At 38.6% G+C, this 144,179-nt stretch overlaps 5 protein-coding genes and 1 pseudogene across 5 annotated transcripts; 1 reads left to right on the forward strand and 5 right to left on the reverse strand.

Moving 5' to 3' along the window:
* Positions 1-3,775: 3,775 nt before the first annotated feature.
* On the reverse strand, positions 3,776-35,481 carry LOC139743185 (uncharacterized; annotated as a pseudogene).
* A 2,353-nt stretch (positions 35,482-37,834) lies between these two features.
* LOC139743192 (RNA-binding protein 34-like) lies at positions 37,835-49,006 on the forward strand. Its single transcript, XM_071653691.1, has 10 exons — positions 37,835-37,947; positions 38,363-38,540; positions 39,428-39,685; positions 40,165-40,224; positions 40,732-40,775; positions 44,053-44,136; positions 45,207-45,267; positions 46,591-46,752; positions 47,993-48,132; positions 48,868-49,006. The coding sequence occupies exons 1-10, from the start codon at positions 37,886-37,888 to the stop codon at positions 49,004-49,006; spliced, it is 1,188 nt and encodes a 395-aa protein (XP_071509792.1). The 5' UTR covers positions 37,835-37,885.
* Positions 49,007-54,456: 5,450 nt separating this feature from the next.
* On the reverse strand, positions 54,457-61,596 carry LOC139743186 (B9 domain-containing protein 2-like). The gene is given in 5 exon segments (XM_071653687.1): positions 54,457-55,045; positions 55,047-55,215; positions 56,110-56,235; positions 57,596-57,720; positions 61,525-61,596. Coding segments are annotated over 4 exon segments (522 nt in total). The 5' UTR covers positions 57,684-57,720; positions 61,525-61,596; the 3' UTR covers positions 54,457-54,906.
* Positions 61,597-67,558: 5,962 nt separating this feature from the next.
* LOC139743187 (tyrosine-protein phosphatase non-receptor type 21-like) lies at positions 67,559-97,431 on the reverse strand. Its single transcript, XM_071653688.1, has 16 exons — positions 97,083-97,431; positions 88,260-88,748; positions 85,299-85,468; positions 82,654-82,751; positions 79,755-79,828; positions 78,339-78,497; positions 77,403-77,491; positions 76,627-76,797; positions 75,883-76,043; positions 72,469-74,627; positions 71,414-71,563; positions 70,736-70,933; positions 70,037-70,114; positions 69,320-69,479; positions 68,504-68,661; positions 67,559-68,057 (listed from the first exon to the last, which is right to left on the reverse strand). The coding sequence occupies exons 2-16, from the start codon at positions 88,431-88,433 to the stop codon at positions 67,929-67,931; spliced, it is 4,128 nt and encodes a 1,375-aa protein (XP_071509789.1). The 5' UTR covers positions 88,434-88,748; positions 97,083-97,431; the 3' UTR covers positions 67,559-67,928.
* Positions 97,432-102,817: 5,386 nt separating this feature from the next.
* LOC139743193 (uncharacterized) lies at positions 102,818-119,386 on the reverse strand. The gene is made up of 22 exons (XM_071653692.1): positions 119,204-119,386; positions 118,383-118,512; positions 117,695-117,936; positions 116,642-116,813; positions 115,971-116,134; positions 115,300-115,583; positions 114,899-114,971; positions 114,097-114,245; positions 113,727-113,867; positions 113,138-113,312; positions 112,374-112,490; positions 111,989-112,081; positions 110,823-111,006; positions 110,440-110,559; positions 108,958-109,958; positions 108,362-108,589; positions 107,840-107,953; positions 106,960-107,043; positions 105,669-105,794; positions 104,371-104,439; positions 103,403-103,726; positions 102,818-103,003 (listed from the first exon to the last, which is right to left on the reverse strand). The coding sequence occupies exons 1-22, from the start codon at positions 119,384-119,386 to the stop codon at positions 102,818-102,820; spliced, it is 4,359 nt and encodes a 1,452-aa protein (XP_071509793.1).
* An 8,693-nt stretch (positions 119,387-128,079) lies between these two features.
* LOC139743188 (threonylcarbamoyladenosine tRNA methylthiotransferase-like) lies at positions 128,080-143,788 on the reverse strand. The gene is made up of 13 exons (XM_071653689.1): positions 143,576-143,788; positions 140,121-140,303; positions 138,735-138,847; positions 137,916-138,146; positions 136,760-136,880; positions 135,981-136,084; positions 135,206-135,372; positions 134,529-134,674; positions 134,036-134,096; positions 133,350-133,469; positions 132,587-132,733; positions 131,071-131,208; positions 128,080-129,732 (listed from the first exon to the last, which is right to left on the reverse strand). The coding sequence occupies exons 2-13, from the start codon at positions 140,282-140,284 to the stop codon at positions 129,601-129,603; spliced, it is 1,644 nt and encodes a 547-aa protein (XP_071509790.1). The 5' UTR covers positions 140,285-140,303; positions 143,576-143,788; the 3' UTR covers positions 128,080-129,600.
* Positions 143,789-144,179: the final 391 nt, after the last annotated feature.

A 144,179-nucleotide genomic window follows, 5' to 3' on the forward strand; every position in this document is an offset into this window, starting at 1 on the left:
TTTTGTGATCGAAACTGCTCATTTTGTGAATGAGGATCATGCAGCAAGAACCTAAATGGCACCAACTTTCAAGCAACAGGTTGAATTTTAAGTACTCTTTTGAGAGTGCAGTCTATATTTGTCATGAACACAATAGCCTGCACTGGACATGAAATATGACAGGAAATGAAAGAAAAGAAAGATCCAACCAAAAATGAAACTTCACAGAACAAAAACCAGAGGCAAAATATGACGTACAGCTCTCTTGTATGTCAGACAGAGCAAGACACATATACATCTAGACATGGGATACGTTAGTTTGCATGTGGTATGTACAAATATTCTCCTGTATGTCAATGCACTATATTCTCCACTAAAGATATATCTAACCATATTGATGTGGGACTGACACCAAATGGCCAATCCACATTCACATTTTTTTTTTTTCAAATTGTACTGAGACAATCTCAATTACTCCTCTATTGCGAAGGTGGCTACTCCACTATTGAGTAGGTGGCTACTCCACTATTGAGTTTCCCCATTTATGTCTAGCGTACTCTTGATCATCACACACTTTTGTTGGTAAGTTCCCTGAAGCACATCCTTCCATTCAAGCATCTCCTTATTTTAGAGTGAGCCAAATCCTGATTTAAGGTGGAACAGCTAGCTGTCCAAGTTTATAAAGTATAACTTTTTTTATACTTCCAGTCTACATGTCCAAATTTGTCCAGTTTACCCCCTTTGCCCAGGTATATACTTTCATGCATCTTCAAGCTATCGAAAACATTCTATCAACAAGTAAAAGCAATTCAATTACACTTGATTGGACCCTTGTGAACATACATGGGCTCTTATACGACAATGCGGAGAAAAAAAACCCAATAAGAGCACACTCTAGAAGGCTGAAGGCAGAAAAAACCCTTTTGTGCATAAAAGTGTTCTTCACGAGTCAGACAAAAATTGTTTCATGATTACTCTAAGATTACTAGGATTTCCACTGAGATACTTTACATGCTGAATAGAGAATACAAATTAGTGATCACTTGAAGAAAAATGATCATGTCACTTTGGGATAAAGAATTGCAGACTATTCTCCTTGTAGCACCAAAATATCTTTCTGGTAAAAATATTTGATGCTTGATTTAGTGATAGAAAAAAAAAAAAAAAAACCAACAACGTATATTGCCTTGATAGTACCACATTTAATCTGTTAACTAGATCTTTTTGTTTTTTTAAAAGGACAAAGCTTGTACATTTTAATCTTTATGAAGAGAATGCAAGACGATCCAAGGATTCATTGTTGCACACCAGGTGATAAAGCATATAAAGACCACACCTAAATAGTTAACAAATGTTATAAATCCAGACGACAACACAAACACAGGCCTGCAGCACACTGGGTGGCAGGGATTCATGTCTCCCCTAGACGCACTCGTAAGTCCATAACTCCTCATCACAACACATGACCATGGAATCACCAACAAAGGTGCATCCCTGATTCACGGTGCTGTAACATCAGTAGCAAAACACACATCAATAGTGCCTTCCACAATTTTAGGTGCTGAGAATACACCAAGTGTGCATATTTCATTTTATCTTTTTATTTTTTGGCACAAGTTTGAGGCACTTGGCTAATATCACATGTGGTTGTACTTGGTACATCATCATTTATTTTATTCTCTCCCTTTCCTTTTACATCTAGAGGAACACAAACACACAGCATGAAGAAGAAAAAAAAATAGCTGTCAACAAAACCCTCTGTTTTCTCTCAATGCCACTGAGTGGAAACTTTCAGCTGAAATAATGGAAGCACTCACATACTCTCTCCTCACAAATGCAAGGAATAGGGCTACAACCCCATGGGTGGCATAACAGCAAGCTGACGAGGGAAGATGTACATCAGACAAAATGTGGCATGAAAGATAGGCACTGTTGCCTCCCTCTCATTTTCACTTCACTGGCAAGCCAACTCCCATTACTCATCAAAATGAAGTACAAGGGACTAAGCGCATACTGTCTATACACACATTAATGCTTCAATTAGCATGATACTGAGCAAGGGACATAATGCCAATGGCATTTAACTGCATCTTGGGCTGCTGGATCACACAAGTCTGTTAAATACAATTATTTTGGCTTGTGAGCTTCACAAACTAATTAAAAAAAAAAAAATCACAAATTATCAGCATGTTATATTCTGTCAACCACCTTATGCGGTTTTGCATAATGTAAAACCAGAAATGTTTGCATGCATTTTAATTTTGCGAGAGCGAGGATTCACAACATATAAATACATGTGAAAGTTCGTGTCTACCTGCATGACTTGATGCCAGTGGCAATTCTCAAAATTTTATGCTGTGAAATAGGCTGTTGGCTTCAAATTGTGAAAATTTCATGCCGTGAATATTTCAGGTTTTAGAGTAAATATACACACATTCGTATGCACTCGATTCAACTCATCAAAGGTGAAATTTGGGATTACAAAGAAAATTCATTTCACTTGAATCATGTAATTTTCCTTTTTTTTTTCTCAGTGTTTTCATCATGCCAAATATTTGAGAAGTAAAAATCTTGAAATCTAAAGACTTCTATAATCCATCCGAATTCGGATTCCATTGATTATTCATTGGCATGAAAGTAGCAAGAAATGAGTACTTGCTAAAAATGATCCGGTACGTCAACATACTGCATGTCTGGTATTGTTCTCCATGTGACTAAAATCAGTTGACCAGTGGCTCTAAAGGACCGTGTATGAGATTTCATACTTGCATGTGGTTGCCATGTACTCAATCCAACGGGGAAAAAGCAGTGTGTTATCCCACTGCCGAATTAATAGCACCAATCTCCAGGGGAAGGGGGGGGGGGGGAATTCAAAAAGAGCCAATTGAAAAACAATTATCTGGTTAAACATTCAGCAGCATGATGGAATACATACATTTGTAGAAATCTACCCCAGTCTCCAGACACTATGAAAACATGGGATGCTACAGAATGAAAATACAGCTACTGTAAAACCAGAAATATAATCATAATTTTGCAAATTTCAGAAGAGCCAAGATTCACGAAATTAAAATGCACATGAAAGTTCCTGTCTACACCATATGCATTGAATGGCAGCGACAATTTGAGAAAATTTCATGCTACGAAAATATCTTGGATTTACAGTATTAGGAATTGCTACTGCCATGGTTGAACAGATAATTTTCAGCAAATCTCTTTTTCAAAATGATTTTGACACTGATTGATCATTCAAGAGGATTTAAGCTCATCACTAATTACAAGGATATCTAGACCAACAAGATGTGTTGAAGACATAACAAAAAAATAATGAATTCTCCTTTGTTCAAAATAACCTTTCAATTCTGAACGTTTATCTTCTTTCTTTTTTTAAAATATCATATTCACAGACGTTGCCTGCTATTTCTTGTCACACAATTATGACATAAATGCGCAACTTTCCTTCAGTGATTTTGTAATTGTCTTCCAAAGGTTTGCATGGCCTCCCATGTAAATACATGCATACTGCTAAACAGTAGATCAAATCTGTAGATTTTCATAATGTGACACTCAACAAACATATAATATGCACTTGTTTTCCCTATGCTGGAAGAGTAAAGGTCTTCACAGATTTTTTTTTTCTTTTGCTGTTGAGATTTTCAAGCCTGCAAAAGAGGCCAAACCTTCATTCCACACTGATATGGAGTGCTCTGCTTTACAAATACATAAAGGCAAGCATGTCCTAAGCTCCCAAGCAAATAATAGACTTTTTGGTCACCTAGTAGAAAATGTTCTGACCTACTGCACAATATCCACTCATCGATATTTGAGAACTAGTGAAATTTTGGGACACATTGGACACAACAATATAAGAACTGTCTTTTAGGTGAGTGCTGGCAAGGCATATACTGATATTTACTCAGCTTACCATGGGGTTAAAAAAAACAACCCAGATATCCTTATCCCCTCCACAGTTTTTCAGTACATTGGTCAGCTCACTGTCATCTTCCAGCAGTTAACATCACACCAACTCCTTCATAAGATTGATGTGACTTTGTTGGTGAAAATGACCTCACTTAATACTGACGGTAAATTATTTGACAACCCTGCATATATTAACCATTCGACACAAGTGACTGGCATGGCTGGATGATGACTGGCCAAGTGCTATGAGCCCCCGGTGTCCACTTTTTCTGAAGTGTGCGAGATGCAGTGACCCAGGGCGACACCAGCCATTGTTTGAGCAGCTTAATGTCAGAGAAGAAAAGAAAAAAACAACACAAAGATTATTACACATTTATAACTCATTTTCAATCAAGGTGCACAAAAGGTTTGTAACTGTGAAGGGCATGACAAACAAACATTCGTTTTCTCAACTTGAAGATGAATAATTGAAAATGCAGCTGTCGTTTAAAGTTTTTTCCTTACTTCAAATCTGTTTCCTCTCTCACTCTTACCCTAAGAGGCACCATCTGAATAATAAATGCAATCATCGGTATGGGAAAATCTCATACACAACAATTTCAAATATATCTAGTAAGACCTGCATCGTGAGTAGAGCCATAGCCCTTCAAACTCATGTGGCTAACTTGTGATCAGTAAGGCAGTGTGTGCGATGTGCATGATGCAGTTTCATCGCTTGAATTTCTGACATACTGCAACTTTTCCGTCCACATCATTAGAAGTACAAGGAAAATACAAGAGAAACAACTCATTTACATGAAATTATTGTTGCTCCTCATCTTCAGAGTCTGTCACATTTATAAGCTCTAGAATTTTTTTGTCAATTACAAACTTAAAGGACATTACAAGGTGAAATACCTTCTCTCTCCTTCTTGCGGAATTTTTTCCTCCTCCGGTCAATGCTGGCCACTTCCTGCTTGAGTTGCAGGTACACATTGCGAAGTTCAGTCAGCTGCCGTTGAATGATGGCGATACGTTCTTCTGGGTCTTTCACGTTGGACAGATCTAACAACAGATGGAACGTGTCACACATGTGGCCTAGTTAATCACTTGATAGAACTTCAATCATCACTTGTGTGCCCTAAAAGTAAAGCATTATTCAATCTAATTACAATGCATGATATTCATCCTACACATATCACCCTTCCCTGAACACGAAACAAGGAAACACATTCCTGACATTTTGGAGGATAAATGCTAAACATGCTAAATCATTACTGCTACAACATGTCATCATGCAACATAAAGTTTTAAAAGCGCAATTTTCAAGTAACTGAAGATGTGTGAATATATTCCAGGTTGAAGTATGAGTCATATTGATTTTATGCTGGGTCTTTTTTAACGACACAAAGCAGTCATAAACTGATATATAATGCGAGCACAGCTAAGAATTTACCCAGAATAGCACACTTTGTTTGTTGACTTTGTTGACATTGGTCAGATAATTCATGCCACACTATCACAATAGTAGACTAACAGCTGGCAGACATGTTGGTAAATTATCTAAGACTTGTATACGATGGAATGTCTTTTCTCACTGAATTGTTTCACAAGAGCAAACACTGACATGTGACCAAAATTATTTCACATGGTAGCACAAATTCTCATTTCATCTTTGGGAAATGGACTTTCAGACTATGGGCACTTACCGACAAGGAAGTTCCATCGAGGCTGCCTCTGTCCCTGAGGTGTAGTGCCATCAGCCACCCTGCCTGGAGGTAAGTTTCCCGCATGATTCCTCATGGACAGCTGATGTTTGGACATGCTAGCGGTCAGTCGGCTCTCTGAGCGGCTCTCGTCAGTGTCACTGCTGTTGTTGTTGCCATGCTCCTTGGTAGAATGGCGCCTTTCAGAGACGGAGGAACGCCGCCTCCTGCTGTGTTTCCTGCGCTTCTTTCCTTGGTCAGACTCGGATAAGCCCCTCCGCCTTTTCTTTGGAGATGTGTGGTGTGACTCTGACTTTGTGCACTCTTTCTTTTGGACATTGTTAGGAAAGCTAGAGTTCATTGCTGGTGTAGGGACACTTTCTGCCTTCGGTGGCTCTCTTTCGTCGACACTGGCTACCTCAATGAGGGCATCACTGTCACTCTTGGTACTGCTCTGCTCTTCCATCTTGATATGGATGTCTTCTTCTTGAGATGGTGATGACGGCATTTTGGGAGAACTCTCCGGGGTGGTGGGTGGCGTTGTCATAAACGATTTACTGGTTCCTGGGAGGGACTTGTCTTCCACAGAGCTGCTACCAAAATCACTGTCTGCATTTTCAGCTTTAGCATCTTGTTCAGTAATCTTTTTGCCCTCTTTTTCACTTTTCCTCCTCTCCACTTTTGCATATTTCTTCTTGGGTTCAGATAAGTCTGGGTCTTCTTGTTTCACCTGAGCCTCTGTATCAGTGTCAGCTTTGCTTCTCTTCCTGCTGTCAATGCTCCGCCTTCCTTTCTTTCGCCCCTTTTTCTTTTCGTTTGGCTTATCAACATCAGAAGCAGAGTCTTTGCTCTCCTGCTTGAGCTCCTCCAACTTTTCTTTCACCTCTGTTTCCACTGGGACCTGCCTCTCTAAAACAGGTGTGTCATCCATCTTCTCTTTCTCCTCCTGCTTGTCACTGTCATCCTCTGGCTCATCTTTGCCGACAACCCTGTCTTCCGTGAATACCTCCAATGTACTAGAATCACGCCGAGAATCTTTACTCCCATCCCTCGACCTTTCCAAAGACTTTCTCAGCCGGATCTTGGATTCCTTCTTACCTTTCGATTTACCAGCGTCCTTCTCTTCTGATACCTTGCCAACCTCTTCCACCTTGGGCGCTTCTGAATTTTCATCGCCGACCACATCCTCCGACGCCTCCGGTCCCACCTGGGCTGTGAGTGTTGGGGGGCCGTCGTCAACATCCTCGTCGAAGTTTGGCTTCTCATCCTTGATTTTGGTCAGGGCGGATGCATGTTCTTCGTTCTTGGATGTGTCACTGTCCTCATTGACTTCCTCCTCTTGCAGGGCCGAGTCCTTCACCGACAAATCTTCACTTTCCTGAGTAGACTGTTGGCTCTCTGATTGTGCATCACCTTCATCAACCTCGCTTTCGGATTCTAAAATGGTGGGTTAAGAAAAATCAAAAGTGTTGATTCACATGGAAAGAAAGAAGAAGACAATTGGAGTTAAAAAGGATACATTGTATGGACATCACATGAGATTAAAACAAATGAGCCAACATTCTTACAACACTTGAAAATTATTGTCGATGAATAAAAGCAAACAACAAACAATGAAAACCAAACTTAATTTGAGGACAGATGATAAAGAAAGTATTACACAATACTGGTGTCAGTAACATATTCAGCTTATTTGAATAGCTGCTTGAAATCACCAAAGCCATCTGACTAAACTCCAGGATTCAAAGAAAATGAATAACAAGCACTTTCAAATCACTGAGTTTGTAATAATATAATGTTACACACAATTTCTGATATTTGATCGCTCAATGAACAATCATTGAATAACTGTTGTTGACCATGAATGATAAAACATGCTCGGGGCAGAAAAACACTGAAGTTGCATGAATGCGCAACTATATGTTTGTATGTGTGTATGTATGATATTAAAATATACACACACATATTCACATACAAGATTATAATTGCATTGCACATATGTCACTTCAGAATGTCCAGTGAGATGAGTACACTGTTGCACTCTCAGCCCTGGGCCCTGTTTTATATGGAGTTATAATTGATTATATAGTCGGTTTCTACTATATGTGGATGGCAGCCTGTGTGGTAAGGCAATTTACAATCGATTACAACTTTGATAAAACAGGACCCTGTACTTGTAATTTTGTGTTTTGTTTTGCTCTCCTACTATAGTGTAGCCTTGACACATTTGACCAATTGGAGAGAGCAATAGAACATAGAACAACTCACCATCTTGTGCTTCTCGCCTGTACTCACTCCCTCTGGATAACCTTTTCGGCCGAGATTGAACTGAAAGGGGGGGGGGGAATAATGTCAATTAAAATCTCTAATATTGGACAGCAAGTAACAATCATAAGAACTACGCTGCAATTCAAAAATAAGTCTTCAAAGTAAAATGGCACAGAACAAAGGTGAAGCACAATGAACAATGGTGACCGCTGTGGAGAAGCAAAGCATTCAATGCATATTCAAATACACTGATTAGTAATCAAGTTTTCCCTGAGGATGTAGTATTAGAACAAAGAACAAAGATGGCCATAATTTGAGCTGTGTTATTTGATTTCTTGGATAAATGTTATTCACTATTGATTCATTCATCTATGTTGTGTGCTTGTGTTTGTTTGTTTTTTTCCAAAACCTTTAGTGAAAAGCACAGTATTTGCATTTATTGACACATGATTCAAAGCTCGCTAAACATCCTGCAGTCTGGAGCCAAGAAATTTATTTTGAAGTGTGATTCAAAGCTTACAAAATGTAAAAAACTATTTTTACGTATACAAAAACTCAACATCAAACTGATCAATCTAACGAGACAAGTAGCGACCAAATCGGTCACTTACCATTTAGACCACCAGCGAATGGAGACTCCGTCAAACTTTTCCGATCTGACCTCATAGACCTCTGAGAGAAGATGGGTGCAGGAGACGTCGTCTTGCCCCTCCCTGATGACGCCGATGACACCTTGGGAGAAGACTGCTGCTGGATGGGAGATCCCTTGCTGCCAACAGAAGGTCGTCCCCTCTTGGAGTTGGGCGTCCTCTTGGTTTCCTTTCCAGTTTTCTCCTTCTCCTTCTCTGCCTCTTTAGCCTTCTCAGCCAGCTCCTTCTCTCGTTTCTCCTGCTCTTGCCGCTCTTTCTCCTTCTTCTCCAACTCCAGTTTGTCTCGCTTGTCCTTCTCTTGTTTTTCCTTCTTTTCCTTCTCCAACTTCTCTTTCCTTTCCCTCTCTAATCGTTCCTTCTCAAGCTTTTCTTCCTTTTCCCTCTCCTGCTTGTCCTTGAGGTCTTTTTCAAGCTTTTCTCTCCTCTCCCTTTCCAGTTTTTCTTTCCTTTCCTTTTCTTGCTTCTCCTTCTTGTCTCTTTCTTGCTTTTCTTTGCGCTCCTTTTCTAATCGCTCTTTCTCCAGCCTTTCCTTTCTTTCTTTCTCTTTCATTTCCCTCTCAAGCCTTTCCTTTTCCTGTCTTTCCTTTTCAGCCTTTTCTTTCTGCAGACGTTCTTTCTCCTGCTTCTCCTTCAACTCTTTTTGTATCCGTGCTTGTTTTTCTTTTTCTTCCCTTTCTTTTCTCTCAGCTTCTTCCTTTTCTTTCCGCTCCTGCTCCTCCTTTTCTCTCCTTTCCAATTCCTTCTTTGATTTATCTTTATCGCTTTTGCCCTTTGGAGTAACTTTCTTCTTCTTCTTTTCAGCAGACCCTACAATTCGGTTCTTCTTGACAGCTTCATCATATCTATTGTTCCAGCCAGTATAGTGAACAGTGAACACATGATCTTTCCCCTTCAGTTCAATGTCCACAACCTAGTATGGATTCAAAACAAACAGAACAGAAGATTAGTAGTACCATGCAAGCTTCCCCTCTATACTGGGGGATAAAAAAAAAGAAGCAAAATTAAGTTAATGTGACATCACCACACATGGCAATCTCTTTTTTTCTCATATTTTCAAATAATTAATGTGAAGTGAGTATCAATATTTCTCTACTGATGTGTTGATCTCTGAGAGAAGGACGCTACACCAATGACTTAGCCATACATAACATGACACGTTTCAAACTTCTGTTAATACTAATGATGAAAGCAACCATAGACCATATTCCTATACTGTGCTCAGGCTCCCGCATCGACAAACTTACTCTACTTACAAAACGTGTACAGTCAACTCCGTGTAAGGCGACTGCACATGTGTTGAATATTTTGCAAAGTCGATAAAAATAAAAGGTCCCAATTAATGTGTACTACTCCTCTGTACATGTCAAATCATATATTGCCTAAGTCAGTCCTGTCAAGATTGCCTTACATGGAGCTGACTGTACTGTGCATTATCTTAAGTCAAGATTACACCAGTTAGTGTCTAAACTCTCATTTTGCGCATTAACAAATAATTTTGGAGACTTGATTTTGGCATTTACAAAGCAATTAAGTTACTTCTGAAAATAAGCTTGATTCATTTATCATTTTTCTGTAACAGTTTGCTTTAGTTATGATGTAAAAGTTGCTTGAGATCCACAATCTGCCTATTTGAAACAATAATTACGAAATTCAAATGAAAATGATGCTAACACATCATATTTCAATATCACAAAGTTTCATGCACCTTGTTTGTAAGTACTCTTTCAATCAGCCCCCAAATAACTTCATAAAAACAGCAAACATACAAATCTGGATAAATCTACCAACAATTCTTGCTTTATGTATATATGCATTATCATGTCTGCAAATATCAGCAACCACCTTTATTTTGTTAAATATTCGGATTCTTACCTTTGCTTCATAAATTTTCTCTGTTCGTCCTCTTCCATACTGCACAAGGACCCTTTCACCAACGTCAAATCCAGCATCACTGCACATTGGGAGAGAAAAGATATGAACACCGTCAGCAACACACAAAATCATCCTTCCTAATACTCTGAGACATCTTGAAGTTTGCAAGAAAAACTTTAATTTCAACGTTGAATAACTGTAATGCTGACATGACATCTTGCAAATGTTGTTCAATGTTAACAGCACAGCAATCACCAATTTAAATGACTAGTTGAAGTCTAATCCTGGGAATGCATGAAAATATCATACCAATCACCTGTATGCATATGAACTTGTATCATATGCTGAATAGAGCTGGTCCTAGTCATATCAGTTCACTCCCTTGGGTCACAATCAAGGACAGATCACTTCAGTTGGCATTTACTTTGGTGTTTCTGTATCTATGGCTGTCACTGATTTTGGAATAAAAGCCTTTGCAAATCTTGACCAGACATTTCCCTATTGCACAGTTTATCTCTCATAAATCCACCAGTAAATACTGGTGGGTATTTCAGTCTCAGATAGCAGTGTACAAAGGTCATCAGAAGAGAGCGTACAAACCCTTGATGACAACACATGCACATGCTGATCTCCATATTATCTCTGTATGCTGCTTGAATTGTATACACATAATGAATACGTAACTGAGGCCAAAGTTGAAGATTCAAAAGGTCACTTAGATCACTAAGTGGTAATTCATGGCACTGTCTTTGAATATTGTTTTGTTAATTTTGCATATAAACGAGTACATTACGTAATATTTAGCATAACTTTATAGTGTAACATCGTATGACATGATGACAAATACACTGAGCTATAATACATAGGATATATAGTATGTGACCTGTTGCGTCAATAGGCACTTAAAGGACAAGTTCACCTTCATAAACATAAGGATTGAGAGAATGCAACAATATTAGTAGAACACATCAGTGAAAGTTTGAGGAAAATTGGACAATCGATGCAAAAGTTATGAATTTTTAAAATTTTTGTGTTGGAACCGCTGGATGAGGAGACTACTACAGCTTGTGAGTCATATGCATACAACAGTATAAAGAAAATGTAAAAGAAAATTAAACATATTTTCACTTTTTTCGCGTAATAAACAAGCTCTTGACTTGCCTCTTTCTAATGGCAGGGGGAATAATATTGCCCATAACATTTGTCGGTAACGAGTCAGGGGAATGTGTACTTTTTTCAAAAGATGGAATTTTGTGAAATTCTCTTTATATTTTCCTTATATTGTTGTACGCAAGTTATTCATACACTGCAGTAGTCTTCTCATCCAGCGGTTGCTGCACAAAAATTTTAAAAATTCATAACTTTTGAACGTATTGTCTGATTTTCCTCAAACTTTCAATGATGTGTTCTACTAATATTGCTACATTCTCTCAATCCTTATGTTTATAAAGGTGAACTTGTCCTTTAAGTCAATGGCACCATAACTGAGAAAAATCAGGTTTTCATCAAGGTAACCAGAAAAATTCAAAATCTGAATTTTTAGCCAATTGAAATCTCTACAGTTTTGTCTATAATTAGCTCAAATATTGTTTACTACGAGGGTGTAAAATATTCTAACTTTTCAGAGATATTTATTTCTTTCTCTCTTTTTTTTTTTGGGGGGGGGGGGGCTTGTTCATTTTGGTTTCACAGCTTGAGTGAGGGCTTTGTGCTGTAAGTTAATAAGCTTTGCCACGAGCTAAAAAGGTACTGCTCTATGCAGACTGGCTGGTGATGGCATTTTTCATTGAAATTGTTCATTGTTTAAGTTCAAGGTAGAGATATGATTGATGGTAAACTTAAGCGATAAATGATTCCTATCAAAACAATCCATGGACTTCAGCACAGCTGAAGCAAACAATGGCTAGCATCGGCCCTGGGGGCTGACCAGACCGATCTCTGTATGATGGCCAGAAACATGCTAAACGATAAGTCCTTTCCGAAGTGGCTGAACGATCCTAGATGTGCTTAAGACACAGGCATTCTGTCATTTTCATAGATCACTCTTACTCAATACTTCTCAAGATCAATTAATAAGAAATGTTCTTTTTCCTCTATAAATTCATGGATGCAGTAGTTTAAAGAAAAACCCAGCACTTAACATTTTTGCTGAATATCCTAAAAGTTGCCAGTGCCATCTAAATGCTCACACCACTCTTTTGTGATGATTAGGTGCAGCCACTTTTCAGGCAATAAAAGCTAACAGTGACATAAAAACGAGCATTTTGAAATACTGAGAGATAAAAGAATCGTTACTGTTTCATTAGCACTTCACAAGCATGAAATGCTAAGTCTTTAGCCTTTGAAATAGTCATGCGACATTTTTCGCAACTGTTTTATTACACTTTTAGAATAACACTGATAAACAATTACAAATTGATTAGAGATGTGACTATCCAGAAATTCTGCGGAATGCTACTGCCCAAAGATGACATGACAATGTTTCATTCGCCAAAATTTGCAGAGGTACAATCTGTCTCACACAATCAATGCTCCTCATTCTGAAGTTATCTTTGCCATCTTTCTGGTTGTCTAGTGAGATATTAGCACTTGGACTTCATTTATAATTCTGCACAGCATATCTTTGATATTCTAGAAAATAAAAACAAACTAGATATATCGCTACGGCGACTGATATGCCTCCGCCATAATGCATGGTTCTCCTAATAGGTCTATAGTACAATGTCTTGACAATGTGTGATGACAGTTTCAAACAATTGGCAAAATATTAAAATGACAGGTTTGACACAAATGTGCTGAATGTTCACTTTCCTAGCACTAGGTTCAATTGGATGAATGATTAAAATGTCAGAGTGCAGGTATTTGGGGAACTGATGATTTTTACTTGACTTTTGATCCTTTTATAAGTTTATGCATTGAGTAATTTTTCAAGGTATTGAGAAAAAAGTACACTTTCAGTATCAAATGGGAAAATAGCATTATCTAAACCTGGCCTTTGACCTTGACCTCACAGTTCCAAAGAGAATCACTGTTAGGCTTGAACATGCATAAATATGTAAGTTTCATGATGATACCTTGAGTTACTTTTGAGATATGGAGGAAAAAGTGCAGAATTCAGCACTTTCACTTGACCTTTGACCTTTTGACCCTGTGACCTTTTGGCAAGAAACCTTCCCAAAAATATATATTGGGTAATACATGCCATACATCAAGTTAAAAAAAAAAAAAAAACCTTCAGGCATATTGCATTTTAAGGAAAGTAGTGATATTTTGAGGAGTCTGACCTTGACCTTTGACACCCTGACCTTTGACCCATGACCCACCAACTTCCCCAGATAATCACTGCCCATCGGTACCGTTCATAGCATATATACTAAGTTCCATGAAGATACCTTGAACCATTTGCGAGACTATGGAGAAAAACATGAAATTTCAATATTATTTTTTTCTTCACAAAATAACCTGTGACCTTTGACCTTTTGACCCTGTGACCCTAAAATCCACACAAAGTATTATCCCCCAAGGATATACCTTCATACCAAGTTTGATGTAAAACCACCACACTGTTCTTGAGATATCGACAAAAACAAAACGGGACGGACGGACGTGACGGACGGACGGACTGGACGGACGGACGGACGGACGACCCGAAAACATAATGCCTCCGAGCCAACTTCGTTGCGGAGGCATAAAAAAACCAAAAAAAAAAACATATATATATATATATATATATATATATATATAAAACTGATACATGACGACAGTGCAAGCGATTTTATTTGTTTCAATTTTTTCGCTGCCTCATCCAATAAATTAACAGTATTCTAACTGGGCTATTTGAGACCAAGTTATGGGGGGGGGCGGTGGGGCGGTCAATTTGACCCCCCTCTTCAGATCTTGGGCCGCCGATGGCGCCAAACTCTGCAAAATTTTGCCTGAACATAGAGCTGGATGTCAACTTCAAGATTATATGGTCATACAACTACAACAAAAATTGATTTGTCTATTTTGGTAAATTTATTGTGCAAAATCTATGCATGAAAATTTTCGCCTATAACTCTGTTAAAAAGATTAAAGAATTGGTAGATTTTTGTGTCAGAATTCCTCGAGACACGTCAAATAATTTTCTTGCAAAAAAAAAATAGCATAATCATATTTAATTTCTTCTGATTTTTTACTTGTTTTGTGAATTTTCTTATGTGTATTCTATTGTTTTTTGACCTTTTGTTTTCTATTGCTATTTAGCCAAAATTTGTTGCAGACACTTTTCAAGCTTATCTATACTAGAATTGATTAATTCCAATGATTAAAAGTTGAAATAATCTAATTTATATCAATTAAAAAAAAATCACACACACACAATTATCATTGGATTTGCACACAGTATCACAAATTGGAGCTGTTTTGGGGTTGACATGCATTTGCAAAACATTACGTAACTTCAAAATGGTGTACCCAGACGTCGCAAATTTGGTCTCAAAAAAGTTAGGAAATTGTGTGGCAAAATCCTCACGCGTTACACAATCGTGGTGCGAAATGTCGAGGGGGTGGGGGTCAATTTGACCCCCAACCCACCTGAAAGATAGGGTTAATAGCCCATTATAATGAATACAGGTAAAGCTGATGTGATCAAACAAACAAGTTAATGCTACTACAACAGAAAATGTTACCAGCTGTATATCAAGAAGACACACATTCAAGTGGTTTCTCCTAAGTATTCAAAAAACATGAAATTGCTTTTTATTAATTCTTGAAAAGACTGTTGCAGAATGAATAAAAAACTGCAGGAACTTACATTTCTGGAGCATCATCTTTGTCATCATCCTTGGAACTCGCTTTGGACTTTCCCTTTTTGTCCTTTCCTTTGGCACCACCTCCCTTTTCTTTGCCCGGCGTGTCAGTAGACTTGCCCTTGTCGTCCTTTGGTTTGTCTTTTCCTTTCTCCTCTTTTGGCTTCTCTTGCCTTCTCTTCCTTCACCTTCTCTTTGGTCTTATCCTCCTTGGGTTTCTCCTTCGACTTCTCCTCTTTTGCTTTCTCCCTTGTCTTCTCTTCCTTGACCTTTTCCTTGCCTTTCTCCTCCTTTGATCTGTCTTTACCTTTCGCGTCTGTCTTTGGTTTGTCTTTCCCCTCGCTCTCCTTTTCGTCGGTCACTTTCTCCTTGGCAGCACTATCTTCCTTTGGCTTATCCTTGCTTTTTAGGATCCTTGGCAGACTTCCTGGTGCCCTTCTTGTCCTCCCGGTCTGAGGTGTCTTTCTCTTCCTTCTCCTGTTCCTTGGCCCGTGCCTTGGCCTCCCTGGTCTCCCGCTTGCTCTCTTCCGGCTCTGCCTGCTTGCTCGAGTCTTCCCCCTTTTTCCTCGTCACCTGGAAAAATAAAAGTCAAAATGAATTTGTCACTACGACACCATCGTGGTGACTCATACTCAGGCGCTTAAGTTTATTTGCCTTCGTTTTGAATTGACTTTTGCAAATCACAAATCATTCATTTTAACTGATAGACATGAAGGCATGTTACCAAAAAAAAAAAAAAAAATTAAATACACGAAGAGAGGGTTGCATGCTCAGTTTACAAAATCCATTTACATCACTTCAACAATTTCTCAATTGAAGTTGTTAGTAATGAGCCTTGCTTGGATATTGTGCTTAGACGTTATCATGAGGAGGTTGTAGTAAAATATTCATAGCTCAAAATAATTATTTGAGGTTCTCAATGCATCTCAAATTTCATGCTGATATCAATGACATTCAAAATGGCATTCTTTTTTAATCAAAGCAATGAGTGCAATTTTGCACTTTCATTGGATTTTCACCTCCAACAATTATCTTTTTCTAATAATAACTGGTTTGTAATTTTGTTCTTTATTTCTATTCATATTTCATATTTATTCATTTTTCAGTTTATGTTTGTTTTTTGGGTTTTTTTATGGGGGGGGGGGGGTAGTTGGACTGGGAGAGGGGAGGAGGAGGGTGGATTGGTGGAACAGATGACATGCAATCCAGAAATTTTAGGATTAGTTTGATGTGAGGATTAGGATTACGGTTACGTTTGTGGGTAGAATGTATGCTCAGCTTAGCATGCAGAAATTTCATGGTAGCTATTTCCGCAGGAGCACATGTCATGGAACCCTTTAACACAGTGACAGGAATTGAGGAATTTAGGACTTCTTTTTTTTTTTTGTTCAACTCACCCTTTTCTTCGAAGGAGACACATCTTCTTCCTCCTCTTCCGCATCGCTTGCCTCATCTTTTGCGTCCTGTTTTGCAGGTGACCTTTGCTTGAAGGTTGGCGGTGTTATCCAACCCCTGTCAAATGACCTCCTCCGTGTGCGTGTAAAGATTCGCGGTGCGGGACCCATTTTCCTGTTGAATTCCTCGAAAGCAAACAGGTACCTGCAAATGCAAGGGGAGTATCATGTTTCATTGTTGCAAACTGATTTAGAGCCTTCGCCAAGTAGAACTTTGCTGTCAGCCAACTGGAATTACAAATTGTTCAACAGTCAGTTTTTCAATTACTGCTAATTACGAGTTGTGTATGACATGAATCACCGTGACATTACTGTAAGAGGGTACCATGGTCAAGAAAGGAGTATGACGTTTTCTTCATTATCATTAACAAATTCAGTCAGTATTTGTGGACTATCATCTAAATATTTTCACACAATGAAATGAAAAAAATGGCAAAACAGAACAAAACAAACAGTCACACAAGAAAAGAATCTCACTTGTTGTAAGCAGTGTGGATGTTGTACGGCTGTGGGCTGGGTGATACTGGGATGCCCATCTTGGTCATTATGTGGGCCCAGACCTGCCGGTCGGTGACCTTGCGACATCCACCTTGGTCCTGGACAAGCTTGAAGAGCTTGTAGAGGTTGAGATCTCGGAATCCGAGAACTGGCGGCTTGTTGATAGGAGTGCCTAGATTGGGAAAGGGTACACAGCTTTGACAGCAGATACTTTCAAGCCAAAGGGCAGAATTCTGTACTGATTTTGTGCGGTTTATCTGTGTATGATCTCACACTTGCACTCAGAGTGTATAAAGAAGACTTTTAAAACTAGTACTCTATGCTTCCTCAATATATGTACTGTAAAACAAGGAATGTTCGCGTGCATTTTAATTTCGCGAATTTTGCGCGAAACAAGATTCACAAAATTAAAATGCACATGAAAGTTTTTGTCTACACTATTCGCATTGAATGTTAGAAGCAACTTGCGAAAGTTTCATGCTGCGAAAAAGGCCATCGGCTCCAATTCGTGAAAATTTCAAGCCGCGAAGATATCGTGTTTTACAGTAACTCATGGGCTAGCTATGCATCAAGAAAGATTTCTACTCTAGACATAAATCTTTTGAAAACTGAAGGACAACTGGGCCCACCTCACTCATCAAATGTTAATTGCTGCAATGAAGAGCCACACAGATTGTTCACTGAAACATGGAAATACTGTAAAAGTGGATATCTTTGCATGAGCAATTTTTCGCATTCTGGTGAGTAAGATGAATTTCACGTGTTTTGAATACCGGGGAATCAAGACATTACATACTGGTACATATAACAAGCAGAAATAATTTGTCTGCTCTATTTCTCACGCTAGTTTCTGGTAGCGGGAAATGCACGAAAAATTTCTACACCGCAAAATTTTCCACTTTTACAGTAATTTGTGCTTTATATATGCTACAGCCGCTGGAAATGGCAATGTTAAATGCCACTTGAAATGGCTCTTCCCTTTTATTCCATTTGTCAAATTGTCAGCTATAATACAAATTCTATGACGTCTCGACTGCATTTTGAATCTTAACTGGCTTGTACGTTGCTTGAAGTTAAAGTTTTTGGTGTGGTCTTGTTTGAACCAACTTTTGTCTGGTTGACAATGATCAGCCTAATTCACGGCAGCATTCATTCCTGATGAAATACGGCCTTCAGGAAGCCATCCCACACTTTTGCTCACCTCTCTCCTCCATGAACTTGTGTAGGGATGCCAGCCAGGCATCCTTCTCCATGTCGTACTCGTCATCTGAGGAGTCCTCGCTGGTGTCCTCTGTTGCTTCCGTGCTCCCCTGCTTGCCCTTCTTCCGCAGCATGTCCATGTCCCAGTTGGACGGCAGCTGACCGGTGTCGATGAAGGTCACTGCTTTCTCTGTGGCTGAAATAAGAGCAACAGAGGTGGTACAGGGCTGTGCATTTTTCTATAATAATTTCAATATTAGAGAGCATTTCCCTAAACCCAGGTGAACGGGTGGGATATTGGCAATGCTGGAATGGCAATAGTGGCACTGCATTCTGAGAAAACAGTCCAAACATCTAGGTAACTATCCTGCCATTTCTTGAGTTGCTTGTCACTTTCATTTTCCTTGACATGCTTATAAGCACCTTCCAGTAGCCCAAAGGAAACCATTGAATGTCAATAAGCCATTATAGCCATTAACCTGATTGTTGCGATGTTAATCAAATAAGGCATCATGTAAGGCTACATTCAATGATTTTTGGTGAAATGTTTCTCAGTAGTTTCCAAATGAGGGTTTGTGCCTTGCCATTTTATAACAGCCCCCATCCATAAGGAGGCCTAGAGTGGCTACAAATAATGATGGGTGTATACTAGATGCATCACACAGTCTCTTTTAATGACCATTGAAAAATTGATAATGATAATAATGCCTCCAGATCTTGCTGTAAGGAGAGCCACAAAGACTCTTTCATACCACATACAAATATTTTAACGGAAGAAAGGAATTTTTAATTTCTCTCAACAAACTAGGTAGCATTACTGATTCAACACTCTGGTTGGCTCTCAATATATGGATGCACTACCCTGTTTATCACTTCACACTGTAGAAAAATACAAACAGGAAAACAAAAATGGAGAAAAAAAGGCCTACAAAGAAACAAGTCCCAATAAAAGGTTGGATTCCTGCACACTTAAAAGCATATGAGCTGATTATTCACACACATACACACAAACTATAATGAGGCCCATTATTTCTCACAAATTGCTAAACTTTAGAAGAATGACTAATCAAAGACTCTACAGCTACCCCCCCCCCCCCCCCCCCCCATACAAAACCACTTCCTAAATTTGAGCTAATGGCCAAGCCTTTCTCTATATTAGCACAGGAAGTGTGAATTTAACCCATAGCATAGATAAGAGGTCGCAACCACAATCTAAATATACACAACTTCTAAGAAGACATGCTACTGTTTCCTCTTAGCATCCACTTAAGGTGACATGCTTACCGGTTTTCAGAGAGGTGACATCTCCCTTGTACACATGGTCCTTGGATAGAAATGGTTTTCTGCTGGACTTTGAGACAGTGTAGCTGGAATTGTTGGAAGTCAGAAAAACAGAAATAGATCATAAAACACTTCATATACTATACAATACAACACACAATACATTTTATAGTAATAAAAGAAAGAAAGAATGAATACACAGTCACACTATATGACATATATACCAAATGTGAGAGATTATGAACTTTCATACTTTCAAGCTTTTTGTGTTTATCATCTGTAATCAAACTGACAGAAAAGTTGAAACAAAGGCAAATATTATGAAAGTTTGTTTTAACACATTTCACAATTTGAAGTCATACAGTTCCAACAACTCATATTTTCCACACCAGTTATTCTTCATGCAATTTCCATGTTTCAAATGCCCTAAATAATTTGTTCCCCACTATATCTTTCATTTCAAGATGCAACCCTTTTTAGTAAAAATATTCTACTTACAATTTATTGTCCTTGAATGACCGGACAACAATTTGGTCCTTCCCTCGAGTCTGGACATCCTTAGTGCAGCTTGGATCCACCACCTTGGAAAGACAGAAAGCAAACACATGCATAAGGCTTAGCCAGTGTCCCACATTTCAGTGAAAAATTTTTTATTCATTCAGCTTACAGTCATCCAATGTACAGGTCAATTCATGCTTGTTAGAATTGTGTACAAGGAATGGAAAGTGGACATGCAAAATGTCATACACAATAACATACCAATTCCCAAAACACCATAACTACAGTTTCACCTTTCTTGCTGGTAATGTTACATAATCGTAATATCATTAAGACTCAGAGAACGAGAGATCCTCCCTGTACAATTGCCATGGCCACAAGCCAAAATCATGAAAGCTGACTGGTTACTTAAAAAATATGAATGTTTTACAGCATATTACAATTGAAATATGAGTCTAGTTTGACAGAGCTGAGCAGAGGAAGTCTGTCTCCAACAACATACTGATTGGCTTATCTAGAAGAACTCAAGTAATCCTTGGAGAGACTATCAATGTGGATTTGATGCTTACCAGGGCAGGAAAGGAGGAATTCTTGCGTTTTTCATTCATTTCAACAATGACCACCTTGCCCACTGCGTCTTCTGGTTCATCCTTGGGCTGTTTCTTTGGTGAAGAGTCACTGTCACTGTCTTCCTCCTCCTCCTCCTCCTCTTCATCTTCTTCGCTTCTGCTGGAAAGCGAACATGTATACACATCATACATTAAAAAAAACCCACAACAACTCATTTGCATACAAAATATATGACTTCTTATTGATGCTGTTTTATTAGCAGTTTGTTTTGTCTTAAAGAATGGTTGAACTTTGCTGACTGAGGTGGGAGGTTACATTCAAATGCATGTAAAAAAAAAAAAAAAAACACCAAACAAACAAACAACTCCAGCATATCAAAATGTTTTTGGGAATTTTGCTGTCATTATCAAGAGATTAACGAACACATTGTACTATGCCAATAAATTGTTCACTGAATTATATATTCTGTCACTACTGTTTACTAAGGATGACACTTTTTATGGTGATTCTTTTCACTTTTTTTTTTTTTGTGTTTAAGCATTTAGTGCTTATTTTTCATAGCTCTAAATGTTGCTCAGATTTTTCAAGCTGAACATCATCAAACAATTACTCTAAATAAGTTCCCACTTGAGTACATTTTTCACTTCTTACCGACTTTCTGTTAGCACACATCTTTGTTGATACACCACTCTTCTTTACAGCATTCACTATCAGTAAATTTTGAAGCAGATTACTCATATATTCTAACATCAAGAAGACTATAAACATAAGAAAGACTTACTGGGAGCGATTACTTGTTCGCCGTTTCCTCCTCATCTTCTTGGTGTTCACAACGGGTGTGCCAAAATTCTCAGGGTCGGTCAACGGCAAGTGATCCAGTGTCTACATGGAAAGAACAGTTTGTGAGTGAAAATATAGAAGAGAGAGAGCATACAAAAGGAAATACACAAACATATCTTCAAATACATGTATGAACATAATACACTGGGTAATATACTAGTTTACTGGAGAAAGAGACAAATATCATAAAGTCCCCTATTTTGTGACCTAATTTTCCAACACCTACTATTAGCACTAGATAGTGTCTATTTTCCTGTACATATCCAGATCTACTCTGTGAATTTTGCAAATCTGTGAGCATAATCCACCATGTCAGTTTGCAAAAGAATGTTTGATGTTGAGAACTACATTTTCTGTAACAGGAAAATAAGTAATTTTCTGATATAAATTCTCTGAAATAGGTGATTGTGATTGGAATGAACAAGAAAATCTGATGCTATAAAATGACAAGGGAAGTATGCTATTTGGCATATCAAGAGCATTGTTGCAGTTATCATACGATTCAAAATGGTTGCTTTTGTTAACTCCTTTCTTATGCAATATGCAAAATAGAAAACAATGAAAAATGCTTAACACCTTCACAAAAAAGCAAATGGCATGTTCAAAAAAAAAAAAAAAGCTCTGAAGATAAGTGCTACACAAAATGATCTCTTTGTTCTTACTTCACTTTCATGGAAGTGCTTCTCTCCTTGCAAACACAGTAGGGTTCTTCTGAGTGTCTTTTCGTCTCCATCGTCAAAAACTGTGAAGTAAAGGCACAGAAATGAGAAAAAATATTGCATTCACTACATTCTGCATGATAACATGAACACTATCATACATTTACACAATCACACCTAATGTAAAACCAAAACCCTTTGTGAATTGCTGACTGATAAAATATTATGAGTAAAATACTACATGTACTACCACTAGTAATATAGGGATTTGTTGAACTTTGGCATGCATTTTACTTTCGTGAATCTTGTCTCCTGGCAAAAGTTTCATGAACATGAAAATTTCTGGTTTTACAGTATTCATATAGAAAAGAATACAATCATGTCCAAGGGTTGTAATGATTAAGAATAAAAGTGGGGGAAGAAAAACACACTCCCCTTTTAATAGAAAATGATGCAAATTCATATTTTAGTTTAAATTGAGAAAATTGCTCACATTTTGCATATCAAATATGCTATGTAAATTACATTCTAAAGGAGAGAAATAACTTTCACTTAAAAAACATATTTTCTACTTTGGCAAAAGAAAAACAAGAGACCAGGAGGGTCAAACACTAAAATGAATATTGCAAGTTTATCTTCCACGCCTTCTGACAGACTATTACTTAAAAAACAAAAAAACAAAAAAACAAAAAACTTGGGGGGGGGGCCCTTTGGAGAGCCACCAGGGGGACATGGTGTCTATTTGTGCGATCAAACTGGCCATGACACCGACCAAGTTTGCATAAAATGTCACAAAGTGTCTTTTGAAAAAAATCAAAACAAAAACTGAAATGTGAAAACTGGCCCCCAACCTCCCATAAACTTGAAAGTAACTAAAAAATCCATTTACTCAGAGGATTTTGCATTTACCAGAGTTTTTGAAAGATTTTTGAAAGATTCTCTAATTTGGGGATGATATCAAAAGTAAAAAAACAAAATTGTACACCCTAGTGATAATACCTGCTGAGCATGATGAAAATTTGACCATGCAGTTTCAAGGAGAAAATGAAAATGTGTAAAGCAGCCCCTAATTTGGATTCTCTCCCCCCCCCCCCCCCCCCCCCCCCCAAGATGGGCCCTAAGTGGGGCATGGTGTCTTTTGTTCTATCACCCTGGTGATAATAACTCCTAATTTTGGTAAACATTTGATATCACATTTTTTTTTTTTTTTTTTAAAGAAGGAAGGTGAAATGTTAAAATTGGCCCAGTTGGTCTACCATGTGGTCAGGGGAGGGGAGGGGAGGGTGTTATAAATGGATCCACTATTTAAGCAAACTTGAGGGTAGTCACCAAGGTACACTGTACTTATTCATAGCACAAACTAAGCTCTGTCACATCTGCTTCTACCTCAAATTTTATAGAATTTGTAAAAATTTCAGGTTTTGTTTTGTTTTGTTTTGTTTTGTTTTGTTTTGTTTTTTTTGGGGGGGAGGCATTGTGCCCATTTCAACAAAGTCAGATCCTATCACCCAAGGGAACCTACCTGCCTAGTGCAGTGAAAATGTCAAAAGTTTACACATGAAGCATGACACAAATCGCATACTAGACAATGACTGATCACAATATACGAAGCTCACTTGCGCCTTTGCTCATCAGGTGGGCTAAGAAAAGACATTGAGAAATGCAATAGCATATGTACACCCTATGCTTCATGTTTCTTTTGGTTTTTTTTTTTTTTTTTTTTACTTTGATTTCATAAGCTGACTGTATTTGTGGTATCTACAACCTGCCATACATGAAACTGACTGTTAAGTCCAGATCTATGAAATCTCATTTTCTTCGCTCATTTTTCCACTAATAAATAATATGTTCCCTAGATATATGGCACCTCCAGCAGGTGGTAGCTATGAATTGCATTTGCAACTTTTGATTTATGATATTTAACATATCATATTTTCTTCCAAGCACTGCATGTACAAGTACAAGACAAGGAAAATACAATGAGCAGTAAAGAACTACCGCTACTTGAGGTCCTTTTTAAGTGTACAATGTAGGCAACGCATAATTCATATTGGAGGCAGCATTTACTAATAAACAATGACATTAATCTTGTAGGTAATGATTCAAGCCCTGTTGCATAAAAAGATGCAATCAAACTAAGTCAGAAAACCAAACATAAGTCCGGTATCAGCCAATCAGAATTGAGTATCACAGAATTATGTTTGATTTGCAGACATGGATTTGATCTCAACTTTTATGCAACAGGACTCTGACTTTACAAAATGTTCCAAAATATTTCATCACGGTCTTCAAGCATTTCACAGAGTTGATACTCATGGTTGGGGGTCTGTTTTGATGTATTCTGTATTCAGTGTAAACTTGGAAAGTAGGCCTACTTTTTTGCACTGGCACTGAATTGAAATTTGTGAAAGAAACTTCAATACCATGGATCTACAGTACCATTACACTAAATTTCAATTTTTGCACAGATATCACAATAATTGAAGACCTTCAGTAAGGAAGAAACGCAATAGTTCTATACTTTACACTGGTATACATGTTCGCATACATAATAGAAATTCCTTACAATTTTGATAACAAGGATAACAAGGCAAACCAATGAAAAGTACGGCCTACCGTAGACAAGAAAACAGCCAAAAATTTACTTAGTGGGGGAAAAGGAGTCCAATCCATTGCCAGTCCCCTCAATATGCTTTGCCTTTAAACCCGTGGGTACTTGCACACGCAATACAGTACATACGCTTTCGCACCAAACATCACACCCTGCACTCTGCTTGGGAAGGAAATGTCATCTTGCATCATGACTTACCAACAGTGTACAAGCTAGCATCTGTGAGCTTCATGATAGTTCCTTCTTCATACAAGCCATTTTCTGTCTGTTTAGCCTCTACCACAGAGCCCACCTACAGGGGGAAAACAATGTCAAGAGATGTTACAGGAAAAAAAAAAATCTTCTCAAAACATGAAAAGGAATGACAAATGATGTGTCATTAACTACAGGTGATGTTCCTTCTTGAGTCACAGCACATGACAAGTGCATTTTGGCTGCATCCACAGAAGCGACTGTTTGTATATTTGTGGTACTTCACAATATTTCGCTAAATAAAGTGCAAGTTAAATCACACTTTTTACAAAACTTTCTCTACTTTCATAGTACAAATTCGCAGAAGTCTATACACTCCAAAAATTATCTGCCAAGCATTTGCAATGCACAAACACACAGACATTACACCACTCCATGTATCTTACTCCATGTTCGTATGTTTTCCAGTTGTTAATGAGAATCAAAGACGACCCAGCACAAAACAGGGCAGATTGATGGCAACAGCTGCAGTGAACAGATATCTACAGCAGTATCATTCACGTTTCACTACCACGTGTCCTTTGAGTAACCCATCTCCCTAGAAAATACATCATTTGTCTTGACTTTGTCTCCAATTGCTAGAACATTGCACTTTCACACAAACTGAGGCATGTGCCTGCAGTGTGCACTGAGAATGAAGGTGAAAGTCTACAAAGCTCTCATCTTATCTAAAAGACCTGTTAACGTGAAAGAGACATTATGCCAAAGAAATACAATTAGCAGAAAGTTCAAAGACAGGTTGATGCATGTTGGATGTGACAGTCAAGGTTAAATGTGAATAGGGCTTGAGATTTAGAGGATCTAACATCACAGTAGTCTTCAGGCTTTTGAAAGGTGCAATATTACAGTTTATGTAATGCATCCATTGTTATTTGAGGGGAGGACCCAAGTTGAGAGTTAGTCTTAATGGTTGATTACACCAAGGCCCATGATAGTCATGGTCACTCAGGCCTGTAAAAGTCAACATGAAATTCTAAAATGAATGTGTGACTTCAAGTTTAGACCCATTTTTTCCCATAAGAAATGAACTACTATTCAGGATGCTACAACTGTACAAACCTGTACTTGCATGACTGCTCAAGGCAACCCAAACTCCTGTTTGAGCAAGTAAAGTAAATGGGCACTTGCCTGTTAGATGCATGTGCCCTTGCCCAAATGCCCTTTCTCAAAGTTTCAGGTACGGTATATAGGACAAATTTCTTTGGTTATGCACTTTTAATGCACATTTTTTTCCCCCTCTTTGGCCAGACAGGGCTATTTGGCAACCATGTTACACTAAAATGTTGAATGTTCCCATTTTTTTCATACAGCTTAAAGGGAAACAAATCAAATTTACAATTTAGAACCAATTTACAGCACTTGGCGAGTAATAAATATCAAATCAGTTCCGCTCATTTCTTAATGACAAGTTTCTCGAAGTATACAAATGGTTTGGAATAAAACTAAAATAGTTGAGGTTTATTAGCCAGTTGCTGCAAACTCAGTTTATATTCAATTAAGTGAGCCAAGAGTGTTGTCTGAATGGCAATGCTTTCCATTTAGTAGCATTTGGGAAGGGGTGGGTGGCTTGAGAAGATTAGCTCATTATCTAGCAGAAATGAATCATGTTACGATTACCTCGTGACATTTAATTCCAGCATCAAGAAGTACAGAAATATGACATTTTTCATCAATTGGGGCCAACAGAGATCTTCACCACCCACCAGTACTAAAAATGTAAAATAACTTGAACTGTTGTCCACATCTCATTATCAAAAGAAAAAGAAAAAGGAGGAGAAACAGTTTCCATGCCCTCGGGGCATGGATTTTTTGTTTGTTTGTTTGTTTTTTGTTCTCACTAGCCTGAATGTTTATTTGAGGAAGTGCTCTGTGCATTAAACCTATTCATTTTACTTGGTAAACAGTAAGATTTACTTGCCCTGGGCAAGCAGGCATATAGGTTTGTAGCACCCTGGCACTACTGTCCCTAGCTATTAATTTCTAATGCGGTTTGGTTGAAATTGGATAGCTTTGGATATTTCCTTGAATGAATCCAAATTAGTTGCTACTCCTTGCCCTAAGAAGCAAACCTGAATATTAACTTTTATGCGGTATTTGGCTTGCCCACTTGGGACAACAAATATGCAACAGACTGCAATAACAATAGGACATATATCTATTCATATCCCATTTGTACCTGTCAAATAGAGGCTCGCCATTTGAACAGGTTAGAAATTTGCTGTGACTCCGATAAAACAGATTTATCTTTGCATCCCTAATCAAGAGCATGTCATAGTTACATTTGCGTAGGTGACTCCAATTTCTTAAAGAACAACTTCACCTTAAATATAATTATATGCATGTGGATTGAGAGAATGCAGCAATATTAGTAGAACACATCAGTGAAAGTTTAATGAAAATCAGGCAATCCATTCCAAAGTTATTAATTTTTGAAGTTTCAGTGCCGGCATTGCTGGATAAGAAGACAAATTCAGCTTGTGATGTCACATGCGCAGAATGATACTAAGAAAATATTATAAACAAAATTCAACATAATATTTTCACTTTTCGTGCATGAGAATAGAGCACTTGCACTTGACTTGCCTTTTTCAGAAGGCAAGAGGAATAATATTAACATACACGTACATCAGTAACAAGTCGAGGTAATGTGCAATTGCCTTTTTCAGAAGGCAAGAGGAATAATATTACATTGTATGTACATCAGTAACAAGTCGAGGTAATGTGTACTTTTTTTTTCAAACAATGACATTTTGTGGAATTCTCTTTAATTTTCATTATATTGTTCTACGCATATGACATCAGGCACTGTAGTAATCTTCTCATCCAGCAGTGACTGCGCAGAAACTTTAAATAGTCATGTCTTTTGAATAGATTGTCAAATTTTCTTCAAACTTTCACTGATGTATTCTACTGATATTGATGCATATTAAATGAACATGTCCTTTCAGTGATTTAAATGAACATGTCCTTTCAGTGATTCTGAGGGAGGAGAGTTGTTTAAGCATAGCATGGTATAGCAATTAAGTACAAATTTTGTTGGCACTAAAATTTGGGGGAGTGGTTTTAGTCAAATAACAGAGAAATGAAATCAGCTTGTCTATTGATTCTTTCAAAGGGAAATTCCTCTTCTCATTCTATAGTATTCAAACACATTTTCATATGTTCTGAAGACAGCAGTTAATTGCAATATTCTGATGTAAACACAGAACAGTGCTATTTATGAACCATGGTTTAAGAGCATCTGTTTTCTAGTGAAAAGAAAGTCTTAGTCCATTTCATAATGGTTCTTTAAATCAATAGTGCATTCTACCTTGCCATAATGGAGGTAAGATTTATAATCTATGCTCCGATGTTTTGATTCTATCAAATAATTATTATAACAATTGATCCACAGGCATACTTGATGTATGATGCAAAGTTGTAATTGTTTACTATTGTACATGTATGGGGTGTCATATTGTGTTGCAACACAGAAACTTCAGACAGCAGGCTTTTCAGATCCCAGTCCAACATTTTTTTTTCTCTTTTTCTTTCCACTCATATTGCTATTTGCATGTCTTTTTGTATGCCAAATGAATCATAACAGTTCTCCCACTACTTCTGTTTTTACCACTACTACTAGTACTACTACCACTACTACTGCTCCTCCTACTACTACGTACTATGACTATTAGTATTACTACAAAGTATTACAATTACTTCACTACAGCTACAAAGAACACTGATAATTTCTATCATCAAGAAATGAAGATTAAAAAAAAAACACTGAAGGAGACCAAAACCCATGTGCACATTTTAGTTGGACAAACTCCCATTACTATGGCTGGAAAACTGCCAGTTTCACTTTCCATATGCAAGTCATTTAATTGCTTCTTTCGCGACTTATGCGATGCCTCTTATCTACATCTTACACTCAGTGAAAAATGACACCTGTTGCATGGTATAATCAATGTTTGCTGTGCTCCCAAACAAATCTGCAAAACTAATCACATCACACGTGCAAAATGTCTGCCCTCTAAGATATGATAAAATATGTGAATTTGGGGTAATGCGATATCTCTGGCCTGTGAGGCACAAAAGGATGCACTAAACTCTATGAAAGTGTGCTTTGAGACCTACAATGGAAGACTTAAAAAACAACAACAAAATTTTCCTACTTTCTACGCAAAGAAGATACACGACAGAACTTAAATAACCTCTAAATGCAGCCATGGACATAGTGATACATAACAAAAGTTGTAACACAATGTAGGCGTGTATTCAGGAGAATACAAATATGTAGGCCTATTACACATTTGTATGTACTCTATCAGACAGAAAATCACATTTGATGATAAATTGGGATATCTAGTGTATTTGCACTTCCAAGGTAAATCAAAGTTTTCTCCCATTCTGCACTATGGGAAGAAAGAAGAAAAAAATATGTTGTGTTTCACAATTGCATGGCTTCATGGTTGGTCCACAGCATGTAAATGTACATCTATTTTCTCTGGTGGCCCTTTTGAGCCAGCAAAATCTTTGAAACTGAAATTTTGGTGGCCCGAAAAAAGAAATGCAAAGGCCTGCAATAAAAGGAACCATAACAAACCACTTTTAATTTTCAGTGCCTAATTGGGCCACCAAAGGATAACCTTTTGGAAATCTGGTGGCCCCACATCCATTCTAGTGGTCCACGCCACCACTAATGTCAAGCCCTGTCATCGTAGAATACATACAATGCTACACTGTGCCTGTAAAAAGTGCAAACGAATCACCTCTCCTTATACACGACCCTCTTTGACTTCAATGTATTCTGCTGTCAAGATTAATGATCGAACCCTTTTGACATACTCTTTTTAATATACTGAACATTAAGCATTATATATACTTGAATGGTGATCAAATACTAATCATAGCTTTCACCATATCCACAGCATTGGAACAAAAATGATTTCCATACAGATTATCTAAACTTGACAAACCACCCCCTCCCACACAAAAGAAAAGAAAAACACAAACACACACAAAAGCAAAAGCAAAAAACAAGCAAACAAACAAAACAAAACATAGCAGACAGCTGTGGGTAAATTCTTACCTTGAGTGTCCCTTTGATAAACTCATCATTCACAACACTATTTGTTCCACTCTTGAAGTTGATCTGCAAGAAAAGAGTGTAATGAGTACTGTATATTAATGACTCTGGATGTAAAATATCAGCTCTCATTGTTCCATGGTACATGTCACTTGAGTAAACTGCACGTACATGAAGCAAACTTCAAATCACCTACAAAATCAGAGATATGATTCAACTTTATTTGGAAGGAAGACACTTGTTACCTAATCCACACATACAACTACTAGATACCTAATTTTTACAGAAACTAACATTTCACCCTTTTTTCAAACAAAACCAAGAGCAAATATTACTGCATATTACGCTGTGAAAATTAACTTATTTGAAGGCTTTCTTGGATTCCCCCTTTATATCCACCTAATTAGGATTGATGCAAGACAAGCTATTTTAAATAAAAATCATCACAACTACGAACAAATTTATATGAGAGTTCCAACTCATTGTGCATGAAGCACAACATAACAATAACATGTCATCCTAAGGCCAGGACTGTCTCAAAAGATATTACATTGTACATAAAGGGCATAGAAAATCATTAACTTGTGGTATGATATAAATCAGAATTATTATTATTACTATTATTCAAAGTTATCACTGCCATGTGACTACACACAATGCGTAGTATTCCTCACTTGCTGTGTTTTCAAATTGGCTCAACTTTATTCATACTGTATTCACAGAGGAATTGACTTCCTCTGTAAGGTGGCATGTGCAAACATGTCCTAGCTACTAGTATCACTTGAACAGATAACTGTTTTTGTTTTCTTTCCCTTCTTCTTTTCACTTGGGATAATTCTAATATGTGACATTTCATGTACAAAGCAAAAGAGAGTAACCCTAGGAACATCACTGGTGGGTGAGTATGGCAGCTGCTTTAAGCTACGCATAAGACTCTGTGTTATTTGATGCTTTTGCCTCTTCAGACAACTCTTGCTTTTGTTTCGCTGACTGTCATTTATGATACAGACTCTTGGATAACATGATTTTTCTGTCAACAGTGCAGACATCTACCTTTGCCCAGAGCATTAAAGAATTAACCTCAACTCTTGTCTTAGAGAGTTAAAGGACAAGTCCACCTTCACATACATGTGGATTGAGTGAATGAAGCAATATTTCCGGAACACATCAGTGAAAGTTTGGGGAAAGTCGGACAATCAGTTCAAAAGTTAGGAATTTTATAAAGCATCTGCACAGTCACTGCTGGATGAGAAGACTAGTAGAGTGTATGATGTCACATGCATACAAGGATATAAGGAAAATATATAGAGAATTTCACAAAATTTTACTCTTTGAAAAAGGTGCATATTTTCTCGACTCATCACTGACGTATGTTAAGAGTAATGTAATTCCCCCTTGCTTTCTGAATGAGGGAAGTCACTTTTATCATACGAGAAAAGTGAAAATATTTTGAATTTTCCTTACACTTTCTTTATATCGTTGTACTCATGTGACATCACAAGCCGTAGTAGTCTTCTCATCCAGCAGTGACTAAGCAGAAACTTCAAAAATTCATAACTTTTAAACGGATTGTCCCATTTTCCTCAAACTCTTGCTGATGTGTTCTATTAATATTACTCCCTTCACTCAATCCACAGGTCTATGAAGGTGAACTTGTCCTTTAACCTTCAACCATTACCAAAATGCCCTTGAAAGAAATAATTTCTACACTAAAATAGGCTCATTGTTCTTATTGAAGACCACACAAAATGCCTGCCTTGTAGAAGAAGTCTTCAAACCTTCAAAGAATTCTCACACAAACATGAAAGAAATGCACAAAACATATCATTCTCTTGCCCAACAGGGAGGCTAAATCAACAAGCACCACCTTTACATGCTAATTTGATAACAAATGCTGGCAATGGGGAAAGCACAATGTATGTAGCAAGGGGAAAACATAGTGATGAGCTACATTGCTTCCATAAGTGGTCAAGAATGATGTCATCTCGTGTTGTACGCTGTTATCTATCAATAAAGACTGATGGACCACTTTCTCCTTGTGTGAAAGTGATGTATCTAACAAATCATCTATTTTCTCTTTTATTTTCATTCCCCTTGCCTCTGTACAGATTGTTGTTATTGATCAATGCTCTTGAAGCTTCATACTATTGTATGGGGTAATGTGTAAGATTACTCAATATTACTCTGATCACGTATCAATATCTTCATCGTAGGATGTGACAGTGTGTTTGCCAATTAAGGGCCACAAACCCAAATTTCTGATGATTGCTATACCTTGCTGCTTATTAAGAATGCCATTTAAGGGTCACTTCCTTTGGACTCATATCAAAGAGGGAATTGATAGTCAACTCCAGTGCTAAATGGAGTCTCCATAACTAAAAGGCTTTTAAAAATGAGATGAAAGAGCCACACAAAAGGTTCACATACCTTGCATTTGACCAACTTCTTAACGACTTTGACCTTAGCCTCACAGAATGCTCCTCGGTACTTAGCACTAACAGCAGTGCCAACAGTCAGAAATGGTGGACCTTCTCCAGCCTACAAAATGTGAAGAGAACAAAAACACTTATCCGTTGACATACGGTAATCAAAATGCCTGAATTTTTGTTTGGGCAAAATAATTACTTCATACATAATGTAGATTCTGCCACAGCAACAGAGAAGTAGGCGCTAATGTACATGTACCTTCATATCCATGTTGATATGTCATAATCACCACATCCACAGAGACTCCAACCCCAAGCATCTTCTGATCTGGAGATTCTCCCCCCTGAAACTCCTAGCAAACGGGAGACTCCAAGTTGATGTGCGGGAAGTTCCTTGCGGCCGGGGTCCAAGCCATAGGGTTCTAAATGCTCTCTCGTGCTATCTAAGGCTTATTTTTCAACATGCGATGGCAATAAGTATCAGTAAGAAATCCTTTCCTACAGCTGTACGGGAGACACAAAGCCAGGGCGGGAGAAATTAAATCTCAAGTGGGATAACGGGAGATTTTGCAAAAATGGGCTTTCAGCGGGAGATCTCCCATCGAAAGCGGGGGAGTTGGAGTCTCTGCATCCAAATTGCACCAAAATCACCACAAAATACTCAATACTAGTTTATTTCCAATCACTCACATAAATTTGAGCTAAATCAGTCATGGGGAAGCATCGATATCAATGTTGATTTCTACGCTCACTCTTCGCAAGCTTCCAATTCGCAATTGCGACGTATTGATGCTGCCTGCACAATCTGAAAGCAATGTTAGCCATCAAATATTGTCGAATAAACTACAGCAAATGGAAACCAGAAGCTAAAAATCAATGCACTTTATGATTATGCCAAGTTGAATAAAGCTGAATGAGAAATGCCCAAGAACACATTGACATGTACACAAACAGAAAGAGGCACATGCATGTACACACACATTTCAACTGACTTTCTTCAATTCGCCAAAATTCACACACCCATTGATTTTTAGCTTCCGGTTACTAGAGCGAATTTGAAAGACACATCACGTAACTATTAAGACAGCTTACTTCAGTTTCACTCAGATTATGCGAGCAGCGTATGCCACGATCGCGGAGAGTTTTCAGAGCAATGACATCAATTCAAAAGGACGACATCTGAAAACTGGGGGTTTCACTCTAGATCTACAATGGCATCTACCTTCTAATCTTTTCATACTAACATTAGCATACTACAATCATGACAATCTACGGGTAAATTACAGAATACCGGCAGCCAATCACGGAGAGCGCAAATCGCTCTAAAAAGAGCGTAATTACGCTTGCCGATAGCAACCATCTCAAATATTAATCCGATCTGCGATACGGTCCGTGATTCGGCTGTCGACGATTGCATTTGTTTACGTGTGTTTTCTTTGCTCTGTGCGATGAGAAGTGTGGTATCTTACGTTGTTCTCGGGGGTTTCGGGGGTGTCCCCCGAATAATGTAGTTCTAGATCCTGACGATGCTAGTCTAGACTAGCCGTTAAAATTTACCCGAATTTACGATGAATACTCACTTTTTTAGGAGTTGAGGATAGTCCGTATCCTAGAAATCGATAGCAATTTAGGTGAGACTAGAAAACAATCACTTATCTAATTGCTGGTGCTAGCTTACAGTAGAGCTTACGCACTGTGTGGGTGCTCTTGACAGCCCACCATGTTGACTCTATGCAGTCGTACAACAGTACCTACGTACACACAACAGCTTATGATGCGTACGTGTGCAGTGGTAGCGCGTATTGAGTCTGCAGAACGCGCGCATGTTTACTAGTACAGTGTACAATACGTATGGCAGTTGAGTGCGCACATGTCTCTTGACAATACGCGTATACGCGCTGCCTTGCCAAACTAGTGTGTAGAGTGATTGATCGTGAATGACTTGTGTCGAAAAGAGATGAAGGAAGGAGGATGTCAGCTGTGATGACGTCATCACGTTTAAAATAGTTCCGTCAAAATCGGCTCAATTTTCTTTATCGACGATTTACTCGAGATATCTTGATTTAGAGCAGTTTTCCTCCGAAACCACTCAATTTTCATAAAAATTGTGTGGTCATGCTACTTTTTGACGGCCGTTCCGTTCCCGGGCTTTTTGGGGGCCCCAGACGACGGGAAAGACGAATTTCAGCCCTTCGGGCTGAAATTCATCTCTAAGGGAGAGCCGCCGGAGGCTCTTATACGCACTAATATGCTAATTTATATGATGCAAAACCGGTATTCTGTAATTTCCCCCAATCTACTATCTTTGATAGTCACATCACACAGAATTTCATTGCCCTTGAGTCCTGACAGTCCTCTTCAACCCGCTTGCTTCCTTGAGCTGAGCGCGGTAGTCTTCTGATGACATCTTCACACTACACAACACACTGAGCTCACACGAAACTGTTCAGCATAAATTGTCGGATCAGATTCGATTCGCAGTCGGAGAGGATGTCTACCACCCACAAAAATCGAATTGTCCGACACGCCATGCAGCTAAATACATGCAAATCACTTTCTACAAAGACATTGTACATAGCTCAAGCATATATTTTACTATGAAACCAAAATCACACGAAATATTGAAGCAGAAAGATCGCCATCACAACAAGTTCTTTGGCTATTTGGAGTAAACAACATTCCTGTCAGACCGTACGTGGCTGCCTGCATTACGAGGCCGGAGCCGCAGGCTGTTACACAGACGAGAATCATAAACGTTGCAACTTATTTCATCAAAATGCAGCACTTTACCATTGTAAGTTTTCTTGCTAAGTAGATCAGCTGATTCCTTCAAGATGTATCCCTCTTAGGTGCGTCTGTAAATCAACAATCCTCCATGCCAAACGATGCAAATGTTACATTACAATCAACCATGGGTCGAGTCTCGTTGAAATCAACAGCGGAGAGTTGTCGTTAGAAATCGGTGGCTCATTCTTATGCTGTGTATACGCACAGTAGTTATTTGAGCACGGTTGTTGTAACCCGTCCCTTCATTCTTCGCATAGACAGTTTAGCGCATTATTCATCCCAAGGTGTATCTTGATCGAAACAACAGCTCTTCCCAAATCTCATTGGCTCAAAGTCACGTGGTACATAGCGAGTACATTTTCTACTTGGGGTACAACAACTTTTTACGGAATTTGATATGTAGAATTAAGGATATCTTTTTACACCAATCAACCTGGACTTCAGTGAAAAAATAATCAATAATCAAAATTAAAAATCAATTTAGCATACCTATTGGCAGTGATCTCATTTTGCAAACGAATAAGTTATCCATTTACCCATAGCAATAGTGTCGTAGCCCAGGTTCACCGAGGAACCCCTTTTGACAACTCTGCACATGGAGCACGAATGCGACGGGAGCTCTGCGTTAGGAGGGCAATTTTGCGCCCTGTTTTATGCTTGCATTGCTTTCCTCCTGTGATGTGGTTTTGCGTACACCTGACCAAAAGCTCTGAATCGTTTTCTTTGCTCTCCAATCGACACAATTAAGGTAAGTCATGAAATTATCGCTGTGTGAAATGTCCTTTGGAAAAGACCCCAACCTTATGTTGACGTCACGGTCGATGGTAAATTATGCAAATTCTACTGAAAGCAACAACTGGCCCCGAGACGTGTATTACAGAAAGGAACAACTACAGCTGTTGAGTCAGTGGTGCAAGGAGTAATCGTGTGGTGCACGTGTGAACGCCCGGCATGCATGCGTGATGCTGCGTATAACCAATGTAACATAACCAATGGCAATGAGACTGGGCTTCAAGTTTCCAACTTTTTGTGAGATAATGAGAAACCTCTTATGAAAGAACATGCAGTTCTAAGAGGAATTCGAAGTTTATTTGTGAAATTTGGTTTTGAAAGGGCTAATAGTAATAACAGTATAATATATCCACCTTTAAAGTGAAAACATAGTTTTGCTTTTTGGTAAGGCCAAGGGTTTGAGAACCTGTCTTGGCACCATTTCATATTTGCTTGCAATATATTGAAAGAGTCTACCAAAAAACTTATCTGGCTGACGCGATTTGCCGGGATGAGGAGTTACTTTGGAGTATTTCGAGATCAAAAGTAAGAGTCGGTATCACGACTTTTAATCTATTCCAGAAGGATCCAGACTAACTCGGTCTCTCAGGGAAAACTCTGCCCTATTTCAGACAATTTACACGCAGTTCTTGATCGCCATACTGAAAAGACAATCAAATATGCTTGATAAACAACAACAACTTCAAAGACAGCGTGTCTCAAGTGATGTGCGTAATATGCTTGTACACTTGAGGACCGCGCGCTGTCCATTTGTTACCTCCGCCAAGGGGGAGGTTATTTTGTATATTGTACAGGATTAGCGCGCACTTTCCTGTCTTTTCAGTTAAGCGTCTTTGGCATCAACTCGGACCATAACTGTGACTAGCAAGAACGCCAAGCGCTGTACAGGCTGCTCCCATAGTACAACACTGTACAATCCAGAAGGACAACTCGTCCCGCCGTCAAAGTGAGGCCGAGTTGTCCCCGAATCCGAGTTTAGCCTGACCTCGATTGGGTATTAAGTTCTGAGACTGCGACTCCGGCGAACCTTTTTGGTTATTATTACGCATTTTCATCGTTACTCATCGAATGTCTTGTTTTTGCAGCGTTATTACACACATTTCTTAGACATAAGTGCACATTTGGGAGTGAAATTTGACAACTTTTGCAGGCGTACCAGTACTATGTTTTGGCTTTAAGACCATTTGTTTTAAATTTACTTTGTTTTATGTGATGGTATCAGCAATCTCAAAACTGATTTCATCAAATAAACTTTGAGTTCCTCTTAGAATTATATGCTCTCTAATATTTCATAAGTGGTTTCTAACTATTTCACAAAAAATTAAAATCTGAATCCTGTCGCAACCAAAACTATACTATACCATCCCTTTAACTAGATAGTCTCATTTTATGCTGCTACCTGTACACAGACTTGAGCTGACTTGTAATTAGCCTAGGTACTTGAAATTATAAAAATGTCCATGTTATCTTGTGCAAACAATTCATGTGCCCTATATTTGGAGCATATGCACTAACTAATGCCATGCTGCACTTGTGACATTCAATCTGTCGACAAATTGAATATTCATGATTCAACTTCATTTTGTCAATATTTGTCAGTTAATACTGACTGGATATATTGAATGCATAAGAATGGTACTTTCACTTGATTCACAGATATTAATACATAGAGTGTCCACTGAAGCAAGACTGCAACTGGACCATGCTGGATTGTATGTGATTCATCAGAGAGTAGTGTGCTTTGTTGTGCTGACCATATCACTCTTCTGGAGTCACAGAAAATGAAGAAAAAGAAGCAAAAACAAAGCATGGGAGCTGAAGGCAGCCAAGAGGAAAAGGCAGGGTGAGTAAAAAAGGGGAAAAAATAGTAAGAAAAAGAGAAAAAATAATCTGCATTGCTGTTGGTCTGCAAGTTGCAGCATCTATATGTGGAATACAAAAGGAAAGATACATGCATCTTTCCTTTGAATTACCAAGTGTTAGGATTAGATAACATCAACAAGATTCAGTGTAACTAGCTGAGATGCACAGCAAATAGAGCTCTATGAAGATTATTTTAGATATTCATATTTGTTGTTATAATGTGCATTTAGATGATGCATGTGAGAGCTTGAAAAAGTGAAATACCAGGGTAGTAGTTTTCACTACAGCGATAGCCCGGTTATGGGTAAAGAGTTTATCAGGGTGATAAGATTTGGGCAGAGTGATCACCATGCTTTCTTTATGCCCAATATCTTTGGCTGTATCATCCACTGCAGGTCAAGTCAGTTGAGTGGCTCATATGTTCCAGGGAGTATTGCCAGCTTTCTCAGCACCTCTTCCTCCCAACCTGCCCAGGGAGAGTCGTCTGGGGGAGGCGAGGCCTTGACATCATTCTTCAAACCCTCTGTTCAGAAGAAGACCACAGCTCTGCCAGGTGCTCCAAGTTTTGAGAAGGTATGTGAACCAAATGGCAAGACCCGCTGTGGCAAGGCTTCTTACCCCTAACTAGGCGGGTGGGAGGGGGGGGGGGTGGCACTCCCGGCCCTCCCCCCAAGACAACAAACAATCCGATGTGATATGGCTCATCTCAAAATGCTGTCACCCTGAGACTACACAACTTGTTACTTTCGAATCTCCAACATCTTTTGACAAAATTTGTTCTCTCCATACCATGTTCCAGTAGTTGAGGTCTTGATTCCAAAGCTGAATGCAAAATTCGTCTTACCTGGCTGAGCGCGAAAAATTACTCGCATGAAAGTATGCACTTCTACAGTAATACTGACTTTGCCAGGAGTTGTGTAAAGTAGCTTACAATAAGGCAGTTCAGAGTTCCACTTTGCGCATGAGCTGGAAAAAAAAAGGTCATTTGTACCTACAGGTATGTTCGTTTTTAAATTCACAAGGCTAAATCATCTGTAATGCAATGATAATTCATGTAATCCTTATAAATGCTGCTTACCAGCACGTCCATCTGACAGCAAAAGTGGTAGTTGGCAATGTCAATAGAAAGAGATCGTTAATGCAATTCAATGCAAAATAATGAAATGGATGCTTTCCAAAGTGTTAATTGATTGATCATACTGGTCATCTGGTCTACACAAGTTTATTCTTTGCTTGAATAGGATCAATAAATCCCATAAATGGTTACGTAAAGCTTCTGCATTATGTCGCTTTGAAAACTAGTGAAGTGCCCCGAACTGAATGAGAAAAAAAGAAAGGTCATTCGTACCAATGTGCCCATGAGCTAACTCTGAACTGGCTTATTCATACGACAGGAAACTTGACAAGCAGAAAGAGTGAGCAACTCTCTTTGTTGTTTAAAACATCATGCAATCTTTCAGAGGACCAACACAAATGAGTATGGCTCATCGGTTAGTTTGGGTCAAGATGGCTGTGAATCTGTGGGTGCATTGTCGCCCACCCACCTGACAGCAAACGCTAAAAGAAGTCACCCTCAGTCTGCCTCGCTTCAAGGTACAGATGACGAGGAAGAACCAGAACCAAAAAGGAAGAAGATTGCTGATCAGATGACAGATGACCCTGCTGTTCTAGCAAGGACCGTCTTTGTGGGAAATTTGCCGCTCACTGTCAAGAAAAAGGTGATTTTTTTTGTGCTTGATAATTATGTAGACCTTTCTGTATGGGTATTATTTTTCTGATCACAATTTGCCAAACTTCTGTTGCATTTAAAGGGTTTGCTGATAGCAATATAATATGAATTTACATCACAACAAGATGTTGCTCTACTTACAAAACTAATGAGAGCAAATGCTGTATTTGTTTGGAGAATTATGTGTGTTATGTCGGTAGATTACCAGTAATACCAAATGAGCCACATTTTGGCAGACCGTAGAACAGCATTGTAAGATGTTCAGTTTTGGCTCTAAGATGATTATTTTGTAGATATTTTCTGCTAAATGTTTTATGTCAATAGTTAAAAAAAATGCTTTAGACTTTTGCAATATTATTTGGCATTACATATTTACGGTGAGAGAATGTATTCCCTTTGAAAATTTAACAAGAGTAGTCCATATCGATAATTCTTTCAGTGGTGAATGTCTGTTTCAACTTTCAACAGGAACTGAAGGGATTGTTCAAGGTGTACGGCCACATTGAGAGCATTAGATTCAGGTCTATGGTAAGCACAGCTGTGATTTTTATAATTATTGTATAATAAGTGAGTTTTGATAGGAAATCTGTGAAATAGTCTAGTAGTGAGATCCTTAAACTTCTCATATAGTCACTTGTTAGATGAGCAAAATTAAGAAATGAGCATTTCAATAAGTGAATGAAATATATACATACACACACACACACACACACACACACACGTGTGTATGTCTACCATATAAATACATGAATTTGTTGTTGAAGTGTGATGACAAGGATGATGACATTTTTGTTATCAGTACTATTATTATTTTTTTGTTGTACTGACAGGTGATACAGGAAAAACCTGCAGTTTCAGACGGTTTCTTTAAATGCAATAATCACTTATCACTTGACAGGTTTTGGAAGCATGTGCAGCTGCATAGACTTCCTGTTTCCAGGAACATTGACGTGATAGACTGTTAGATATGAATTTGTGATGATACCTGTCTGTTGGACATGTTTATGATTGGTGTTTTACATGTCCTTCCTGCAGGGGGTGGCTGACCCAAATGTGTCAAAGAAGGTTGCAGCTATCAAGTAAGTGTGTCATGTAGTATGCAGATGTGGATTGCTTTTCGAGAGGCATTGTTGATATCATTGTCCTGTGGGATTTCAACTCTATGCTGTGACTTGAGGTGCTTGCTCTGAGGGTCATAACATGGAGTTGACATCTTGAGGGGCTTATAATAATCAACACTGTCCCAAGTAAAAGCAGTCTGGATCTGTTTTGTATACTGAACAGAAATGAAATTTTACTTGGTTGATCGCGATTGCGCTAACCATTTCACACATCAGGCTCTGCCATGGACATTTGCAAAGCAATTTCATGGGACAGTGCAATGGTCGCCTCTCATGCACGGATGCCACAAGAACATTTCGTCCTTTTTGGTTTCATACACCAAATAGAATTGAATGAAGTTGTACTTAAAGATAATATAAAGTTTTGGTACCTCAAAAGTTTCCCTGAATTTCCTTGTCTTAGTTTGTGTTTCAGGTTAAAGTACCTTTCATATAACTAACACTGTGAGACTTACTCGCCCCAAAGTGCTGTCATGTCTTAGTAATCATGCAATTAGCTGCGACCAGCAGCCCCATACGCATAGCGTAATGGGGCTGCGCATTGTAGCATTTCGGGCAACGTTTGGTTCTGCCAATAGTCCCTTTCTGTTCGAATTGATGACTGAATGTGACTCGGTCGAGAGGACTTTGGGAGAGCAACACTGAATTGATGGTCAGCGCAAATTTCAAATCCATGAACGGATAAGATGTCTGTGTGTGCATGCGCTGGCCGTCGATTCAGTGTAGCTCTCCCAAGGTCCTCTCGACCGAGTCACATTCAGTCATCAATTCGAACAGAAAGGGACTATTGGCAGAACCAAACGTTGCCCAAAGCCTGTTTTCAATACTTCAACTTAACTGGTGAGTCTTCAAATTGAAGAAATTTTTGGATTTTAAGTTGATATTTACCGGCGATACTACGTCTGTCGTGATCCTGAATGCTACAATGCGCAGCCCCATTTAGCTATGTGTATGGGGCTGTTGGTCGCAGTTAGCTATGCGTATGGGGCTGCTGGTCGCAGTTACCATGCATGCAGTAATGGTTTCGTACAATATGTGTACTGTATTGATTCTTGCGGTACCGCGGTACCGCGACGGCTCTGGCACGAAACCACTATTGCATGATTACTAAGACATGAGAGCACTTTGGGGCGAGTAAGTCTCATAGTGTTAGTTATATGAAAGGTACTTTAACCTGAAACACAAACTAAGACAAGGAAATTCAGGGAAACTTTTGAGGTACCAAAACTTTATATTATCTTTAACAATTGCATAATGTCATGTTGCAAGTCAATGATTTCAGTGGTTGCTATGCATAACATATACTGTTGTTATACTAGAACTCATACACTACTTGTATTAGAAGACTGAACAAATTGTTTGCAATGGCTAGGCCATATCATACATAGAACGTCCAAGGGTCACCTTCGTGTGCTACAAAAGTCAAGGGTTTACAGTGCATGTGCACACATCCATGTACATGCCACATACATATCAAAAAGAGGGCAGTTTGGGTGCTATGAAGCTGTACCATGGGCAATTGTTGAATTTTCGTGGCCAATTTCAACCAGTAAGAATGATTCTTGTAATGAGGTTTTATGATGCAAAATATAGAATTACCGGTATTTGATGCTTCTGAATTTTCTTCGTTGTCAGTGATTCCTGGAGAGAACAAAATACCAACATACATTGTAGTAAGCATCACAGTCTGTGATTTTTATGCCTCTGCCACGAAGTGTCGCCGGAGGCATTATGTTTTCGGGTTGTCCGTCCGTCCGTCCATCCTTCCGTCCGTCCTTCCGTCCATAGTCAACTTTTGTGGACAGTGTAACTAAAAAACGCTTTGAGGTATCCTAATGAAACTTGGCATATGTATGTATGAGTGGGCGAAGTTGTGCCTATCAACTTTTGGGTGCACATGCTCGAGGTCAAAGGTCAAAATCTCACTATTTCCCCCATATCTATGCAATGCCTAATGGTATTTTTTTGAAACTTAGCGTATACATGAACTACCGAATAAAGATTCACCTGAGAGAGTTGTGGTTCATGAGATCAGAGTTCAAAGGTCAAAGGTCAAGTGAAAATGCTAAAATTTCACTTTTTCTCCATATCTTGCAAATCTTTTAAGGTATCTTCATGGAACTTAGTACATATGCATGTACTAACTGGCAGTGATCATCTAGGGAATTTAGGGGTCAAAGGTCAGGGGTCGAAATGTCACTATTTCCCTCTTATCTATGCAATGCCTGCAGGATTTTTGTTGAAACGTTAGTGTACATGTATACATGTATTCCCCAATAGAGATTATCGTGGAAGTTTCTTGTCAAAAGTTCAAAGGTCAAGTGAAAGTGGTAAATTTCACTTCTTCCTTAAACTTATAAAAGGGTCAAAAGTCAGGTACAAATCCTCAAATCCACAAATGCCTGCACTCTTAGACAGTATAGCCATTCATCCAATTAAACCTAGCTCAAGGAAAGTGAACATTCAACACATTTGTGACAAACCTGTCATTTTAATATTTTGCCAATTATGTTATTTAAACTGTTATCACACATTGTCAAGACATTGTGCTGTAGACCTATTAGGAGAACCATGCATTATGGCGGAGGCATACCAGTCGCCATAGCGACATTTCTACTTAGATTATTTGCTACTCAATGCCAGGTCTGTCATCAGAAAATATTGCACTTATATATTCCCTGGGATAATCTGTGATGTAGTGCAACTGTTTATGCACTCATTGAACATTCTGCTTCACAGACAAAAGCATGTTTTCATATTCAGATCAGTCACTTAACTCCATGTTGATAGTCACAAATAAGCCATACCAGTTTGGCAAGTCATTGCCGGTTTGAGGAGAAGCCAAGGAGGGTGGCTGTTTGAATGAAAAGCAGCCAGAATTACAATTGTTTGGCGGTGCAAATGGAAAGTTGGAGTTATTCAATCTATGTGAAGTTTAATTTTTGCATGGATCATCCTAAAGTGATGTGGATAATTCTCACTTGAGTTGTGAAAATACCTCAAAGAAGCACTCACAAATGTTGAGTGAAAATGTTACAGAAACAAATATGTTGGTGTTGGAAATCTTATTGATATGTATTGTATACATGTGTGGATGTGGTCAAAGTTAAGGTTCGAAAATTTTGTTCATCTCATGTTTGCAACCATTGTTTGCACACTTTAGTTTATAATTGATGCTCAGTCTTGTTTTCATGCCCTCTCTCTTGTCTTCATTCATTTTTTTTTAATCCTTCAGGAAGGAGCTAACTCCCAACAGAAGTTCTTTCAATGCCTACATAGTGTTTAAGGATGACCAATGTGCTCAAGCAGCACTGAAGAGGTTAGTGTGCTAATTTGTGATAGTTTCGATGGTTTTTGTCTTTTGTGTCAAACTATTCTGTGACAACCTCAGACTAGAGTTTGATAGGAAAACAGGAAATGTGGTGAACGAAGGAAGTCATTTTGTGGTATGAGTGCCATATGTAGTCTATGATGACTGCCTCTTAATATTAATGTTTTTTCTTTGTCTAGACTGAATAACTGTGTCAGAATCCATGACCTTGCACTATATAAGCACATCTGTATTCCATGACTTTGATGATTAGTTACTACACTGTAGTGTTATGTGTATATGTGTTTTATGTGTTTATTTGTGTCATGTGAGTGAGTGTGTGTGTGTATGTGGCTATGTGCAAGGCTTGAGTCCACCTACTACGTATTCTAATTGGTGTTCTCAGTGAGAACACACAAAAATTTTAAAGTGCATTCAGCTACATGCATTTTTTTTTTTTTTGGGGGGGGGTTGTTTTGTTTACTGTATTTGAAACTGCATCTGGGGGTCTTGAATCAAAATTATTTAGTAACATTGCAGAGAAGAAATTTTGTTGGTATGCTTTTAGGTTGAGCACATACTCTGACACTTGGAGCCCCAAGTTATACTGAAACGGTGATTATTTTGTACATTTCACAACATATGATATATGGTATATGATATGTCTGATAGTTGCACTTGTGAATCATATCCTTACTTCCTTATTGCTTGTTGTATAGATCAAGTTGCAACTATGATTCTATCAAATACAACATACAGCCATGCAGGAAGTGATTTTCTTAAAAATTGACTCATCATCGTTGATCAAATAGGTGTGGAAATGCCTGTTGGTACTGGGGCTTGTTTCAGTCAGCTGAGCAGTAAAAGAGCATTAATGCTGTGTAGATACTTTGGAGTTAAAAGCACTTTTTCAAGTGACCAAACTTGCCCATGCTGATGTGAAACAGCTAGAAAGAACTATTACATAAAGGACAGCTCTTGACAGTTTCAATAGAGACACTAGTGAGAAAAATTCTTAAAGTCATGTATTGATTCTGATTGAAACCCTCTTTGTATTGTACTTGCTTTGTTATTTGTAGTAATGGATGGACTCTCCACAAGCACCATCTTAGAGTTGATATTGCAGGCAACAGCAAGAAGGTACTAAAGCACTTGACATGTATCCATGTAAATATGTGCTATCAAGACTTTGGTGTCAGAATACATTTTGCCTCTCATTAAATGGAAAGTGAAAATAATGATGGGGTCGGGGGGGGGGGGGGGTGCACAACTTCATCTGGGGGCTTACAACCTCCACTGCCCCCCTCCCCCCCCCCCCCCTTTGAAATAGCATGTCAGTTCTTGTGGTCAGAACATCTTTTAAAAGTTTTTAAAGACAAAGTCATGATCTGTTATATTACATGGGTTAGTCACAGTACGTGTACTTTGAAATACATGCATACCTTCATCTCGAATTTTTTATGTTAACCATTTTGAAAGTATTGTTACCAAGACCACAGCATAGAAAGGACAGCTTTTGTGCCTCATTCCAACAGTGCATATCCCAATTTATGTACCCAATTTTATTGAGCACTGCTTCCTTTTATTATGTCAATTGGTAATTATCAGTTTTTTAGAATGCAAATGCTTCATCTTACATATTGTGCTAAAATATCTTGTATCTTTGCTGTCATTTGCAATAATTTTCGATTTGTCTTCATGAAATGTTCTTGCATGGAAGAACTTCCCAGAATGCTGTGCACATGCAGAAAACTTCACAAATGGTTCACTGTCACATGATCATGTTTATCCAATCACTGACTGGCAGATGACTAGCCTATATGTACAGTCATATAGCAGTATACACAAACCAAAGAATAGGTCTATCCAGTAGCATTTCCATATGTCTTCTGTTTTGTATTTTACCTGCAAGTACCTAACTGGGAGGGTGGGGAACTCGAAAGTTTGGGCACCATCTGAAGGGATGTTAATACCTTGGCTAATGGACAAGTCATAGCATGTAGCCACTTCACAGTAGTTATGTTGGTTAAGAAGGTGGGATCTTCCATAGATGCTGTGGTTCGTATGAGTTGAAGTGCAACATATTTTGTCTGACATTTTGAATTGATGTTGAAATGTTTAGGCCTTGCCTCGTTGGCACAGCAGTTTGTCATCTACCAATCTATGGAATGCTGTATACACTGAATATTTTGTGAGGTTTTTATTTTCGCGAATTTCGCGAGTCAGGTGCTATTCGTGAAATTAAAGACACAAAAGTATTGACTCTGATCCCGATGTGAGTGTGACATACGCATGTACATATCTCCATTCAATACAAGACTCTACAATCGCAAATTTAACCTCTTGTGAAATCGTTGGGAATTCCCGATTCGCGAAAATTTAGGCTCACAAAATATATGGCGTATACAGTATTGTTCTTGCTCACAAGAAAATGCAGCACTGTTTTCTTTATTTCCCAAACAGCATGATCTCCGGAGATCAGTGTTTGTGGGCAACGTTCCTTTCAAAGTCGAGGAAGAAGAGCTGCACGATCACTTCCACAGCTGTGGTGCTATCGAGGGAGTGAGGCTCATCCGTGACAAGGAATCTGGTGTCGGCAAAGGATTTGGGTACATCCTCTTTGAGGTGAGTCCAAGAACTCTTGAGAAGATTGCTCCTGGCAAGATCAGAAGATGAAGATATAGATAAATACAGTGCACTTCTGTTATAACGAATATGGCTATAATTAAATTCTGGTTACAACGAAACAAAGATTCAGGACGCAACATTATCTGCTCTATGTTATTTGTTGCTTATTTCTTCGGTTATAATGAAATTTTGATATTAAAACAAAAGAAAACTGCCAGTCCCGATGACTTTATTATGATGGGAGTCCACCGTAGTAAGTCGGAAGTTCAGTAGGTAGATGTGTAGATAGATGGATAGATAGATAGATAGATAGATAGATAGATAGATAGATAGATGGATCAGAAAAATAAAAAGATGGATACAGTTATGTTATAACGAAGTCCTCGGGACCAGCAGTCTTCTTTTGTTATATCAAAATTTTGCTATTACTGAACAAATAATTTTAAAAAGAGTAGATAATGGTTAGGGCCTGAATTTTTTACTTTATTGTTACGAGAATTTTATTATAACTGTGTTCGTTATAACAGGAGTGCACTCTAGATAGATAGACAGATAAAGACAGATATAGGCAGATGACTAGTAGAAAGATCAAGAAAGACACAAAAAATGGATATATAGATATGGATTGATATAATCTATTTCAGTTCTTGAACCTCTTTCTTTGGGTGCATTGCTTATAATTATTTGTAGTACTTGTTAAAAATCTACAGAGGGAAAAAGAAAGGTACCTGTCATTCCTAGCACCATAGAGATTTTGTTGAGTATTTTGAAAATGTATGAATGGAAGAATATAAATCCACCAAGACTCAAAAGCTGTCACATGTTTTATGCTAAGAAACACAACCAGTTGGGAAACTAGATATAGCAAAGTCCATAGTGAAGCAGAAGATTACTTGTACCATTACTGGGATCTCTCTTTTGGCTCTGGTTAATCTCTACAGATTTCATATTGACAGGTTCTGTCAAACACACATTTATAAACACCTCTGTGCTATATCCTCAGAATAGTATGCATATCTGTGTCAATTTTGGCCAGTGTTTGAGTATCTTGTGGGTGGTCTGTGAAAAAAGAAAGAAAGAAGAGTTTATTAATCCTTCATGATAAAAACAAGTCTCTTTCTGTTTATTTTGTCTGGCAGACTTAACAGGGGAATATTATGGAAGAGGTTATATCGTCAAACAGGAAATGATTTATTCAATAGAATAATCATTGTTTTGTAATTATTGTTTCTTGCAGGACCCCTCTTCTGTGCAGTTTGCTCTGAAAATGAATGGAACCAAATTAAAGGGAAGAGGACTGAGAGTCAAAAGAGCTGTCAAAAAGGAGAAGCAGAAAGACCGACAAATATCCTTTTGCTGGCACCACCCTAGTGGAATGTCAAATTAAATGTAGACTGTCTTCATTAATTTAACTTCCATGAACAAAATTGAAGGGATCTTCATTCTAATAAATGTATTAGCATAAATATTCTTGTGCATCACTGTACTTATGTTCTTACGTGTTTGGATGTCAGAAGCAGCCAGACATGATTTGCTGAAGAATTAGACCTTTGTTGGACAGTATGTAGTCCCTGTATTGTTCTCCTTGAATATTGTGCTACAAAGTAATTGCAATTGTTGAAGTTAAATTTGATGTACATCTTGACCATGTAAACAATGAAATTATTGGACGATCAGAGGAGAGAGTTTGTGTAAAAACATTGTAGCTTCTAGTACATAGCTTCAGTTGAAAACAGACATTGAAAGCAGACATAGAAAACTATTTGGTTAGCATCCATCTCTTTCTTACCGGTAGAATTGGGGCTGGTTGGGGGTGGTCATGGCAAGTGACACTCTGCCAGTCAGCCTAAGTATAATGAAAATTGAAATATATACCCTGTACTGGTATATGTAGACATTTTGAAAAGGTGATAAATCCAGCTAGCCATCATACAGTCTTCCAGGGAAAAGTGATGAAATATGTATAGTAATAGATATTTTGAAAAGGTGCTAAATCCACCTACGTACCTGGCCATAATCCAGTTTGACAAGGAAATCAAAAGAAAGCTCGGCTGATCCCCATCAAGGCTGTCACTGTGTTACAACATTTGGCCTTAATTCCTGTCTGTACAGAGTAGATGGCCACAGAGGGCAGTCTGCACAAAGGAGGAACAGCCAAGGTCCAAGAGCTAAAGGCAGAGGATTTCAGGGAAACCAAGGTAGAAGAAAACCACCAATGGGCAAGGGGAAGGCAAAAGGCAAAAAGAGCTGATGATATCTGTGTGTGTACTCTCCTCAAGAGATGCCAATATAAGAGACAATTTTACGACCAAAGTGAGATGTACAGAGCTGCCTAGTCTCCTCGATTCTGCAGTGGCTTCCTGATGACTTTCAAACCTATTCGTGTCTTTGACAAGAGAATATGAAAAGCTCCTTGATTTGGCATTACGAACATGCATTGAGATGCTTGTAACACACAGGAGTATCTTCCTCATTGCTCTATGAAGCCTCCCCACCTTCAATGGTCAAATGTTACCAGGCCTGGATGTATCATGGACCGAGACATATCTGGTCTTGTGAGACGGGTTGCAGTGTGAGTGCATGGCATGTTCCTGGAAGATGACCAAGGCCGTGATGGTGGCTCTCAGGATGCTATCAATATAGCTTTTGTACAATGTTGTGGATTGATTTTAGGCATGCTGGTCACCTTTGGGCATAGGATATACAATTAATAGCCAACCACATGGTACTCACCATGTGAGTTCTTTAATTGTAGACATTGACACTGCTCCAGAAATGAAGATTATGATCCACAAATTTGTTTGGAAACCATTCAGTTTTTTCCTCTGAATGTTCTTATGTGCAAAAGAAAAATGATTAAAAAAAAGAAAAATAATAAATAAAACCAGTAACTTGTACTTTATAAGGAATCACCAGGAAAAGTGCATAACATCTCTTATTTATAATCATATGTGCAAGATTATCATCTGAGCGTGTCAGAACAAAGTTAGTAACCTACCAAAAGACCAAAAGTTAAGTAGCTGAAATTGAGATAAAACCTCTCCACTTAAAGTCTTATGGCTAATGACATTGTTGAGGGAAATCCTGTTATAGCAAGCTCGAATACAAGGTGAATTTGGTGGTCTTGATTTTTCATTGCATGTACTGTATTAATCTTGTCTCTTTTTCATTATGTCTATGAGGTACTGGAAATAGCAATGTAGAACAAGAGACACTCACTCGAGTATCGCAAGTTCACCTTCCATACATTTGTGCAGACTTTTACCTGAGAACATTGCAAACTGTGGGGGGCAGCTTTGGGGGCATCCATTAGGGCATGGTGTCCACTTGTATATTTCTTCACACTGGAGACAATACCTTCCAAGTACACTTCATTTAGAAAATTTGACTATGCAGTTTTCAAGAAATGTGAAATAAGAATGTAAAAACTAGCCTCCAAATTGATCCCCGCCCGACCCAAGTCTGACCATGTCTGACCAAAAAGAATAGGAATATGTGGCTGGAACTGCCATGAACAGACGTAAAGCTGTAGTCACTAAGCTTCTTACTCACATTAATAACTTTGCATACACGTCACTTTTGGTTCTAAAAAGATCTATGAGATTCCCTTATTTGGGGGCTTTGTCTCTCCCTCCCCACCCCCACCCCAACATGGCATTGTGCCCCTGGGGGCCCCCAAGTAAAGAATTATGCCCATGTGTACAGATATATTTTCTACACTCTAGCGATAACACCTGTCAAGTGTAGGAACAATTTGACCATTTTTTTAAGAAGATGAAAATGTGAAAAATTGAGCCCCAAATTGAACTCCACCTCTAAATCTGCCATGAACCAACTAGAAGCTATAGTCACCAATCTACTTATTCATAGTACTGAATTAGCTGATCTCTTCGGGTTCTTCCCCCTTCCCCCCTTGCTCCATATCCAGGGTCATTGTGGTCCAGGGGACCCCCAGGTGGTCAATGGTGCCCATTTGTGCAAATACATGTATATATATTCAAACCCTTAAATTTGACCTTGTGTGTATAATTAGGCCCCAATTTGGACCCCTGCACAGGGCCTCTGAGAGGGGCACCCCAGGATCCGCCATGAACAAACCTGTAACTACAGTCATCATGTACTTATAGTATTAACTTAGCTCTATCACTTCAGGTTCTGCACAGAAGAAGATTTTGAAAGATTCCTTAATTTTAGGGGTTTGGGCCCCCCCTGTGGGCACCAGGGGGCATGGTGCCCATTTGAACAAATTGAGATCTTGTCCACTTTAGGATGCTACCTGCCAAGTTTGGTGAAAATCTATCATGGGGTTTTCATGATGAAAATGTAAAAAGTTCATGCACAATGGATGCGGGATGATGTCTCCAGTGATCGCATTAGCTCAGGTGAGCTAATAAAATTGCCAGAAGGTTTCCCTGTATATTGAAATGTGGGCTTGACTCTAGGGTAATAGATATTAAATGCTTGCCAAATTCTAAGGGAAAGCACAAATATGATTCTAATGTTTTGGAGAAATACAATGTACTGTTAACCCCCAGGTCATTGTTGCCACTCATGTTGTGATTTCTATGCCCCCACACTATAAGAAGTATCCATGTACCGGTATATGTCTTGATTTTCAATATTTTTAATGAACAAAAGTAAATACAGTGGTCGACTTGAACAGATATTGATCTTAGTTTCTCATGATACATCATGTAAGGAAACATCCCCACCTACTCAAAGAATGGTAGGGACAGATTTATGACTTCACTAGCTTGAAAATAAACTGCTAACTCCAGTTTACTTGGAGCCGTGAACAGGTGACTGAACAGACATGAAATTGAATTTGGAGCATTGTTGTTAGATCTTTAGTAAGATTAATGAGGAAATGTCAACAAAAATGAAACATCCATTACAGTTGCCAGTACATGTAGTTCATGCTCAATGGACTGGTGAAAACACCTATCAGGCTACCACCTCAGTACTTTGATCAATTGTAATGAACAATGTATGTACGTTTTTTAGTGTTTACACAGATGTGTAAATATGCATAGTTGTGTACATAATTTTGTGACATTTTAATGATTTTAACAAGCCTATTTTCATAGCAGATGAAGTGCAAAATATACATGTATGTAGCACATTTGCTACATTTAACACCATTTCTGACGAGTCAGTGTTTTCAGTGGATTGTGTGCATACTCTCATAATTTTGTAAAGGGTTTTATGACATACGAATGCATGTTGATTTGTGTTGATTCATGATACCCTCAACATCACTTTTGTGGTGAAATGAATATCTAGAAACATTCAACTTTAAAAATTCATAATTTTGAATGGATTGTCCGATTTTCCTCACAATTTCAATGATGTGTTACAGTGTTCTACAAATACTGCTGCATTCAATCAATCTACACATTTGGGTGAACTTGTCCTTAAACCTTCCTAATTAAGACTGTATAGGTATCCCAAGAGAGGCATGGATAATACTGACCTGTTATGGTCAGCTGAAATTCCTATCCTTTTCTGTATCTAGTCCTTGGTATCAGAAATCTCAGACTAAACTTGTGATGACAGTGCATGGTAATACTGCAAATTTTGAAATTTTCACACATTTTGTGTAACCAGAGACTAGCGTGAAAATTAAAGCAAACGTACGTACCACTAATTAATGTTTTGATTCTGTGGAATTAAAAACACATAAATTTCATCGCATTTGGTCGAGCGTGACAAACTGCTGGCGAGAAAATTTCCACTTTTACAGTACCCAATGAATGATGCAAAATTTGACTTCATATTTGTTTGTTTTATGCGCCTGCTAAGGAAACATTGAATGTAGACAAGCAAACAACCACAGGACCAGCAATTTGTAATGTCAGAGTAGGACAATGATGTGAAGAAAATATGAAGAAAATTCAACATTTTCATTTTCCAGCACAGGGGAAATGATATTACCCCTAACATATGTCAGTAACAAGTCAAAGTATTGAGTACTTTTCATAAACATGAAATTTTCGTGGAATTCTCTCTATTTTCTTTATACCATTGTCCTTTATGCGACATCATAAATTATTTTAGTCTTCTTATCCAGTAATGACAGCACATGGATTAAACAAAAATGTAAAAAACTACGGATTGGCTTCTCATCACATCCGACATCATTACACAAAGGAGGCAAGGCATTGGTGTTACACTAAAAATTACAAGTACAATTGTACTAAGGGATTAATGCTTGTGAATATGAACACATATGGTACAATATCAGACACTTCACCAATGGCAGTGGGCTAACCTCATACAGATGTATCATTTGTCGTTGGCCATGTATCGAATTTCACATTTTCTTGTACAGAATGTAGTGACTGCACAATGTAGTGACTACACATGAAGTACAGTACTATCTATGATACACTGTACTGTACATGTATTACATTTTTGCATAGGATGACATTCAAAACAGCTCACTGGCACTCAAGAAGTCAAACATTGCTCGCAAAATCTTCATTTTGACAATTGATTTTATTCACTGCTTTCATTTAAGACTAGATTTCATTTGTACATACAGGACAAATTCAAATCAGCCACATTGGAGACGGAAAGTGATTACTTTTAAGTGAAATATTCTTGTGGTCAAGTGACATAAATGCAATAAATATTCCCGCAGGTGTGTTTGTCATATTTACAACAACAACAAATTGCTGAGGCATTATAAAGTTTTGACTAAAATTCTTTGGTGATAAAGGGCAGGTAAGAACCCGTTGGTTGAGATTTGACTACGGATCATACATCCTTGTGGTCAGCTGGAGCTTAAGGAGGGCTGTTTGCGGCAAAGAATCCAATGCGTAAATGTAATTAGGTTGTTACAAAATGTAGTGACTGGTTTTGCATGCTTATACGTTGTATGCAATTTCACTGGCAACTTGTGGTCAAGGATAGAACTTGTGGCAAGACCTTGGGATTAAAAAGGAACTTCACTTGCATTCATAATGAAATTTTATTAAGAACAGTGAGTTTCATCAAATTGAACAAAAGTGAGAATCTAAAGATAGTTTAATATACCTGGGGGGTGTTTCATAAAGCTGCTCGTAAAGTTACGAACAACTTACGAGCGACTGGTGATCAGTTCTTGTGCTGAATTATGGAAATTCTGATAAGTATAGCACATCAGAACTGATCACCAGTCGCTCGTAAGTTGTTCGTAACTTTACGAACAGCTTTATGAAACAGGGCCCTGGTATATTAGCCACACATTGGTATTGGTGTCATTCTACTAATAAGTCAAGACAAGGATGTGATTGTAACACTAATCTTGTGGATTGTCTAATGTCATATGAAGATGAAGTTCAAACGAATCTTCTTTCTGTCAACAAATCAGTAACTATTACAACATACCCTTTCACAAAGCCATCAAAACTAACTTGTTATATTCCTGGAGGAATTTATCTAACAATAAATTTCTTGTTGAAACCATGACTAGTGAAGATTTTTGTGCAATCAAGTGAGAGATATGTAAGACCATGACTTGATTATCTTATTTCCATATCATATACTTATCACTGAAATCATTTTCTCACAAAGCCATATGATACTTTTAAATTCCATAGTCTCCATCTCTTAATCTAATTATTTTGAAACATTTTAATTTTCTGATTGTTTGATTTTACTCTATTACAGAATGATTGTCTGCCTCTGAGGCAGCATTGTTGACAAATATAAAACAGTTACAATTTATCATAGGATATTATGCATCATTATTCACAGCCATGGCCAATTCATATCAAGAACTATGCAGTGTATTGATCAATGTGAATGTTGGTAACGCTACAAACTGGATAAGATTGACTTTGGTAGTTTTACAAATGTTTCCTAACAAAAAACAACTGCACAAACAATTTGTTCTCACTCATCCATTCTTTCATATTCTGGAAGTTTCAGCTTTGCTTATCAATTTGAATACCGGGATTTGGCAAAATGTCCTTCCAGTCTCAATAAACAGACATACAGTATGTGTTTTCTAACACACCACACTGATAGTACTACTGTCAACAAGTTCTCACTTGTATACTCCCTTTGATATACATGGTGTGTGAGAATATATCACACAATTCACACAAATTGCATTGTCCTGCAATGCCTGACGACAGTGTCCTTGTCACTTGGCGCGATGCCATGCTAGCATTCCACCCCGTATTTGTCAAAGTTCCTCAAGATCACACCAAGCTGACAGTGTACCTGGCCCATCGCCACTGTCTGAAGCGTGTATCGCTCCGCACTCTGCACCATCTCTGGGTTTCTCAGCTGTGGGCACCCCCAATGAAGAACTGGAGACTTGCTCGCGGAAGGTTCCCGCTGGTCGCCACGTCGGGCACTTGATGTCATGAGTTCCTGGTGAAGTGGGCAGGTGGCAGAAACCGTACCCGAAGAGTTCGTTACGTCCAAAGTCATCCTGGTGGTAGACCTCAAACTTCAATTTTGGCCATCCTAGGAAAGTGGAGTTTGATGAATATGCTCAAACAGTATCACCAAAAAACGGCAAATGAACACAAGTATAGAAAGTACATTAGTCAGCATGCTATTTCATAGTTACAGTGGTAGTTACATTGTAGTAGTGCCTGATGATATGAGGGCATGATTTCTAGCAACAAATGCCACTTTGTCTTGATGAAGAAAGTTATAATCAGGGCTGGTGGAACCGGGGGCCAGGGGGCCAGGGGATCGGGCCCCCACTTTTTTGGGCACCATACAAACGAATACATATTTTTTTTCCCCGAAAGTGCGTAAGTGGCACTAGAAAGAAATAGATAGAAACCTTGAAGTGTGAGCGCGGTAAGGCTTTGTTTTGCGCTGAAGACTTTTTTTCTTTTTTCTTTTGCTTGTCGGCTAAAGAAACCCGAAAGTGGCACCAGAAGTCTGAAGTGGCCTCCCCCCTCCCCCCCCCCCCCACTTTTGAAACGTGGCACCGGCCATGATAATACTGTGTGCTGCAAATCTTTTGAGCAAGAGGTAGCACCTTCTGTTAAAATTTATAGAATATCTCACTAGCAAACATCCATGACCATGACATGTTACTGAAAAAGGACTTTTAACATTACACTGAATTACCCCAGCTCTAAAGCAACTTTATCATGTATGGCAGGTTCATGCCTTTTAAAAGTGAAGTTAATGGACAGCTAGTCATTTTGATCACTACCCATGTCAACAGGTGATAATGGCAATAACTCCAGGAAGGAGTAACATATCATTGTGAGCAAAGCTTAATTGGAATAATAAATTTTGCTAAATTGCCAATACGGACTGTCAATGAGAATTCTGCGCAGTCAATTCAAAAATCGAGAATTCGATAATTGAAGGAAAGCTGCTGCTTCCCATTATTACCTTGCAAGCCTTTGGTAGCAAAGTGCACATCAATGGGATGACTCCACACAGCAAAGTTATCGTTCTGTGGTAAGTCTACCTGTGTCTGGCCCTCGCGAGTTCCAGCAATGACCTTCCAGGCACCACCTGAATGTAGGTACCAAAGGGACACAAATTATCATCAAGAAGACATACATTGTTTAAGAAAAGCTTTATGTGATGCATGTTGAGATATGACAAGTATACCTGTAAATGTATCTTGGTGCTATGAATATACAATTGTACATCATTAATTATTTGCTCGCCAGATGTACATCATTCACTTACTACCTACTTTCTACTGTCTACGGAACATTTGTTACTTTCCAGGTGACTACAAACATAGGACTCTGGGCAATACTGGTAGTGGTACATTCTCAAAGTATCATTCACACTCTAATGGGTTACACTTTACACTTGAAGTGCATTTTCAAAAATATCCAGCTGCTACTAGAAGACTTTGATAGGATCAGAGTTGTTTTTAGCTGTTGCTGCCATTTCCTGTGCAATTGGTGCCTATATTTGATGTTATAAATCAAGCTCAGCAAGTGCAAACAGCATTGATTTCATGTTTTCTTTGAAACAGATGCATATTCCCTAACCATTTCATAACCCTTTTTCATCAAGAGGTTTCTCGCAAATCTGCAATCTTAATAATTATTCACTGAAGGATAGGAAACATTTAATGTGTTATTTGGCATGGGTTTACAGAAAAACTGACAGTATTGAGGACTGCAAAAAGATAGGGGTACCAGGTAATTATGTATTTAGGTATTCAAACATATATATGTTTTTACACATCACATCATATCTAATCCCCCAACAAATACATACAGATGCGAGGGAAACCACATGTGGCTCAGTTTGCCAAGAGGGAAAGCTACACACAGCTACAGGCAGCTCATGGACAAAAAGTTCATGATTTTTTTTTATCTTAATCAGGCATTTAGAGGGCATATTATGTATTCATTTCATGTCTTTTGATGGAAGGATGAATACGAATTACAGTGTACATCAACAGCAGTCCACCAGCTATTAGTTCCAATATATTTCACAAGTACAGTGTATCTGAAATGCAATATCTTGAGAATTGGGAACTGTAAGACAACTTTGGGGACTTGTAAGACAATTTTACAAGAGTTTAATTCATGATCAAGAACCACATGGAGAGAATGAGAAAATCTTAGTACTGTTTAATGGGGGGGGGGGGGGATAAAGGATTGAACATGCAAAATACAGAATAATGCATCAAATTAGATTTCTATTCAGAAATAGAATCTAGAAAATCTACAGTAAATTGAGGTGGACTACAGACTGCTGCACAACAATTGAACTTAAAAAATGCACTAAATTTATAGACTATACAGTTAAGCAAGGGACTTATATCTTCTATTGCCACACTTTCCTGTTGCATCTGGCAAAGTTAGACAATCAATAGTTCATGCAGCAATCAACATGACTGGCTTACCTGTATGAATTTTCCATTTGCAGAATAAATTCTGACTGTTGAAACCACTTGCTCCGAGTATCTGCCCAATCACATGCACCTCAGCCATGATGTAATGTGCTAGATTTCCATGTGAAACCTGTTTGCTGAAGAGAAATACAGACATTTGTAAGGCAAGCTTCATTTCATGTAGTAGTAGACATCTGATTTACAGCTCTACGTCGGTACTCAGCAAAGTCTGGATATGATGCTCAGGGCTCCACACTGACTTTTTTGTTTGGTGGCCCGATGGGGCCACCAAAATCCTCAATTTCAAAGTGTTGGTGGCCCGAGAGAAAAATTTGGTGGCCCCCAAAAAACAATAAAAAAACATTAAAAGTCCTTTTTATTAAATGAGTCAAATATTTAAGTTTTATCATAGTAAGAACTGGAAGTTGGACATAATTATCTACTCATAAATAAACCTCAACAAAGTCGCAACACTCGCTCTCAGGCACTCATTTAGTCCTTTTTATCCATTTAAACAAATTCAACTGCTAATTTCCGGCGCAAAAAGTTACAAATTTATTGACATACTTTTAAAAAAAAAATTTGGTGGCGCGAGGCGGGCCACCAAACTTGCCCTTTTTTAAAATTTGGTGGCCCAACTTTCATTTTTGGTGGCCCCGGGCCACCGTTAGTGTCGAGCCTTGGATGCTATAATTAAAAGGATGAAACTTAAGTATGTAGGTGTATGTGAAGCTGGTGGACAGTTTAATATGCAAATATTAACATGGTGCAAGTAAAAGAAAAAAAAAAAACTATCTCCAGTGTGGCGCTAGCATGCAGAGATGCGAGTCCCGAAGACGCCCAATGATGTGGCAATGATAGCGTCTGCAGGAGTGCATTCCAAAGCCTTACTGCTGTTGGCATGAAGGAGTACCAGATGCATCTTTAGTGGAGTGAGTTCTTCTTCTTCTTCTTCTTCTTCCAGGTGAAGTACTGACCTCTGGGAAGAGTATTTTCATACTTTGTGCAGTGCTGAAACTAGTGTGCCACGCTGCATTGTTTGATGCTGTTTAGTTGCAATTAATGTAATATACACTATAAAAAGTAAAAGTGCTCTTTGTGCAAGTAAAATTAGCTCCTCTTCCAACTAGATTTGATGCAGTGTCACCCCAACCAGCTGCCTCCTAGACTGTTCTAGGGAAGAAGCAGCTGTCACACTGGTGGGGAGCTGGTTCCAGAAGAGTATGACACTTGGGAAGAAGGAGTTTTGAAAGCCAGAGGTCCTGCAGAATTGCTGTCGATATTGAGTAGGTCTTCGTCCAGATGATCGTTTTACCGGGTAAATGTAAGGTGGTTCAGGTGGAATAGCAATCAGTTGATGCAAGATGCGGAACAGCATGATGACTTTCAGCTGGGCCCTTCTTTCTGCAAGAGATTGCCATTTTAAGGAGTGAAGCATTTCACTGACACTGTGTCGAGGGTGAAAGTCTCCCAGAGTAAACCTAGCGGCACGCCTTAAAACCAATTCAAGCTTCCAGATTTGGTCTTGGCAGTGAGGATCCCAGGCTGTTGATGCACATTCAAGGATAGGGTGGACATATGTCACATAGGCTTGTTCTTTTATTTTCTTGGGGCAGCCATGTTGGTTTCTCTGGAGGTACTTGGAAGGATGGTCATTCCACAATTTGAATATCCTAGTGTCAGTCATTGGTTTCAGATGGGTGTCTTTGTTGATGGCAATAAGATCATCAGAGGTGGATCCAGGAAATCTGTAAAGTGGGGGGGGGGGGGGCGCAAAATATTTCTGGTGTCACTTCTGGGTTTAACCAGCTGACAAGCAAAAAAAAAAAAAAAATAAGGGCTCCTGCACCTGTGTGTGCTGGCTCTTGTACCACTTCCAGGTTATCGCAATTTTCTGGTGCCACTACAATCGAAAATAAAATAAAAGGGGGCACAAGTGCCCACATTTATTTTCTTTCCTTTTTCTTTCTTTTGTTTTAAGGAAAATTAAAGGGGGCACGTCGCACCCTGTGTGCGAGCCAAATGGAGTAAAAATACTAACAAACAAAATGGAGTCAACCCAAAGGGGGGCCTGAGCTTTCGATCCAGCTCAGTTCGGGAAACCCACTCACAAGGGGGGCCCCTCCTTATAAGTAACCCGTCCCCCTTATAAGTAACCCCGTCCCCCTTATAAGTAACCCCCGGGGCACCCCTTATAAGGAGTCTCCACGCTTTTTTGCAATGCAACGCGAAAATGAAAGGACTGCGGCAATTCGCTTGATTATGTCCATAAAGCTTCACAAGTTTCCTAGTTACTCACGAAATTTGAGCAAATTCGGTTCGAGGCATCATATCTAAAATCATGGATTTAAATGCGATGTCAAACGACCCATGCGAATGCTGAAATGCGAGCGATTACTGGCGTGAGTGTCGCCAGGCGCGGCGGCACGGCAATGCTTGAGTGCAGACATGGCGACTGAGCAGGCCTGGCGACACTCACGCCAGTAATCGCTCGCATTTCAGCATTCGCATGGGTCGTTTGACATCGCATTTAAATCCATGATTTTAGATATGATGCCTCGAACCGATTTTGCTCAAATTTCGTGAGTAACTAGGAAACTTGTGAAGCTTTATGGACATAATCAAGCGAATTGCCGCAGTCCTTTCATTTTCGCGTTGCATTGCAAAAAAGCGTGGAGACTCCTTATAAGGGGTGCCCCGGGGGTTACTTATAAGGGGGACAGGTTACTTATAAGGAGGGGCCCCCCCTTGTGAGTGGGTTTCCCGAACTGAGCTAGCACGAATCTTCGTCAGAGGCAAAATGGCAAACAGGCAAGAACTTCAGATCTGGGGAGAGAACAAACTTTGTTGATGGCTTGTTGTGTTTAATGTTAATAGCTTGAGTGAAAGCTCAGGCCCCTTTTGTCGGTTTTGACTCCTTTTCACTACTGACACTGCCGGACTGGTGCTAAACTGCTAACAGCTAGTGCTAGTTTTGCATGCATAGCCATATAAGGCAAGTGCGTGCATTGGGAAGCTTTATAGTTCGCAGTAAATACCGGTACACTGTAGTAATTAGTATAGTAGGCCTAAGTTACTATAATAGTAAGTCAATATCTTAGTATAAAATGTTCTCGTTTATTACAGCTGTGCATCAATGATGGTACTTTAACTTATTGCCATTGGTAGTATAGCGAGGTACCCGCACCTCGTCAGGGGCCCGAATACCGACCGTCACCCCGCTTAAAATTGTTTTAAGCGCACTAAACAAAAATTTAAGCCCGGGACTGTGTTCAGTATGCTTGAAACTTGGCAGGGCCAAGCAAATTTTTGGTGAAAACCGAACAGTTTTTCGTGAAAATCGGAAATTTTAATCGGAGTAGGACCCTACGTGTTATAAGTATCACCACTGTCCCCGCACGCATCTTTTACGTGTATGTCTATGGGAGCATCACGGTCACCCGCACACGTCTTTTACGTGCTTTGTCTATGGGAGCGCGGGTGACGAGTTGCGGGCCCCTTCCTTAGCGCACAGCTATTTCGCATCGTTCGCGTTTGACGACGATAGCTGCAAATTTTCGATATCGATCAGTGAGCTTGTGATTCCATTGGAATTTTCAGCATTTTTCCTGTATGTGAGTTGAATTTCAAAGAATTTCAGTGGCGAAATGTGATTCAAATACGCGCAATCATTAACTATGACGAGGTGCGGGTCACCCAAGTATACCGGTCAAGTCTCATGAATCACACGCACTGCACTGCACTGTACACTGTCACACTGTACGTGCGAATGTCCATTACCAACGGCAACGGTGCGACGCTACTTCACTGCCCCGTGCTCCGTTGAATGCAAATGAAATCCCGTACTACACCGTGTGGGCTTAGTGTAACAGTTAGAAGAAAACCTACGACGAATCGGCAAATACAAATTGACTCATAACACCACAATACCATTATATTACCTCACTTTTGATGCCACAAAGCTTGGCAGTGTTCCAGGCTGATTATCACTTCTCTGTCAGATTCGGAAAAAAAACACCACATCGATAATTCATCCGTTTTATTTTCCGCCGCCGCACTGCAGTGTCCATCACATTAGGCGCTGGATTGTAATCATGATTTGTGCTGTTGTAGTGTCGTATGTGTGTGTCGTGTGTTGGTACGTATTTTGAGTGAGATAGATACACAAGATAAGGCTGACTGAACTTGATGGGAATGCATCAGTCATCTCATACATCCACGGCGGTTAGGTCGCGTCGTTGAGTGCCATCACCACACACATCTCTACACACACACACACACACGCACACACACACACTGAGTGATACTGTCACTGTAAAACATCTTCTATGAAACCCCAACCCCAAGGGTCACATCAGCAGACAAACTGTTTGTTGGTGTTGTTGTTGTTATAATCATGTTGTTATAAATATATATATATATATATATATATATATATATATATATATATATATATATATATATATATGATGATCTGAGATATGGATATATATGGATATATATATATGATCTGAGATTAAAACCTAAAATGGCATTAAAACGCTATATTTCCTCGCCAGGATATAGCGTTTTAAGGCCATTTTAGGTTTTAATCTCATATATATATATATATATATATATATATATATATTGTGTGTGTGTGTGTGTGTGTGTTGTTGTTGTTGTTGTTGTTGTTGGTTTTTTTTTGCATACATTTCATCCCATGACAAAATAACTACATAAAGTGTCAGAAACTGACAGGGTCCTTGTTTATTTGACTTCTAACAATCATTTTTATCAAGGTGTGAATCTAATTCTACTACTGCATAATCTGTAATATATTTCTTGAGAAGGAAAAAATAACAATTCTTTAGAAATATACATCAATCCAAACAATTACTGGACAGTTGTAATACTGTGTTTGCCTCAACCTAGAGTAGTTTTGGTATTAATTGAAATGTCATTCATACTCAATCTATACTACATGGGTTATATTAACTTTATTGTAACATAGGGCCTACATAAATTTAAAAAATATATATATCATAACATATTTGGAGAAAGGAACACAATGAAATGAGTAAGAGTAAGAGTAAGACTCCTTAAGGGTACAATGACAATCCGCAAGAAAACAAAATAGAGGGAACATTAAGATGGGCTACTTTACAAGGTTTACCTATATGGTCTTAGCTATATTTGATTCTCAATCAGTGATAATAACTAATAATATGATTATAACACAGCTTAAATTCTAGGAAAACACCGTTATGATTTTTGTGACTCCCAGCAGAATATTGGCTCTCATGGCACGTTTCTTCATGCTGATGATAATCCTTCCATATGTTTTCTTTATGGTTGCTTTGTCTTTTTTCTGATATATCACTGGAATTTCTACAAAAATGTATATTATATTGGATGGTAATAAATGAGATACCAGGGAATATTGGCCCTAATGAGTGCAATTTTCCCTGGTATTCCATGAAATAAGGCTATCCAATATAATTACCATTATATTTGTATATAATCTAGAAAGAAGGCCAAACTGTAAAGAACAATTATTAGAATTTGAAAAAGACTGCACTAAGTTATGACTGGCACTTGTAGCAAGAGTTAATTCACACAAAAGCGTTTGGACACTCAGCAAACATACCTGACAAAATATGGTGTATTATTGCATGGTCACTTTACTACAACAGTAGCCTATGAGGTACTATGTAGTCGCTTACAGGAAATTTGGCATTGTATTGAATATGCTCTGATATTGCACATGTAAATCAAGTGGACAAAAATATGCATTTTTAATGTGCCACTAACATGTCTTATATAGATAATTATCATTGTTGCAACTCTCTCCCTCTCTCTCCCTCTCTCTCTCTCTCTCTGGATGTACGCTGTATTGACAAAGACTCCTCACTATCACAAAGTTATGAATCGAAAGCTGGTGGGTGCGATGGTGGCTATGGAGATCTGTTTTTGAGTGATAATGTCTGCCACACACATATTGCAGTTTTTAAAGTCATTGTTGGTGAGAGCTGGGACTGTTTGCTGTTGCTGTTGACACAGGTAACATAGAGCACATTTATTCTCAGCAGCAACTTTTCTGGATTGTTGTATACACAGTATACTGCAAGCACATGAGATGAGCATTCAGACAATGATTAGTGTATTGCATTCATTTATTTGATATGCAGAGTATGCAACAATACACAATATATATATTTAAAAAAAGAATCATTTTCACAAAATCAGACCTGACATGTCTGCTCACACAAATACAATCTCTGGAAAAAAAAAAGTGCTCTCATCAAGGAGGCTGTTTTTTTAACATATAAACAATGAATACAAAATATTGTCAATTGCAAAGAGTTGATGGAATACACAGGTCTTGAACTTTGAGCTCTGTTTTTGCCTGTTACAGTCTCTTATTAACTTGATAGCTCTTAACAGATATCCAGTACATCACAATTCTTTTCTACATTAGTGAGTTGATCATTGTACGATGCAATGTGTACTTCCCAGAAATAAATAAAACCAAACACTCATAAAATCTTGTGACTGCAAAAATGTCGTAAGGTACATATCAGCAATAGTATCAAAAGCCATAGAGAATAAAGCATAGCAGGGTAGTCCAGTTTCATAAACATAAAATGCTATAAAATGCTAATACGGTTACCAAATTAGAATAAAATATCTCGATTGAGAATTTCTTTTTCTCACACAATATGATTCTTTGGAATACAAAGTCTTCTCTTTTTCTTTTCTTTTTTGCCGACGTACGTACTTCTTAGATATACACTGTACACACTGACACAGTTCAACAACAGGTGTCAGCATACCGCTCCGGTCAAATATAAAATGTCTTGCAAATAAATATTAGAAAAATAGCCTGTAAAAAAGAAGTAGATCATCATTACAGGAGACAGCACATAATCTTTATTTCACACAGTCTTGCTTGAAGTCTAGCCAGGTAACAAATGGTACACTTAACCAAGAATTCTCCAAGCTATGTATTTACAAACTGTCTTTATTCTCTGCCAATGTCTGTACATCAAATTTACTTTGTTTAAATACACCACTCTGGTTAATACTGGTTGGTAATTGAAAAGAGAATGCTTCACACAGAGAAATGGATCAGAAAAAGTTACAAGATTTCAAAGTGCCATTGGCCTGTTCATCCATCAAGTCCCACAATGCCATATTCCTGTGATTTGGTGCTGTATTTGTTTTTTTAAAAATAATTATTGTTACTATGCATTGTATGTGTTTCAAACATACTTTATACGCCATATATTTAGTGAGTCTAATTTTTTGCGAATCGTGACTTCCCAAAAATTTTTGCAAGAGGTTGAACTCGCGATTTAGAAGTACAGTACTGAATGGAAAAAAACACGCATGAACGTCACATTCATGTTGGGGTCAGAGTTAATACTTAAACATGTTTTTAAATTCGTGAATAATATCCTAATTTGTATAATTCGCAAAAAAAAAACCTTGTTAAATATTAGGCGTATACAGTAGAGTATTATTATCATTTGAATTTGAATCTTTTGATGTTCACATAGAATTGATTGTTTCAGTTGAAGATCTTTTTTAAATTCTTAAATTGGCAACACAATAAACCTTCCTGTTGCTCTCTCATATTGCTTATTAGTATTTCTTTTCTGCTTTTGTGCAAATCTAATGTAGGATACACAGCAAAATTCACAGGTGCCAATTTGAGGATGACAAAATGATAATATCAGCAGTAATATTACCCCAGGACTTGATGGGTTAAACATGTGGCCATGGAATCAGTGATGGCTGTAACTGAAATAGCAGGATAAAAGCATGATTTGATAAATGATATGGAGAAATAACCCCATATGTAGCAAGGACTAAATCTATGCACAGATACTTGGCTCAGGTACACTATAACAGGTATGTGTTCACACATGCTATGATAGACAGGAACATAGAAATTCATCACTTTCTTTGGTTACTCATTGCTAGAATGTATATTGAATACACATAGGCACTTGGATATTTGCTGACTGACCTGCACACAATATATCTCCTGTCTCTGATCAGAGATGCTCATTCTAAGCTTTTGACTTGATTACAATGCACAACATTACATCATGTTTTTGTTTTGTTTTTTTGACACACTGATAGCGCATATCCTTTGGTACATTTCAATCTAGGGAGCGAAGGTGCCATAAGAGTTCAGCGACCCAAGTCAGTCAACCCTCGCTCTCATTTTTCTTCTTCTTCTTCTTTTTGCTGTTGTACCTAAGGCTTGTTAGTCGATGGGTTAAGAAGCGGCTTCAATCACCAATTCAAATCATGATGGCTATTTACATTTCATAAATGGCATGAATACATAGGAGGATACAGTCTACAGAAACACATGCAAAATCAAAATAAACTGATCAGTGGCAATGAAATGCCCAACCATTCACATCCAGAGCTACGAGGATTCTGACCTCTTACAAAGTTTGGCAAGTTCAAACTACTCTTGTCTCCATTCTTATGCACTATAACAGACAAAATCATCAGAAACATCAAACTAAAATTACATACAGTATTAATCAAGTATGTTTACTGAAGCTGCTCAATGAATTCATGCCACTGAGAGATAATCACAATCAATCACAAGAAAAACTTTGACAGATTTCTTTCACCACATTATTACAGTATGAAGGAATGCAAACCACAAATCAATCTTGATATTTTGACACTAACATGATGTTCCATTTGGTCCAGAATATAGGATAGCAACAAATGATATATTGTCCCAATGAATAAAAAAAAACAAAAAACAAGTGAATCTAAGCACTAGTATGAATTTTTTATTTGTCAGATGTTGTGAATACGTGTACTGCATGAGCGATTCAAATGATGTTGACAAACAAATGAATTACAAATATGGGCAGCTTTGAAGTTATGGCTACAAAGTAAGGCGAAGTCTAATAATCATCATTGTGGTTTGCAAAACAACAACAACAACAAAAACTGTCATTCTTCTACACATATTTAACAGGATACACATGTGTGTGTATGTGTGTTGCAAATTTATTTTCTTTTTGTCACACGGAATCAGATGAAGGGACAGCTTACTGGAGCATGTACACAAAGGTATGACCTGCATACACAGATGCCTAACGTTTCTTTACTGCTTACCCTGAATGGTGTTTCACCATCTGGGCACCATGCATCTCATACAGAAAATTACCTCTACCTTATCCATGATAAAATTACTTTGGTCAATGGACTATTAATTTCATTCAAAATTTGCACCAATACTCATTAAGTTTTATAGCACATGTGGCTCTGAAATGCAAGTATCAACACAGACTGTGGTGGCTGTGTGTCGCAGCACCTGTAAGCACAACAGCGATGGGCTTGCCTTCATTGAAAAATACAGTGCTAGGACAGTGACACAAGACAGTTTTCTGAGGAGATAGAGATATGTTCCCTTTTCCACATTACTACTCAATTGCTCTGAAGAACTATGAAAACTTGCTATACTTGGTGTCAAAAATCTGTCTACCTCAATGAAAAAAAGGTATGAAGAAAGCAAGAGGGGGAAAACAGTCGGCAGTGCATTACTATAGTGCTAATATATCATAAATCTATTTATCTAAATTTCAGAGTCTCTGAAAAACTTCTGAATACATCTGCACTTATTCTTTGTTTCAGTGTAGAATAAGGAAAAATGTTGCTGTTTCTACAACTAGCTCACCTTTGAACATAACCATAAAGTTATTGCTCTGCACTGGAAGTATCAGGTTATCAAGGTATTAAGATATTTTATCATACCGCTTTCCTTTGGAAACATATTTCCACTAAATGCTTGCAGTCGTAGCATACAATAACCGCCAAACAAAGTGCGCAAAGAATATCACATGTCATGAGTTTATATACCTGCGCCACTAATTGTGCACATTTTTGATGGTCATTCAGTAAGTTATGTTTTCACCATCATGATATTGCAGATCCTACGCACTCAGCCTTATATTTTATTGCTCGGTTTAATATCCTGATTTGTTAATATGTGGTTAGTGCCTCCAAGAAAAGTTTTACAGATTACATATCTACCTTTCATCTAAGTCGCAGTGCTTTTTGAACAAAATAAACTCTACTAGACACACACATTTCAGTTTAATATTTCTGTATTCTTAAGTACTAGTGCAACCTGATCCAAAGAACATGTTACCTATTAATAGCCCTATAATCCCCAGTTAAAGATTTTATCTCTAAAAAGTGGATATTATATTTATGAAGCACTGAAATATAAAGTGGATGTTTCATCTTCCCCTTTCACGAAAGGACAGCAGCTCCTGGATGAGCAAGCTTCCATGAAGATAATCCCCATGGCATCCCTGGCTTATATGAGGCGTGTGTTCTTGAGGAATTGGACCAGTGCCTTGTAGACAAATGTGTACTGCCCAACCGTCTGCACCATCAGCATGCGCTGCTGTCGCAGAATGTCCAGCATCTTTGGAATGTTGATTTCCTGAATTAAAGGGGGAAGGGGGGGGGGGGGGTGGAGAGAGATATATTACATTCTGTAAGCATGACAGGCAGCTTCAGGTGGTCACAATATACGATCATTAACATTCTCTGTCAATCAATAATACTCTGATCATATCACATCCAAGCTAACCCTCCTTTAAAATGCAAAGAGTAATCAAGAGATTTATAAATAATGAAAATGAAATGAGATGAATAATAATCCCATTTATCCTTGACAAGTGGAAAGCACTACAGCTGCCTCATATGCTTTACCTTGTTGTTTACAGACAAGTTCACCAGATGGCAACAAAAACTCAATTTAGGCAGGTCAATTCTAAGTCCCTGAGCTACAAAATCACGCTTCTTCTGGTAATTAGAATGTAAATCATAACTGAATAAGATACTGACTGTGAGAGTGGATAAAAGAATGCAGCACCAACTGCTTACCTCATTATGCTCCAAGCTGCTGATCATTACATCAGCAAGGAGGAGCACACCTGTCCGTCCAACTCCAGCACTGCAATGCACAATGGGCGGAGGCCCCACTTCATTCTCATTCATGCTGTTGGCATGGCGACACACAGACTGGAACTCCTCCAGGAAGGCTGTGGATCAGAAGAGCAGACATTGGTTACTTTGGTTTCACTCACACAAGGTAAACAGAATTCAACATTTTTTTTAAATATAATCTTCAACAAAAACATTTGTCCATTTATTTTTCCAGTAGTAACACAGTCTCAATTTTCAACAGTGCTTCTAGCCACCAAAAGTGAGAGCAAAGGTAAGAATCTTCATTTAGTTACATATCTAACGGGCAAACATCATTCATATCTTAACTTAATGAAATAAAGACTGAAATAATCTTACACACGAAAATAAAGACAAAATATGAACTGTCTCTAGACAGCTTTCCCTTCATATTATCACTGGGCTTGTATGACGCTTGAAAGGCAAGAGCCTCTTGTATGCCAGTAGTATGCACAATTTCCACATTTTGAACAAAGACGCAAACACTACTTATCAAAGTCATTCTACCTTAGATCTTTGCCTTCACATCAGAATAATACATTCATACATTTTCTAAATATAGGTCTACACTGGCACTCATTGATACCATTTTTTTTTTTTTTTTTTTAATCACACATACACGCTATCACACATGTTGGTATTATACATACAAGAATTATTGGACACCAATATGAATGAGACCTGCTTTTAAAGGATCTTCAAAACATCTGAACCAAGAGTGGACCATCAACTTACAGAGGAAGCCATGGACATCATCAGGACAGCCCTGGTTTGGCCAGTCATTGTACTGTAAATGCCACACTGTCCTCTGCTCGCCGGATGGAACATGACGCAGGGTCAGACCGCTGGTCACGTAGCACCCAGAATCGTTGCTGAACTGACCAATCACACGGAACTGTTGAGAGACAAATGGAAATTTGCACATTACTTCCTTGAACTATCTCTGGTTATTTCTCTTGAAATTTCTGTTTTTATAAAGCACTCTTTTACTGTGGTCCAAAAATATAGAAACATTTCAACAGTCATCTTGCACTGAATACTAGTAAGTATTGCTTATCAGTATCCTATATGCCAACTGAAGAGCTCATCAAAAAGACATAAACACACTAGGAACACAGATCTGGGTGAAACATCATGTAGCTTTAACAAACATACTTTAAAACAAATGTACTCACAGCTACTCAATGGCAACAGATATCTGTAACATTTCAATAACTCGGCTGTGGTGACCTACTGAGGGAACAATTGTAATTTGTTTCTGTCCATATTTCTTTTAGTGGCCAATGGCCCTATTTGATAACTTTTGAGTATTCATCACTTTCAGGTAGCGGTCGGAACAAGTGCTCTGAGTATCACAAGCTGCTAAGACAAAGCAGCATCTTCTATTTGAAATGATCACACTCGTAAAGTGGTACAAAAAAAAAAGATGATTCTAAAACGTCTTGAACTTACTGGTCCAAACTCTGCTGTGTTTTTCTTAGGTGTCTTGCAGTCAGGCCAGTACCGGAAACACTTTTCCTTTCCTCCCTCCTGTTCAGTCAAAATAAGATATGGATCAATAGTATCAATAGTGCTCTGTGTCAAGTGCAAATCTGCACATGTCAAAGTTGTAAATTTCCCAAACAAATCTAGAAGAAAAGCCTCATAGCATACACAAGTTCAGTTTCATAAAACAGAGAATGAATATGCTAGCTGTTGACATATTAGCCCATCTTACTTGCACACAGAAAGTTGACACTTATTGCATTCTCGAACACAATCTAAAACAGAGAAAATGCCCCTAATTACCAGTACAGGCCGCTGTGAAAATGGGAATCCTGGTCAACTCTTAATTTTCCTTCTTTCTTTTTTTCAATCAACACTATGAAATGGGGTGAAAAAAACCCCAACAAAATACTGTGCCCCATCATACAACTTTTCTAAATTCAATATTTAGTGTTGCAGAAAGTTGCTGATATGATATAATATAAATGATATATACAAGCTCAATCATGAAGGCATAACATCACATCCTTTATAACACATGTAAAATCAAGGTTTACCAACTATTATAACACATGGAAATCAAGGTTAAGCATTACACATTCATATCACTTTCAGAGTGAATCATGATATATGCCATGACATCATCTACACTTGGCTGGCTCCTACCTCAAGTTTGGTGAGCATGGCTATGACTCGTGTCCCCTGCTCCCAGACCATCCTCCACCAGTCGTTGACAGTGCACTCCAGTGGGCCCTGGGCTGCGATGTACTGCAGCATCTCCCCAGCTATGGGTACCTTGATTGGGGAGGCGTTGATGTAGCCACCACTGTTCTCCTTCGAGGATGACAGCTCCATCCTGCAGTCCTACGATGAGATAAATTAAACACACACTTAATAGTGAGGTGTCTTCATATACTCTATCAAATAGTACCTATCATCTGCTAAACACACACACACACACACACACACACACACACACACACACACACAAACCAATACAAGCATGAAATCAATACAACAGAATTAGATGAAATCTCATCAACTACAGTATAAAACCAGCATTCAGTTTATGACAAGAACGTGACATTCACATGATACACATTCTGCAATGCTGGCAAGAAAGCAGCCAATCTGTAAACTATTAAATAGAACAAGATCTGTGGCGTGCAGACTGATGTACAGACAACCCAAATACATGATCTTGTTTAATTTACTGGGTATTCTCCTTGATGTCACTGGTTGACTTTTATTTAGATAACACAATGCATCCCTGTGAACTCCTTTCATCTTATTAATAGTCAGCAGAATTAAATCCTGGCTTGTCCTAGAGGACTGTTTACTTACCTCATATGGTAACACATCCTTAAATCTGTTCCTCTTAGCATTTTCCGGTAGCCTGGAGGTGTAGTAGATGGCCCCTGCCTTCTTTTTGGGGATCTGCTCGTATTCAGTGAACACTTGACCCTCTCTGAGCTGCTTCTCAAGTATTTTCCGCTATATTTTTGAAGAACAGAATCATCAAATATTACTGATATGGAAAACTTCATCTTACAAAGTTTCTAGCTTTTTCCAATCAAAAGTAGTAGAAAATTGACGGCAAATAAGGTTTTGCAAGCATTGACTTATGCAGGATGCTGAATAAACTTTTCTACACACAAACATTTAATACACATTATTCTGTCAACTATTTATAGACTATTACTACACATGATTCCTTGTACTGCCACACTATGATCACACATAAGCATCATCAGAGACTCCAACCCCAATCGCCTTCTGATCTGGAGATTCTCCCGCCCGAAACCCCTAGCAAACGGGAGACTCCAAGTTGATGTGCGCGAAGCGCAAAATTCCTAGGGTTCTAGATGTTCTCTGGTGCTATCTAAGGCTTATTTTTTCAACATACGATAGCAATAAGTAAGAAATCCTTTCCACCGGGAGACACAGAGCCAGGGCGGGAGAAATCAAATCTCAAGCGGGAGAACGGGAGAATTTGCAAAAATGGACTTTCGGCGGGAGATCTCCCGTCGAAAACGGGAGAGTTGGAGTCTCTGCATCATATTGTGGATCAATTCATCAATCTGTTCTCCAACACATCATGACAATAAGTTGGGCACATAATAAGAAAGACATGTAATTTTCTATTATCAACTTCTATCAACTTTGACATTACATTCAACTTCAAATGTTTTCATTGCATGTTCTTGTGGTTGCACATTACACTCACTTCATACTTTCGTACGTTTTGTGTGTTATGGTGTATCACAATACTTTCCCCCTTCCCATCAAAGTAATGGAAAGAACACAACACACATGGCATGTAATTGAAATCAAAGATATATACATACAAGAGGTTTCTGTACTGATCTGCTCTGAAATAAAATATCCCAAAGACTCACCCTGGCATCTCTTGGGTGTTTTGCTTCCTCTTCCGGATCATCCGGTAGATCCCTTGGCCTCAGGAGGGTCAATCCACTCATAGCAGCCATCTTGAGAGGACCGATGTACCTCTCTGTCTCTTTCAATTGTTCTTCCTGCTTAGCAGCAGGCTGAGGAAGTTTGGTTGATACTGGCAAGTTTGGCTCACTCATTCCTTCTGCTGACGGAGTCACAGAGCGATCCCCATCACAGCTACTTCCCGGCTTGATGGTACTGGATGTCGACACATCAAGGTCTGGATGGATGTCTGTGCTAGAGTCATTTGATGGGGAAGTGTTGGCCAGATCAGGCAGACCTGCTTGGCTGGCAATCAAAGATCCACTGGCCTTGCTGAATACCATGTCCTCTGACACTCCCTCTTGCAATTCTTGGAGGGTCTGTCCTGCATGCTCATGCTGCGGGGAGCCGAACGAAGAACCGCCACTGTTGACTGGGCTGTGATCCTCGGGGCTGAAATGTGCCATTGGGACACTGTGCATCACTCCACCAGGGCTACCTCTAGATGGGCTTCCCATTCCCGTGAGGACGGTCTCAACATCCGAATTATGAGCAGACATCGCGAACCCCTGCGACGTGTTCACAAAGTTTGCATGATCCACATGAAGCATAGCATACTGGCCAGGGTTGACTTCCCTCATTTCTGGATGAAGCTGGGGCATGGAATACACCCTGGTTGGCGAGCCTGGATGGCCACCGCCACTCATGTGTCCCACTCCTGCACCTGAATGCATGTATGAGAGAGAGTGTTCTGGGAGTGAGGGCTGCGAGTTTGACAACAAGATGTCACCGTGGCCATGGGGAGGCAAGAGGAAGTGATGTGACGGGCTACCCAAGCTGCCTGGGGACAGATTAGAGTCAATGTCACTCTGGTCAGCAAACTCACTCGGTGGACTCACTAAAGGCACGGCGTAGTCGTGGAATGGATTGATACTCAAGGAATGGTCTACAGGTGGGCTGGGGAGGTTGTCCTCATACCCAGAAGGCACACTCATCGGTATGTCGGCAGGAGCAGCTTTATCAGCCAGATTCAGAGTCAGGGAAGGCTTGAAGTCAGCTGGCTGCTGGGGGCTCAGCTGCTGCTGGAAGCCACCAGGTACATGTCTGCTGTACATGCCAACCGTTGGATGGTAGTCCTGATGGGGTTGTATCCTCAGCTGGTTGAATGCTTCAATGGGCAAAGACTGGGTCAAGTCTGTCTCACCATGAACGTTACCACTCCCATGGTAATTAACCTCCTGCACAGCTTCAATGGCCTGCAACCTCCTGCCAACTAGGTCTGGACTGCTGCTGCTCATTAGGTAGTTGATGCCTTGCCTCGCAAGGTTCGGCGTGCTGGCACTTCCCCTAGGGTAGGGGGGTGGCGGTTTGTACTTGTTCTTCAGGAGTTTGGCGGTGATGTATTCCTCCGTTGTCTGGATGTTTCCCGAGGTCAGTTCAGGCACACTTATGGTATGTACAATGTTTCCATGAGGTGTTTTAATGAGCAGTCCATGCTGCAGTGACTCCAGAGAGTAGTCCATATTATTAGAATTGTAGTAATTATTGGGTGTGCCTCCATAGCTAAGTCTGAACTGCTGCCGATAGTGGTTGTTGTGGTTTCGACTTTGAGGCCGTAGTTCCGGTTGCGCATACATAACGTTTTCCATCGCCCCAAAGTTGTTTTGCTTCCCCAAGTTCCCAACACTTTGGCTTTGCTCGCTAACAGTGAGCAACCTCTGTTTCAGCCTCGCTTGAATCAATGACTCGTAGTCTGGACTTGGCCTGTACGCTGGCAGCCCCGTATGCAGCTTTGATCGGAACATCTCATTATTTGTCAGACTAGGATTTGATGAGTTTGGAGACACCTGCGTGTGAAGTCCATAATTCAGCGAGTTCACACTTGGAGCGCTGTACACGCTGCCATTTTGGTCCAACGTGACAAGATTGCCGTTGGAGTAGTTGTAGTCCATGGATGGTCTGTCCAGGCTCAACTCCGAGGTAGTGAATGGTCCAATGTCGTATGGATGCTGATTTTCCAGGCTCTGTTGAGATGTGGTGTAATTGGCGTTACCCTGGGCGGTAATGATGAAGCGCTGATTTGCTGGATGTCCATCTACGGGCATGTGGTAGGGTAGACTCTCTGCAAAGCAAAACAAGTGAAGAAAATGATGAAATATGTAAATGTGTTTTACTCAAATAGAAAAGGGAACATTTTGGAACTTCAGCTAAACACAATATAAAATGACACATACAAGAGAAACCTCTGCAGCTATTACATTTCTCAGCACTAACAAGAAACTTGAACAAACAGCTTAAATTACTTGATGATGATAACTTGATAACCAATACAAGATGTACTGAGTGTTGGTTGCTTCATCAACAGACTATGAAAAAGAAAAGACAAACATTCATGGATGTCACTCTATTCCATGTTATAAAATGGGTTCAAGAATGTAGCCAATTGGAAGCGCTGAAATGAGTCACGTGTGCGTGCATTATTTTCTTACTAACATGCACGGCCGTGCAAAAAAACGTAAAGTCACTGACGTCACAATGTTTACACTAGCAGTGCACACTCAATCAGTAGTTACAAGTGTGTCACGCACTACTATACGCGCTGTCAATCCTGTAAACAACTTCTAGTTCGGGCTGCCAGCCGGCCTTTCTTGTGCATAACATGTGGCGTATACCGCGTACGTGTACTCTTATACATAATACTTATATGTGCGAGTTTTCCGAGTGCAACGTGCGTAAATGTTTGGGACGAACATCTTCGGACATCTTGACTTTTGAGCAAGTGCTACATGTAGCTGACTGGTATTGACCCACAAAGGTACATGAAAAATGCTGTTAGTTTTCGACCCATTTTATAAATCAAATAATACATAGGTTTGAGTTCATGACGTTAGTGGAGATGCAGCTCACTCTCGGGTATTTACAATGTAGTGCAACATGAACTCGGCTTCGCCTCGTGCATGTTTCACAATTGTAAATACCCTCGAGTGCACTACATCTCCACTAACGCACTCTCACCTGTGTATTATTTGTATAACACCACTAAACTGTACACTTTACGTGCTACGTTCGCACGCCCAACTCAGGCAACGGCGTGCCAAGTTCACACATTTTGCTCAAATGCACAAACCCGCCCAAACATACTGATAAATCGCCAAATGCCACACTGCAATGAAAGCATAAGAAAAATCTTTAAAAAAATAATACATACATCTGAGAAACAGAATGTTTTCCCAAAATAAGCCAATGTTGTAATCTCAGAATGATATGGCACACAGAGGTCTCATGGCGCATAAAGATTAAAAAAAAAATACAACCTGATCCACAGTAACAGATGCATGTAAACATCCATCCATAATGTTTTCATGGGGCAAACCTACCATCAGATGAAGCTCCCTCCCCTGGCATAAGGTGGTCCTTGTTGCTTCCCATCATCCCTGGCAGTGGTTGGCCCTCCATGGACAGCCTCCGGTCAGGGTCCATCCCACCAATCATTTTGTCTTCTGGGAAGCCATCCACCAATACCTCCCGACTCCCAAGTCTATGAGTAATAAGCATCAATATTGAGAATTATTAGCAAAGTGTTTTTACAATTTAAAACAGGCGAATAAAGAAGGCCTGGTGGTAATAAGTTGAGAAACTCAAAGTTCCTTGTAATTGAAATTCAGAAGCACTGAGTGAATACATTCATCTCTACAGCCTTGAACTATTTCTGAAGTTTATAAAAAAAGAAGAAAAGCATCAACTGTATGACTAGATGTGTGTGTGTGTGTGTGGGGGGGGGGGGGGGGTATGTGGCTCTCAAGGAGAGTACTCTACAATAGTAAATTCACTGTCTTATACTTTAGTATGTCTCACAGGGTAGATCATATCTTTGAGATTGAAATGGCATTAAGATGATGAAATCAGTTTTGACACATTACTACACTCCTTGCTACAGCTTGTGAATCACTTAGTTTGAATTTCAATTAACCTGAATTTAAATGTAAAACAACTTCTCTTTCATTTCTCATTTATGTGTTTCTCATTTCAGCATAAAGAGAACCTTGACAATTGCTCTTTTTCATCCTTTTTTTTTTGTTTGACATGAAAAAGTATGACAAGTGAAAAGAGTTGTAACTAACTTGACTGTCTCCACAGTGTACTTGTGAAACTGCTGCTGCAACCGGCATATCCTGCAGACATACTTGGCAGTCTCGGCATCCTCCATCTGAAACTGCATGACATCCTGCGACTTTGCAGTTCCCACTCCAAAGACGCGGCGGTTGTGACCCATGCTCTGAACCTCGTGCCACCTGTAATGAGGACAGACAAAACAATGAATAAAATAAAGCAAAACCACACACACAAACCAAGAAACAATGGCAATGAACTTCACATACTTTAGTAATAAACACGTGTTGGTAGTCGCATATTTACACAAAATTGTGGCTAGCATCTCAAGGTACCAAGTTCAAGAAGTACAAATTGATTACATTCCAGTAGTCCTCAGTTTTGTTGTTGATTTGTTTACATCACCTCATGCCACTATCATGCCTGTTAGCTAAAAGTATCAGATTGAGCTCTGTGGGTAAGCTTGGCAGAAATGTTATCTTTAGGTCATGTTTGCCATTTTCACCATTCATTTATTCAGCCTAGCATATATTCGAAGATATTCTGAGGCTTTAGCATCTGAATGTACAGAGACTGTCTCTCTTCACAAAAATTAATTATGACAATATTTACATGTCTACCCTAAAACCATCACATCTAATCATTTAGATGCCTTTTCCAAGCACTATCTTGATAAAAAAAAAGTGCCACATCTGTTGCAATTGTACACAGATCCAAAGAATACAACAGTTATGGATCAACAAGATTAAAAAAAAAACACAAAGCATGGCAGTGGGATAGCACTCACTGGATGTATGCCGTCTCTTGTCTGTTGAGATGCTTGACAGTCAGCCCACTGAAGGATGCACCGATGAAAAGTTCATTGCCAGAATCATCCTAATGAGCGAGAAGTAATGTAAATTGACAAACCATAATTATGATGACGACAAATCTCATCACATGTCCAGGCTCTACACTAACTTTTTTTTTTTTTTTTGTCTGGTGGCCTGATCAGGCCATTAAAATCTTTAAATGTGAAAGTTTGGTGGTCTGAGAAAGATATGTAGTGGCTCGCAATAAAAGAAAAGTAACAGTCCATCTTAGATGCCCGATCGGGCCATTAAAAGATAAATTTGGTGGCCCAACACAATGTCGAGGTCTGCATGTGGAAATTTGAAAATGATTGAGATACTGTACAAACAGAATTGTACACCTTGAAAAGTCTGCAAGCGATTTAAGGCTTGAACATAACAAATGGCTCCTGGTTACATTGCATCAGTATAATGCATGCTTTGCCATAACAAATTTTAAAGGGAATGATTCACTGGAAAAACAAAACTGACTGATGCCAAGACAAATAGGGAAGGAAGAAAAGTTCAAATCTTCCTCAGGAGCAACTAGATTGACATAGCATTTCAATAAGGTCACATCAAATTCTTGAAGTTTTCCCCAAGGAAATCATTCCATCAAAAAACTTAGGCAACCTCCCTGCCTTCATTGAGATATGAAAAATATTATCATCAGCTGAGAGATACAAGTTTTCATAGTTTAACTGCCAAACTGGGTCCAAACTGACAATACACGCATGAATGCACATCCACAAAAACAAACGAACAAACAAACAAACAAACACATACACACACACACACACACACACACATGGACAAAACACATACAAACACCACCTAGATTGGAATCCCATCATCAAAACTGGTGTAGGGTTGCTAAAATCCTCTACGCTCACCTTGGCAGGGAAACTCTCCTGACCGTAGCCTTCCAGCTTGGAGGCGACCTCGATGTAGGCCAGCTCACTGACCTCAGGCGACATGCCCTTCTTGGCCTGAAACTCAATCACCACCTTCACTAGCATGCTGCACAGCGTTTCATTATCTGTGGTCAGATTCTGGAGCAAAGATTTACAATGTGAAATATAATCATGATATAGGAACAACAAGAGCAAAGACTGGCACTGGATTTGTTTGCTAGGTAGAGAGCTACATGCACTGCATCAATATGAAGTTGACAGAGAGGCAAGCAATCTTGACTAGGGTGGTCAATCACTTGGAAAAACACATCAGTAAAAACAAGGGGGAAATTTGAGAGGATTAACATTAACAACAGTTTGACTCCTTCAACTGTACTATTCTTTCCAATCACACAAATATCAAACTACTTCTTTAAAAAAATAATAATAATAATCACAGTTATATCAATACTGTTAGAACATCAATTTGTTATGTTACATCCAAAATCTCTGAGAGGTCTTCACTGCCAGTGCTATGATCATGTCGTGTCAGATTTGACAGCCACACTATAGTGGATTAATTGCTTCAATGGAAAAGGTGACTGGTGACTGCATCTTCAGACGCAAAAGGCAAAGGACTTCATGTTTACAGAATGAAGTGGATATCTCACGAAGAGGGATGAAAGCATAAGTGTCACTTCAAACACCTCAATGGAACGAATCTAGACGCTTAGTGCTCCTGTATTAGCCGAATTGAACTCTGTCTGAAGGAAAAAATCTTACATTGTGCTGATTTTTTTTTTCTTTCATTCTTTATTTACCCATAGCAATACGCTAGATTAGCAATATTATACATACACATGTACATTTATTGTGTGCGTGTGTGTGTGTGTGCGTGTGTGTGTGTGTGTGTGCGATGACCAAGTGTAAATGCATCTGAATAGAGTCTTAGTACACCCTGACTCAAAGAAATTTCCAAACTGACAAAAGCTGTCCAGACCCTCTTTATGACACGCATATGACAGTCACATATAATTGTGGATTTGTACAATGTCAACAAACAGCCAAACAAACAGCTAAACAAGCATTCCACATTCAGTGTCTATTCACCTAAACATCTGACGTATATTTACTGCATTGAATGCTAAAAAGGGAGAATTTCAAGAATGCAGTTGGTTTGCACTTCAGCGATTTTGCAGAATGCAAGGATTACTCGATTAATCACTAACAAAAATTTTCCTTCAGGGTAGGTAACAATGCAGAAGTACCAAAACAATGGAAATTATAATCACATAGAGACACAGGTAATAATCTTCAGTTACAAACACAAAAAAAAGCACACTCAACTTTGCACTCCACATACTGTTTGAAAATTGTATAGAAACAGGCTCAAAAATGAACTTTGGCCCCACAAACCTTTGGCAAGAGCACATAGTTGTTTTGCAGAAATTCCACAGAATGCTTGGTGGGGTCATAGTCTCCGAATTCAGCTGCACATAGCAAACATAGGATATGGGCAAAGGTAAGACAATTGAACATTGGTTACTCACAATGGTGTTGACACAAAGGGATATCTACATTGTACCTTGAGGTCAAATGGGTGAAACATTAGTCACCAATCAAATAGAAATGCCCTCAGTTCGGTGGCTTGATTTTACAAAGAAAGAGAGAGAAAGAAGCTGAATTCCACAAATAGTGCTTTATATCAGTACTGAAACACAGCCCACAAGCTGTGTGGATGAAATATACCACAAACACACACAGTGTAAATGCCACGAGCAGAATGTATTTATAACGGATGAAAATATGCCACAAGCAGTCTATTTATAATGTTCAAAGTACACCACAGGCGCAGTATAAATGCCACGAGCAGAATGTATTTATAACCATGATATGCTAACCAAGAAATGACAACCACAAGCCCCCCCCCAAAAAAAAAGAAAATAATTATTATGAAAGTTTTTCACATATTTTTAGTGTGATATCATAAAGCAAGTGTAAAGTAAAAATACTCCTTACATATTTAGGAATGGCAACAATACCATTAAACCACACATTTCAATATATTTGATATTACCGGTATCAGTTTTGGTAGAAAATCTATTGAAATGATAGCATGACAGTGCTTGTGGAATAATAATTACTGTAAAACATGATATATTCGCGGCATCAATTTTTCGCGATTTGGAGCAGACGGCCTTTTTTGCGGCATGAAATTTTCGCGACCTGCCACTGGCATTCAATGCATATAGTGTAGACAAGAACTTTCTTGTGCATTTTAATTTCGCAGATCTTGGCGCTCGCAAAATTTGTGAAATCAAAATGCACGCGAACATTCCTCGTTTTACAGTATAAGGGTTAGCTCATTTCACATTCTAACAAACTCAGCATTTTGTGATATCTTTCACACTCTGTCCATGTCCTAATATGCCTCTTGTTTCACTGCCCCCCCCCCCTTTTAGCTATGTTCTCAATACTTCAAAAAAACCTCATGTCATGAATCTGAAATTAAAAGGAGAAGAGATGAACTTGAAATCGTGTTCCTGCACCTGGGCATTTCATGAATTTTGCCTACCACAGTAACACTAAAAGAGGGAGGAAAAAAATCTATTCCACATAATAGTACCATGACGTATATTACCTATCCACAGTTGCTTTATTGATGATACCTATGAACCAGAGAAATGTGTGTTACTCAGGTAGAGAACAAGAAAAACCTGTGGAAATTGTGGAAACACTCTCCCCTCCAATAAAAGACAGGCGGCCTCAAATACAGGAAAATTTACAGCTCCAGGGCAAGGTCATTTGACATATGGTTCTTCCCCCAGCCATGATTTTAACAGCAGCAGGAAAAAAAAAAGCAAATTTATTGATGAAAGGACATCCTTTAACTCACTTATGCATAGATGGCATATTTTTTATGGGGGTGAAACTTCAAAGGGACATAAACTATAGGCTATGCACTACACATCATAGACGAAGTTACTCCAGCTCCTGACAGTTAAATTGAAGATTGCCGCCAGTCACCCCACCCCCATAAGTAGATCGCTACTGGAATGATTTAACTTGGATTAAACCTTTGAAATGACCTAACATTCATAAAAATATTAAAACAAATGCAAACAACTACCATTACTAATACATATGAAATGCCAAACTTAAAATATATGAGTAAAAAGAGATCTTGAAACAAAGGACTGTTTTAGCACAAATCTACAGGGTTTTTATATCAATGCAACTGGTGTATAATGTCATAATAGTGGGATTCCAGATATCATGTCGGAAACTATGAAACGGTTGAACTATACTGTAAAGTGCTTTCGTGGTAAAGAAAAATAGCACAAATTATCATTTCAACAGAAGTAGAGCAAAATGTACAGAATGTGTAGTGAGGAGATACTACAGTTGTGCTTGTTTCAACTGCAGCTGATGCATTGTAACAGCACAAAAGTGAATACTGTAAGTAGATATGAATGAATAAAACAGAACTATGTAAATGCATTTCATTCCATCTCAAGTGTAGATTTAAGTAGATTTTACTATACTGTAAAGTGCTTTTGTGGTAAAGAAAAATAGCACAAATTATCATTTCAACAGAAGTAGAGCAAAATGTACAGAATGTGTAGTGAGGAGATACTACAGTTGTGCTTGTTTCAACTGCAGCTGATGCATTGTAACAGCACAAAAGTGAATACCGTAAGTAGATATGAATGAATAAAACAGAACTATGTAAATGCATTTCATTCCATCTCAAGTGTAGATTTAAGTAGATTTTACTATACTGTAAAGTGCTTTTGTGGTAAAGAAAAATAGCACAAATTATCATTTCAACAGAAGTAGAGCAAAATGTACAGAATGTGTAGTGAGGAGATACTACAGTTGTGCTTGTTTCAACTGCAGCTGATGCATTGTAACAGCACAAAAGTGAATACCGTAAGTAGATATGAATGAATAAAACAGAACTATGTAAATGCATTTCATTCCATCTCAAGTGTAGATTTAAGTAGATTTTACTATACTGTAAAGTGCTTTTGTGGTAAAGAAAAATAGCACAAATTATCATTTCAACAGAAGTAGAGCAAAATGTACAGAATGTGTAGTGAGGAGATACTACAGTTGTGCTTGTTTCAACTGCAGCTGATGCATTGTAACAGCACAAAAGTGAATACCGTAAGTAGATATGAATGAATAAAACAGAACTATGTAAATGCATTTCATTCCATCTCAAGTGTAGATTTAAGTGGAAACATGATGAAACTGTGATCAATCATCTGATGAACAGGAAGAGATTATAAAGGATGTCAATATGTTTTACCTTGTGCTGCCAAACTGGCAAGACTGACTGCTTGGTCAACGCTGCAGGGCAGAATTCCCTCAATTATGTCACTTTTCAACTGCAAATAATACATGTACCTACAAAGGAAACAAAGCAAAGGCATTCCGTTTTTGTTGGGGTGATACCTAGTAACTTGCACCAGCAACCATCACTGACATAAGACTACAAAGTAACTTGTGAGGTTTTATCAGTTCAATTTTGAAAAGTTCACCAAGACTAAATATCTACCTTGGCAGGGCTTGCTTTCTTTTTTCTTCTGTTTCAGAGTAAGGTATCATGAAAGATTAGTGGCCACATTTCTACCTGTACCTCTCATCATCGTTAAACAGCATGTTCTTTTTAAATGACACAATGCATCCTGATCATTTCATCGATCTCAGATCATCAAACAAGTCAGATAAACTCACAAGACATAAAACTCCTCCACATTAAAGGAGCATTCCAGATTGTGGCTGTACTTGAAATGCCTGCAGTGCATATAGGCATGACACAGTAAAAAGGCCACAGCATTTACCGTCTGCATATTGATCCCACATTGTTCTGTGATTGCCTCGGGCTATAACGAGTATGGATCAGTCAAACTGAATAACTGTGGGCGAAAGCGTGCCAGAGCACGCCTGCGCAACACACACACGACAGTATAAAATCACCACCTGAAAAACAGAAGAATGTTCACTACACTGGCTCTTCTGCTCATCAGTTGAAGATGGTGGCCATTGCTGGGTTACTACCTGGTAGTGCATTCTGCATTTTTGTCACTTCGCCTCTTAAAAGACACTTTCAAAAAATGCTGAAAGTCTTCAAAAGTTTTATTTCTATACAGTGGAAACTCGATATAACGAGATGGTCGGGACCGAGTCATTTTCCTCGTTATAGCCGATATCTCGTTATATCAGTAGGCATAAAAGAAGGCATAAAATAAAGACATTAATTTGCATATGTGGGACTACCCATTATATTTCAATCAATACTGATAACTTGATATTGTGTGTGAGGGAATTACTCACCTTTATGGGTAAGAAGATGTTTTTCGCCAAGGAAATCCAATATCAAGAATGTGTTTCTTATTAATTGTACACTGTAGATGTTTGAATTTGTAAATTTATATAGCTTGCGATTGTATCAAGATCGTCTGTGGATTTGTATGTGGTTATCGTATGGGTGTGTGTTGTGTGGAAAGCTTGAATATGGTCTGCACAATGCTGTGTGTGTATGTGACACATTCTGTATGTACATTATGACTGCGTGTGTGTGAAGACGGGGAATTCCCTAAGTAGAAGGCCAATCACAGCATCAGATTGCCTCACACCTGCTAAACGTCATGATGATGTCATGTATACATATGGCCGTCCCACCACATTTTCTGCATGTATCAGTGTGCGTGCACACACACACTTCACACGTACAACATGCAGTGCTAGCTGGAGTGCACTGAAGAAAATGATTATGTGTGTACAAGACAGTTTTTGGCGCATCAAGCTTTACAATCTCGGAAGATGATAGCACAGGCGAAGTAAGCTTTACCGAAGGCATTTTGCTTTACCTCGCTATAGCAGGTTTGATTTACTATATTTTTCTTTGTTTGGAAGTCACAAAATTTATCTCGTTATAGCAGTTATTTCGTTATAGCCGATCTCGCTATAAGAGTAGCATTTTACATAGACTTGTGTGGAAGGAAATTTGGGACCGAGAGAATTTCCTCGTTATAACCGATATCTCGTTATAGCAGTGTTCGTTATACCGAGTTTCCCCTGTATATGATGATTTGCAACATTCTTGTACTAACAGCCCCTTGAATTCAATGTTTAATGACTTTACTAACATACAAGTAACCATCACTTTGTAAAAGTCAGTCTAATTTTGCTCATATCTTCATCAATCAACAAATTTTGTTTCATAGCAATAATGAAGCAAAAATTTCTTGCTGTGGTCAATTCTCAAGAAATTGCTAGTTTAATCTAATTGGTATCGCCAAAGATACAAAGATACAATCAAAGACATTCTGAGGAGAGCCAATGTCCTTCACAACTGGAGAGACCATGTTGATGACAGACATGAATGGCGGAAATTCACTCATGATGTTAGCATGAAAATTGATCATCAGAGGAAGGAGGTTAACAAGTTGAAAAGAGAAAAGCGTCACCAACAACAGTCAAGATGAAAAAATGGACTTTTGTTTTGATGTTTCTTTTGAATTTTTGGTAATCTCATCTTGTAAATTGTACTTTGCCCGTGTCGGGATATAGGCATATATTTTTTTCTTTTCATCAGAAAAGAATAACATTTCCATCTGTCATCAATTTCTGCCAAATTCCTTCCTTTTCAACACGTTCCCCGGAAACAGAAACATCATCTTGGTCACAGAATAAAGTGTGATAAGTCAAAATCTATATTGATGATAAACCAACAATACAGATCTAAATGAATTTTCAACTTTGGAGTTGACTGTAAAACTTCAATTGCCTTCAATGACAGTTTTGAATTAAAGTGTTCTTGGTGTCCGAGAAGACCAACATCATAAAACTACCCCATCAAAGGCCACAAACAAAAGTGGTTCACTATTTCTTTGTTTTGTTATAAAAACAAAAAGTTTCATGACATGAGAAAAAATTTCATGGAATTACCTGGTTATTTCATGTTGCAGCGTCTGTACATTGGTTGTGTACAGCATGACACCAAGGCGAAGCATAGAGTCGTGAGCATTCTTGTCAAGTTGCTTCTTCAACGGCTTCTCGAGGTCCACCCATCGCAGCTTGTAGTTCTTGTTGCTGTACTGCAGGCCAAAGTAGATACTCTGCAAAAGAAATTCACATGAGGACCAAATGAGATGAATGTATTTAAGCACACTGTTTTGATGATGCACAAATTTCATCTATAGTGACTCACCATCAATAGTGCTTTTTCTTCAAAATTTAGCATTCAGTACATTTGAAGTCCATGAATTTATGGCTTTTTCTTCTTCTTCTTCTTCTTCTTGCGTATGAGAGATTCATGGCTAATAACACTATTCTTAAACTACAGCATTGCCAAGACTGATATAATCATCACTGCTAGCAAGAAACAATACACCATTCAATATCACAGACTTTCTTACCTTGTAAAATCAGCACTGACTATGTACAGTGTATAAGCAGATCTCACCCAAATGATATCGTCGGGTGCCCGTGCATTGGCCGCTAACGCAATACAATTTGTATTGCGTTAGCGGCCAATGCACGGGCACCCGACGATATATAATTTACCAAGTACAGCTGTAGGCTATACTGTTCAGGAGCCCCAACATTCTTTCATACATGTTTACAAAGAATATGATGACATCACAATAGATAGTGTATGCTTTAAAGCTTATTGCTACAATTTCATCAGAAACAGAATCATGACATACACTGTACATACAACATAAAAGGAAATTGCAAAACAAAATGAAATGGTACCACGCTCCACAATTTACAGACATTAAGTGATCACAACTTCCCTTCTTTTGTCATATTTCTCTTACATCTTTACCAATCTGTACTAATTTATATCCTATGCCTTTAACACAACATCTACTTCTTTGATGTACCATTGTACATACACTCAGTTCTCACGGACAAGTAGGCCTATGTCTAGAATAGATTGTAAGTTTACCAAACAGGAACACACACTGTGAGAAATTATCATGCAATATAGATGTTACATTCTTTGGGGAAAAGTATGATTACTGCACCACTAAAAAGCATTATACATCATAAACATACTGATATACGCATGGAAAAATCTTAAACTGCTAACAATTTTTGCTAACATACTTTGAGATGTGGGACTGGGCTTGGAATAGGAAAAAAAAAAACCACCTAAAATTGTTCACTTCAACTGTGAGAATGAGAATATCCAGTTTACAAAAATTGTTATATTTGGACCAAAACAGGAGTTCCCAGAAATGTAGTGTCATTTATTCTGAGTTGTGAGCCTTTACTGTTTACAAATTGATTGAAATCGGAAGAGGCACTACTACTGAAAGGAGGTCAAGTATTAAACATGTCAACACTAGCGTCCTTGGCAGCCTTCAGGCAGTTCAAAAAAAAAAAGTCAAGCAACTCAGGGGAGATAGATTGTCACAGTGATTGCCAACTAAATGGGGTCACGACCCGCTGAAAGACACACATTACCATTCTTAAGAGAATTACTATGACTCTCCTTTCATTTGGAGGTTGAGATTGAAGCAGACAGTGTATAAAGTGCACTGATGCATACTTCCATATAATACACTTATATACAAATATACGAATATGACTAACATAAACTGTGAACAGACACACACACACACACACACACACACATACACATACACACATGGGGGGAAAATATAGCTATAAGTGCAATGTATATCACCCAGCCATCAGATTTACCTGATGGAATGTGGAGGGTTATCGGTAAGGTCAGGATTGGAATGAGCTATTGAAATTGAAAGCATATTCATGAGAGGGGGGAAAAAGAGAACCACAGGGCAAGTAGCATTTGCAACCCATGTAACAGCAGTAGATAGAATACACCCAAAATAAAAGAGATTTACAGTGTATTATAAGCAATTTTCCAGTATATCAAATCAATCGTGGAAAATGTCAAAGCAAAAGTGAGCCGCTGAAATAACTCTCTTTGAAGGTGCACGGACAAAGTGTTATATCCAATTCATAATCACAATTGAACCAGCGGGAATGAAGAAAAAGGGAACATGAATGTATCTGGATACTGAACAATGTTTACAATTGCTGGGGCTGATTGTTATCGTCTGGGATAAAACACAAGATCCTGATAAACATCACGATGTCAGATTTAAGTGTTTATGACAATGTTTCATGTGTTTTATTGGGGCATTTCTCTCAATCTTCCTAACTTTCTCAAGTAGTAAAGTTACTGAAGTCACTAAAAACTGTCAATCAAAAAAAAAATGGTTTCTGATGTTTGGATGCTCTTTTTGTTTGATCTTTTCTTTCTAGCTACACAGAAAACACTTGTATAACACTTACGCAGTCTCTAAATACAAATACCACGTAAAAAAAAATATACAAACACACCAACAAGTATGAATGACATGGAATAGAAACCATTACACCCCAAAAATTTATAGATGACGCCAAAGCAAGATAGATACAGGGTTGCCAACACTGGAAACTAGTTGAGAGTGAGACTCCCATAGGCCAATGCTATAATTTAGGAGTCAAAATGAGTGAGATCAATAAAAATACATGCAAATGAAATAAAGTTTTAGAGTGAGAAAGGACCAAAATGCGCGAGTCTCATGCTCAATGCGTGAGAGTTGGCAGCCCTGTAGATAGAGAGACAAAGAGAGAGAAAAGAAGGCAGAGGGATATGAAAAGCTTACTATTATACAAAACATAACGAAAATATTTCATACAGCTGTCAGAACAGTGGGTTTTGACCAAGGGGCAGAAAAGGGAGCTGGAATGTACATATGTACAGTGTATCATGCAATATGCTGCAGAAGACAAAGACAGCGTTACAAACTGAACAGGTGGTTGACCATACCAACTATGCACACGCACAGACACCACTCCTTCTGGTAAAGGAACACCCTACTGTACCTCTTCAAGCTGAAGTTTCTGTGCGATGGTGTCTAGGCAGTCCTGCCCCAGGCTCTCTGGTGTCAGGGTGATCTCCAAGACATTGCAGTCCAACAGCTGGATTTTGGCCACAAAAGAGTTCTTCCCCGACACATTGTACCGCCTCGTCTTCTTCAGACGCAAACCAAATGGCATCTTGCTTCAATCTAACGCGACACGACGGATCCGTGTACGAGATGAAACTTCTACGGGCGCGACGCTGGCGGGAGCTAGAGCTGCGGCGTCGTGCAGATTGGTCCGCCTTCGTTACACAGTGAGACGATCTTTGCGACACAGCATGCCATGTTAGTGACCTGCCATCTTTGTTTTGCCAGACTTTCTTCTCATTTTACCCAAACTGCCTGGCATCCGAGGAGAAGGAATTCCGTTCCACTAGATATCAGCTTTGTGCTGCTGTGGTATGCAGAGTGCCGATTGAACTTCTCGGATGACTGCTTGCAAAGCTGCAATCTGTGTAGGATGAAAATAACAAAAATATGAAGATATTCATTGTATTATAGAAAACAAGCACGAACGACCAAAAATTTGAAAAAAAAAGGAAGAGAGAGAAAAAAGAGCAAACTATGTGACTATGTTGCAAGCCAACCATAATACAATGTGTACATGTTCTCTTTCAGCCTTGCCCATTTTGCTAGACAACCAGTGAACTTTGACCTGTATTCTGACTCCATCACAAGCATGGATGGCTGTCTCACACTGGGTGCCATATTTCAAGATGCAATTGCATGCAAAGGTACAGTACATGTACTGTATATCACTCACAAAGAGTGTGGGACACAGCAAATCAGTTCATATGTGCAAACATACTGAAAACACTACATACAGACAGTATCTGCAAAGGTATAACAATAAAAGTATAATGCTTTTATTACAAATGAGTCAAACGGTTGATCATGAAACATATTTTGTAACTGCCTGGATCGCAAGGGGCCAGACTTGATTAGGGTTCATGCTATTTTCTGGTTCCTATTATCCTTACTTTTTTCTATGATGAATATTTGTAAACATATACAATGATTATTATCACATTGGATAACGTAATTCTTTTATTCTTTCATTCATTCATTCATTCATTCATGACACCATTCATGACAACAAATATCTGTTTCTCCAATCATTTCTGTACAACTCTGATACCACTGGACAAATTAAATCTTTAATATTTACCACATTTGATTCACAATAACGCTGACGCACGTGACCAAGGTCTGTGCAAATGTCAGTCTACTCTACGCCAGTTTTTCTCATTGCATGGAGAGAGGAAAACTGGCAGAGTACACTGTACATGTAAACACAGAGCTTTGGGCTTAAGACTATATACACTATAAGCTGTAAATACCACAGTCACCATGTTATGGTTTCTACCTGACAGACAGGAACTTTGGCTTCCAGCTCAGGATTTATTGTCATGCACTGGTAGGTCACAAGGAACACAGTTACGTATCCACACCATCCTGAAATGGCGCTTTTGTGTTAAACTAAGAAGGAAGCAACTGTTCTTCAAATCCATCCGGTCTCAAAAAGCCTAATTTTTGTGTTTTGCTGCTGTATCTTTTCATTACAACGTTTACTATTCACTGATTGTACCAGTATTTTGTGAGGAACAAAACAAAATTATCTCCCAGTTTTAGTATATACTTCGTCATTCATGGGTGATTGTTTCAGATAAAATTCACAGAATTTTTTTCACACATTTTATTGGGCAACAGCCAACACATTTCCAATATCAAAAACAATATTTTATCAGTAAGTAAAATATGTCACGACACTAGGCATCAACAATTTTAAAATGCTGGATTGAAATCTGCCTCTGAAATGGCAACACACACAAAATTGAACATTCACATGACCCCTTTCCCTCTCAAATTGGCTATGTTTAGTGATCTTTTTTTCTTTTCTTTTTTTGGAAACTCAACAAGGTCCATCTACATGTAATCTTTCTTCATGATAAGATACATTGTAAATGTACCATGTACTGTAAAACCACAAACTTTGGCATGCATGACAATTTTTTTAAAACATACCGGTACAATCCATGTAATGCATCAAATGCCAGTGGCAATTTGGAAAAGTTTCATGCTGCAAATAAGGCCATAGGCTCCAATTTGCAGCAAATTTTTCTGGCTTTTATTATGCAGAGAAATTCAGGTGCCAATTCAATGATTAGAAGAGGATGATTTTCTCAGTAAAAATCACCCAAACTTCATTGATTTTAATGCACACAATTACACTGAATAATGTGACACATGTGAAACCGCGACCCATGATCCTGTGATCACGACCAGCAACCTGTTAGTGACATCGACAGCATTTTTATAATTTAGTGAAATTGAGATGGAACAGCAACATTTCTCATGTTCTAGGCAACAGCAGCTTTGCTTAAAATTTCTGTTCAATCATTTTTGTAGTTTATAACAAATTTCTTTTTTTTAATGAGAATTTGGACTTTCTCTTCCATCCAAGCCTTGCACTCAAAATTGTATATTATATGTAACACCAAAGGCAGTTTGGTGTATCTGTTATCCCCCGAGCAGTTGTAATTTGCAAAAGTTTCTAAGGGTTATATATGATTCACTGATACTCTGCTGCTTTTAAAAAACAAGTTTTTTCCATCAGAAATATCACTATGTTACATTCAATGCACTACAATATTTAGAATCTAACTTAGCAAGGACGCATTTAGTTGCTGCTACATTGTATGTCGAGTAAGCCTTGGGAACACTTGTGTTTGTCAGGACAAGCCCCAAAGAGTGCTGTGATCTTTTACCTTTGCCAGTAGGCACAACTACAGCTGTAAGAACAATGTAAGAATCTTCGACCGCAAGAGAAGATGCGTCAACTGCTCAGCTGTGAACCTTTTGGCATCCAGCTTTTAAAATGGCCTTCGCGCAAATATGTCTTTGTTTCAGCCCTTAGCCATGACAAATGTTGCATTGTTTACTTAAAGGACAATACAAGTGAGGGCTAAAGGTCATTTCTCACATAAATTTAGTATGACAAATAACCCTTTCAGAGTCATCAATAACGCCGCTAATATTATACACAAAAAGATTGTCAAATGCCAGTGGAGGAGTTACTTAGATATGAATACAACATAACAGACTAATATACTCCACAAATATTTCATATTATGCAACATTCACATACATGTACAATGTACACACCCATTTGTATGCTGCGAGCCAAAAGTATAGCATAGTTATATACTGGAGTACTGTGGGAAGCATCATCTCACACTTGTCCAACAAAAGCATTCCAAACCTCAACTAAAGTACAAATCAATAGCTGTGTTATTGATCCCAACCCAGCTGGCAATACTACAACACCACTGAATCACACATTTGTATACAATGCTGGATACCATCGCACATGTTCACATGTCAGCCATGCAAATTACTGTATACGCTATAATTTTCGCGTACATAAATTTTCGCAAATTGCCGCTGTCACACATTTTCGCGAGTGGTTAAATTCGCGATTGGGGGACTAGAGAAAATATGAAGTGGCAAAGAAAGTGTGAATTTTCAACTTACTAGCAAATAAGAATGATACTAGTTATACACTGCATGAAAAAAACTTACCAAACTCTGCGAACTAGTAAGTTAGAATTCAACATTTTTGAAGTGGTTAAGTCCATCGCGCTAGATTTCTGACGAGTGGTCCCCTTGCGATAATGGATTGGCTCTCTGCAGTATTCGTAAGTAGACGTGGACGTGCTATATGTACGTAAACAAGCTTAGCCAGTATGATCAGTTCGGTAAGCCGTGACATAGTATACTATTACTGAAATGTTCGTATCATCAAGGCAAGGGATTCATTTTTTAAGGTAATATTTTCGCGTGTTGTTAATTTCACGAATAGCTCCCGACTCGCGAAATTCGCGAAAATAAAACCCCCGCGAAATATATAGCGTATACAGTACATTCTGATTTGCAATACACTTGTACTTGCCGGCAGAATGATGGGAGTTGCTAGCACACAAAAGCTTGATCACGGGGAGTTACATGTAGGAAAACACCTATCCTACCGAGTAAATATTATAAAAACAAAATATGATTTGTACCATAAACACAACCATACCAGCATAATGCTATCGTTGTACATGTACACATAAGTCCATATCGAAATCCACTGTCTTCTCAGTGAGAAATGTCTATCATCATGCTTAGAACACAAATGCAAGTCAAGATGATTTTCCACAAGGGACACAAAAGATTATTTATAGTTTCCTCAAAAACAGCAGTGCACCGACTAAAACCCTTAAAAGTCCCCTTACAAACAGTGTCTGCTTGGGCTATTCCTGGCATACTGTATGCAAACAACAACAAACTGTCTTATCAATTTGTGTCCTTTGATAGTCTGTACATAATAATGAGATGACCATGGATAATCAGACCACATCACCACTTGTTTCACACCCGATGACTATAGAGCAAAGATGGGTACTTCAATATTTATACCCCGTAAATATAATGTAAATAATGTGGAACCCATTGTGGTGGCAAGCTTTGCATAACAATGGCTTGGTGTGTGTGTGTTTATTGCTCTGCAGAATATGTCACATGCTTATATGGGGCATGGACAGAATGCTTGGCAATCCTGGGTGTACTGGTATTCTACACTGGGCAGGGGAGAAGGTCAGTGACTCACACTAGACCACACCACCCAGTAAAGAGAGAAGATTCGTCGAATCACCAGACACACCTATCAACTTGTTCATGGACAAAATAATACGTAAAGCCTAGCGGTATTGCAGTATATATCTACAAATATGATTTTGTACTGCTCTGTTACTGTTTGGAGGGGGTGTTCCCGCATTGATTACTAATGTTTGCTCAGTGCATTATGTCATACCGCAGGTATGTCCCACAATGTCGTGAACATACAAGTGGTATGTACAGGTGTTGACTGTGTACCGGGTATTGTACTGAGAGTGTGCCAATGGTGGTTTAGCCACATGTATGCACATACATAGCATACCACTCTTTCAACACTCCTCTATAGAGCTGACTCCAGTAAATTCTCCAACCCACGACATTCTACTGGCATGCATAATATCTGCTACCAGGAAACCTTTCTCATTCTGAAGGCATTGTTGCACTTCTGGGTCTGGATTTCGTAGAGCGGCGCTTTTCAACCTTTTTCAACCCCAGACCCTTTTTGGCTCCTACATTTTTTTTTTTCAAAGACCAGTAAGATTGAATGCAATTTTTTTAATCTCATTTTTGGGCAACATCGTGGTCCACCTGCAAGAGCTTTGCTGCCCACTGATTGAGAAGCAGGGTTATAGAGCCTAAGAAAGTTCTGCCAGTAAAGCGTAGTCTACTCAAAGGAAATAAGGTATATATCTATACATTGTAACTGTAAATACCTGAAGTACTAGTAGGCCTATATATCACATGGTTATCTACTTAGGAAATAACATTGCTAAAGAACTACATACAAAACCATCCATAAAAGAGGGGTCTAGAGCAATTACGCCCTGAACGATAACCCAAGACCCTTTCCCTGACATTAACCGTAATCCTAACCCTAAACCTAACCCTCACCCTAATCTTTACTCTAACCTTATCACTGACCAGTATTGGGGGGGGGGGGGGGGTACTGTAAAACATGATATATTCGCGGCATGAAATTTTCGCGAATTGGAGCCAACAGTCTTTTTCGTGGCATGAAATTTTCGAGAATTGCTACTGGTATTCAATGCATGTAGTGTAGACAAAAGCTTTCGCGTGCATTTTAATTTCGCGAATTTTGGTGCTCGCGAAATTCGCGAAATTAAAATGCACGCGAAAATTCCTCATTTTACAGTAATTGTCCTGAGACACTGAAAGACACATACATATAAATGTATTATGGACAAAACACTCAATAGATTCTATTCAAACTTTATCAGAAGTGCAAACTGATATTTTTATTTACATTTCTATATCATTTTCAATGTTTAAATAGAGATTGAAACTTCTGGAATATGTGGAAACAATCTCTTCTGATGATATTATGGACACTTCTCTGGGGCTCACTTTGGTTTCAGGACTGTCCAAACCATGGCTTCACATATGGATCGATATTGCAAAGAACCAAGTACTTTATCAATAAAGAGAAAATCCACCAAAAAAATTAATAAACTTCAAAATAAAGAGAAAAATATTCCCTACAGAATGATACAAAAATGCAAAAAAAAAAAAATGGATAAGAAAAAAAGGAAGATATGACATTTTTAAATTTCACATTTTGTTAAAAACATTTCTTGACCGGTCCTTATGAATATTCAAATCAGCAAGTTGACAATGACATGCTCTCACAATTTCTTATTCATTTCTTATACAGAAATGACAAAAATCTCATATTTCAGTTGTAAAACTTGGTCTTAAAACCACTCAAAATAAAAAAGTGTATGTTAACTCTGATACATCTTGGTAATGGGAATATGCTTTTACTTATATTCTTTGGCTAAAAATATATTTTTTTTTCAAATTTCATAATCTATATAACATGTAGACATGAAAAATTGTAAGGTGATGACATCATCAACTCACTCATATGAACATTCATAAGGATGTTTCTTTTTATGTGAAATTTCAAAATGTCATATCTTCCTTATTTCTCATCCCATTGTTATCATTTTTGTATCATTCTGTTGGGAATATTTTTCCCTATCTTTTGAAGTTTATTTATTTTTTAACTGGATTTCCTCTTTAAAAGATTTTTCTTTTCTTTTCAGCAAGCCAGTATGATCGTATTTCTTTCCCAAGTTGATCAAAATCTGCTAGGTAAGAGTAGTACCTATATGTAGTACATATATTATGTACCTTGTACAATTCAAAATGCATACTTGTAATGGTCAATCAATGGAATTACAACAAATTTCTTGAGATCACGAATGGCACATACAATGATTATGTCATAAAAGGTTTACTGTCCTAAAACCATGAACAAAGAAACAAGAAAGAGAAAAATCTAAAGCAAAAATGAAATCAGAAAGACATTTTCAACGTAATGGTATGGTAAAGCATGTCTGCACACATTACAGTACAAACATGTCATTTTTTTTTTTTTTTTACGCTGGTAGCGTTTACATTTCTTGGTGGAAATAAATACAAAAATGTAAAACAATGCAAATCGGTCTCCTGTAAAATGCCACATCAAAGCATGTGACTTGGATTAAAGTCAGTCATGGAGATCACAACCAAAGACAGAGACCCAGTCACCCAAGGTCAACAGAGGTCAAAAGTTCACTCCTGCTCTGTTGTCAGGAGTAGTTTATATGATACGAGAAGGAAGGGCAACAATGTTTTTTTTTTTTTTTTCAAGGGATGATATACACATTTGTAGGCTACAACAGTACACGTTAGTCCAGGAAATCCACTCATGAGGGGGGCTCTGTCTCACAAGGCACTCTCCCCCTCATGAGATGAGCATCTCTGCTCTGAGGTATTCAAGGGGCTTCCTCCCCGCCGTAGTGCTCATGAGGCCTCCTCTTCACTTCTCATCCATTTCACATCTGATACATTGTACATTCTATAAATGGTCACAAGTTTGCACTGTGATTTTTTTTAAAATACACACATGTCTACTAAAAAAAAAAAATAAAATAAAATAAAATTCTATAGGCCTAATCTATTTGTTTTTATTAAAACTTGAGTTTTATCAAAACAAATCTAGATATAATTTTTTCTTTTTCTTTTTTTTTTTATATGGGCTGATCTGCGTTTCTTCACCAACTTCAGCTTCAGCAGTGCCTAGCTCTAGACCCTATTAGTTTATCCGGTGTACCAGTTGACATAGACAGAAAATCTCAGAGACTCCAACTCTCCCGTTTTCGACGGGAGATCTCCCGCCGAAAACCCATTTTTGCAAAATCTCCCGTTCTCCCGCCCTGGCTCTGCGTCTCCCGTTGGAAAGGATTTCTTACTTATTGCAATCGTATGTTGAAAAAATCAGCCTTAGATAGCAGTTTTTATAGCACCAGAGAGCATCTAAGACCCTACGAACTTCGCACACATCAACTTGGAGTCTCCCGTTTGCAAGGGGTTTCGGGCGGGAGAATCTCCAGATCAGAAGGTGCTTGGGGTTGGAGTCTCTGAAATCTGTCTGCCCAGAGGAGTCTTTGATTATTTATCAGTCATTATCAGCTCTCCTCCATACAGTAACTTATAGGAGGGGATTCCATGAAGCCAGACCTAGATACAGTCTGCGCAGAACATATTCCCAATGACCAGATACAAACCGTTCTTTCGGTCAACAGTTGACGTTTCCATGTTAGTGTAAAATTTGGGTAACATTTACTGTAGGTGATCAGACTTACATTGTAATTGCTGGCACAAAAGTGTCTAAAAATTCATCACTTCAGTTTGATTCAGCACTAGCATTACAGCAGTGTAGTGGTCAGTACGAACAGAAATACCTACTTTAGGACCCCGAGTAAGGTACACGACTGAAAATTAGATCTGGAAATAGTGGAATATTAAACACATGCCAAAATGGTTCTGGACAATCTACTTGTAACACTTATACAACAGTTAGACGTACTACTCCTAGGACCAAGTAGAACCCCTGCCCTACTACAGTTTCGAGTAACCCTACGTAGAAAAAAAACACGACATTTTGAAATATCTTTCATGTATTGAATCTCATGTTTATACGTACAGCCACGTTACAGCCACACACTGCACCGACAGGTGAGTAAGAAACTTCTTCCTTGCTTGGTATCAACTCACACTTGTTTCTCAGATCCGATCGTTTGTATCCACTCACCACCATCACCACTCTTCTTCCACTCACCTGCCACTGCACTGCCACTGGTTGATCAATGATAGTAGACCCACCTCTGAGAAAAACAAAACGGTTGGAGATTTCCTTTACAGAATGATCTGCTAAGTTGTTATTTTACAGAATGGCGGCAGGTGATCCTCAGGAATCACTGCTATCGAGTATTTCCGTAAATTTCCTCAACGTCTATCTGTCTTCTGATCACCTCATCGCAGAACCAACGCGACCAGAACCATCGGTTCACACAGCAGTTCGAGTGACGACCGATCGCGGCGTAGTGTACTGCATTTTTATGCACGTTATGTATGTATCGAGGTATCACACACCGTAAAATAACAATACGGCAGATATCCGAGTGAGTTTGTGCGTTTACGGGAAATAGGCGACACAGTGGTAGCGTCAGTGGAATGTGAAGTACATGTACGACGCACAGGTTCTGATCGCTCGCCCCCTTTCCACGCACGACTACCACACTACCAGGTGGATGATCATTACGCATCACTCAGGCGTGTGGCTTCACATACCAATGGGTGACACATAAAAAAAAACGTAGTCTACTCACGCAGACTCAATAAACGCCATCGAATGAGGATCGTACTTTGATATTTGCGCAGCTGAAAAGACCTCACCATACCCTATACAGTCAAACCAGTCAATAGCGGCCACTCAAGGGGAATGGAAAGGTGGCCGTTATAGAGAGGTGGCTGCTGTAGACAGGGTTGTTAACATGGATTTTCTCTCCAGGGAATTGTTTTTAGTGGCTGTGTACAGTAGGTGGCCGCTATTTATATGTATTGACTGGCCTTGAGGGAGATAGGGCCTACCAGAAAATATTGCCCAAACTGAAAGAATATTGCCTGAGTCGAAGACGAGGCAATACTCTTCCAGTGCGGGCAATATTTTCTGGTTTCTCCCTCAAGGCCAGTCAATATCACAATTATTACCTATCCCCGAGGTAAATTAGGAAAATATGTGAATACGGCTATACACTATGATATAGATCAAGCCACATTTACCTGTAGATCATCACCAACATGTCGAATAGTTGCAAAATTGTTCATCAATGTACATCATTCAACTCCAACTTCCAAGATATATATTATGTAGTTATAACAGGCGAACTTCAAACCTCAAACTATTTACACTTTGTTTTTGCTTCTGTTTCAATTTGGAGAGTTGTAATAACTGATGGTCACTGTGCAGTTATTGAGCACAAATGGACTCATCAATGTTTGACGTGTAGTGCTGCTGGAAGAGGTCGACCTTGTATGAGTTGATTTATTGGCATTCTTCCGCGGTGCGTGTGTGTCCCGGATTTGTGAATGTCTCCTCTTTGTGAATGACCGGAATGTTTACATTTAAAGTGAATGGCGAAACCCGGAAGAAGGGTGATACCCACTAATATTGCCTGCTGACCTTGACGACCGATCAAAATACCAACTACAATTGCCCCGCAAAACTACCTCATATAGGTAATAATATTATATGTATTATACATCTAAAGGAAAATAATCATTTGCATTGACCTACCTGTTTCACAAATGTAGAATGCTGGTAAATTTTTCTTGTTTTAATCTAAAATCATTAAAGAAATTAATATCATTTCATTATGTCCTTAACTCCATGTATATGACTTCTATCACTTGCATATAAAGCACATAGAGAATTATTGATATCTTAAAAGCATTATATAAATCATAATTAATATGTTTTAATTCTACTGTCCTGTTGCTGAGTCCGTGAAGTCATATTTTGGGATGTTTGGGCACCTTATACATATCCATTTCAATAAGATATGTCTCTGGTAGAAAAAAGATAGTCATAATGTATTGATTTATATTACACACACACACACACACACACACACACACACACACACACAACCACACATATATATATATATTTTTTTCTTCTTCTTCTTCTTCTTCTTTCTTTGCTGATTTGGGTAGGATGTACTCATCTTAACTGACAGAAAACATATACGGGGCAATACAACAAAGGCCCCTTTTTTGGGGGTATCAACAACCCCTATCTAAATAGGAGAAAAATAAACAGAAAGCCTTGTATTGACAAAGAAATTAATTAGGAAAAATCCCACATCTCAGCATCTCCCTCCACCCCACAGTAAAGAAAAAAGTCACTTGTGAGGAAAATCATTTCATATAAAGCTAAGAAAACTAAGCAAATGAGCAATGAATTTAGAAACAAATAGCTAAGAGAAGGTTGTGGCCATTTTAATGTTGGAGTGAAATTTCACACTATATCCTCTGAGTTGATGAACTCAATAGCTGTTCTAGCCACTTGACGATGATGGCGCTGCATGATAGTACGTTTTGCTCCATGAGGAAAAATACAGAGGAAACCAAAATTAAACGATGGAGAAAGTCAAATTATTGACATTAACTTGATTCATAAAGATTTAGTTTTGGAGGTGATTTGTGTTCAGTGCAGTAGCAGAATTAAATGCAAATGTGATTTTCTGTCTACACACACGTATACCGGGTGTCCCAAAGAAAGCGGAACGGTGGATTTTCAGTACCATGCGTTCTAAAAGTGATGTATGTTTTGACGTTTTTAGAAAGAGCATCTTCCGCAGAAGACAATGATACCAATATCATTAGATTTGGTGCAGAACTTTTTATTCTACACCCAATTCTGTGAATGCAGTCATTTTCAAATTTCGAATTCAAATGAGCGAAGGATTTGGGTGCGTTGGGCGCGCGCACACACACACACACACACACACCGTTTTTTCCTGGCCCGTGCCCAATGTGAAAGCTCTATCTTTTGTTGACATGGATCAACGGGCTTACACAATACACCGTATATGGAACGCGTGTCGAACACAAATTCTTCGCTCATACGTCGCAAAAATCCAGCGAAATTTGAAAATGACTGCATTTACAGAATTTGGCGTAGAATAAACGGTTCTGAACCAAATTTAATGATTTTGGTGCCATTGTCTTCAGCGGAAGATGTGCTTTCTAATGATGTCAAATAATATATCACTTTTAGAATGCAAGGTACTGAAAATCCACCGTTCCACTTTTTTTTGGACACCCGGTATATATATATATTCATGTACATATATAAATATATACGTAAATGTATACATGTCAATACATGTTACCTTACACCACCCCGCCATGTTTAGGAGTTTTAGCCCATTGCTGCCACTAGAAATACTATATATATATGTGTATATATATATATATATATATATATATATATATATTTATATATATATATACATACATATACACACATATATATATATATATATATATTTATATATGTAATTATAGATAGACAGACAGATATAGATATAAAATGCATGCATATACATGTATCTATGTGTGTAAATATAATGGGGTTTTCCCATATTATTTCCTTCACATTGATACATGCCACATGTTGTGCAAATGCAAACTCACACAAACATACTGTGTTATAGCAGAAGAGTTTGGCCTGTAATTGCCACAAGAAACTGCAAAAAGGTTTTTGAGGAAGCACACTTCGTCTGATATGATATAGAATATTTTGTATGTCTAACAATGTTTGTGCTCCGTTGCATTGGTATCATGTGGGGTTTATCGTTTTCTGTATAGCCAATGTTATAACTACACTTTCTTCACTGTTAAAGAAATGGTTCATGCTCTGTCGTGCACCTTTCAAGACTTTTCAATGCATAAGTAGCCCTTGTGCAATCATTTTACCATAGCCTTCGGGCCATTGAAAAAGAAATGCACCTGAGCTAATCCTGTGTTCCTTGTGTACTGGTATGCAGTTGAATACTGTGCATTCAAGACCACACACTATTTGTACGAAATATCACATACAACATAACCTACTTCACCTTCTGTAAGTGTATTTGGTGAAAGCAAATAATGCACTCTTATTTCTGAAGAGCAAGATGAGACATGTGATTTAATAACACACTTATACTGTACATATGTATGTAGCTCTAGTTGTGTTGTTACTTTATGTAAAATAAAACATAAATGTACTGATGAGCGTAGTTATATTAAGTACATCTTATTCATTACATATGCAAGACTGAACTGACACAAACTTGATTTTCCTTTGCGCAAAGGATTATTTCTTTAATGACTGTCATTATTACAGGTACTCTGTACCACATCACACAATAATAAATAGTTTACAAATATGTTATCAAAATTTTGGCATCAAACTTCATGAGTACATTTTTATGGAATCAGTCACTTTTGACCAATACACCATTCACTAAAAAAGTGGTAAAACTGATCTTGCTCAGAGGCATAAACTCATGATTAGAAAGATAGCCTTTACTATCACATGATTGGACAAACCACATTTGTACATGATAAAAATGTTGTACATTAGTAATACAACTCAATTCAACTCACAATGCATTATTCAAATAAAACAAACATAGAACATTGCTTCTAATGTGAGTTTCATAACTGTCTACAAAACAAACCTGATCATCTCATTCAATATTTGGATTTCTGACAGTTATTTCATTAATTTTCTTGACATTTTAAAAGTCAACCTTTAGTTATCTTTTTGTTTACAAAACAAAAACAAAAACAAAACACTATCAGTTCAATAAAAGGATATTCCTACATTTGTAAACATGAAGAACAAAAAGCTGGGTCAATCATGACTTCAGCGTGTAGGATTTACATTCTTGATAAGATATCATACACAAATATCAATATGAAAGACAATTCAATATTTACATACTGTTATGTTTTGATATCTATTACTGCTTTCAAATGGATAGTGCACAACCAAAAGCTTATAAATTGTTTAGATTCTTAGCATGCACTGCAAGGTTATATTGTATTCAATTGAAAACAGCTTCAATACAATAGTATCATATCTGAGACAATATATGAAAGACAAAACACACTATTCACAGTTCAGAAAATTAAAAAAAAAACTGTATGATACAAATATATACAGATAAAAAATATGCAGCATTTACAATTAAATACAGATTCTAAAAAATATGTACATATTTACATATTTCTTGTTTTAAGGAAACATATTGCAGGGAAATTAAAAATTCCCTGAAGCATAGAAAATAGATTTTCTTCCATGTTCTTCACAATGCCGTTGTGATATCTTTGGTTTTATATCATTACAAGGTGAACACATCATCAAGTAGATAGATCATCTGCTATAGATCATATCTCTTCCTTTCTCATAGATGACTTTTATTCTTCACCCATTGAAGACGGGCTGATTTTGCCACAACAAGCATTTCCCGTAAATCCTTGCCAAAGTATACTCGGGACTCATCCTCAACAGGTTAAGTTCTCAATAATGCTCTCTATGATCCACATCCAGGCCAGCCTGCACAAGACAGTTTATGTTGGAATACTGAAAGGAATGTCTTACATTCTCACATGTTCCTGAATTAACACAGCCAATCCTTTTTTTTTTTGTTGTTTTGGTTTTCATCTTAACAGAGCTGAGGGAAGTCAGCTACCAGGGCACATCCAGTTCTGATATCACACTGGATGTTTAAATGCACCAAGCTGCTACACCAGCTTTCAAGGTGATGAACATCATACTCTGCAAGGCAACATTTTCTGAACTGATCTACTACTGGAGAACACCGCCCTCTACAGTTCATCTGCAGCATTGACATCATCCAGCACTGCTGTGTTGGACAGCATGTTGGACATGAATTGGAAGAATCTACCATAATACATCATGTGCAAAGGTGTTATCGCCCAGTTACTGCCTCTGTTTTCTCAGACTGCCGCGGGGCAAACTTTGCGGAGGATGTTGAGGTACGCCTGGTTCTTCTCCACCAGGTTGTGACAGTTTCTTTCGGCCGTCTTCTGCCGCTCCTCGGTCAGCTGCAACACCCTCTGCAGCTTGGAGTTTTCCACATACAGCTCTTTGAGCAGCAGGTCATGGCGGGTGGTCTTCGCAAGCTGAATGTATGTAAAAGAAGGACAGTGAAGACACAAGTTCAACAGACTATAACTCTCTTTGAATGAGAAAGACAGAGCCCTGATTATCTAAGTACCCAGACTTTGGCAACAGAAAAGGCTTTGTAAAAGTTACACAGATTTGAAAAACAGAATGTTTTCCCAAAGCATGTCTATGTTGCTGTCTCAGAATAATGTGGTACACAAGAGGTTTTCACCATGGCACATAAAGAGTTAAGGACTAATGGTGAAACAGAATAATCAAAGTTAAGACAATGTACCATATTTACTGATGTGACTGCTGACCAAATGAAGCATCCTATGTTTTTTAGCTGACTGATTTTCCGTTCTCAATTACACGCTTGCTTTCCATAACATGACTTTGGGTGCATCATGTCTTACCTGTTCCTTGAGCTTCTTCATATATTCATCCAGCATGGCCCTCATCTTGGCGTACTTTCTCTCTGCCTCCTCCTTTGCCTTCCTCATCTTCCTGACCTCTGACCCCTCTGTGTCCTTGCTGATGGACCGCGCCCTCTTCAGCTCCTCTCCCCTCTCCTTCAGCTGCCGCTCTACCTCCCCCAGTCTCCCATCCCTCTGGGCAAGCTCCTCCCGGAGGTGGCCCATCTCTTTCTGGAAGTCGGCCGCCTGATGCTGCTTCACTCGCTCCAGCTCTCGCGAGTGCTGCGAGTCGGCAACAGATATCTGCATTTGTAGGTTCATCAGCTGCAAGATGGAGAAGAAGATTACAATAAGATAATCTGATAATGATAGCAAAAACACCTGTACCAAAATTACAGCATGAACAGCCATCAAAAGACCAAGAATGCAGTCCTTTATTCATACGGTAGCTTATTTTTACATTGAAAATGATGCATGTCGAAGGACCTACATATCTTGTGTTGAGCTTTCCATTTCACCTGGTCCTTCTGCCTCTATTCCTGCTACCTGATTCTATGTGGCCCACCACTATAGTCATTACTAGATTGGATGAGCTTCAATCACAAGACAGACAAACTTCCACATACAGTACAGTCATCAAAACTTCCCTCAATTTGGCATCTTCATAAACATACATGAAGTATTTGTGTGAGGCAACCATGGACTGATTCATGGCACTAACTGGCAGAAAGATGCAGAACGTATGAAAAAAACAAGAACTAGCACATTCTCTTCCTCCCACATCCCCTAGATAAATGAGCTATGTTGATACAAACAACTTTGCTTACAGAATCTTATGTCATGAAATATAACACCTTGTTGCTCATGATATAAGGAGCTCTACTAGGATATTTTACAGTAATCTATAATTGTTCCGTAAATACAAATAATCAAGAGAGGATCCACTGACCACCTTCCTTTTGTATTACCTTTTTGTTGAGATCATCACGTTCATGTTGAAGACGAAGCCTGTCATTTTCCAATGTCATAAGTTTTGTCTGTTGAATAAAACCGGAAGAAAAAAAATCAGCATACAGAGGGGACATTACAATTGTATGACCTTGAATACAAACTGATAAGCAATAGTTACGTTCAGACAGTGATCCCTACAAGCGAGGATAGCTATCCTCGAAGATAGGCTCGTAGTTGGGCGCCATGTGGACGCACTCGTTGATAGCTATCTTGAAGTTAACTTGAAGATAGCTATCCACGAGATATCTCAGGGTTAGCGCACTACGTCTATGGCAGCCTGTGTGGTAAGGAAATTTAAAATAGATTTTATCTTTTGACAAAACGGGGCCCAGAACTTGTAGATAAGCGGACTTAAGGGGGCAGTGAGCCTCTTTGAGGATAAGCTTGGTCATGTGAATGTGCATCGTAGTAAAGGGGCCAGAGTCTATTCTTGAGGATAGCTATCCTCAAGGTTTTAGGGATCACTGTCTGAACGTAACTATTGATTCAAAGCATGCATGGCATATTTGAATCTTGTCAGAGAATGAATGTAAAGTACGCTTATAGAATGTTTCTCGTCTTGGCGTCTGCTGCTTTATATGGGTTTGAAGAAACTTACAGGTTTCCATTTCCTCAAATGAATAGTACTGCCGATCAAGGTGAACGGTGCATCAGTCATTCTTGAGATATACATTATTTTTAAAATGCTTTGAAGTCAATCCTAGCTGAAATTTATTTGACATACAATCATGTTGACAAAACACTCAAACCAATGAAAGATTGAAACCCTTCTCTGAGTATTATATGGTCTACGGAGGAATTGTCATTGTTTCCATTTTCTTTTTCTTGTTGAAGTGTTCGCAGTCACCTGCTGAAGAAACTCAACTCCCATGTCACTGACTAATGACATAACTGCAACATGTTTGAATTACTAAGGTTGAATGATGACTAAATTATCACTCACATCATTTGGGATGAGGGCATTTAACTCTTTCCAATTTTTTTTTTCATAAGAGAAGACAATAATGATATCTATTTGAGTCACGGAAATGGAAGACAGTGTAATTATGTAAATCATGAGAGTTTTCAAATGTGCAACACTACAAACTATAAAAAAGGCAGAAATTTGTGCAAAGACTCTTCAAAGGCACTCACAAAGGCTGGACATCCTGGCAAGAGAAAAGAAGCAGCAAACTATGTTTATGCAAACAGAGCGAGAATTTATACAAAACAGGTGGCTAGATTATGAAAAGGACAAGGGCACAGTGTGTCCAACCTCCAAGTCAGTTTGCTCCTTCTTGGCGGATGATGCCTTCTCCTGCAGCAACTCAAGCTTGTCTTCAGCTCCACTGAGACTCAACTTGAGCAGGTTGCGTTCAGTGGCTACGGCATCAAACAATGACTGGGTGCGGCAATCACAAGCAGAGAGAAAGTTGGGTGCAGGTCATGTTAGGAAAGAAGTAACATTGGTGCAAAAACCAATTTAAAAAAAAAAGAGAGAGAAAGAGAGAGAGCTCATTTGCAAAGATTAAAGATAGTGAGCATGCACATATAACTATCCCACTAACCACAACACATCTGTGACAGTATGCAAAAGAACCATCGACACTAGAAAGCAGTATGTAACAGTGAGAAATACACACAGAAACACAATGAATTCTCTACAATAGAAATGTTAAATAGAGCATTGTTCTCCTGAAGGAATGTACTCTAATTAATGCCTAAGCAGTGCATGGAACTCTCAAATTGTATGCTACCAGCAGTCGCATCAAGACTAACCTATATTTGTTACTGTCCTCTAATTCTCATTCAAAATGAACATGTCCTCATGAAATAATATCAAGTGGAATCTTAGTACACAAAAAAGTGAGGACATTTCAACATATTTTTGATCATACAAACAAGGCCTACTTCAGTGGCATAATGACTCTAATGTATTTCAATCATAACATTACAACTGCATAAAGTTTGCATAAATTTGACATTTCTTTGGCCTCTGTTCTAGTTTATTGTATAGTTGGTTTTGGTCCCCCCCCCCCCCCCAATCATAAAAGCACTTGAGGGCAGTGTTTAACTTCACAACTGGCACAGAAAAAAAAAGTTTGTGAATTATGGTACATATATGCCCACTTCTCTGAAAAATTTCTCGCTGATAGAAGCAGACAAATCTTCCATTTCAGACACAAATCACACATTTACTATTGACATATGAAAGCCTTGCCACACCTTGCAACCCATTGCAATGTGAAGTATACAGTTGCATATAAGGACATCCATATGCAACCTGTTCATCAAGCAATGCTTTCACTGTAGGAAAGACATTGCCTAGTCACGCACAAGCATTTTGACTATTTAAAAAAAAAGAAAAAGAAAAAAACAAGGAAATATCAACGCAAAACAGTAAGTGCTAAGACACAGCATACAGTGACTGCATGAAGTGCAGTGTGACAGACATTTGAAGGTGATAGCAGAGACAAAAGGCGAAAGGTTAAAATTCTTTTCTAGAAGTAGTGTTGTGGCCTTCAATCATAGAGTTATGACCTTTGACACCCTGTAAACCTTCCTACCTTGTCTGGCCTGGCTTCCTGCATAGCAGCCTCCTGAGTCTGTATCTGGACAGCAATCACCGCCTCCTCCTTCGCTACCTCAGCCTGATGGGAGAAGTATGGTGATGGGCGTGAGAAACATATGTCAGTATTTCCACTATTGCATTTTGCTTTTTAACGTTCTATCATGAAATGTAAGAAATCATCAGATAGTGAAAGATTACATATCATATTTTCCACACCTTCATATTTCAGTGCTACCTGCTGACGAAGTGAATGCTTTCACAGACAACATTCCTTTCTCACTGAAAGGCAATACATGACGAAACATAACAAACCATCTTCATTCCATATTTAATAGCAGCGTCAAAATAACCCCCAAACCAATAATACAAAAACATATCTCACCTCTGGAAATTTGATAGTGTATCACATATAAACAAAAAACTTCAACTCATGTGGAATTCAAAATATGAGAACATGTACACATACACCATGAATGAAAAGAGAAGAGTGTAATTTACTTGATCATCATATCTACATTTAAATTGTCTCATTTACACTATAAACATATATTAATTTTGTCTGACTGGAGAAATAAATGAACACAGTAATGTCTCAAGTCACAGACTGTCCCTGCTGTCATGCTTTGTGTCAGCAGCTTCTATCATTACAAATTTGGTAAATCTCCCATGCATACTTGATATCCAATGGCTCATCTCAAATCTTGGAATCTCTTCCCTTTCGTGAGACCCTCTCGCATAATAATAATCTGTAACACACCATTGCAATATCTGCACTGTAACGTATCTTCATGGTTGACTGAGCGCTACACAACAGACTTCATTCTGTAAGGAGGATGTGGACAGCCTAACAAACCTAAACAAGCATGTCTACAAACCATTCTAAGCTTGTTTTCCAACTGCTCCTTCTCAGCTAGAATCTCTGCCTTTTCATCATCGTGCGCCTGTTTTATCATGTCCATCTTTTCCTCGTATTCCTCAGTCACTTCCTTCTGCAGAAACAGACAAGCAGCCACATTGAAGACAACTATTATATCATCTTACACAAGAGGCACTTTTCTACTCCTCTTCCACAGATATCTACATCAAGAATCACTTTTTTTTTTTGAATGAACAACAAAACAAATCCAATTGACCCATCCAACTCTGATTGGCAAATCATCACAGAGCAAAAGCTTAAAGTTGACTCAAGTTGTCACTGCCAAACCAAGAGAGGATAACATTTTGAAAGTTGACTACATTTGAAATGGTAAAATTCATTACTTACAGACTAAGGAAGTTTGCACTCACATAGAGGATATCTATTGTTCGAGAATCATGTGACTATTTTCAAAATGGGAAAATTAAGCTACAAAGAATTTGACGCTGACTCTTGAAATCAAGTAAAACCCAAATCTTACCTTGACAGCTCTCTCCACCTCAACCTTTACTGTCATCTCTAGCATGTTCATGTCTCTCTCCGCTTCCTCCCGATTCTGCTCCAGCCGCTGCTCAAACTGGGTCTTGATCTTGGCATTCTCTGCCTCCCATCGCTCCTTGTCTGACTTCATCCTGTCCTCCAGTTTCTTCTTCTCCTTCTGCAACTTCTCCTCCAATTTCTTGATCTCCTTTTCAAGCTTGCCAACAGCCTATCATAATGACATTCATCACAGTTGATTAGACACAAGAGTATAAAAGATAATACAAATAATGCATCACTAAGTGGGTGAATCTCGAGATTGAAGGCATTCAGCCTTCCTTATTCTTCAGAACGTAAACAGAACACTTTTTTTCATAAACTGTACTGCAACATCACTGCATAAGTAATATAAAATGGCATGCATACATATACCCACAATAAATGATGACAAGATATTGTCAAATGGAGTGAAAATGTTGATATGACCTCAAACAGCATTAAGATTATTTATAAGATGATAATTAGTTTTATTCATAAGACGATAATTAGTTTTCCTTTAAAAGTAATCTGTATACGTGCATAATTTTGTGTATTTACCTTGGCATGTTCTTTCTTCATAACCTCCAAACTTTCATCATTCATCTTCATCAAGTCATCTATCTCTTTGCGATGTTTGTCAACCAGCTTGGTCTTTTCTGTCTTGTATTTATCTTCAGCATCGTTCATCTCCCTGTCATGCTTCTCTTGCAGGTGTTCCATCAGCTCTGACTTCTCACCGCTGAGAGCATCATAAAAATCAGACTTCTCCCTGTCAAACTCCTCCTGCAGGTCCTGCCTTTCCCTGTCCAGTTCCTCCGCCATGGCCTCTTTCTGCTCCTCCAGCTGGATCTGATATTCGTTCTCCACCACCAGTTTGTGCTGGGCGAGGAGGTCGTGGAAGTCCTCCCTGAGCTGCCCCTTGAGGCTCTCCTCTCCCTTCTCCAGGATACCATTCAGCTCTTCCTCTTTCTCTTTCAGCTGGCGCCGGAGTTCACCCCTCTCCTCCTCCATCTTCGCCTCCAAAGCTTCCTTCTCCTCCAGATTTTGCACCTCCATCTCCGTCCGGAGGTTGCGCAGACGCGACTCGCTCTCGTCACGCACTTGCTGGATCTCTGCGACCAGCGTCGACTTGTCGTCTGTGAGGGCGCTCTCAAGGGAGGAGCGCTCCTCGTCGAACCTCGCCTTCATCTCTGCCAGCTGCTTTTCAAGCTCATCGGCAAATTCGTTCTTCAGCGTTTCTTCCAGGTCATTCCTCACAATCTCAAACGCCTGCTCAAGTGCCTCCTTCTCCTGTTCAAATTCATCTTTCATTGCAGTTTTCTCCTCCTCAAACTGTTCAAACAACCCTGCCTTTTCATCCGTGAATTCTTTCTCCTGCTCTTCAAGATCTCGAGCCAGCTTTTCACTCTCCAGCCCGAGTCTATCCTCCATCTCCTTCATCTCATCCCGATACCTCTTCTCAATCTCTTTACACTCTCTCTCAAAACCCTCTCTGGCTTCTTCAAGCTCCTCCGCATGCTGCTGTTTCAGAGATTCAATCTTGGCTTCAAGTTTAGCTCCTAGAGAGGAGAGAAAGACAGAGTAGTATAGCACATTGGACATCAAGATGAACTTCAAAGCCTATGACAAAGCATCAAATAATGTTATATGATCATTACACAATTTTATATCAGTTTTTTTTTTTTTTCACATGGCCAAGGAGATACTTATTCTGGGCATTTGCTTGTTTCATTAACCTTACCAAGTCATACAAGTAAGAAGAAAATTTTAAGAGAAATATTCTTTCTGGCATCCTGGTAATTGAACATGCAATTAAAGATTTAAATCAAGGTACATTCCTGAAATCAAAATGAAAAACAAAGAGAGAGTTTAGATCAACATAAAACACCTAATTATATGGATTTATATAGATTATATATCAATTACACAATAGGCTCTTTAAGTACCTGTATGACAGCAGAGCAGAGAAGGTACATGATATCACATGTAGTTTAAACATTTAGAATCAAGTTAGTAACAGTTCCAGAAATACACGCTTACTTTCTACTTCAAACCGCTTCAGTTGCTCCTCACTTTCCTCATCCTCTTCTGGAATGCCAGTGACTTTTGGGAGACGTCTCTTCGACTTTGGATCCAGCTCCTCCAGGTCGGAGTCATTTTCTGAGGAAAGGCACAAATGTGAAAAGATATTTTACAAGTCACTTCAAGTCCTCCCAATTTACTGCTTTCATCCTTTGCAGCGGTATCTCAATATAAACACCACAAAGTTTGCAATGTACAATGAAATTCTTAGAGCTCTCCGTTTCACTACACAAATGCCTTTTGCTTCACCTTTTGAAGTTCATAACATAGAATGAATTTTTCCCTTATAACACGGTTCAGCTGACCCATTGTGAAATGACCAGAAATGCTCCCGTTCTCACCCGAGGAAGAGTTCTGTTGGCGCTTGATAACGTTCGGCCTGTTGGTGTAGTCTGACAGGACTGAGCCCCCTCTTCGGGGCTGGCTCTGCAGCTTGCTCCCCTTGCGACGCACCTTCCTCTCAGAGGCCTGGTGCTTCAGGAGTTCATTCTCCTGGGTGAGCTCATCAACACGGTCTTGCAGAGTCTGATGATAAAGACCAAGTCAAGAAGACTGAGATAAATCAGTTGGGCAGGCATATCTAACTGAAAATATTCTCTTACTAGAGATAACAGAATATAAAATTAACGGGCTTCTAATGTACTAAAAATCACAATCACTCCCTTCATCACTGAAACTACTATCAAGGCTGTAACTTCTACAACTACCATTACAATTATTAACCACCAATAACTACAACTAGTCTTACTTCTACTTCTTCCACTACCACCACCACCACCACCACGACCACTACTACTACTGCTACTACTACTACTACTACTACTACTACTACTACTACTACTACTACTACTACTATTATTACTACTATTACTACTATTACTACTATTACTACTACTACTACTACTACTACTACTACTACTACTACTACTACTACTACTACTATTATTACTACTATTACTACTATTACTACTATTACTACTACTACTACTACTACTACTACTACTACTACTACTACTACTACTACTATTATTATTACTACTATTACTACTATTACTACTATTACTACTACTACTACTACTACTACTACTACTACTACTACTACTACTACTACTACTATTATTACTACTATTACTACTATTACTACTATTACTACTACTACTACTACTACTACTACTACTACTACTACTACTACTACTACCTCTACCACCACCTTCACCACTACTACTACTAATGCAATTATCACTACTACTACCACTAAAACTATCATTACTGCTGCTGCTGCTACTATTACCATTAATAAAAAGGCAGAAGTACAGTGGGATATATCTCTTCACACTAAATGCAACAGGAGGTGGTATTAAAGATGTGATGTGGGCACCTTGAGAACAAGCTGGAGGCTACATTACTATTAGATTCACTGTAACAAAGACACACACACACACACACATACACACACACACACACACACACACAAAGCAGTGGATAAACAAAAAATTCATGTACATACCCTCGTCAGTTCCTGCAGATCTCTGAGACTTTGCTCATAGTATTCTTCCTGCTGCTTAGACACGCCATCTCTGCTGGTCTCCAAGTCAGCCAACTGTGAAGAGAATATCATTGCAATTGAGAAAATGACATACATTTTATGATTTCCATGCAAAATATGATGACCAGCCAAGTCAACTATACAAAGTGTTTTGGTTTAATCACACTAGATACAGATTTTGAATGGATATTTCACATGGGGTTTATGCAGTAGACAGGCAGATAAAACAAAAATGGCTAAAACTCACCAAGGCCTGTATGTCAAAAATTATAAAAAGAGCTTTGAAGAATATCTCAGAAACTCATCATGAGAGAAAAAAAATGAAACCTTGAGGAGGAGAACTCACCCTCTCTTCCAGCTCAGCAAAACCATCAAGGTCTCTCTGTTGCTTTGTGATGACCTTCTCACTCTCAAGAAGCCTCTCAGCTGCTTCATTCAGCTCCTGCTCCATCCGATTATTATCCTAAGTTGGCGACAACAAATAGTATGCTTTCTGAATACATATCACAGTTGCAATTTGAGGAACAGACAATTATCGTACAAAGCAGTACAGAATGGCTGCACATTTCATCCACTGGTGTATTTTTTATATCTCAGAGAGAAAGAATTGATGTATTTTACAGAGCCTTGTGAGGAAATTAGCATCGCATTGCCGATTGCTTTAGCAGCAACTTTTTATTTTCACTATATTTTTGACCATCTTTGCTGCTCCCAAGCCCCCCTCCCCCCCCCCCCCCTCACCCCACCCCACAAAAACCAGGACAACAACAATAAAACTTTCCAAGACAAGCAATTTCTGGTATAAAGAAGGATTTCAGATATTTTACAAAAAATGCCTAAGTAGTTTTTCAATGTACTTTGGAAACTATAAAATGTTTGCAGCATGATGGATACTGTATCAAGAGGGCTACACCCTAAATTGCTTGGTATATAGAATACATGACTGCTATCATTTTTTTTTCTCTCATTTTTTCAGTTACCAGGATGTTGCTTTTAAAAGTGAATACTGAAATCAATTATCCATGACAATGGTGGATGAAGTGGGTGAATCCAATCTCTGAGAATCCATTTGACATTAAATCCAGCCCACTGCTGCCCAGGTTCTCTCACCTCCATCATGGTCTGGTAGCGCTCCTTCATGAGGCCCTCATCGGACCTCAGCTGGTCCATCTCCACCAGGAGCTTGGAGGTCTGGTTGGAGGCCTGGGAGGTCAGCATCTCTCTCTCCTTCTCCACCTGAGCTTGGAGGACATTGATCTTCTCCTGGTACTTCCTCTCTGTCTCCCTGAGGGCAGCATCACACACACACACACACATAAATTTATTCCTTTTCCACAGATGAATTCCTGTGCAAAGCAGGCTTGGTGTTAGAATTTCCCCCAACTTTATCAGAAATTATCAGTCCCACAGGTGCTCAACTCTGAAAAAAAAAATAACTAGATCATATCAATGATTTTTATTTCTCTCTCTCTCTTCTACTCATTCATGAATCTAGTTCGTTCTAATCATAGGTAAAATTGCATATGACTTAATTCTACAAGAAATAACTTGGAGCCAGTAAATGAAAACTAATACACATTAATTGAAATAATGTACAATTCTGATTTTGAAGAACTGCGCAAACTGTAACTCCTGAACAATCATATTCAGATACAAAAGAAAATAAAGGAAAGCAGAAATGAATGACAGCCAAACTAACCTTAGCTTTTTCTCATTGGTCTTTTCAATGGTGGCATGGCGGTCGTCAATTTCCTGAACAAGTGCCTGGTTCTGCCTGTTGGCCTCAGCAATGTCCAGCTTCAGCTTATCTCGTTCTGCGGTCAACTGGTCAGTCTGGGATCTGGATGAAGAGTAACATGGAGAAAGGATGCTAGTCTTATTTGCTGAACATGATTGACATGCACAGAAATAGAACGTAATTACCCTACATTTGGTGGTATCAAGCACATGTATGTGCAGTACACAATCAGCTCAATGAGTTTAATGTAGAACACCTATTATGTGATTAGATTTGAGTTGATTTACCGAGAGATGTGTAAACCAGTGGAAGGGATGTAATCGACACTCACTTGAGGTATTTGACTTCACTCTGGTAGGAAGTGAGAGCTGCCTGGTAGACGCCATTGTTTTCACCGGTCGTCATGAGAACGTTGTCCAGCGCCATGGAGAGGTCCTGCAGGTTGACCCGCCCACTTGGATCAGTGTCCATCTCCAGTGCCTTGATAATGCAGTCAGGTAAAGGGAGAATATGTTTATATTCAATAGGCTTCAGGATTGTAAGTGAGAAATGAATCCTCTGATCCCAACTTTCTGGCACATTCTAACATTAGAATCTTTTGCACATAATGAATATATCCCTTGGTTAATATCTGCACAGAGAAATAATACAAGTTATTATGAGCACAAACAAATATACATTGCATGATAATAAAATAAGAATGTAGGTCCATAAATTGGGCTAGATATTTCTTACTGCAGAGCAGAGTAAACTACAACTACACATGAACTTTTATTACAGCACATACAGCACATGATTGAAAGTGTCTTTAAGAGTTAAATTTTGCTTTGAGAGGGGACACTAATTTCTGAGAAATATCAAACAGACCACGGAATAAATTCATGACAATGTAAAGGAGGCAGCAGTATAAACAAAAAGAAGTATGGAATACTATAACACTTTTCAGCAAATTCCGAATTCCCAGTCTAAATATCACCATTTTTTTCTTCATATCAATATATCAATTAACGCCTCATCTAATATTGAAACATTATCTTGATACCTGGCAATGAGAACTGGACTAATAACATACTCTGAATTTTGTTTATCATCACTTTGAATGCCCCTTTTTAGAATGCACATTCTCATCTTACCTCTAAAATTTCATGAGGATTGTGAATTCCTTGATCCTCTAGCTGCTCCGCCACAGCATCAAGGGTAGCAAACCTGTAAAAAATAAAAACAGAAAAAAAAAAACATAAAATGATCTTCAACAAGTATGGTGCAGAGGCACAATGAATGCTGCCACATTTATCAGGTCTATATGGACAACCACCTTCTGCCTTCATCTTTAGCCTCGATAGTTAAAGTGTGCTGCAGTTAGCCTTCAATTCTAAGATATAAAGTGTACTCTACCTATTAGACAACATGAAACAATCATAGTGAACAACTTATGAAGGTCAGAAAATGTGTATTCTTGAGATGCAATACAATCTAACACAAAGAGAATGCACACTCATGTGAGCACAAACAGTTGCATTGTGGGACAACTCACCCCGTGTTCTCTGGATCCAGCATGCTGAACAGCTTGGCGTAAGACTGGTTGAGGAGCAGGGAAGGTGTGGCCGTCCGAAAGATGGGGTCATCCATGGAGCTACCCATCACGGACATCCGCCACTTGGCCTTCTGGGCATTCAGCAAGCTTGGGGTGGGTGCCATCGGGGTCAGCGGAGCCGGCGTGCGGATGCCCGCCGTCCTGAAGAGACCGTCGAGGAATTCCTCAAAGCCAACCCTGCCATCCTGGTCGCGGTCCAACTTGTTGAATAAATTACTCAGTTCCTGCACAAAATTAGGTCAAAAGTACCAAATTGATGAAAGGCACTCCCTATGTGACAAACAAAGTGTATGCAGTTTTTCCACAGATACTATATCAAAGACTTATAAAGATTCATCAAATCTGATTTATTATGATTTTTTTTTTTATTATATTACTGCACTGTTATACAGAACACGAACACGGTTAAAATGAAATTCCAGTTACAGGGAAGTAAAAATTTAGGCTCCAACATTATCAGCTCTATGTTCTTTATTGCTTATTTGTTCAGTTATAATGAAATATCGATAACAAAAAAAAACTGAGGGTCCCTAACACTTCGTTTTAACAGGAGCCCACTGTATTACATTGTAGACCAGCTGTAAGAGATGAAACGGCACTCTCAAACTCACATTCCTGTCCATGTCCTCCATACCGATGTGTTCACACACCACAGCCAGCTCATTAATGTCCAGATAGCCATCCTTCCCCACCCCAACCTCTTCCCAAATTGCCTGGACTTGCTCCGACTCCGATGGACCCTGTTCATAGACACTCATAGATGCATTTAGCTGACCTGCATGATGAGAAGTTACCACAAAGACACATGAATATAACATATAATAGTATGTATGTATTTTCTGGTCCATATTGTCAAAGATATTTAATCTACACCTTGGATGAATTCACACTTTCATTTGAATAAGACCTGCTTTGGGACCTTGTTTGATAAACAGATTTACTGAAACAGCATTTTCTAGCAAAGTCTATAGTTGAATTACACTCTGGTTTACACCAGTTTTTTAAATATCAAGGATAGCTCCATGGAGCCAATTCATGTCTTGTTGAATTCCATAAATCCCCTTAAATATCAATCACCTTGAATAAAGTGAGTCAATGACATGTACGGCAAATTTGGAAATGAAATCGCTTTTTTTTTTAAATGTTTGATGCTTTAAAGATATCAGTACTGTTATTTTTTGGCTTAAAGTACAACCTTCCTTGCATAGAGAAGCTAATGATAGAAAGGTATCAAACTAATTAAGGAGTGTACTTAAGCAGGCATTCTTGAGTTGTTTCTTACCTTCTGCCTCAAAAGTTTCATTACGGATGACAGGAATTTGCTTCTGTGGACCTGACTGATTAAGGGACTGGCCAAACCGGTCATCTTGGTCCAATGCATTGTCCGCCTGTGAAGAAGAAGATTGGCAGGAGATGATAAGGATATAAGTGAGAATGAGTATCAGCAGGAGAAGAAAAAGAAAAGGGTAAAAGGAGTAGAGAGAGGAGCCAGAGGAGAGATAACAAATGAAAAATAATGTGAAAGATGATGAGTGGATTGAGTGATAGTGAGTACATGGAGATAGAGAAAGAAGAGAAGAGTAGTTGGAGGAATGAAGGAGGAGAAAATGGAGGATGATGAGGAGTGGATGAAGGAAGATCAGGATATAAGATGGATTAATGAAAAAGTAAATGAGTAGATGAAGAAATCGGGTGACAAGGAGTAGGTCACGTGAAAGGATGAAAAGAAGGATGGGTAGTTTGTGAATAACCCCTTTCACACGAAAATACTGGCTAATCTGAATGAATGTACACATATCTGCAGATTTAAGTATTCTACAGAGTCACATGTTGCATACAGTACTTGACATAACCACAGCATTTTATTGTCTTCACAGCATCAAAGCTTATATTTGATATCAACAACCTCTGTACTGTGTCCTGATATCTTGTTCTGTCCTATTTACTCATTTCATTTTGATACAGTGGAATGAAATATTAACTAAATCAATCATAAATCTCGGAGTGAAATATAACTAAATCAATCATAAATCTAGGAGTGCATGAAAAAGCTTTGACAACCCTAGTATAAAGATTATCTCACAAACACAACTGGCATAAAATTGTTCAAGAAAGCTGCTGTAATGTACTGAAATCAAATAAATTCAATAAAAAAAGTCACACACATAATACATATGAAATCACAATACTTTTCAACACAAAAAATCAATGCAAACCAAAAAATCTCAAATTGATACACCAGTATTTTGATTAATTTCGAATTACCTTTGTAAAATCCTATAATTACACATTTGGTTGGGAGAGCATTCCAAAAACATTGATTCTTTTTCCATACCTCCGGCCTGTCATCTGTATGCGACTTGCTCCTTTTACTACTGCTGTTCTCACTCGCTTCGTAAATTGATTTCGTCGGAACCCCAAGTTCCTCCGCCAGAGACTTTGCATCAAGTTGACTGCTGAGGAGATCAGCATCCACATCCGAGTAGTCGGCAGTGACCTCAAAGTCAGGCTTTGATCTCCTGCCATACCTCCTTCCATCTTTGACATACTTTGGTGAAACTTCTTCCATCATATCCACTGAAACAATATACAATATCAAATTAATACAGAAACAAACGGAATGAAAATTTAGCCACAAAAAACAACAATTGAATGCGCTCGAACCTCTTTACAATCATTAAAGCTACAAATGGTTGAATAAAGTGTTTCCAACAGACATCATAAAGACAGTTGGTAAAGGGTTCGATGAAACATTGGTGCAATTTGTCCTTATGCCACAAATCACTGTCAACCAGGGTGATACATCCTGCTCCAAGTCCAGAACAGATTTAGGGAAATGTTATTGCACTTCAGTATAGACTCTCATGAGGTGGAACAAGACTCAAATACTGTTTAAGGTGCAACTGCTCGCAAAACAACGCTAGAAGTACTGGTGTGTCCTTTGAAACCACATGTGATTACCATACATTATGATAACAATGAAACGAGAGAGAGGTTCCATCACGTAAAACTCTGTTACAAACCTGAATTTGGCACACTCTGCAGGCTGTATTCCTGGTCAATGTCAAGGCTGGCATCCCCTTCTAGACCCTCAAGGTCTACTGTTGAGGACAGCACCATCACAAATGCCTCTTTGAATGTGTCAAAATCCACCTTAAAATATAAGAATAAGTTTAGGAAAGTAGTGCAGTTATGACTATGTCACAGAGATCAAGGTGACCATCTAGGGTTCCTCAGTTCTCAGCCTGCAACACAATTACCTCTTTCAGCACATACATGTATGACTACATCATGTTGCTGTACCTAAAATGTACACTGTATATTTCTTGATATGTGGACAACATTGGTATGTCAGTTATGTGAACAACTGTAAAGAACACTTTATTCCAGTGTTACATTCAGTACAAATCGATTGAGAGATATATCATCAGGTAAGGAAAAGGCATAGTTTCAACAAACTGCGGAGAATATACCTCAACTTCCTTCAGTAATTTCTGTTCAGATATGAAAATAATGCATCATGAATCATTGCTTTAAAATAAAATCACCATATATATGAACCAACACGGTAAAAAAAAGCAGTATAATTGTCCCCCCACAAACCACAGAATGGAATGTAATTGGAAATACATATACACATAAACATATGCACCTATTACTAACTTCCGTTTGGCACACAATTCACCATAACTCATAATATTCTGTATCTTCAACAGTTTCATAAGATGAAAATGACAAAGAAGCATGAAAATAATGAACCGACAAACAAGCAACATAAGGCAATAAACAAGCCCTCCACATATTTGACTTTGTGAGTGACAATGTATTGATCAGTGATACACACCAGCTTGGAATCATCATGGCCGATGAGCTGCTCCAAGAGGAGATCCACCTGTCCCTCCAGCTGAAGCTTACTGCACAGGTCCACCAGGGCATCCCTGCCTATGTAGCCACGCCCATCGGTGTCACATGAGGCGAAGAGGTCCTTCAGCTGGGTCACATACACATCCTCATCGGCATCATCCATGGTAGATGCTTGCCGCTCAAATCACTCAGCTGCTTGCTCCTTACGCACTGTGTGTTACAGGTGTGTTGCTTTTGTTACACTCTGCAAAGAAGAGACAAGAGGCACAGGTATTTGTGATTTTCTGACACACTTTGTGCCAATTGCAGAAAGAGGCTACTGGCACAAGAGTGGGGTTAACAGCTGGAGTGATGGTCAACCATGCTTGCACCTACATTTCAAATTCACAACATCTGTTTTTTACACTGCAACAGCAAGGTCTTCATGGATTAAATAATTCTATCTTCAGTTATAGAGACTAGTTTCTTGTGCAATTTAAAAGTCATTATGGCACTCATCCAGCCACATGTGTTGAATGCAGGAAATACTTGGCAATGGAAACTCGCTGCATAAGTGTATTGTCATCTTTAAAGACAGGTAAGATCTAAGAAGTGAAAATATACATATTTTCTTTTAATGAAAAATGTACTGCATGCCCATATAAATTAGAGATCCCTTTCCCTTGAATACACACTTCCAAAATAACAGCTATTTACTACAATTTAGGAAGGATATTGCCATCGTAATTGAAAGCAAGTCAACAAGACAAATATGCATTAATCATGTAATCATAGCAATTGAATGAACAGCACTTAATAAGTTGGACCAGGGAGGTCCCACCTCCCTGGTTGGACTGTTCCTGCAACAAATATGTACGTCTACAAATAAAAAATGCATTTTACAGTTACGCACATGCAATCAATGCTGATGCAAGGGCATAAGTACTCTACACCTACAATACCCATACTTTGTTAGACAACTTGCATCTCACTCTATGGGTAATAATGGTACCTTGGTAATCTACAAAACAAGACAGATCTAATTACACCACAGTCACTTTCATCTGACATGCGGTTCATGCTGGTGCCCGGTAGATACTACAAACACAACAACCAGGATGTGAGCCCCAGCCCAAGGCTTTTGTCATTCTTTGCCTTTTAACAGGAGGCTGAGGGCCATTTGTGTCCCATTCCAACTACATGGATTATGTCCCAAGCATGGAGCTTTGTTTCATACAGCCGATCAGTTACTGCTGGCCACTTGTAAGAGCTCAGACTTTACAGCCATGATGGACTCTCTGTTGATAATCAACAACATTCAAAGCAACTCCTCTTCACTGCTCCACTGAATCCTGAATCTATGTCACACCTGATTGCACAACCTGCTTTCATGGCTAGCTCCTTCTTGGGAAATATCCAGGAATAGTCAAGAATGTGACACCAGTGAAAAAGAACAGCTTATAAAGAGGTCTGGGTCTGGTCTAGAAACTCTTTAGACACCCAGTAACAAAGAGGATTATTCTTGGTTAAATGGAAACAGGGACAAAATAAGAAAAAAGAATTGAAGAAGAAAAAGAAACTTCAGCACCAGGTAGACACAACAATCTATCACAAGTTTGAACACAACATACACGTCTCAGGCTTAACCCACGATGGGGATGCTGTCCAACTTCATTGCAGGTAGTAACTATTGTACATATATACTACACATATATACAACAACTAGCTGGTAAAACGATCTCAGGCCTTTGTTTTGTTTTGTTTTGTTTTGTTTTTGTTTTGTTTTTGTTTGTGTGTGTGTGTGTGTGTGTGTGTGTGTGTGTGATTGGCATGGTTGCTTATCAAATGAGAATTTCCTAAATGAGAAAGCTAAATTGCAATGACAGCACTGAATTATAAGCAATGTCTATGCCAATCAGAAAGAACAACAGAAAATTATATTTACACAATTCAAATGCCAGTGAGTCAACTAAAGCTGTGTCTGAGCAGCTGCCACTCACATGGCTGTCAGATCATGATTGCATTTTTGAAGACACTTCTATTTGCTGTGATCATGAAATGTTAAATTAAAATAATGTAAGAGTAACCTTTTTCCTCACAAGAAGAAAGATGGCTAATGACTTTGAGTCTGCTCAAGAAAATATTGATACTTCTCTCTCTCTCTCTCTCTCTCTCTCAAATGTGTCTACTGACATTGAAATTTGATACAGCCACTGCTGTTTGAAGTTAAGAAGAGAGAATAAGGATATCAATGGAGGTACACTGTGTATCACATTCACAGGATTAAAATGACCACTTGAGAATTACCTAAATGAGGCTTTGCCATGCATCAATATACTAAAAAGTTTATAGTTAGGGTTCTAACCTTTTTCAAAATTTGTGGATATGAGTTTATGCACTTTCAATATTATTAAAACAAACTTCTTCTGGGGGCATTTTTTTCTTCTTCTAAAACCTTTCTCATCTTAAATGAACAATACATTTCAAGTTAGGAAATTTCAATATATGATAGTACAGTTACTTTAAAAGAGTAGACCTTGCAATAAGCAGCTTAAATATACATGTAGCTATAATGGGAGAACCATTCTCGACTAGCACTTGTGCCAACTTTTGGTTCCCCCTTTAACAACATTATCTTCTGTTTTTCTATTTTTTCCAGAACCTTTGTCTATGCATACATGTCTACATTACATACCAGGTACTTATTCATTCTCTTTGCCTTTTCAGCGATAAATGTATCACAATGAAACTAAAACTATTATACCACATGTATTGTTATGTAAGATAAATATAAGTATGTAAAATATATGCTTGCACAGCTGTAAGAACCCTGTACAAAATCATTGTATTCTCATGAAAAAAATTTCATGTTATTGTATCTTACCCTATGGAATTTCATGTTAAAATCATGTTATCATATTCACATGTACACGTATGTTGTTAATAAACTCAACTCAACTCAACTAAAAAATGATGAATTTTAAGCCATCACTAGTGTTAATGATCCTTGGCCTTGCTGCACTGAAATTATCAGTGGTCTCTATATAAATGTAAAATCATTACTTTACATTCTTCTGCTTAAGAAAAACAAACGAACAAAACAAAAATAAAACAAAAATTAACATTCCCTTTAAAACAGTGTATGCACCCAAACCGGCATGAGATGTTGACTTGCAATATGAACATTTATTTTAGACTTAGTAAAGCACAACTAGAATAACACCACTTGCATTTACCGCAGCAGCGACCCCATACGGACACAGCGCCCCGCGACGGGGTTACACTTGCATTAGCCCCGGAGACCGCGCCGCCAGGCGCGGTCCTGGTGGCTTCCCCGCAGTTTCGCTTATGTTAGTTCAAGTATTCTGTGCGCTTGTGCAAGTGATTGTGAATTCTGTGAACATCGGCGAGCTGCCTATAAGACATCATTTTGTGCATCACAAGTAATGAAATGCATCAAACAGTCGCCGATGATAGTCATTTAGGTTTCATCGACCCATGTAAGTATTCCTAGTAGTTTCTGTTGAAAAATTAAGGAAATATAGCGCCGCAAATGCACCCGTTTGTTCAACATGAAGATCTGAATGGGAGCACGGCGCAGCCGCCACACTGCGTGTGGCGGCTGTCGCAGTTACACTTGCATGTACCTTTACCAGACGCACTCTTTTTGGAGGATCTTGCTGCAACTCCACTATCTCTCAGACTGGAGAACTCTCTGTTTGATAATCTATCCTGATCTAGTATAGTATCTCTGAGCTTTCTTTTTGGGTCTAGTTACATACCAAATGCACAACTGTGTATTAAACTATCATTGTACTCCTGTGACTTTGTCTTCTCTTCGTTCAAAAACCTCACGTTTTAACGTTAGACCTACGACTAGACAACTCTGCAACTTATCAATCAGTTCTCTCGACAACGGCAACGCTACGCCCAATCCCCAACAGTGACAGTATTACTATTACCTTGTCATCCGAAGAAATAACTCGGTCACTCGACCTTACAATAGCTAACCAACTGATCAGTTAAAGTTTACTGCAAACTGTTCAATCAATAGAGACGTACAAGTACATACTTCAACTTACAGTTTATTGGTTTACATACCAAAGTCCAGAATGTGAGGGACCACCTTGCATCTTACTCGCCCGATGAAATGCAGCTACAGTCCATCATTCATAAATCAATGAGGCCGACTGCGTTGTCCACTTTTCCATGAATGTAGATTTACATTACGGCGTACCTGCGTGCGGATATCTGGGAAAATATTGATGTTCTTCTAGTAGATGCATTCAACTGTTCATCTATTCAGCGGCGAGATGACGCTCATACTGCACTGTACGACATACAGAACGTTGATGCGATCGCGATGGGATGTATAGACTGTATGCAGTTTGTGCTGTGGCGCAGCGTAGCAAATGTACTGTACGTGGGCATGGCATGAAAACGACAGGTGATTCATAAAAACCAAATGGAAATTGTGCAGTGAGGCGTTATGAACGCGTCGGTAGTTGTCGTTGGCAAAGATCACGTGACACATGTCGATTGTTGTTGTTGTTGGTTGAGCCGTGTGCGATGAAGCGTAGTCTGATTTTCAGACTGTCAAGAAGATCCTCTTGCTGTTCATGCTTCTTTTATCTCTACTTTGTAGGGCCTACTTGGTAAGAAACATCCTCCAAAATACTCCTTGAAGGGGTTTATCCCTTCAAGGAGTATTTGGTTTGAATGTTGGTTTGAAGAGTTTTGAGAGGGGTGTTGATTTCATGAAAAAATGTACTTCACAACAAAAACAGCAAAGGGTATTGAGGTTGACAGAAACTGGAGTCGGGCAAAAAATGACTAATTGTTGGGTAGCTAGATAGTAGTGATTACCCAGCACCATCATATTTGCATTTACTACAAGACTGATATTACTGACATGCACTTCATTTGCATTTTGCAGAAAAAAAAATACTCTCATCGTTAGATGAAATTCATTAAAATGATATTTAAGGACAAGTTTATCTTCATAAACATAAGGATTGAGAAAATGTAGCAATATTAGTAGAACACATCATTGAAAGTTTGAGGAAAATCGGACAATCCGTTCAAAAGCTATGATATTTTGAAGTTTATGTGCAGTAACCGCTGGATGAGAAGACTACTGCAGTGTACGATGTCACATCTGCACAACAATATAAGGAAAATATAAAGAGAATTTCACAAAATTTCATCTTTTGAAAAAAGTACACATTCCCTTGACTCGTTACTGACATATGTTATGGGTAATATTATTCCCCCTGCCTTTAGAAAGAGGCAAGTCAAATGCTCTTTTGTTATGTGAAAAAAAAATGAAAATATGTTGAATTTTCTTTACATTTTCTTTATACTGTTGTACTCATATGACATCACAAGCTGTAGTAGTCTCCTCGTCCAGCAGTTCCAACACAAAAATTTTAAAAATTCATAACTTTTGCATTGATTGTCCAATTTTCCTCAATTTTTCACTGATGTGTTCTACTAATATTGCTGCATTCTCTCAATCCTTATGTTTATGAAGGTGAACTTGTCCTTTAAAAATACATTTCCTCTTTCCGACAAGGAAAAAAATGGAATGTAAAAGTTGAGAATTATTCAGTGTGTTGGCGTGACTCCAACGCTAAGCACCCATGCCCATCAACAAGCCCCCACCCCAGCACACACATGCACACACACACACAAACACACACACAAACACACACACACACACATCCACTCCCTTACAAATAGATCTAATGGAGATTCAGCCTGAGACGGTACACCTGTACCTTCCATAACAAATCACTGCAAGAACAACTCATGCTGCCACTTCAGGCAAGTCAGTGCCTGGGAACTTTGACATCAGAAAAGGTCTGGACTTCCTGGGTGTATATAAGCACAGTCCATCTGTTGAGGACGGACTGATTTTGCTACAAACACGCATTTCCCATAGACACTTGGCCGAGTATATTCGGGACTCGTCCTCAACGGGTTAACCACAATCACATGCAATATCAGGTCATGTCCTTGTTCTTATTGCTTCTGCACATTGCATTCAAATAATGTAGTCTGTCAGTCAGTTGTTTGTTTGGGTTTTTTTTTGGGGGGGGGGGAATTCTGGAATATGTATCAAGTTCACATGTATAAGCATATATGTGTGTATTTACATTTTAGCGCAGAGTACTTTAAGGACAAGTTCACCTTCATAGACATGTGGATTGAGTGAATGCAGCAATATTAGTAGAACAAATCAGTGAGAGTTTGAGGAAAATCCGACAATCCGTTCGAAAGTTATGAATTTTTAAAGTTTCTGCTCAGCCATGGCTGGATGAGAAGACTACTATAGCTTGTGATGTCACATGAGTACAACGGTATAAAGAAAGTATAAAGAAAATTCACCTTATTTTCACTTTTCTTGCATAACAAAAGAACACTCGACTTCTCTCTTTCAGAAGGCAAGGGGAATAATATTATCCTTAACATACATCAGTAACAAGTCCAAGAAATGTGCGCTCTATTCAAAAAGTAGAATTTTTGTGAAATCCTCTTTTTATTTTCATTATATCATTGTACGCATGTGACATCACACACTGTAGTAGTCTTCTCATCCAGCAGTAATTGCGCAGATACTTAAAAAATTCATAACTTTGGAACGGATTGTGGATTTTCCTCAAACTTTCACTGATGTGTTCTACTAATATTGTTGCATTCACTCAATCCACATGTACATGAAGGTGAACTTGTCCTTTAAGCAGGTGTTGATAACTTTCACTGGTAGTTGTATACCGCAACAGATATAAAAAGAAAATATATAAATGGTGGTATGCTCTTCTTTGATTAATATGTTTGTGCATGGTAAGTCTCAGAATTCATTTTACATGACCACTAGAAGGAAATACTGTATTTACTTAAAGTTTGAGCAAGCTACCATGGGGCTGACTGCTGTTAGTCCCTCCAAAAGGACTAAGCAATGAGGATAAGTGCCTTGCTAACAGACATCACCATTTCTGCCATTGGACTCAAAGTAGAGATCTAAAGATTGTAAAGTCCATAGTCTTATCTACTGAACACATGAATCCGCAAAGACTCTGGCAACAAATTTCAAGGGCAAGCTCAATCTCATCACTAATCTGACAAATATCTTGGGGACTTTATGCCTTTCATGGTGCGATTGTGTCCAATGCAATTTCATTTATTGTACTGTATATTCATTACTTTTCATATGTCTGTAATTAAAATTGTATATCTTTGTTGAGCTTTTTCAGTCCTAAAAAGAACAAACAGCAAAGTGTCAATCAGTTCCATGGCTGTTGTGTCATTTAGGCTAGATAAGACCAGGTAACTAGAGAACAAACACAAATACATGCACTTCTTTTAAACAAACAAGACATATCAAATTATTTTCTTTATTTTAATCAGGGCAGCTGAGAAATTACCACAGCATGATAAGGATGCACAAATAAAGCAACTGCTAATGACATATTTTCTCAGGGTGCTAGGAGAGAAGACATATGGGTCCTCTTTCTATAACTGTATAAGTTTGTCAGCTTTATAATTCAACATAACATTGTTGAAATCTTTCTCCTGATGTAAGAAAATACTCTAATCTATATATCAAACAAGATTCTTTCTCATAATTGACATTTCCTGAAGAGCTTGATAAGAGTGGTCTTTGCTGGCCTGGCTTGCAAAAGCAACTCAGTCACAATTTCATTGGAAAGTATGTTGAACATATATCCCACAGGAAATATCTCTGTCTCTATACCAACAATGTGAAGCAAAAATGACACAATAAGACAGTTAATAGGGATATATCTTTTCTTTCAGTCTTGCTAAAGTTGCCTGTATTCAGAAACATCTAAAGATGTTTACGAGGAGTTATTACAGAACCGATCTCTCGAATATGATTTATCATATTACAGAACCCTCTTGATAGGAAACAAAGAACATTAAAAGCAAATCAAAAATAATTAGAGACAGAAAAATAAAAATATCTTAAAGCAGGGCTCTATAACATTGTATTAAACATCCAATTTAAAGAAAATGCCAAATCTTTTGATCACAATTCAGGCTTATGGACTGCTGCAAATGAATATCAAACAAGAATAGCATACAATTAAAATATCTGATAAATGTTCTTATTGTTTCTCCACACCTCTAAAATTTTGAGCAGCAAGTTAACAGCAATGACACAATTTTCTTCAGTGTGCTTGTACAAGAAATTTACTTTAAAATGTTCACTTCAGGTTGAAAGAATATTACTCCACTTGTCCACGAGTCATACGTACTCACAGCCTAATAATCACTGGTGGGAAGTTATTAACTCTAATTCTGGAATTGATCAGACCATACTGTTGACACTACCTTGCCTTGAATGATGGCAAATTAAAGCCTTACAATCGTGGCGAGCGGTTTGTGCAGCACGGAGATGAACGCAACACGCTGCCTCCCCCCACTCTTTATCAAATGTCGTGACACCGAATGAGAATAGCGCTGGCTCAATGGGTCAGTGAACAGACACTGCGGCTCAAAATCACATGACCCAAAATGGCTGTGCGAGCCATGCGAGCTTCCGAATGGAAGCACACTCACAGTGCGCATGCGCATGAAGAGAGGCCAAAAGAGCCACACGTCTTCTGGCCTCTCTCCTCCAATCACCGCAACTCACGGTCACAATTTTTGTGTATGATGCGTACACACACGTGTCTCAGTGGCAGCATTGTCCCACACGTTTACGGATATAGCACTGCAGTCTGGCATTGCATACAAATTTCGTTCGGAGGAGTTTACAAAATAACGTACCATTAGGGGTTAGGATCGCCCGACTTTAGATTTACCTTTTGCCGCACAAGTTCCTTCACTGTCTGTCATCTACATTGTAGGGTAAATTGTACACGATTATCAAATCATAGAGTATATTATCATAGTAGCTGCGCAATATAAATTTCCTTTATTATCATTATTAAATCTTTATGGTGTACAAAGTAAAATCAGCCTGAAGCCTTTACCTTTACAGTACAGTAGATGTACACAAAGCAGTAAAATGACAGAGAGAATCCTCTGGTCTCAAAAAGCCCCCTACACTTCATGGAAAGACAAGACAGAAAATAAAATCTATCCAACCAGAAATACTGTCATGTCTATTGCACATATATACCAGGTAGTTGCATCCTTACATGATGGAAATACAAGAACTAATCACCAACATGGGGGAAGGATGTCTGGTTTTACTCTAGTCCCACACCAAGTCATTGTGGTGGCAGGAAGCATTGGGGGGAAAAATATGTGTCGTGTGACATGATTAACTACTTGTCAGGTATAGAGAGTTATCTTTCTCAGATGAGACTGATTGCAAGAAAAATGTCTTGTAAAACATGTTAATCAGTCTGTTTAGTTTACTATTTTCCATTCTCTATTAATGCCCTTACTATCCCATTGAAAATCATGGCATCCTGTTTGTAAAGCTGATGAGACAATGTACACATAAAAGTTTAAATAAGGTGCTCTCATATGAATGGATACTACAATGGACTTGAAAAGTTTTTGCGTCAAGAGTGCAACATTGGATTGCTTGTAATAGATGCAAGCTTTGCAAAATTCTTGCTTTACAGAAATACAGCAAAACAACTTTATGAACTTCTTTGTTTTGACCCACAGGTGTTCTTTCTCTCGAGACTGCTCTGGTTAGTAGCAGATAAGCATCATGAAATATGTTTGGTTTTTAAACGCAAGATATGACACTTTATCCTAACGTCCTTCTCACATCAATTACAAACATCTTTGCCATCGACAGAGAATGAGCCAAAAATCAGGCATATATTTCTGTGATATGATGTCACAAACTAATAAGATACAGGCTGAAAAACTCTCTACTTGGACCAGTGAAGTTTTGTTTTATCAGCTTTCTCTTTTAGCATATCTGCAAAGATGAAAATATACTGTAAGGAGAATTTCACCAAGTGATCAGTGACCTTCACTGATGTCCCAAGTTTTAAAGCACTGACAGGCAGAAGCTCTGGGCATCAGAAGTCATGCACAGGTGATCTGTACCTTGGTCGTCAGCAGTGTGTGCCAATGTCATAAACAACGTCCTATTGGAAATGCCTGGCAATGAACAAGTGCCGACACATATAGGGCAAGATAAGTTGAACGTCGCTGCAGAGCAACACAAATAGCAGCTTTTCTGGCCCACCATGCAAGACATACTCATCCTGCATTTGTTCAATGAGGTTCTATACACCAACAACGATGTTCAGCAATGTCTGCTTGGAAGGGGCCAAACTTCCAATAAGCGTGGGATGCCTCTTCCATGTCTGAGAGTAGCACAATGTGCTTTATGTTACATGCAATGTTCCTTGGCAGCTGCATGGAAGACTGTAACACAGAAACTTTGCTGGGGATGACATACTATCTAAAGACGTAGTGATTGATGACTCTACAGATGTCTAAAAACACGATGGCGAAGAGCGCCGCCACAATCACAGGCATCCAGGACCATTTCCTTTGTTGGGAAGTGATCTCCACTTTGCCTGATTGTACCTGGTGAGAGAAAAAAAAAGAATCAGAAGGAGAAAGTCTAGCATTAATATTTTTTTCTTAAATTGTGACTTTTTGAGATGAATTTGTTTTGATACATAACTTCATGAGATGCAGGGCAAGCCTAGAACAGGGCAGATAAACATTTGATATAAAGGTCTGCGATCATTGTAGGCTTCAATTATTGCACTACCTATCATGGCAGCAGCCAGAATACAAATAGTTTTTAAAGTATTTATGCTATTACCATGGTTTCTACAGTAACTGCACATTGAAATATCTTCAAGAAATGGGCAGAGATTACAGGGTACATGGTGCATCTTAACTAACTGCTTGTTTTGTGTTGTTCCTCAAGACTAGTACATTGATTCTGTGCACACAATAAATGATCTGCACATAGTTTGTTTGCAATTTTGATATTCCATGATATGGTATGGAGAGATGAGATGTGTACATGATGAGCTCTCCAGGTATGATAAAATGTAAAGGATAATCCTTTTCCTGAAGTAAGCCTTCACAAAAGGCATTAGTGCATGGAACCCCCCCCCCCCCCCCCCCACCATTGGGTACACAATTGACTCTACCTAATCCTTTTATTCACTATCAATGAAAGACCAGGAAGCAAAGATTAGTGACCCTAAGGGGGCTGTGTTGTATGTGTGCACAATACACACCAAGAAATCACTCTGTACATATATTGTTCTGCTAGACATGACATAAGTCACACTGTTGGTAGGCAAGGACCCAGCCCTGGGAGGTACCCTTAAGGTGACTGCTTTATTTCAAATGACAAATTGTCAACAACAACAAAAAAGAAGTAAAAGTTCCCCTACCCATCCACACCCCTTCCCATGACATTTTTTGAGGAAGTAAATTTTGATGAAATAATTTCAGTTCAGTTCATCAGCAGTTTTCCGATTTTTACTTGAGAAGTATGTGCAATAGCCCCACTGACTTCTCTTAACTGAGACCAAAGAGCCACTCCAGATATGAGTAGATAGGATGCTTCTCAAAATCAGCTCACAATACAGTCTTCTGCATTCAACTTTTGACCAATTTGCTTTTTCAGTACTTTGCTACTACCGAGCAATATGTCTTTACAAGAAAACCATATCAACTGTCAACATGTCATGCCCATTATTTCATCTTTGTAATTGAGCAGTACTTCTCTACCCATGAACTACTCATATGATATAACATGAAATATGCTTTGAAATGATCTACAAACAGTGAACGTGAATCTAAGAGCAACGGGTTGACATCTCATCAGATGTCACCAGCATTTTTCACATAATGCCAATGTGTTCCTTTTACCTTAGTGGTATCCACATACAGACTTACATTGGCATGGAGTTTGAGTGGTGTCTGTTTTGACGGATGAACACGTAGGACTTTCCCCATCAGGAAATGTTTTCCAACAGATTCGATCTCGACGTCTAGCATTCTGCCCAGGTACTCCTCATTCTGAGGCACCAGAACCTGCCCAACAATAACGGAAAAAGATTCATATAATTTCTTTGCAAAGGAAAAGAGGCTATAGAATCCAACACAATCATAATTTTTGGTTTCTTAACCCTAACTGCACGGGGGGCCTCGGAGGCCCCCCCTCGACATTTCGCACGATTACTCTGCAACACGCAATGCTCTCGCCGCGATGCTCCATGACTTTTTTCTTTTGAGCTTCCCGCACATTTTGACACCAAATTTGTGACGCCTGGGGGTACGGTTCTGAAGTTACATGACTTTTTCTACATGCGCATGAGGCCAAAAATGGCTAAAAAATGTGATTTTGTGTACAAAGTCAATGCAAATTGAGTTTTTCACATGGTTCATATAAATATGCTTATTTTTACTCTCAATGGCTAAAATTAGTTTGTTTTAGGAGTATTATGCTTCAAAAAGTGTCTGTGACAAATTTTGTTACAAAAAACAACAAAAACAAAAGGTCGAAAAAAAGAGAAATACATAAGAAATTCATGAAACAATAAAATAAATAAGAAATTAATTTTGATACCGAATTTTTTTTAAAGTACATTTGCTAAGAATGCTACAAAGTATAATTATACCAAAAATGAGCACTTTTGAAGCTTTATTTACTGATTTAGATGAAAGATTCTGATTTCTTGCATAAATTATCATAATTAATCAAAATAAAATAAAAGAAGACTATTTTGGAAAATTTAAAAACACGATCTTGTAGATTACATCGCACACTACCATTGTGCAAAGTTCCGCGGCGATCGCGCGATCCACGGCCGAGATCTCAAGGGGGGGCCCTTGAGGCCCCCCCAGTCTTTCGAGCTACCAAAATAGCCCAGTCTTTTTAGGGTTAACACACACTACAATTCGTAAAATGACCATTTCCACCAATGCTTATGTTCCGTAGGATACTCTATGATATCAACTTGTTCAAAGAAAAATGCAAGAAAATAAGGTTCAGCATTTATAAATGCAACTGAGCAATATAAGAATCAAACAAAGAGCATGCAATGTAATGAGTTGCCCATATCAACAACTTACTGGACAAATATGCACAAATCATGAAATCATTTTAAATTCTGGAAATGCAAGCAATATGTATAATTTGATACACTTTTGACACTTAATAAAATGGTACAGACAATCAGCCTCCTGTTGGTCTTGTCCATTGGAGTTTTATTACAAAGTACATTATATCATTGTTAGCACATCCTCTACACGAAGTGGTATTCCGTAGTCTTCTTCTAACAAATGGAAAGTTCTGGATTGATATGAACTTACAGTCTTTTTGATTTCAACATGTCCTTTGCCTTGCCTGAGGTCAGTATTGGCAAATTTGGTTGTATGTAGAGTGCTCGGGGAGGATTGCAATACACACCTGGTCATAAAACTTGTTATGGGACACCAGATACTGCTTGTCATGGGATGCTTCAGTGACTAGCACTTCAAATCTCTGGCCCACCTTGTCATCATACGTCTGGTAGCTTTTGAACAGTGTGGACAAGGCCTTGGTTCTTCGCTTTTTCTAGAGCAACAAACACATTATGTAAAAGATAATAGTACACTGCATTAGGAAAAGCAATGGTGCATGATGATACCGCAAGTGCATAAATCATGTTGACAATGTTGTAATATTTTCTTGCAATGGTACCATCTCAAAATCCTGAATTACCTTCTGATGATGTAATCAAGCATTGCTTCTTGGTATTAAACTTGTATATACTGGTAAGTTTCACTGACATGCATTTTGAAAAATTCCAGAAAGCTGAATTTGCCATCACACCAATACCATAAGATGTTGATAGAGAATACCATGCCACAATTCCAAAATAAGGTAGCTTCAAGCTCGTAATGGGATAATGGGGGTAACTTCAATGTCACTTTCATCAGAACATTTCAAACTTGACACATAAAGTTTTTAGCCTCATTGTAAAATTAATAATCCCAATCTACATGTCAACAGACAGACAAACATAATGCACTCTCGACCCTAATTTTTAAAGAAAAGAAAGTCACTTCTACTGCATAGACGCACAGATAAGATAGGCAGTCTGCTGTGCTTTAACCATGAAGATCGTCACCCAACTGACCCAAGATAGTTTCCTTGTTACTGCCTTAGGAAAAGTATGCAATATCCTCACCTCTGGTGCTGGTACCTGAGCCCATTTAGCTGCTGGTGTGCCTGGGCGTGGGAAGTACTGATTGATGAACACACTGGGGAACTTGAACTCATCTATTAGGTGTAATGTCTCCTCAAAATCCTGTTGAAGATGAAAATAACAACGACATTAGACTTGACTGGATGGCCAGAAAGAACACACAAACCTACAGGCACTCTGGCATATTCCTGTAAACTTACTCTTTTAATACACGTATATAAAGAAACATCCAATTCATAACACATGTTGCAACATATCTCTATGGATCATTAGACATGTCATGAATTCCTTCATAATAAGATGCTCTGATTAACATAACTTAATTTCCATCACATCTTTGAAAATATGTTACAACCTCAGCCTCTGAACCATGAACCCTTATCACGATGAAAACAACAACAACAACAACAACAAAAGAAAACACCTAAACACTAAGTTAATTTACACAACATACCGGTACTATAAAATTATTGCCACACAGAAATCTGCTTCACTAAAACATCATAGCTGTGGGAGCTACTGGATGGTCTTTATTTCAGGTTTATTGATTTGTTTTTCTTTCTAATTCACTGCTTTTATTACATAAGATTGTATATCAATTAATGTAGTTTATCCAGAATTGTGATACAACAAATGAATGTACACCATCATTCAGTCCACATTCTTACCTTTTCACTCTCTGTTGGGAACCCACAGATGATGTCAGTTGCTATGGTGACTCCAGGTAATCTTTAAAGATACATATTAGAGATGACATACAGTCATTCCATTCACATCAACATTTTGGCATTGTATGCATGAAGATTAATTAGTACCATATCCCTGCCAATGACATGTTTCTCCTTGTATACCAGCGCACTTGATTGTTATGTAATATCACAGTCTCTCACTCTGGAACGTAGACAAACTCTAGACAAATGCCAATAGTACAAATCTGTAATTAGATTTCACAAAGCAACAATTCAGGCATATCAGTACTATTTTTTTTTTCTTTTTCTTTTTTTGGCTTAAATTTTGAATGACACTGTGAAACAACACTGAACAAATCAGATATTCACTATTTACAGTTTGCACTGCTAAAGCTCGGTAGTAGCGAAGCTGGATGTTCATAACGCTTTATTATCATTTCCGAATATGGGTATGCATGTTGCTTGAACTTACTCTTTCCGAAGAAAATGGACAATTTTCTTGAAGTCATCTGTGCAGTACTCCCTCTTCATATCCATGAGGACAGAATCAGAGCCAGACTGGACGGGGATGTGCAGGAAAGAGTACACCCTGGGATGCCGCAGGATTCTCGCAATCCCCTGGGAATTGCACAGATTTAACCATGTGTTAGAGAATGTCCTATTATACGACATTGCTCTCTGCTGGTACATACAAGTCTTGAGTTGTGGACTTTGCAGGCAAGTAAGTTTATACAACTTGGTAATATTTCCCTTTACAGGCAACAGGTTACATATTTTCTTTTGTAAAGTCATATTTACAAACTTGGCTTTAGAGATGCTATATTTTCTACATTCTAACTACTGTCATGACTTTGGTTTTGTTAGAACTCTAAAATTGAAAAAAAGAGAAAATCAACTTTAAGTGTGCAGCATGGCTTACTAAGAAAACAAAAACAAATAATCAATACTTATATTTCTCTGTCCATTACATTCTTAATAGTGACATTGTAATTATTTTCTCCCTAAGAGGCCAAAATATGACTTATAATGCTTTGATTTTAACATCAAATGTAAATGGCAGGACTGTTTTTGACACAAAACTCAGTTTAGTTTGCAAAGACAATGTAACAACATCCATCTCAGTCTTCTAACTTGCTACTTCTATCCCACCTCCAGATGATCCAGTATGTAGGGTGGATTCGTCATGCCTATCCTCAGCCGACAGTCTTCCGGGATGACCTCCACCAACTGGTCAAGTAGATCGACGATGGTCACTCCGATATCGATACCGTACGCTCCCGTGTCTTCACTCGTCAACCAAATCTCCCGCACCCCCTCTGTCGGAGGAAGCATGATTCAGCGAGTCCATTACCACATAGATGTCACATAACACCTCTGTTGCAAATATAATGATTCTCTACTACGGAAGGTTAACTTATCTCTTTTGTTCTAGCGTTCAGAAGCTACTTGTCTCTGAGGTTACACTGAGAAAAAACAGGCCATATTTTGGAAGCTGACATGTTCTGGCAAAAAAAACCCAACAAAACAGCATACTTAAAATAGAACCATGGATATGCATATTGATTCCATCATCACTGACTCATCCGCATAAAATCAAAACATTTATGACAACTGGGAGTACTTATGATGACCAAATAAGATTTTCATGAAATGCATCAGATAAACACAAGAGACCCAATAAATCTTAAGAAATTTAAGCAAATAATTGTCTTCCATGATATCAAGTTTTGTGCTGTGCACACACTGTAATTAAACCCCAAAGTCTGTCATCAGCATTTATCCATGATGCTCACTTAGCCATCTGCCATAGACCAGGGCAAAGTATTCTTTTGTTCTATACAAATAATGATAAAGATTTAGTGACCTTACACTGTTATGATATATCTTGTTGAGAAATAAACGAAGGGAAAATTGTCTTCAATACCTTCAAAAGACTGTTTGGCTCTGGCAACAAGTTCCTCAGGTTGGTAGCTCCCAAGTTCTCCTCGTGCATGCTTGGTCTTGCAGTATGTACACTGATTTAAGCAGCTATGAACCACATATGAACAAACAGATACATCTAAACACTCTTGTGGCACAGATACAGGAATACCCCCCCCCCCCCAAAAAAAAAGCAAAAACAAAAACAAAAAACAAAACAAAAGAAAACAACAACAACAACAACAAACAAACAAACAAACAAACAACAACAACAACAACAGCAACACAACTGAAAAATCATCATGTAATGATGGTTGAAAAGCAAACTGCATTTTTTCAAAAGACTGAATACCGTATTCAGTATTCAGTCTAAATTGATTCATCCAATCCTGGAGAGATTTTTTGATTTTCATACAAAACAGGCAAGTTACATTGTAAAATCCCCAGCTGACTAGCATTTTCATGATAGATGGGACTATGAATCACTTTTCAGGATATACAGTGCATCCAACAATACACGACCTGTTGATTTTGGGTCCCAATGTGGTGTAGTACAATGACAGCAGTTGAGCTTTCAGTTGCATAATGAACAAAATAGATATGCAGGTAGCCAACAGGGTACCAGCAAGCACTAGCCAAGTGTTATGAAATAACTGAGAGTGACTGCCAAATATCTGATTTCCTGTTTACAACACTACATCCTTCTGTGTTTCTCATAGATGATGAATTAGTCAGGAACAAAGGCTTTGCATAAATGGTGCAATCACATATTCACAGCCTCACCCAGTGTTTATGGCCAGGATTTCAACGAGTGGGTTTCTCCGAATCTTGGGTAGATCTAAGCGGGCTCCACCAATCTTCTTCCCCTCCCTCTTCTTCTGACTGAACAGACGAACTGTGTTACCTGGAAGTAAATGCAGATACACAAGGGCTTAATAAGACTTTGGCATTCCAATGCAATTTATTAACAACAACAACAACAACAACAAAAAAACCCAGTTTACCGGATATATATCAGGTAACTGAAATTATAATTCATAAATGGAAAATCACTGACAGGAGAAAAGGGCAGTATGAATATTCTATTTTTCCTGTTTACTCTCGCTTCTAATGTTCATGATGAAGCAATAAGAAATAAAAAATAAAATGGCTAGGCCATGGGGGGGGGGGGGTTGTCCTTTTTTTCTCTCTCTCTTCAGAGTATTGTCATCAATACTTATATCTCAATCTGAAAAAGCCAGGTAATATTGGTATAGTTTGTTGGCATATCAGCTATAAAACAACACAGCTGAAAATAAATCAGAAATGAAGGGAATCACACATGATTCTTCCAACCAAAAATTGTAAACCCAGATGTGCTGAGGGTAAATGTGACAAGAGTTTATTGCTACAACAATGTAGCAATCTTCACTTATTTCAAAAAGGAGAAGATGCAAAAGCATTCTTCTTTACAAAAATGAGGGCTTCTTTACTGGAGGTCATCGCTGAAAGTTGCACAATATGATGACATAAATGGTATCCCAGGGTACCAAACGAAAATCAGCCATATTGTTGAATTATTTATTTTTGTTAAAAGGTTGTACCCTGGGTTGCCAAAAGGTGGAAATTATTTTGGTGCTGGAGCTAGCGGCGCTAGCCACTACACTGCAGTGCACTGAAGCACATGCTATTGCTAGCACAGCATGCCATGCATGCATCGTATAACATGCAGTGGCATGGGAGTGACTATGTACACGCACACACAGTACATGCATTTCTTTGCAGCTGTCCTCGAGTGGACGTGAGGTGGCGCTACACAACACGGTAACGCGTGATACATCATATATTTAGAGAGAGAGAGAGAGAAAAGATATTTCTTGCACATGCTCTCTTATGAGCATCAGCAAAAATTTACCACTGATCCCTTTAATTCTACCCACATTTTGTAAAGCCTGCTCACCTTTCAGCGTCTCCTCCACAACTTCCACCACCCTGTCGATCTGCTGCACCCCGACCACACTGACACCCTGGATGTACTTGGCCCTGGGCTGTGCCTGGGGCACACAGCCTGCCAGGACTAAGCTCTTCCCCTGCTGCTGAGCCTTCTTGATCTCATTGCGGAAGTGGTCCTCGGCAGGGTTCTTCACTGTGCAGCTGTTGAGTAGCCACAGGTCAGCCCCATCACTGTCATCTGTATATCAGGATGGAAGCAAGGGTGTGACTACGACATTTTTTTTTTCTTTCTACTTGAATTGAGGCCTGCTTATTGGCAATATGTCTAATAACGAACAAACAAACTAACATTCCTCTGCTACAGAAGAGCAAACATATAGGGGTCTTCCATTCTTAGTAAGTCTGGGCAAGGGATGAACTGACTAGACAGATATCGTATATGTTACTGTAAAAGTGAAAATTTTCGCACATATTGCGCAGCCAGAAACTAGTACAAAAATAAAAGCAAGTTAATATTTTTACTTGCTATGTACCACTGATAATTGTCTTGATTCCATAGAATAAAAAAAAACACACAAAATTCATCTTACTTGGCCTAGAGCAAAAAAATTACTTGCACGAAAATATCTCATGGATACTTTTACAGTGTCCTGAGCCGTTAAATATAATACAACTCCAATATTCAGTAAATGTCAAGTTCCAACAAATCTCTTATTTCTATCATTATTTTACACAAACATAGAGTGGTTGGATGCTTAATGCTACTTTTTTCAATTCATATCTGATATAATTTCTGCAGTTTTCAAAATCTCTCTTGAAAACAAACCTGTTATGTTATAGCCATAGCTAGCCAGTTGCCCTGCCATGTACTCGCCATCGGAATTGTTGTGAGAGCATCCCCAGGTCTTCACAAATACCTTCTGTGTTCCTGGGATGATACTGGAAGCATATATATTTAAATTCAGTGATAATAATTCATCATTATCAGCGAGGCATACACATGCCATATTGGGAAATGATTACATACAATTCTAGTCCCAATTTAGTGTGAGTCCATCATTTATAAAATGAGAGCCCCAACCAATTACAGTTAAATGGGACAAAGGTGAGCATTTCCCAAAGCAATCAAATACTGCATACGTCGAATATTTCACGAGGTTTTTATTTTCGCAAATTTCACGAGGCAGATGCTATTCGCAAAATCAAAGACATGCGAAAATATTGACTCTGATACCGATGTGAATGTTACGTACGCATGTACACTTCTCCGTTTCAGTACAAGACTCCACAATCTTGAATTTAACCACTCACGAAATTGTCGGGAGTCCCCGATTCGCGAGATTTCAGACTTGCAAAATAGGTTTACAGTATACAATAGGGTGCTCTGGAAAAGCACTGTAGACCATTCACTCATTTTGCATCCATGTTTGTTTGGTTTTTTTAATCTAAAGTGAACAGATTTTGTTCTTTTGCAATGTAATATAGTGCACTTTGATGGAAATTTACACAACTCGATTTACTTGATGTTAATGATAATGCATTTCGTAAGCTGAGAAACTATATGAAATAATTAAAGGTACTGTTAGTCTCATTGGATTGCATTAAGGGGTAATGAGTGTGATGTTACTGTCTTCACATATTACAAACTTGGGCAACTACACTGTAGAGTGCCCACTTACTATAGTAGACATTAGCTTAAAGACAATACACTGTGTATTGTGTGTGTGTGTGTGTGTCTGTGTGTGTGTGTGTGTGTTTTGTCTTATTTTGTTTTGTTGCTTTTTACCATTACAATACTTGTCTCCGGAATTTATATCAATATGTGTAATCACTGGTCATAATTTCCCACAATTTTTCGCCTGATATTACATAATAGGATTTTGTCTAAATGGGAGATGTTTCTGCAAAGTATTTTTTTCCTATCAAATAAGATAAAAAACAAACACAATAATAACTGAAAGAACTTACATTTTGCATTGAACATTGCCAATTGATGATTATCTAAGATATATATATGGAAGCAATATGATGCACATGAATTGTCCTACGACATTGTTGGATTAAAGCACTAGCTAGAGCGTACTCAGTATCCAGTACAGCATTGTCATGGTGAGTGTGCGGTCATCATCGCTTGGAGATGGGCACAAGTTATTCAGACCTCTATATGATATACAGTATCATGTTTGTAATGCTATCTGTGAATGATATTCACCTTTCTGCACACACTTGTTCCTCAGTCTTCTGCCCTCTATCTTTCCTCCTCTTGAGCACCTTGGGTACCACAGCAGGCTTGTTTGCAAACCGCTCCTTTGGCGTCACATCACCAACGGACACGATGTCCTCGATGTCATCAATTCCGAGCTCGCAAGATGGCATCTTGTTTCACAAAGAAAGCCTTCATAAGAGAGACAGACAGACAGAGATGATGAGAAGAAACACAAACCCTTTGTTAATCTACAATGTATAATCTAGTTTTAATTCATAAGAAAACTGGACATCAAACAAATGTAACCTTTCACAAAAATGCATCAATTTTTGGATTGCTGCAATTTGTACATGTATTTAGTGTTTAAAAAAAATTCTTCCCTCTGAATAACTATCAAACGAGCACTACTAAATTCTAAAACTTGTTTTAGTCCATTTGGAAGGGGGAAAGGCTAAGTTCATCAGAAATTGATAGCTCCTGTTAAAGATTTTAGCAATCTGGTGAATCTGATTGAGTCACTATCTAATCAGTTTGTAGAAATTGCACCTGGATTGGAGGCTGCATACACACAGTGACTACTCTCCATCATGCATACTCAACGTACAGATTTGCTGAATATAGCACTAGGTCTTACTAACACTGAAATATATGTGTTCAGTGACAAGCAGACTTGCCTGGAGGTATGAAACACGTACCAAGGTACCCATACCAAGTCGTTTTCTTCTTCTTAGTGTATGATGATGGGCCATTATCAAATTGTCAGTTAAGGGGGCATTTCATGAAGCATTTTGTCAGACATTTTTTCTGACAAACTGGTTTTTTTTTTTTTTTGTGGCTCTGAATTCCACACTCAAAGGACGAAATTTCTGCAAAAAATAGCACAAGTTATTCACAAAGTCCTGAAAATTACAAATTCAACAAAATTATGAAAATCATTCAGTCCGATTTTTGGAAATAGACTTCAAATACACCCCTCTCCAAAAAGTTGTCTTTTTGCGCAGTGTAAAATTGCATTATAATTCTGGACACTATTTTCGCAATGGAATAATCGACGTCTTTTGCACCTTGTCCTTGCACCAGAATCACAATTCATCCCACAAATCACCGTACATATTCTCACAGAGCGAACAACAAAGAAAAAATCGGCAAAAGAGGCTCAAATTTCGTATTTTACGGTAAAATGTCTATCTTAAACATTTCAAACAGTTCACGCGATAAAACCTTATGAAAAATCGACAATCAAATTTTACTTGCTTAGTCTATGAGAGCATGGGTGATGATTTGCGGGCCTTGCGGACCCCTTCCTTAGCACACAACTTTCCACAACGTTCGCGTTTGAGGACGATAGCTGCAAATTTTCGATATCGATCAGTAAACTTGTGGTTCTATTGGAATCTTCAGCATTTTTCCTGTATGTGAGTGGGATTTCATAGAATTTCAGTGACGAAATGTGATCTAAACATGTACACGTACAAATATGACAAGGTGTGGGTCACTCAACTATAAATCTGAGGTAAAATGTGAAATTCTTCGCGTTTTTACATTTTTATGTCACTTTTTTTGCGATTCCGGTCCACACAACATTCTGTGCGTGAGGCTAATCTACGAAGTTTCGCGTGTACTGAATTTCATCAGTACACAAAAATGTGTGTGTACGTGTCCAGAATTACCATGCTGTCCGGTAATACCATACCAAGGGTACCTGTATGGTAGTGCTACTACACATCGACCACCCTTTTTTAAACTGACCGCGTAGTTTTGGCGCACAGAACGCTTAGTACGCACTGCACTGCACGCAGCGCACATAAAAATGTATTGGCTTTGACTGTTGATGAGGATGTGTGGGAAAATGCGAAAATTCACTGTTCATTAATGGTTTAAATCAAGGACAAAATTTCAAATAAATATTTTAACCGAATCATAATGTAATGTCAATGTATTTTCTAAAAAAACTTTGTACAACATGGTGTTCAATACAACTTGGTTTGTGTGCATTGTCATTAGTCAATACAAAAATAGCGGTCGGTCTTAAAAAGGAGTGGCACCGCGGGGAGCTGAAAAGAGGCCACTCAAGTTCGACGGCGATATTTTTGCACTGAAACTTCGAATTGAAGAGGGAACAACATTTGATAGTGCTGGATTTTCTCAATCACGTACCGGTAGGTCAAGTTTCTACGTGAATTTCAGAGTCAAATATGCTTATCAAGCAAATAAAAACAAGGAAAAGTAGACATTACGTGGTGCGTAATATATGTCCCCACCGGTAGTAGCATTTTGTAGCAAAATGTACAATATAGGTAAAAAATCAAGGTCAAAGGTCAAAGAAGTCAAAAAAGGTCAAAATTCTGTGTAGAAGTTTTGAAGCCCTCACCTAGTGCCATCACATAAAGCAAACGGAATCGAAATCGGGTTAGAAATGGCGAAGGAGTAGCATTTTGTAGCCAATGTACAATATAGGTAAAAAATCAAGGTCAAAGGTCAAAGAAGTCAAGGTATAATTCTGTGTAAAAGTTTTGAAGCCCTCACCTAGTGCCATCACATATACATAAAGCAAACGGAATCGAAATCGGGTTAGAAATGGCGCAGGATCTCACGATCTCACGCATATACATGGCACCCATTTTTCTCACGCATCGGGCAAAGTCTGCAACTGGGCCTATGATAATGAGCATAGCTCAAAAGATTGGTTACAGCTCGTTATTCCGAAGGTTCGATATTCCGAAGGCTCTTTATTCCTAAGATTCGTTATTCCGAAGGTTCGTTGTTCCGAATTTCATTTTCGGATTGACCAATCTTCGAATTAACGAACCTTCTGAATAATGCCACAAATTTTCAGATTAACGAACCCTTTTTCATATTCAGATTAACGAACCTGTACTGTAGGTATACCAGATAGGGAATTTGCGTGTTTCGGAACGACCCTTCGGAATAACGAACCTTCGGAATAACGAACAGCACCCAAAAGATTAAAATTTAAAGTGATAGTTGCGACTGATCGCACCATTTCAGAGCTAAAAATTGAAAAAGCTCCCTACCGTGGGAGGCCAAAGGGGGGAAAAACCCCTCCCACACCCTCGCTCGCGCACACATTCGCATGCATGCCGAGATGCCGAGTACAGTAATGAAAATCTCACTCAATTTTTTTTTGAACTTGGCATCCCTGACAACGTGCACTGCGCGCTGTGTTGCACACGTGTATGCTTGCACCTACGCCTGGCTGTGGTTCACATAGAAAAGAAACCCAACAACACTGGAAACTAGTTGAGAGTGAGACTCCCATTATTTAGGCCAATGCTATAATTTAGGAGTCAAATTGAGTGAGATCAATAGAAATGCATGCAAATGAAATAAAGTTTTAGAGTGAGAAAGGACCAAAATGAGTGAGTCTCACGCTCAATGCGTGAGAGTTGGCAGCCCTGAAAACTAGAGTAGAAATCTGAATTGTCAGAGATCATGCATACCTGTCAGAGGTAGGAATACAAGGTAGAGCCACTAGATTTCTAGCTATCTACCGTTGGTATATCGCGATCCATCAGAACCTTCTCAGTAGTCCCACACGTATCGTTTCACGTCGACGTTTGTTGAATGCAATATGCAATTATGCACGGCTAGCAAGGCGTGGGGCGTGTTGTCATTGTTGTTCCTGTCGAGATGACTGTGCGTGCGTGAAGAGCTCGAGGTGCGCATGCGTACGTTACATTTTTTTTTTTTTTTTTCTAAGGACTGACGGAGAAGTATATGGACTGCATGTAAATGGTTTCTAACTATTTTGCGTAAAGTTAAAAACCTAAATCCCCATCTCTACCAAAACTACTATACCATCCCTTTGCTGTTTCTTTGTAGTTGTATTGATACATGTAGTATTTTGCATAACCAGGCGAGTTGTGTCAAATGTATTTGTGTGCATGCAAACAGACATATCAAAGCAGCATATAGGCTCTAAACCAGTGATTTTTTTTTTCGAGGGGGGGGGGGATATATTTAAGAATTGCAAAAGTTTATAGAGGGTTAGACCTATTGGCAACTCTGTGCGATTATATGAGTGTTCATGATATCAATGGCCTG

This window comes from Diadema antillarum, unplaced genomic scaffold (genome assembly GCF_040938485.1).
Source record: "Diadema antillarum isolate AM-2024a unplaced genomic scaffold, OU_Dant_1.0 seq00001056_RagTag, whole genome shotgun sequence".
Taxonomy (NCBI): domain Eukaryota; kingdom Metazoa; phylum Echinodermata; class Echinoidea; order Diadematoida; family Diadematidae; genus Diadema; species Diadema antillarum.

What these genes read in the sequence shown, in the direction of transcription:
- LOC139743192 (XM_071653691.1), top strand. Translation starts at nt 37,886, where the DNA reads ATGAAGAAAAAGAAGCAAAAACAAAGCATGGGAGCTGAAGGCAGCCAA. An exon ending in GCATTAGATTCAGGTCTATG is followed by an intron (nt 40,225 to 40,731) that starts GTAAGCACAGCT and finishes TCCTTCCTGCAG; the next exon opens with GGGGTGGCTGACCCAAATGT. An exon ending in GCTCAAGCAGCACTGAAGAG is followed by an intron (nt 44,137 to 45,206) that starts GTTAGTGTGCTA and finishes TGTTATTTGTAG; the next exon opens with TAATGGATGGACTCTCCACA.
- LOC139743193 (XM_071653692.1), bottom strand. Translation starts at nt 119,386, where the DNA reads ATGGATGATGCCGATGAGGATGTGTATGTGACCCAGCTGAAGGACCTC. An exon ending in TGGAGGACATGGACAGGAAT is followed by an intron (nt 115,584 to 115,970) that starts GTGAGTTTGAGA and finishes AATTTTGTGCAG; the next exon opens with GAACTGAGTAATTTATTCAA. An exon ending in AGGAGCAAACTGACTTGGAG is followed by an intron (nt 104,440 to 105,668) that starts GTTGGACACACT and finishes TTTATTCAACAG; the next exon opens with ACAAAACTTATGACATTGGA.
- LOC139743187 (XM_071653688.1), bottom strand. Translation starts at nt 88,433, where the DNA reads ATGCCATTTGGTTTGCGTCTGAAGAAGACGAGGCGGTACAATGTGTCG. An exon ending in TGCCAGTTTGGCAGCACAAG is followed by an intron (nt 79,829 to 82,653) that starts GTAAAACATATT and finishes TGCTATGTGCAG; the next exon opens with CTGAATTCGGAGACTATGAC. An exon ending in ACTATGTGCTCTTGCCAAAG is followed by an intron (nt 78,498 to 79,754) that starts GTTTGTGGGGCC and finishes TCTTTGCTCCAG; the next exon opens with AATCTGACCACAGATAATGA.
- LOC139743188 (XM_071653689.1), bottom strand. Translation starts at nt 140,284, where the DNA reads ATGCCATCTTGCGAGCTCGGAATTGATGACATCGAGGACATCGTGTCC. An exon ending in AGCCAAACAGTCTTTTGAAG is followed by an intron (nt 135,373 to 135,980) that starts GTATTGAAGACA and finishes TTCCTCCGACAG; the next exon opens with AGGGGGTGCGGGAGATTTGG. An exon ending in CACTCAAACTCCATGCCAAT is followed by an intron (nt 129,733 to 131,070) that starts GTAAGTCTGTAT and finishes TTCTCTCACCAG; the next exon opens with GTACAATCAGGCAAAGTGGA.